The sequence below is a fragment of the Lytechinus pictus genome, chromosome 7 (assembly GCF_037042905.1).
Source record: "Lytechinus pictus isolate F3 Inbred chromosome 7, Lp3.0, whole genome shotgun sequence".
Lineage (NCBI taxonomy): Eukaryota > Metazoa > Echinodermata > Echinoidea > Temnopleuroida > Toxopneustidae > Lytechinus > Lytechinus pictus.
In genome coordinates, this window is record NC_087251.1 from 25,423,044 (window position 1) to 25,554,689 (window position 131,646).

Sequence of the window (131,646 nt, forward strand, 5' to 3'; positions counted from 1 at the left end):
AAAGTGCACATTTAACGTATTTTAGTAACCGATATTTAGCTTAGAATTTTTTTTTTTCAAGAAATATATGTGAATAAACAAAGCATATTTTCACGTAGAAATCACACTTGCGTCACATTAATGTTATAGTCAATATAAAGCATAGACATTCTTCTTTATGACTGAACAAAAATTATGAAATTTCATTAAGTAGCAAAGTCAGGAACCACAAAAAAAAACACGGCAATATCCATCGCGAAATGACTGAAATTGCAGTTGAATTGCCGAAGCATTATTAGGAAACAGCGGCGAGCGGACTTTCTTTCATATATCTTAAAAATGCCTCCTGTTAGGGCGATGATATATGGCCAAATGCGTTGGCCATTGTTTTGTCATGTGCGAGGACCCTGGTTCGAAACTCGGATTTTTTTTTTCTGGGTATTTTTTTTTTATTCCTTCCCCGTCCCTACCCATCTTTTTTTTCTCTTTTTATTTTCTTGTGAAATTCTATTCAGACCTGTATTTATCAAATCTTGCTTCTTAATTGCTGCTTTTGATTTTCAAGTTCTTGATTAGATTATTTCTACTCTTATTTGGGATGGGAGGGGTAGAGTTAAAAGTCAAGTCCACATCAACTAAAAATTATTTGAATAGAGTATATTCCCTTGTTGTTTTTACTCAAAACAGTCATATACACAAAACAATGATATGCAAATTAGAGTTGTCACTCACATCACATTCGTTTCTATTTTTTGTGGCATTTTGTTTTTTATTCTTTGCAGATTTGACGATAGGAAACTCTTCATCTGATCACAATAGGTTATATTTACGGAACTGTTAAAATAGTAAATTTGAATCAAAGTTTTTATGAAATTTCCTGCAATATCTTGTTATTTTTCTTTAAATTCAAATGAATTTTTGATTGCGTGGACTTCTCCTTTACTCTTAATGTAGGGAATGCATAGCAAAATTTATCCAGAAACAAAATTGTCTTAGAATATGCAAATCAGTAATTGGACACATGTTCACTTTTCTTTCATCCAGGCCACTTCCTCACATCCACCAGGCTTTCAGTCTTATAACAAAAATGATGAACCATCACACAACATTCACAGTGCTTCACAATAAATATTTCACTTCTGTTCATACATGCAATAAATATTGTGGAAAACAAATAAAAGGCGTACCCATATTCAAATACCGTTTAAAAGGACAAATATATTATACCTTTCGAGAAAAATCAGCACGTTAAATATCTGATAACAAAACATAATTATGGGGCACTGCAAGAAACTTATGTTCAATTGCAAATCAAGCGTAAGTCTTAAATTCAAATTCAAGCGTAATAAGGTCGAGTTGCATCGCAATTCAACTACATGTTTAATCAAAGGACTTACCCTTGATTTGGGACGTGTGATTGAGTATAACATTTCTCGCAAAATGCCCTAGTAACATTAAAATTGTTCTTTCGTTTAAATTGTGTGTGCAGCTTGGAATTTTTCAATAGTTAGTAGAGCAACACAACGAAGACTGTCGAGTGGACAAAATCGATCTTTCCAGTTCACAATTCAATAAAAAACGGGCAAAATAACACAGTTCTGGTTCCCTTATAGTCTGAAGTTGTCGAAAACAGAATTCGGATGTCACATTACATGAAGAAAACGGTAAATTCGGAAGATATTGAAGAGGTCAGTAAGGTGATTCAGTGTATTATGCACAGAGGGATGATGAGCTCGATGATTGTGTGACGTCATTATTCTCGACTGTTTTCACTGCGTGTTCTGTCGGTCTGGGGACGGCTGGGGGCTTAGAATGGTCTCTAATAATTTCATTTCTTGCATTTCCACGACATCAATAAGACTTTTTAGTGACATATTTGTGTATAAAAAGACAAGACCTTTCCATTCATATATAATTTGTCTATAATCATCACTTTCGTGAATTTTCTTTGGATGTATACTTTAAGGTTCACCATTGTCACTCAATCATCCTCACCCTTATCATCTCCATCTTCATTAATACAATTATGAACAGATATCATCATTCTGCTTTATAAATGTATTAAAATAATATCACGAGGTTTAATCAGGGGTTGCTATTTTTTCAAGCAAGCTGCTTATAATGACAATCCTCTTACAAATGGTAAAAGTTAAAATTATTAGGTAGTAGATCGTAAATGTTTAGAATGATATTTTATTTAGTCCAATTTATTTTCTCTATGATTCATGCCAATATTTTTTATGTAATGAAAAATGCATTATACGAGAAAACAATAAATAAAATCATAAACTTAAAAGTGCAAGCAATGTTTCATTTTTTTTACGTTACACTTGAACGCCTCCCATCAACCACTACGGCTACCACATAAAAAAAATACATCGATTTTTAATTCTGGATGTAAAAGTCAAGTCTTTAGATATTGTACCAGTTTTCCATTATTTTTAGATATGTCCCCACGTACATGCATATACACTGTAAAAAAGAAGTGCTAATTTAGCACTTACAGTGCTTGTATAGTGACTGCACTACGAGTGCTGATTTTCTAGTTTAAATTTGAACTAGAAAATCAGCACTGGTAGTGCAGTCACTATACAAGCACTGGAAGTGCTAAATTAGCACTTCTTTTTTACAGTGTACAACCCTCCCATATAAAGCCCCCCATCCTTTTTTCTGATGAAATTTCTGCTGCATAGGCTAGAGCCCAAAATAACTGTCTAATTATGACAATAAACAAATAATGCTGCAACAGTCCATCCAAACCCTGTACTTCATGCTGATTGCTGTAGACTCCTTTGCATACTAAGGATGGCGCCATTTTCAGGGGCCCCAAACAGGCAAAGGTCAGGGGGAAATGAAATTGCCGATCCGCTGCTTCGCAAAAAACAGGAGGTTGTCGATAAATCGACACATCATCGCAGTTAAAAACTAGATTTATGCTAACAACTATTTTCAAATAACGCATTCCAGCAGGCAGCACTGTAGCAATATGTGTCGGTTGAAATTTCTGTTTTTGTATATATATATTTTTTTTACACCTGATATATATATGCAGCTTTAAGTTGGTACATGGGCCTCTCCATTTTCACAAAATATAAATCTATACTTTTTAGTGTCAAACTTCTTTAGTTAAATATTATGCTATTTAGTTGTTTTAAGTGTAATGATCGGATGATATATATATACTGCATTAACTTAATTATTTTGACCAAACTTTATTTTCCTGATTTGTATTTTGTTAGAAATAAGGAAATGAAATGAAATAACGGTTGTCTGTATATAGGATACCCGTTTCTTTGGCATAGAGGGCGATCTGGGTATACCGTTATTTTTTGTATTAATCAAGCTTTGCACAGCACTATTCAAAGCGGATGTGAAGAAAAGAATAATCCGAATTAACGTTGTTAATCTAATGAGAGTTGGTCTATTAATCATTTTTGCAGAACCCCGATATATGTAAGAATAGCGGCACCGGGCCGGTTCCCCTTCAAAAATCATTCTGACAAACTAATCAACTAACCAACTAGAGTCGGATCACCACCATAGTTCACCGGGCCATTTCAAAATCCAAACATCCCCCCAAAATCTGACCAGCGGAATAAAAGAAAAGGGTCAATGATGAAGTTTTGATTTCCGACGATTGAGGATTTTTTTCAATTCAATTCAAATAAACATTTATTTTCTTCCATTTCAAAACATTTTTCATAAACATTAGTTCATACAAAAATCAAATTGTTATGAGGAATATAAATATGTACATGTTTGGTATAAAGAAGAAGGCGTATACCCTAAAAGCCGAGGCTTGTGACGGGATACGCCTATAGACAGAAATACAATACAAAATACAATACAAAAGAAAGGGCAGAGAAAAGAAGAGAAGGAAAGGGAACGAGAGAGGGAGACGTGAGCGGGAGGCGGGCATGAATTACTGTATAAAATAGAATGCTTAACAAATGTATCAGTGGGGGCAAAATATAAATGCCGCAACAACAATTGTCCATGGTTCATGTTAACTTAAAGTCAAAAGGAAACGTAAGTTGGAAAATATTCATATATAAAATGACAGAAGAAGTTTTTTCATTTTATACTTAAAGCTAGTTGACGATAGAGATTGTTTTATGTAATCCGGTATTTCGTTCCATATTTTGGGGCCAGTATAACGAATGTTGTGTTGAAAGATTATTTTTCTATGTTTGGGAATGAATATTTGATTATTTGAGCGGGTATCAAAATTATGTATGTTGGAAACATGCGTAAACAAATCACGAAATTTGTGTGGAATTTGAGAATTTAAACACCTGTAGAGAAACTGACATTGTTGAAGTTTATTGATGTCGTCTAATTTCAACAATTTTAGGGAATGAAACAAATTTTTAGTATTTGCTAGTGGTATATTGTAATCTGGAGAAATAATACGCACAATTTTATTTTGAAGGGAACATAATTTCTTAAGATGGGTTTGGTATGTGTTCGCCCAGACCAAATTACAGAAATAAAAATATGGCAAGATTAAAGAGCAATATAATGTACGCAATACAGTTTTAGGCAAGTAAAAACTTAGGCGATGTATTATTCCAATATTTTTTTGCAACTTTGTTCTCAATTTCATTTATGTGATGTATCCATGATAAATTACTATCAATAATAACGCCAAGAAATCTTGTATTTTCAACTCTGGGAATAATTTGGTTGTTAAGTTTCACCACCGTTACATTATTAAAATCAATGCGCCTTGTGGAGTTACGGAATATAATGTAATTGCATTTTTTTAAGGCCCAAGGATGAAGTTTTATGAGATGATTGTGGCCTTGTGTCCGAGGGTGTATCTTTAAAAATGATTTTGTTGCTTCTTTATTTCATGTTATTTTTTAATCTTTATCCAGTTAAAGACTAAAAGCAGGAAAATGTATATAATTATTCATCAAGTGATTTACAGGCCTGCCTAAATATAGGCTTTCTATACTCTATTTCACGGTATCAGCTGGAGACGTGTGAAGTTGTCAGTTCATGTATTATAATTTATCATGAATTGTTGCAACATTGATATGGAAGAAACAAATAAACGAAGATATTATAGGTCAATACGGTTTATGATCACAATTACCAGTTACGGTACCCTCCCCCGGGACGCTCGCCCCCGGGACCCTCCCCTCCCCTGCTCAGTTCTGCAGCCGCGGAGCACATCACATATAATATGCACAGGCCATATAGACAAATATCAACAGGCGGTCTTGCCGGTCGGCCGGAGCGCGCGGCCCGCGGCCGCTCGATCATATCATGGACCGATCCCATTCTTGACTACGGCGCAATGGCTGCCGATGCCACCGAAAGCAGCATAAAATGTCAAGATGTTGAGGCTGTTTACAGGTGCATAGCTGATCATGAAGAACGTTACAGGGTTAAATTCATCACTGCACATAAAGATAGAGATTTTGGGAAAATTCACGGTGAGTCCGAACTTATTTTTACCACCATAGTTACTGCGGCAGCCCGAACACGTACAGTCGTGTCGAGGTTCCCGCACGGCTGTTTCACAGTGAAAATAAGCTTAGCGCCCCCTTGCGGCCCAAGTGCGCATATGCATGTAACTTTGTTGTGCCGTAATCTCTGCTGGGGCGATGAAAAAATCTTCGGTGAATGTTGTGGCATTTGGCGCTGACACGACCAACTCTCTCTGTCTATCCCCAACAGTTTATTTATTTCGCAAGAATTCCGTGGAGGAAACATTTTTTTCCATGTTTGAAGTCGTAAGTATGGCAATGTGATAATACGTTTTCTGTTTTTCTCCATTTTGTCATGATGTTTGCGTTTGCATAATCCAATGTAAACTCGCGAATCTGGCCCTAATTATGGAACTTTTTAAAGTCCAAAATTTAAAAAGTCCGGTTTGTCAGCATTTCGTATTTATTGTAGTTTTGTTTTCAAAGTACTTAAGATTCATCTGGCGTAATTTTTCGTTGGACCCATCAGTAGAATTTATTTTAGGTTGATTTTTCGGTACAGCACATTCTGCTTGTGTAGGACGTGCGCGCCACTACCCCGGGTGAAGCCGGGCAGGGCCGGGTCGCGGGCCGCCTGGCTGTGTGGTCAGACACCGCTCATGTACACAGCAGCTCAGCTGCGCTTCGTGAGCTGAGGCTGAGCTAACCCAGGGAACTCCCGCCCGCGCAGCGGCCGGGCCGGAGCTCGCTGGGTTAAGGCTGAGCTAGCTGAGTGAGACCGAGTGCATTCGCTGTCCATCCATGACCATGTAATGATTTTGCTGCATGCTGCTGAGTGCTAACTTTGACTCGTGAAAAAGGGTTTTTCACGGTCTGTAGAGCTAGGTCTAGACTCTAATTTTCACAATCATGACAACACTTGCAATGTTTTTTTTTTTTTTTTGGGGGGGGGGGGGTTTGCATACAAATTTACAATGTTACTTGTATCTGTGATACTGATAGGGCTACATTGACTACACCGCTAGTGACTAGATTCAAGGTCAGCAGTGCTAGTAGTACTAGTACTAGTAGGCCCTATAGATTCTAGATTTTTTAATTAATTTTTTAGGGTGGGGTAGATTCTGCTTGAGGTTTTTTCAGATACATGGGGGGGGGGATTGCATTAAAAATATGCTGTACTGCATAGAGTCTATATGGTGGGGCCAGGGGATCGGGATTGGGTCTGAAATGAAGGATTTTGTACGAGGAAGTTTATTTATTCCTTCTTTGGTTTTCTCAATCTTTTAATAATCAATACCACGCATTGCTACATTTATTCACAACAATTTACTGTATCGTACTATGCACACAGAGGTCAGGTAAATTCTAATTTTCTATTATATCAGACCAAAATATACATTTATTATTATAGTTCATACAAAATTATATGATAGTTATCTCTGCACTCGCTTCTTTGGTGGCATTTCTTGATTACTAAATTTCATCATAAGATGACTTTCATCTTTCAAAGGTCCTTTCGTCTTTAATATAACATGTCTTCTGTGTGCACGTTTTTGTACAGGGAAGATTAGCATAAATTCTATTCGTCTTTTTTATCATCATGATAGTTGTTCTCTGGTGAAACAGGTAGTAAAATAATTGTGACTGGTACTGTAGCTTTTTCTTCTTTTGTTGATTTGAGTGGTGATAAGTCATATTTGACCAATGTCACCAACATAATCTAAAAAATCTCACTTCTCACATAATGACATTATTACCAACTAGTCTCAAAAATTGAAGAAAAAATATGTATGTTACATCAGAGGTTAAATCTAAATCATGCCTATATTACATCAGATAAAAGAAACATCTTAAACAACTGCCAGCTATTTTACTTTTTATATATAAAATTATTAAAAAAAATTATATCACACAATTTTCAGTAATAATCTACACATCTGTGACGTTACAAAATAGAATAATTAGAAATTTATATCTCCAACATCCTGACTTCTACATTTAATCTTCTTCATTTGTCAGTTGCTTGGCGATGGGATGAGTCATTTTCTGAAGCAATGAGATGGAAGGAACCTTCAGAGCATCCAATAAACAAGGATTTCTGTGAGGCATTGTGTTTTCCACATTGCAGACCTCTGTATCACCAACTTAAATGAGCCTCCACCTGTCCACCATGATCTCCCCCAAACTTAATCCACACCTCTTCTTCAGGAATTGCCCCATCGTGAGTTGTGAGAAATCCATTCCTCTGGAAAGATGATGGAACATGAACATACATGTATTGGTAGGTTTTGATGATTTCTGCCAATTAATAGCTTTGGCTATTAAAAAAAAGGCTGGCCTCCCTCAACATTTTTCAAGATATTTCTATTACTCTTTTTCGTTTGAGTCTACTGGTAATGCAAAATTTAAGGCCACATTTGTGACAATTGGCACAGTTTAAAAAAAAATAATACAATTATGCAAGTGCATATCAGATCAAAATTTGTTCAAAAACTTGTTTTAGTACAAATCAAATGCTTTATTCTGTCTCCAGCAAAGATTTATGATTGTATATATTATTCTCACTTTTGCTGAATTGAATCATGAATCTGGTGGCAGATTATAGTATCTATTGTCATTTAAAGGTTTGAATGATCATGAATAATCCTTGGTGGCCATGTCCCTGAGATGAATTTATTGATTTCATGTTCTTTATGATCATTAAAACTATTCAAAATAAAGCAATATTCCGGTGCTAACTTTTCTTTCTATTTCTGTTGTCTAGCCACCTCCAGTCTGTGACTCTGCTATGGACCTAGCGAATCACTGTCGACTGTCCATGGTTCAAGTGAGGATTGGCAAACCTGGTCATTTCTTGATTACCTACAGAATGCAACTGCACCATGCAAAATCTTATGCAGTGATGGAGACACTACCTTTGACTGTGTGAAGATCAGACAATGCAATTCCCATTGGTCAGCCCCCCACCCCAAGGAGCCATTCACTGCCAGAGATCTTGAGCCAGGTCTTCAGTGGTTATCCATGGATAAGAAGAACGGAGACAATAAAGATAGTGAGGTCAGTATGACATTAATTCTCAGTGAAATTTACCTATTCATCTGTCTGTACTGTGACCAATTAAGGTGCCCATCATTCATCATGGCCAACGTCTTTGCTGCATCTCGTTATGTAAATCTCTTTGAATGACTAACAAGAAGAAGCTTTCTTCACATGTATAAGCTGTAAAACATATATACATAACAATTTTAATTTCATATTTTGATGGCCATTCACTAGAAGATTTTTCCCCCCGCAATTCAAATTTGGTGCATTTAAAATTCATCTGCCACTATACAGGTTGAAATAAAATACCCCCACTCACTTGCATGTACACATAGGGGTCATGGCTCGCCAAAATTTTCACCACAAAGAAAAGGGGATAAAAAAGGAAAGGAAAGTAAAAGGGGTGAAACATATTACTTTCTGAATATTGTGTCAATTGCTATCACAGTTACTATTATTTAAAATGTAAAAAATAGTCAATATGGAAGAAAATGTTTGAAGATGAGAAATCAAACTATCAAAGTGATTTGGATATCATAAGGAAGGGGATATATATTTTTCCAACTATAAGTAGATCAACATCTATACTTGTAAACCATTCTTAAAAATAAAATTCATGTTTCATCAATATTTCAAAGAAATAAACGAGTAGTATATTGCATTTGTACAGGCGATGAGCTTTGAATTAAGATAATTCTCTCATTTAATTCGCAGTGCTAAGAATTTGCGTTACTTACTGTTCCAGGTATCTTGTTGATTTCCGCGTGACCATCTTCCTGACGCTTCTTCCAAACAATGAAACTGGAGGCTCTTTCCACGAATCTTGGAATATGTACAATTGAATGTATAGCTGCTTCAAGTGTGATTCCAGCTTTTTCAAGAGCTTCTTGACGTTCTACTTCTACTGGCCTTTATTGTAGTTAACATGTCCTGTTAATATTTTTAGGAGGCCAGTTTTGCCACAAACACAGTAAACCTTAAGTTCACATATAGTTAAAAAACAGGGATTACTTGTAACATCATCTAGGAAAAAGTTCTTGCTACAAATTGGACATGGCGAAACTTTTCATTCATTATGTCTTCAGTATTTACTGAGGTACTCACTACAAAAGGAAGTTGGGGTCAAAAGGTCAAGGTTTTGTTCAACTTGGTCACATTCCTTTATTTCTGCATCAATTATGTTCACACTTACTACATCTGATCCTTGGGTAATACTACATGTACTTTCATTAGGATAATGGGTCAAAGGCCTAATGTTAATAATCAACTGAAAATTACTTAGTCAGGAAAAGTGGCTTATTGGATTCCCTATCTTTTGCTCATAATAATTTTTTTTTTCAAATTTAATATTTCTCCATCAAATCTGACAAATTCATTATTTTTTTTATCAATAATTATTAAACGATGTCAGTAATAAGAGTTTTAATAAACATGTGCAGTATATGTACCAACATCCATGTGCAGAATATTTGCTGGAAGGGTACATGCTACAGAGAAATTTTAAAGTGTGCAACCATAGGATACAGGAAAAAAAGTTATTGCAGTCTTTGATGTACTTTTAAAGATCAAGATAGAATTCACCCAAAACATCTATTAGGCGTTAGTAGCCGAAAATATCCTAGATTAGTTCAGCATTATTCATCTGGAAGAAGAGACGAGTCAAAGCATTTTAAACAATTTTAAAAGTTGCCTGCGCAATAATTGTTTTAATTGTCAATTGATATGCAGTTAGAATTGATCAAATTCTGAATGCAAGCTGACAAATTATTTTAGAAGGAGGGTATTAACATGAATGTATTTCAATACAAGTAAGATGTCTCTGGCCGTCTTGCCTGCATTATTATGCAATCCAATATGATTGCATTTCAGAAGTTCGGTATGGAAATGGGTGGATAATGGAAAAAGTATTTGTAGAGTTAAATGGCACTAATTGAATAATATTAAATTCAATTATTAACCAAAAACAGACTTCTGGAATGTCTCTACAGTTATTATTCATGACATGTCTAATCATACTAGACTAGTAGAAAAATGTCAGCCAATACAATATTCAAATTTTCAATTTTTTTTAGTTCCAATAATTTAGATATATTTCACTTCAAACTTTAATTCAAAGACTACAGGCATCACTTTTTATACGCCCGTCTTGACGGGTGTATTATGGTATCACGCTCGGTGTCCGTCCGTCCGTTAACTTTTCCTTGTAAACGCGATAACTTCAGTTTAACTTAAAGGGGAATCCAGCCTTGCCCATAAAATGTTGTGTTGGGAAGGAGAAAAATAAAAGAAACAGAATGGTTAAAGTTTGAAAGAAATCGGATAAGCAATAAGAAAGTTATAGCTCCTTTAAAATTGAGATTACTAATACTATGTAGATTTCAAATTGGCAACTGAGTAAGTAAATTATGACAAGGGGCAAGGACAACTTTCCCATAGGCCATGTACTTTATTATCAGGGATTAGTGGTTTTTCTCCTAAGTACCCATTCCCCTAGGGCAGTAATCTAAATATAACCCAGGTAGTAGTATATTGTTTTATGTCCTCATGAAAGAAAAATATAATTTGAAATAAAACTGTTTGGAAAAATGAAATTCTAGCCATAATATGTATTGGAGTACATGGAAGAGTAGTCCTTGCCTTACATCACTATGACATCCAATATGCGGCCAATTTGAAGTCTCCATGGGTATCGTGATTACCAATATTTACAACTTTTAAAAATTCATAACTTTCTTGTTGTTTATCCAATATTGTTCAAACTTTCAGCTATCAACTTGTCTGATTTTTCTTTTCCTTATAAAAACAAGTTTTTATCTGGGTTGGATTCCCCTTTAATCTAGGCTCATATAATTTGGTGCCCGATACTAGCATGGATCCCAGGAAGCCTATAGATTTTGAGGTCAGAAGGTCAAAGGTGAAGCCACCATCTTCCACTTCTCTTGCTTGACCAATAACTCCATTTTCCATGTTACAGACGGGCATATTATGTGCCCGCCTTAGCAACACTCTTGTTCAATTTGAAGTGTATTGATTAAGAAGTTATAGCATGTATGTTAAATAGTAGGTTAAAAACAACTAAAATATGTATTATAATGACAATGTATTATATTGTGTCATGATATGAATTATGACTGTAAGGTTTACATTTCTAGTCAGTTAAAATTCAAAGAACAACGAGATGCAGATTATTTTTACAAATTCAACCATTTTGAAAATATAAAGGAATGAGCTACATGTGCATGTCATACCCAATCTTATCAATTACCAGTAGTCACTTATCTGATTTGTAATTTATATTTATAGTATTTTTAAGTCTTGTATCATTGCATGAAAAAATTTTATCCACGGGGTACTGAATTTGCCGGGCATGTGAAGGTGAAAGTCATTTTTCATTTTTTTTTTATAACATTGTTAAAATTAAATGTACACTGTAATTGATATGTATACAACGATAGATAACCAATTTTTGTGACTGTTTGAGTGGTAGATCACATAAAATTTGCAAATATTATATTTTAAAATGACTGATTATTTCATATTTATATTTATTCTTTTTTTGGAGGGGGTATATAATGCAGACCTGACAAGTGACCATGGTTTTCATTTAGGAGTTCAATCCCTTCTCCTTTCATCCATATTTTATAGCTTTTATAAAGTTACGAGGGTTTCATTGACCCTACAGACATGTAGAGTTTGAATTTTACCTCCTGGAATCTAATCCAAACACATAAAATGAGGAGTATCCATATCAGGTAATGGTAAATGATTATGTCTTAAACACATTTTTTTCCAAACACATATAAAGTATTCTAATCTTGGGCTATCATGAATTAAGTTTTAGGCTATTTATCCCATATTTCTCACATTAGTCCATAATTCATTTCCATATCGGTTGTTATACATGCTTATTAAAACATTTTATTGGAAGGTTTCATTCAAGTAAAATTATTGTCTTAATGTTTATTTATATATATATCTTTGTGCATGTAATGTCACTGGAAGGCAAATTTTCAAATGTGGTTCAATAAATAGATGAATGTGAATGAATCTCTATCTTTATCTAAACTTCCTTAAATATGTAGTAATTCACTGCAACTTTATTGTAAATTTTGAATAAAATTCGTTTATACAATCTTACTCTTTTTTATAAGCAAGGGATGACCTGCAATGACTACTCGAGACATCTAACATTCTGTTGTATAATCAAGGATAAAGGCACAAGGGTGAGGCACATGTACTTGTATGCTGCCCTTCCACGCTATATTTTGAGAATGACTCCTTGATTAGGCATCTTTATCCAAATGAAAGACCATTGTCATTAGTACGCCACCCCCTTCCTCAATTTTGCCTTCTCCAGTGCCCCATTGCATAAAAGTTAGTATTATGGTAACCTTGTTATCAAATGGTAACTACCATGTTAACACTAATCAAAGCTAATCAAGATCAAGGACTCCATACAAGTTGTATTTGCATGGTAAATCATAATGGTAACTCTTTATGCAATGGGGCCCAGGTATATTAAATCCTTGATCACTGACAACAAACAATTAATGAAACGGGACAAAGGCAGTATTGATGAAACTGAAAAACCAGAGTCAAAGGCAGGGTTGGAAGGGACACATCCCTCCCCCCCCCTCATTTTGAAAAAAATCTCAATTGAACATGCTACTAATATAACTATAGGCCTGTTTTAAAAATACTGGACCTGCCTCTTTTAGGAAATTGCATAGAAAATTGTCATCTGCACCCACTCAATTTTCAGTTTTGCTCTTTGCACCCTCTTGATTTAAAAAATACTGGACCTGCCTCTGAGATATTGTGGGGTTGGATCGGCTTGGGTATTTATGACGGTGGGGGGGGGGGGGATAATATTTCACCTCCACAATTAGAAAAAACATAGTTTCCATTAAAAAATTTAACAAGTAAAGTTATTTTAAATAATCAGTGACATTAATACTAAAGGGGGGGGGGAGCTGTGGGGCTTTCTAAAACCATGTACAAAAACATAAAAATTACCATGTAAATATGATTATTGCATGGTCAGCCCCTGCTTTCATAACTATTCCGCGGCACCTAACACCACTTTCCAGAAGGGGGGGGGGGGACTCCTCAAAAGTAAGATGGCCCACCCACCCACCCCCCCCCCCACAATAAAAAAAAACACAAATTTTTTTTACATTTAAGTTATTGAAGTAAATCATAACAATCACAATATTTACAAATGATTAGCATGATGGAAAAGCATAAAATCATGAAATATTACAAATAAAAAAGGCAGATATAAGATTATAATCATCTATACGTTTTCAAGAGGGAAGCGCCGAGATAGAAAAAAAAAGACCGCTCTAACTAAATTTTTTTGAAAGACCCTTTTTTTTTTTTTTTTCATTTTTTTTTTTTTTGGGGGGGTTCATCAACATTTCATTCAGCTTGAACCCCCCCCCCTTAAATATTCCTACGTAAGCTTCTGTAACAAGTTGTGTATTTTTTTAATTTTTTAATGAGAAAGAGTTTGCCTATTTTTTTAGAGGACCGCCAACTTAAGCAACTTATGCAAATGAAAAAAATAGGCCAATATACTCTCGCACCTTATATGATATGACAGCTAGCTAGCTAGGGGCAACAATTATTTTCCATGATCGATCATGATCCGTGGTACTTGGTATCGTCGACTCGATCTCCCATTCTAAAATAGGCTCTCCCCATGATCAAGTCTGAAAAGGATCACAAAATGCTGTCTGACGAACGTGAATGTTTTAGTTGCAACATTTCTCTCAAATCTTAATTATGAGAAGAGAAATGGAATAATTCATGTAGAAATTTTCCTCTAAAACAAATACATTTGTCTACGTGGTCTCGCTGTGTTTGGTCCGGTCTTGGACCTAACGCTAGATCTAGACCCATTTCCCCATTCAAAGTGTGATCGATGACGTCCAGATAGTTTTGTTTACAAATAAATCATAAATCGTATTTAGCGGTGAAAGATCGATTGCCAATTTGTATTTATAAATTTCAAGGATTCAAAACTATATAAACTAAATTCAACATATCATAATAATTTTTCCAACAAAACTTAACAAAAAATATCTAAAACTTCTAACAAACTTATTTTTATTTGAATTTGTTACTTTTTTAATGAAATATACACCTTACAAATCTTATAATGAAACAATGATCGTGTTATAAGTTTCCAGAAGAAATTTGGCAACGTCAAAGACCGAATATGGTATTTGACGTGCATTAGAAGTACTGGGTAGCAAAAGTCGAATTAAAAGAAAACTAGTGATGGGTTTGTGATGCCAATTGGATATGTTATTAAACAAGACATTATATCTTTTGAGACGTTGAGAACACCAAAATCGGACGAGTGGTTTTCAAGATATTGAGCCTGAAATGGACGCTCTCTGCAAGTCCCAGGGGCCAGGCTCATTCGAGATTGCACAGAAAATGTCTCTAATAAGAGTGGAACTCTCAGGATTTTTGTAAATATCTTCAAAATGATAAGGATTTTCGAAATTTGGAATGTGATTTCTCGTGATATTTTGGAGATACCATATAACGATGGAAAGGAATAACCTTAAAAGGTAAGGCAAACCTCAAAAAATGTAGCTTTCTAACACATGTCGAATGAAAGTCTTACAGTTGATCGTCGAGTGGTGTAAAAGTTGAAATTGCATATCAGCTGGCTGGGCAGCGCGCGCGGATTTCGTGCGCGCGTACTTGAAAGGGCTTATTTTGTACATAGCCTATGGGAGTGAAACAGCCGTGCCCGGGGCAACCACCATAGATCATTAGATGATTTGGTTAATCGTCATGATCGTAGACGACAATTAATAGTCCCATCTGCTGAAATACAAGTTGTCTCAGTTGTATCATCTCAGTTATTTATAAAGTAATATTGCAGCACACAACATTCCATCCAATAAAGTGATAATGGGGGATTTCAAGTTTGGTGTTGATGTTGGTGTTTAGAGCTTGAAAAGGCTGCTGAACTGATCGTTAGAGTACGGTACATGGCAGTTGTCTGCTGCTTCGAGGACTTTTTAAACATTTAATTTTTTATATATTTTTTTATTTCTCGTACACAGAGTGAGACTGAGAGTGACAGACGGCTCAGCTCACGAACGTGACCCACCATTAGGGAATTTGCAATGCGAAATCCCCCCGATGGGGATCTATCTTTGATTTTTCACTTTGTTCTACATAAATTACGGTACATGAAAATAACTAGATCCTGGTAAAGTTAATTATTCTGTTTTTGCCTCAGAAGCACCAAAACGGGGAAAAATGAACTTATTAAAAGGAAAAAAAATCAGTGACTTTTAGTTCAGCTGTCATACAACTCCCAGTATATCAGAAGGTGTAATATAATAGTTAATACACAAACATATGGGTGTTGGAAAAACTTCCGGGTTGAAACCATTGGCCAATCAGATCATCCTTTCTAAATCGGGTTGGATTGCTTGTCGATCTTACGCAAGCGACAAATGTTCAACTCATAGAAACATCCGGGCACCATAAATAACGTAAGGGTCAAGGGGTGATGTCTGTCGTCACTCTCATGAATATTCAGATCCAAGATTGTAGCTTACAGGTTCCAATAAATTAAGGAACAATTAGAATCTCATGTCATGATAAGAAATTGATGTTAACCATTGTCCAGGTGGGAATATAGGGAAAGAAATTAGTTCAAGGGTATGATATAAATATGGCGGTCATAATAGGGTATGTACATGTACTTTGGTAATGATAATAAGATTAAACTTGTTTGTGGGGGTTCTTAGCTATATCTGCCATTGAGTCCCTGTACAGATCAAGTTAGAACTTCTGTAATTGGAGAGTGGAGCCAATGGAGTTCAGTGGAACAACCATTATAACAGAGACCTAAGCTTTTGGTCTAAACTGATCTGAGCTTTAACACCGAGCTGGGCCGGGTTCAGGAGACAGAAGAACGATGCCATTCGAGTTATCGATCATAAAAACTCTAAGAATATGGCTATGCCATACTTGTTTGCCTCTGCACTGCGCTGCTGATCTAATCATCTCAACTTCATGTTAAAACTTCTCGACGATGAAAGTGGAATCGGGGAGAAATTTACCATAAAAATCTCATAACACTACAGGCTAAAATTACTTCAAGAATCCAAAAGAGTATATATTAATGTCCATTAAAATGTATAGATCTAGGCCTAAATGTACTGTAAGGCTCTAACGTCTAATGATTTGCACTCATCTTCTCTGTAAAAACCTAATTTTTGGGGGGGATTTTTCATCCTGTTCACCTGTTTGTGGGCTTCAAATCACCAACGCCAACACCAACTTGAAATCACAATTTTCCCCATCCCTGGGGGTTGGTGTTGGTCAATAGAGGAAATTACACGTAGATCGTCAACACCAGCACAAAGTTATGATATAACCTTGTTCTCTGTTACTACTCCTTGTGTGGTGAAATAAGGTTGCCAATGTTTGGCTTATTTTCTTTTGTTCTAGGGGACAAGTGCTTGATTTTTTGATACTGTCAGTTTCCATTACAGCTACATATACTTGGCTCTTAAGTATTTTGAATTCTTTAGATTATGTTTTATACGCTCGTCCTAGACGGGACGTATTATGGTATCACGCTTGGAGTCCGTCCGTTAACTTTTCCTTGTAAACGCGATAACTTCAGTTTGAATTAACCTAGGCTCATAATTTGGTGTGTATGATACTAATATGGATCCCAGGAAGCCTACCAAAGTGAGGTCAAAAGGTCAAAGGTCAAGGTCACACTGACATGTTTTCATCTTACCCTTTTGAAGTCCTTGTAAACGCGATAACTTCAGTTTAACTTAACCTAGGCTCATATAATTTGGTGTGTATGATACTAGCATAGATCCTAGCAATTCTATTGATTTTGAGGTCAGAAGGTCAAAGGTGAAGTCACCACCTTCCACTTTTCTTGCTTGAACAATAACTCCATTTTCTGCATTACAGATGTGCTCGCCTTAGCGACACTCTTGTTCTCTGTTAATAAGGTTGGCAATGTTTGGCTTATTTTCTCTTGTTTTGGGGACAAATGCTTGATTTTTTTACGCTGTCAGTTTCCAGTACAATTATTCATTATATAACTTGGCTCTGGAGTAAATTTAATTCTTTTGATTATTCTTTATAAATTAAAAATAGAGATCATTGAATGACAATATCCTTGCAATTTTACTTTCTACCAATAGAGGGCCTACACACAAAAAAATGCTCAAAATTACAGTTTTTGAGCACTCTTTTGATTGAAAAAAATATCCCCAAGTTACTAATGAAAACTAAGTCACAACTATGATATGGAAATAAGTATTTTTGGTTAAGTAACATTTTAAAGAATTTTAAAATGTGTGTTGTGTACTGCATAGATCTACATGTAGATTCCCCATAGACAGGCTGGTTGCAGTGAACAAGTGGACTGTATCTGTGACTGTGAGGACACTGAGTACTCATCCAACATTGTTATGGCAATGAGCCTGAGTTAGGTGCTCTAGATCATCACATAAGTCTGTTTTATTAAAAGATATAATTTTAGGAAATGAATGTAGGCCTATATCTAGTCATGTAAATGCTTGATTTTTCAATAGAGTATCACTACAAGGGATTGCTGAGTCACATATTTGTAGTTAGAGTCTGCATGGAGTGCAATTGTTGCATGGCATATTTGTAATTCATGGAGATAGAAAAGCTACAGCTGGCATACATCATTTGAAGTGATATCACTGTCACGCTGGGCAACCCTATGGCAGCCTTAGGTTTTTGACAAGCACCATGGTTTTTTATAAGCACCATGGTTTGACAAGCACCGTGTAAATACATCATCTATCTCTGTTTTGTTGCAGAAAGTATCCCTGACCCTGGCAAGTCCTTTCTAAGATTTCGACTTGACTATGGTGGTCAGTCTCCAAAGATAGAATGTGATGGGGTTCCATTCTTCTACATGCATCGTCATGTCCTGATATGTCATCAAGGAAGGGACAGGAATGAGAAAACCAAAGCAAGGAGAAAGGTAGAGCAATTCATCTTAAAATAGAAAAGTCATGTACATCTGAGAAGTTACACAGAATTTTGTATAATATTCCAAATTTATGGTGGTTGAATTACACTAGACTTATATTAGAGAACTCTCCATTAGGTATATGCCTGTAGGTACTTTGCATATTTTTTTTTTAAATATCATACCATGAAAAAATATAAATGCATAAAATTTTCTGTGACTTTCAAGAATGACCACAATAACTTGTCATATTAGGCAGAACCACACACTATTAAATTATCCAGTTACTTTGAAAATCTTGGGATCACCTCATATTTGTCTTGTTTTTAGAGAATTCTGCATCATTTAGGTCAGATACATTTTTATTTCACATTTATGATAGTCAGTTGTGGATAATTCAATTTTCCGTTTAAATAAAAAGTTATGTTTTAATGTACCAAAGGTAGATTGTTGCTGAACCAAAATATAATTTGATGTCTGGTCTTTCTTATTTGAGAGTGGCCTGCTATTGATTTAATGTAATTTATAATCTATTTATGATATGTCTGGGTTGCATATTCAGGCTTTGGTACAGTTTAGCAATGCAACGAATCAAGAACACACTCAAAGGAAGAAGAGGAAGCTAGTTCAGGATACTAAAAAAGTTGATTGTCCAGCCAGTGTGTATGTTGTACAGATTCTCAGATTCATAGACTACAAACTACAGGTAATGATACCATCACCATATTGCATATATCTTGCCATTAACCATCTATTGCAAGTACCATAACAACCTTGCTCAATAGCTAGTCCAAATCAAGTTCAATGGAAGTTTATAATCAAAGACCAATCAAAGATAAACATTTTTTCTTGAAAGTGAATTAATTATGTACCTCTTGTAATAACTGCAGCTTTTTAAAAGTGTTTTGAATGATACAATATTACTGTGTACAATTTTTGATAACTTTTTGACATTTTCAAATTCTTTTTGGGGTGTTCTTATTGTTATAATATTCTTTTTGGGGTGGTCTTTTGTTTATCCACTGAACTATATCTAGTTGACAATAAGTTTCATGTGCATTTTCTGTAATTGTTTTCTAATGTATTTTTGTTATTGTATTCCAGGGCCTCTAAGTATATCAGTGTTTGAACCACTGACAGAGTCACCCTGGTTAAAGACGTAATAATAAATAAAATAAATAAATAAGCAACTTTGAATGATTTTAACACAGTACCAAGGATTAGAACCAACTGGTCACTCCAAGGTCCTTGCCAAAAGACAACTGAAAGAACGATACCAGACTGATTCCAGCTCCATCCATACTGAGACCCTGTTCTATGTCAGTCTACCACCACTGTCTTCACATAGAGGCCATCCAGTCAATAACATTGTAAGCAAAACTACTCAGACAGCCTTGATTCTATTCAATTATCTAAAAATCCCCTTCGGGAATTTTCTAGTTCACTAATTCATATTTTGAGCAAATATTTTCCATTGGTGAGAGTAATTGGACAAACTTTAATTTCCAAGGCAAATTTGGATGTAGCAGCGGGGTGCTACATAAGCACTTGCCCGATTGCCCGGGGCAAGTAAAAGTTATAGTCGGGCAAGTGTTTTGAAGTAAAGACCAAAACTACTTGCCCGAATTGGGCAAGCAAAATTCTCACAGTAGAATTACCTAAATTAGGGTCGGTATATCATATCGACCCTAATTTTGGTCATGGCGGGCAAGATAAAATCACTTTGTAGAAAGAAATGCAAGAACAAGGTACATCAGTTCATGTCAAAAAAGAGGAAAAAAAAGGTCAATGGTTTCTAAAACCATAATATTTTCTTTTGAAGAAGTAAAACTTTTTTTCAAGGATTTTTTCGGGCAAGTGAAATAGATTTTCGGGCAAGTATATTCCAACTATTTAAAAATTCACTTGCCCAACAGGGCAAGTGCATCTAAAAAATTATGAAGCACCCTGTAGCAGTCTTTCCAAAGCACTGCTAAGGAAGGATAGGCTCTGCACTGTGCATTCATATTCCTTGGGAAGTCATAGTTTAACTGGAACCAAAAGATGTTTATTTGCAGTTTATCCTACAACAGAGATGATCTAATTATAGAAAAAAAGAGTATCTCTCCAAGAAATAATACCTAAAATAAAATAAATGGCTAAAAGTAACTCTAAAGCAAAGCTAAAAAAAGTAATCTCCTTGTTGCGTGCCTCTGTATGCTTTTAGTGTGCTCATGTGTTTGCTTTAATTGCTAATTACAGGTAATATGTGCTTGTAGTTGTTTAAGTTTAATTAATTGCGATATGGATAAGATAACAGGGTAACAATCTTTTATTAAAGGTGATACACAGCAATACACTTTCATTTTATCCTTACTCTAGAATCCAAATAATGATATCATAGCTATCTAGCTGACAGATCAGTGAAAAGTTCAACACTCGTTTGTGTTTAATGGATAAATGTACAATTAATCACATTTTTCTTATCACCATAGGACATCAACACTCTAGGTGTGTTGGAATATAAGATAAATTATGTAATTTATTTATTGTAGCATAATATACTAGTATACCACTTAAGAGGATTTGTTTATGATCTGTTTGTCTCAGGCTGCAGGGCTACGAGAAGCATTAGATCCCCAGATACTTCACAAAATATCAGAATTGACAGCAAAGGGCATCTACAAAGTTCCAGAAATCAGAAAACATCTTGATGAGTATGTACAGAGCGCCCTCTTCCATTCGTCTGAGCAACCGGAAAGGACAAGAAGACGCTACTACCCAACAGATATTGATATCCGCAATGCCGTACAAAGAGCTAAGAAAGAGGTCCATACCAAGGTTGACCAGAATAATGCTTCGATGTTGATTTCATTGTGGAAACAGGAAAGTCAGGATTTCTTTGAATACAGACCACTGAAGCAAGGTATGTTGAACGGTCTGTGTAGCAAATTTGATTGCGACAAGGAATACAATGCACTAGCTGATTGTGCCATTTTAACTTCATCACCACATTCATTTTCAAGTCAGAAAGTTTGTTGAATAAAGGAGTAAAAAATCAGAAAAAAAGGTAAAATAGTGAATTTACTACATTTCAAAGCTTGGCATGATTTCATAAACAGTATGTACATCTTAGGTGAGTTATGCAATGAAAGAGCAGGTGATATTGTGCACACTCCCTTTGCCCTTTATGTTAATAGATTTGTGAAGCAACCTCCTGGTTGTCCTTTATTGAGCATATAGCATATTTGAAGAAAAAAATAGTAGTCAGTATATTTATTCTCAGAAATAGCTCAGTTGTAAATCCATTACAGAGAACGGAAGTGCTGCTGTCGCAGTTATGTTGTAACTATCTTTCAAGCCACTGCATTTTCCAATGCCATATATGTTAAAAATGTGTGATCATTATTTTGACCATTTACATTCTCTTTTTAAATGCTGATGTTGAAATGCAAAATCAAATACTTATAGAGTGCAGTGTCACACTTCTCAGGTATTCTACATTGTCTGTGAAATATGAGAAATGAAATGAATCTTGAAATATGAATATCAATTTACCCGCAGGATCTGAAGTGGACAAATTCCTCTTCTGTTGCCAAACACGCTGGCAGAGCCGACTCCTCAACAGGTATGGCAACTCCTTCACTGTCTTGGATGCTGTATACAGAAGTGCTGGATACTCCCTTCCACTCTTTCTTCTTTCTGTGAGGACCAACATGGGATATACCCCAGTTGGGATGTTTGTCTCACATAGCGACACAGCGGAGGACATTGCAGAGGCGCTGAGTGTATTTAGAAGATGGAATCCTGATTGGAATCCGGAGGGGTTCATGGTGGATTATTTTGACCCGGAGATTGAAGCTACAGAGGCGATTTTCCCAGGTTTGTTATTACATGCAATGGACATGAAACACCAAGATTATTGATAAATGATGTAATACTATTTGATGTAGTACAACACCTACTCAACTAGTTGAACACAAGCTTGTTGGAGCTGAAATGTAAAATATCGTACCATCCCACACATACCATCCACAATGTACCATTTCACAGCTGTGTGACATCAAACAAAAAGCCTTGCAGTAAGCTCTCAGGATTGAAAGACATTTTTTTTCTTCTAAAGTTGCTTGAGAATCACTGTCTGTAATGGGGAATATCAAGTGTGGCAAGACAGGTGACCTGGGTACCCAAGTGATTGCCTTGGATGCTTACACCAGGGTTGTTGTTGTTGGGGCTGAAATTAAGAAAATAAAATTAATATCTGCTCCTGTAATATATAGTTCTTTTGATTCATCTGTGACATCACTTGTAGTTTGCAGGCATGGATTGCAAGTCACACAGTTATAAGATCAATCAATCACTATTCACCTCGTGCAACCTTTTTACATTCACACTTGTGTCTATTTGTTATTTGTGTAATTATTTTTTTATGTTCCATGTCCATTCTAACCTACACTTCTAAGATGAATTAACTTAGAGCTGACTCACATCTTCAATGTATTGAAGTGTCTGTTGGTCTGAAAAAAAAATTGGATATGTTATTCTGCAGTTTGAGAGCAGCAGTCATGACTAATCTTTTATAAAGTCAGGGAATCAGATTCTTATGATAGCCAAGTTTAGACCAGTATGTAATGATGTAATTCTTAAAGGGAAATATAAAATACTAATAGCGAAGTTTGAACTATCTTTCAATTTGACAGGATGCACTGCATTATTCTGCTACCACCGTTGTGAGACCTTATGGCAGGATTGGCTCAGAGACTCATCTGGGATATCTGATGGGTTAGTGAGAGCTCGTATGATCAAGACACTGAGAAGGATTGCAATGGCAACCACAATGAGAGAACAGGAATGTGGTCTAAAGGGACTGAAGACAATTAATGTATGGAAAGAGAATGAGGCTGTTTCTACCTGGTTCAGCATGTTCTGGTTATCTTGTATGAAGGTAAGTATTCCTAGCTATTTTTTGATGTATTGTATGATATCAAAAGTAACTCTCAATAGATACATATTCAGTTCATATAGCCAACTATCTAAACAATGCAGAAAAGTACTTACCGTACTAAGAATTGAACATGAGTACAAATACATAGGGTGAACAAACAGTTAACAAGAGATGATACTCTCATAATATCATGCCTTAATTGCATTCATTATGTATAAACAAGTAATGTATGGATAGAAAATAAACAAATTGGTGATATTGGATATGCAGTAAGAAGTAGTAGTAGTAGTAGTTGTAGTTGTAGGATATATTAAAACCCAGGTGAGGTAAATGGGTACCGGTAGGAAGTAATTCCTTAAAAAGCTGTGTGCGCTATGAACGCCTAGCTTAGCCGGGTAATATAGGAGCGCCTTGAGCACCTAACAAGGTGGATATGTGCACAATATAAATACCCTATAGTATTATTATTATTAAAAGAAAATCAACAAATTGGTGATATTGGATAAACGGTAGTAGTAATACTAGTAGGATATACACATATTTAGAAAGTATCTTTGAAGATCAATCATGTGTGTGAAATGTATTGTTCTTCTTTACACCCAGAGATGGACAACCTTGTTTCAGAATGAAAGGGTCAGAGTAGCAATGTATGCTGTCAATGGCTGCAAGCAACAGAATGACATGTTCAACCATCCATATGTGAGCGGCAATAAAGACTGCAGCCTTAGTGAAATGATGACTATACTCTACACAAAATGCTTTCCAGGAGAATATCGAAAGTAAGTCTAGAGGTCAGAGATTATTGTTTTGAGGCATATTTCCATGATGATCCATCAAGAGATTTGAACCCACTTTATCTTCTTTTCCACTCCTTTTGTTTTCCATGTTTACATTAAATGTATTGAAATGTGACCTTTGTTGATAAGTGTTGAAAAATGAGTGTATCTTTCTTTATTATGAACAAGAATCTCAGTTTCATGGTGAGAAGTTAAGTTAGACTTCTTTGGAACAGTCAGAGCCCATATTGACCCTGACCTTTGATAGAATACCTCTCAGCATCTTTACACTTCTACTCCTTCCCGTTTTTCATAAAGAAAGCAGCTAGAGATAGGGGAAGGCAATGGGGGGCCTTGGGTGTGGCAAAGCAGGGGAAATAATGATGGACATGAATTTTAATGGTATGCTATTCAATAAAACTTAATTATTTTTAATATCGTTCAATATAAAGTCTTCTTGAATTCTCTTGAGATCAAGTGCTTTATAAACGATAAGAAATAACCCTTATATATTTTTTTCCTTCAAATTCTGGTTGATTGACAGGTATGTGGAGTTCAATGCACGCTATTCAAGCAGTTACCTCAAGTACAGTGCTGATATCCCCGCTTTCTTGCACAGTAAGCCTCGTTTTATTGTAGAGCATGTGGAGAAGTGCATGACTACAACCGTCATTTCAGAGAACATCCAGGCCGGCCAGGATGGCCACTTTGTTGTCAAAGGGGATAGGAATCAGGCTCATCAGGTGTTCTTCGGAAATGAGGAGAGGTATCCCTCATGTACTTGTTCATACTGGACCAAACTATATCTGCCTTGCAAACACTTTTGTGCTATCTTTCGGCATGTGCCTGGTTGGTCTTGGGACCAGCTTGGAGCAGCATATCGTGATAATCCTCTGTTTCTCTTAGATGGGGATGTCCTAATGGTCAGTGATCCTAAAAAGCTTTCTCAAGAAGTCCAAAAGCTTGCCACGGAGGAGAGAAAACCAGCAGAGCCAGGAGGTTCTATAGAGGAATCAACAATAATGGCTTCGGCTGAGGAAGTGTCGAATGCTCAAGCAGAGGAAGCATCAAAGTCAAAGAGGCCACAGCGAGCTGCAGTCACCTGTAAACGTCTTGTAAGAAAGAACATGGACCTTCTTGATAAGTTGGAGTCTCAGGTTCCTCATTTGAAGGACAAGATTGTCCTTGAGGACATGCTTAATACTCTCCAAAAGCTAGTACACAGAGTACAAAGAATCGGGACTCGAGGTAAGAAGAATACTGTAGCAGCTCACAGAATTTCTTTAAAAACTCAGAAGAGGAAACTTCAAAGTGACTTTGACTGGATGACTGAGAAAAATCAGAGCACTGTATCCAGTTCTGAACATGCAAAAGCCCCATCAGCTGTGGAAGATGATGGAAGTAGTATGGCCACACAACTCTGTCCAAATGTCTTTACTTGTGTGAACAGTGATATTCACCAAGCTGCTGCGGGAGGTAGTCAAGAAATTTCTGGAACTAGTCAGCAAAGTGCGAGTAGTGCTGCCTTTTCCCATGATAATGAAAATCGTAATATACAAAATACCACATTGGACAACAGTAATGAAATCAGTAGTGACATGATAGAAGCTATTGTCCTCAACCAGAATCTGTTCACAGGTAACTACCTACCTTTAACCGTGGATGCTCAAGGATCTGAGGGAACAGTAGCTGAACATCACAATCTCCATGGCAACATCACCATTGTAACAGAGGCTCCTGTTGGCCAGGAGGTCATGTCTACTGAGGGTGTTATTATTCAGACAGTTGATCAGATTGACCATGAACATTTCATCATTGATTCCGTACACCAAGGTATAACAGTCACTGTTGCTGATGCTGAACTTGACAGAGTGTCATCTGTTACATAATGAAAATAACCCTCATCAGTGAAATTATTTATTTTTACAAATAAGAGTATTCTTTTTTTTGCTCCTGAATTATATAGTTATTCATAAACTTGCATGAAAATCTTATATTATTTTCTCTTCAATTCACACCCAGTAGATGATGTCAATGTTTAGGCCTGCATGCAGAGTAATCTTTGTCTACATTATGGATGTATCTATTCCAAAGTTAATTGTGTACTATTTTAACATTCTTTAACCGAACAGCACTGCAAACTGCAAAGTACAAACAAAATCTGTCCCAATTTTTTGTGTCATCTTTACCTCCAAAATAGTGTTGCAAAAATTCATTGATGTTGTAAATCCAATGATGTAAGTAGAATAAGTTGTCCTCTTTTACTCCTTGATAAAGAAATAATTTGTTTACATGCTATAAGAATATTTTCCAGTAGAAGTATTTTGTATGCTTATAGTTTGTATATTTTCCATCATTGTTCTTACTTGCTGTATCCGATTCTGGAGCAAGAAATATATTAGTTATAAAGTTCAATACTATTAAATAACAACTGTGCATTGTTAATGCATACATTTCATAACATTTTATTTCAAAGAATATAATTGTAATATCATATGTGATGTATGGAATCATTGTGGTCTTTTCTCATAATGTCACCCATTTTATGCAAAGACTTGATGAGGGTGTTTGAGTCATTCTTTCACGACAAATCTCTATAAATTGTCAAAAAAAACTTTTAAAAATTGCATTGGCATTATTTCCTTCTACAGACAACAGGTGTAATATAAGTTATTTAACTACAGCAAAGTTCAGTATATGTAATTGCTTCTCAAAATCATAGAAATTCACAAATTGAACGAATTGAAATATGTTTAATTGTAAGTGAATTCTTGTTTTAATAGCTCTATGATACCCATCACCTCAATCAGTTTTGTAACTGCAGTTGTCCTCATTCACAGAAGTGTGTTACCTTCAACACTTAGGTTGAATTTCCTAATAGGTTTTAAATTTGCATTTCCCCAAAGTGGGTCAAGTACTTCTATTAAATAAAGCACATTAGATTATATCAAGATGAGGCACTTTAACCCATGCGTGAACTTTAAACCCACTTTTGTTAAACTTCCAAGTGTTGAATACATGTTTTGAACTCATAAATTTGAATGACGTCAGATGAACCGATTTAACCCATGTTAAAGAGGGTGGATAGTTTTGATAAATTCCCCAAAATGTGCCTGTCACCATTCTAATTTATTTGTATATTTTATGAATCTGCATGCCCTAAAACAGTCATGATCTGGATGATGTGAAATAAAAAGGTGTTTTACGTGATAAATTTTGCAATTTTCCATGGAAATTTAATTTAATCGGGAGCCTGATTGAATTAGAGTTGTTGGTGTTTAAAACTTGTAATAAGTTCCCTCAAGGGACAACCCAAGCCTAAACTCAAAGCCTATTAAAGTCACACCCCTTCCTGATCGATTCATCACGTGAAGGAGAGGTAAGGGGAGTAGCAGCCTCTGATTATCAGGGCTTATTTAGTATGTCTTGAATACGCTTCTAGCAAAGGAGGGTTCCCCACAAAAGCAGGGCTCTTGGCAAAAAAGCAGGGAAAACATTGCTTAGTTGTTGCTCTATTGTTCTGTAGTTCCAACTACCTTTGGGAGTTCTGGCTAAAGATAATTATTATGGAGAAGTGAGTGCCTGTGATTGTGTTCCATTGCTTTTACCAGATGTTGCAAGTCGATAAGGCAACACAAAACTTGAAAATTCAGTAAATTTTCTTTACATTCAATGTGGAAAAAATTTGTACGAGTCCTTTTATTGACACTGAATTAAAATCAATTTTATATCAGGATTTACTTGTACATGTATGTCGGAATCAGCGGACAGTGAGGGTTTGAGTTGTAAATGTGTTTGCATCTAGGAGGAAATGAAAACAGATGAGATGGTTATATTGAATGAGGGAAGAGGAAGAGATAGGAAACTGCATAAAGGAGAGATGAAGTGAGAGAAAATAGATGTGAGGATAGGGAGGGAGGTACTGGTAGAGGGAGGAGGGATGAGAGGAGGGGGAGGAAGGGAGATGGTAGGGAGAGACAGGAAGAGGGAAGGGAGAGAGAGAGAGGGAGGAATAAGAGAGAGGGAGGAGAGTAAGAGAGCTAGATAATGAGGAGGGGAGAAAAGAAATGTGTCAGATAGAAGGTTGTATGAGTGAGAGATGAATTAGAATAAAGTAAGAGGAGACAAGAGGGTATAAAAAGGTATTTTTGACCATCAAAATTACTTTACATTTTCTCAGGAATGTTAGTACACAAGATGAAGGCAGTGTTTCATAGAGCTGCTCGTATAATTATGACTGAAACATGGCAAGCCGAGCATGACTCTCGGATCACCTTAGCTCAATTTGAATTACATAATTAACATCAAAACTCTTATTCACCAAAATTTGAATGAGAACAACAGCAATAAACCTAATAAAAAAATTATAAAAAACCAGTAACCTTTGCGGATTATATTCACCTTTACTACACATATATATCCATGAGGCGAATTACAATGAGTTTGTAAAAAGCATTTTTTCATATTCATTATTTAACTATGACTGCATTTAATCTTGGTATAATTAGTGTCCTGGGGGTCTTAAAAAGAGTTGCGATTGATCCGATCAATCGCAAATATGGAAAGCCAGCACAGTCAACATATAAAATGCATGTTTGTTTAAAAAAAAATTATAGATATGATTGTATATCCGTGAATTAATTGATTTCTTGACAATTTGGTGTGTTCTCTTTTGTTTACAAAGGACGTTTTGCAAATTTCCTGAAGAAAAAATAATTGCACTGATGGATTTCCATAGAGTTACGATTGATTGGATCAATCGTAACTTTTTGCAAGACGGGGCCCTGGAGTGAACAGTACAATTATTAATGTTATGGTCACAAATGGCTTTACAAACAACGTACGTACAAACAAGTTTTAGATATAGCAATAAATGGTATATGGTGTTCGTAAAGGTATTTGTGACCATAGCATTCCTCTCTCATTTCTTTCTTTCCCTCCTCTCTTACTTTTTCACTCTCCCCCTCTCTCTAATCATCTCACTTCATTGCTCTCCCTCCCTCTTATTCTGATTCTTCCACCTCCCCCTCTCAACTTAATAAAGAAAACCTTTCACACCACTCCCATAAAAATATCAGATGAGAGGAACACAAAAATAACATTAAAAAATTAATGAATCCTGGCAAGATGTTTTAATATGTAACCATGAAAGTGTTGCAAACAACAAATACCCTGACACGGGGTCAAACAAAATTGCAAAACAGATGCAGATTGGTGAGACAGAATATCACTTTTTTTTTTCTCTTCAAGATTTCTGGTAAAACTGAATGTTAGGTGCTTTCAAGGTAGATCACCAACCCACGCTTTACAGTCTGAAAATTAGGAATTTTTGGAAAATCAAGTTCTTCGAAGTTATTGAATATTTCATAAGGTCTATCATTCAATGATATACAGTAATATTTGTGCAGATTTCATTGATAGTTAATTTCAAGCAAACTTTAAATACATGATGCAAATGTCAACAAAATACAAATTTAATTGTGAATGTAACAATATGAAACAAAATTCCAGAACTACTATATCACCACATACGTAGCACGGTAGTAGTGAACATACATAAGTACATGTTATGCAAACACTTAAATCAATATAACTCAAAATAGCAAATAATACCGGAAAAATAATGAAAACTACACATTGTAAAGAGAAAGATAATTTAGACAAATAACTACAAGGGCATTCAACAAAAATAATGTTAAGTCTGGTTCAAAACAAATAAACCTCTTCCCTAATCTAGAGAAATGCAGTGCCGCAGTTATAACATAAACCAAGTTGGTTTTGATTGCTCGTTGTACCTGTAATTCATACACACCACACTAAAAAAGAAAACAGAGTGAAAATACTCCACCCATTTTGTTCTCAAGTGAGATATCTTGAGTTTTTTTCTTTCTTAAATAAGAATTTTTCTCCAGGATTATTAAAAAAAAATCCTTTCAAACTGTCATACATTTAAGGTTTAATTAAATTAATTTTGTTTCTTTACATTGCCATTTTTCTGTACTACAGGTGCATAGACAGGTAATACCCCTCCAATATCTCGCTGACTGAACAGCTTAATACCATGCAAAACCATATAGCACGCCCCCATAAACCTTTTAAATCACACAAACAAGAATATCTTTATATCATAGAAATGTAAACATATCATTAACCCTACATGGGCACTTCTTGATCTATCATTTATGCTGATGATATACATTTCTACACCTATGAATGTTTTGAACAGAAATATGGCGCAATATCCATGCTGTGGATCATCATCATTATCATCATAATATATACCCTGGAATAATTCAATTATGCTACTTGGAGAACATGTATTTTATCCTATGAATAAGAAAATGATATATCTGCAGTAGTTTCATACATATTCAGTTCTAAAGGGGCTTCATAAAATGTGATTATCATTGGATAACATTCTTTTAGATTTCCAATATATGGGTTTTCGAAACTAATGGGAAAGCTTTCTAATGACGTTAATCAAATGAATTTAATTTAATATGTTAGTGCCAGTTTTGTTCAAAATATGACATATGGACAGCCTTTTGTCTTACATGAAATTACATGTCAATATTCAAACAAACTATTTCAGTGGTATCATAAATAACAATGATGATAGTTTGAAATACATTCTCAATGTTTGCAACTATAATGCAGACTATTTCTACTTCACTAGCTGGCTAGCTAGCTGCAGCTGGGCTATGAAAGTATTCAATGAAATACCTGCCTACTCCTGGGTGGAGTGGGGCAAACACATATAAATGCCTTGGTAACAAGAGGCAATGTACAGGATGCCATGGAAATCTGTGTATGCAACAAGTCTTCTAGTCTTGTCACCTCAATCTTTTTCTAATGTTTATGTGTTGTAAGAATGATAATTCTACACCTATCTAGAAAGCTTCCTGAGAATAATATCATGCATGCAAGATTCAACCATGTGGGGCAAGATAGTTCTACACAATTGTGGTTATACTGATAAAGTACATAATATTCCTCTACAATAATTAAACCTATAAAGCCTTAATGGTGGGAAGGGGGGGGGTCAAATTTACCTGCCTTGGACGAATTTCGTGACTATGCCGCCGTGTGAAATTATTTTATCATGCTGCTTGGAGACTTTTTACTATCACGTTTGCACATTTTTTAAGACCAAATTTGTGACGTCCAGGTACACCGTTATAAAATTATGCAACATTTCAAGGGCATATGTCAGACATCAAATAGCTCATAGCTCAAAAAAGTGATTTCATGTACAAAGTCAACCCAAAATCAGAAATGTATAATTTTTTTACTCTTGCTGGTTTAAGGACGTTCCACAGTTAAAGTGAAATCCATGTCATTTTCACCAAACTTTGCACATAGATACTTTAGAATCTTAATATTCGAAATATGCAAAAATTAATATAGGTCCATGTGCTTGATTTTTTGCTATAGAGCTTCAAAGTTCACCCAAATTGATGTTCTTAAGAATTGCGCATTCAAAAGAATTTGGCATTTTTAGACCGCCCAAGATTACTACAAGGAGTTTAAACCTCTATTACTCAGTCAAAATACATGAAAAAGTCATCAAATTTCGCAAGAGAGTTGATAATTATATCGTTGAAATGGAGAATCTATTTATTGTGCTATTTGTTTGCAATTTTAAGTTTAACAGCACTGTCAGTTCTTAAAAATGGCGTAAAAGATAACAAAATCCCAATCTAAAAAATGTAAAATTTCAGTAACAAACTACAAACGTACAATAAATGCTGCACTTTATTCAAAATCCATGTCATTTTCACCAAAATTTGCAGGATTGTAAAGGAAGGTATACCTAAGACGTACAAACATTAAAAAATAGGGGTTCATGTGCTTGTTTTTAAACTATCAGCATATTTATTAGAGCAAATGTGCTTTTTAAAACACAAAAAATGCGCCAAAAGCTTAGTATCTATGTGAAGAAAAAATCAAAACCACTCTACCATTTATTCAAACTCGGGGTAATATTCGTGATTCTTGGCAGCACTGCAAAGTAAAGTATTTTGACATTGTAGAGAATATTTTTTTTGAATGGTCCATGGAATAATTCAATTTTTTAGCTTCATGAAATAATGCATCGGATCTGCAGTTAAAGTGCAGAAGATGAGAAAAATCATCTCATACCCGCAGCTAATTAATCACCTATTCATCCATTGTGACGTCAGCGCGCAGAGTGTAAACTATGCGCAGATCATAATGCGCACAAACATAACTGTGGAACGTCCTTAAATGGATATATTTCATGATATATACGATCACCGAACAGGTTGAAAAAAAGAAACAGATACATAAGAATTCACAAAACAATAAAATACATAGGAAATTAAAAGGCTTTCTGAAAAATTTGTCAAACGGAATGGAAAAGATACTGATGCAGTTCCTTCTTAAGTAACCTCACAGAATTACCCAATTTGAGGATCTAACAATTATAGCCAGTTCTGGTAACAATCACAAAATTATTTCTAGGAAATTACCAGTAAGTGCAAGATTTAAAATAAATACTATGAGTTTAATGATGGGTACATCTATTTGCAAGCTATCATTTATGACAATGCCCATGACTGTATATCTGTGATTTTCAGTATGCTCTGTTTACAGTTAGTTTACATTATTTAAGTTTGGTTAAATCAGTAATTTTACTAGCTCTTCATCAATGATTATATAGAAATTATTCACCTTAATTCTAAAAATTTTCTCTCCTTATTATTACTCACTGTGGCTTCAAGTAAGATGTTTAAATATTTTCTTTTTAATTTCACCTCCCATCTAAGTCATATTTGTTTGAAGTCAAAGCTTTTTTCTCAAGTCCAAATTCCTTTGACTTGAGGCTAGTTTTGTGGCAGTTCATAATACTTATACTAAGTGTGTATCTGGTATTATGGGTAGGATGCGCTATAAAATACATTAAAGGATGTTAACAGAAAAGATCCACAACAACCAAAACATTAACATTATAGGCACATAGCCGTTTGAATTACATCAATGAAAAATTCAAACATTAATACCTCTCTTTTAATCAAACAATGTTTAGTGAAATCACTATGCAGCACCCAATGTATGTGTACAATATTCAATATATATTGAAATTCTGCAGCTTATAACAGATAAAAAAAAAAAAGAAAAAAAAAAATATATATATATATTTGTGAGATGATTAGCATTCTTCTACTTGGGCAGCGTTCAATACTTTCTTTTTGTGATGTTTGGTCAGACTTTTGGACATCAAATTTCAATTATTATGATTGTGTATTGGTGGTGGTGACTTGCTTGTAGGCAAGCAACCAGAGGACCGACGGCTTAAGGTTCTCTCTCCAAGGGGCCTGGTTATGAGGATAAATGCCTGACCAAAAGGCCATAGCGCACAAAGTTGGAATCGAACCTGGTCACCGGAATCAGACCCCCCCGCCCAAGCTATTGCGCCTTCTTAATTGCTAGGAGCATAAACCTATATCATTATTCTTTCTGCTTTTTAAACTTTTATTCAAGAATATAATGATGTAATTTAATCAATCAAGGAATATGGTAGGCAAGGATTCAGGAAAAGAAAGAATAGGTGTCAGGCGTCTTCCCTGCCCCTTGGGCCAATAGTGGTATGTGAATTGTACCCTGCTTTGATAAGTGCCTCACCCCCCATGTACCCTGCTTTGATAAGTGCCTCACCCCCCATGTATCCTGCCCTTTTTTAAATGAGTAAGACCCTTTTTGTTGTCGGAAATTTTAGGAAGAATTCAAATTAGGCTCTTTTTGGCAGCGTGTGGCCCCCTTTTCTTGTCATAATTTTACCAAACTATGATATATCAACATTCAGTGCCTCCAGACTATAAAATCCTGTATCCGCTTAAATGGTTTTAGTGAATTCTGCTCATGTTAGGAGGCCAAAAATCTCCATATGACATGGGGACATAATTCATGTATGCAAGAAAGGTCAAGGAAATATGATCTTATGCCAAATAGTTTCTTCAAGCAAAGCATTACATTGGGTCAGATGCGTAAAAGTTGCAATTGTTTTTCTAGGCTTTTGCTTAATTCCATATTCTTAAAATTGAGCAAGCAAATGCTTTTGCTAGTTAGTTCAAGCAATCGTTAACTGACTGCTAGCACTTCCTTGACAATTAAGCTATTGCTAAAAAGCGTGTGCATAAAGGGAACAATTTGCTTGTGCGTTTAAGCACTTGCTTGAGTTTTTTTCAAGCTCCATCAGAGCAGCTTGAGCGTTTGCTTGATCAGGGTGTTCACGATTTTTAATTGTGTTTATGCACCTGAGAGAGAACCCAAAAGTGTACAGTAGCCTACATGTACTTGTTTTCTTCCTAGTAAGAGCAAGCTAATTGCCAATTATATATAAATTTATTGAAAAGAAACAAGTTAGTTTGACACCACGTCTAAGGAAAAGATTATGTCAAGAGCATAAGATCAAGCACAGTCACATATATAAACCCTGCGCCCCCCCAAAAAAAAAAAAATTATTAAAAAAAAAACATAGACTTCAATGGCTTTATAACAATCTTTCATCTTCATCCTGGATATGGGCTGGTAATCTCAGAATACTAACCAAAAAGTATAAGGGTATTTGGAACAAAAATAAACTTCATTACGATTCATGCATGCTAAGCACAAGCATCTGACCAAATAAGAAAACCTGGAAATACCTTTACTCAACTTGTTCCACACTTTACTGAAGTGACTATAACAAACTAATTTACTTCATACAAATGATTTACTCCATCATTGGACAGTAAAAAAAATTGTGATGAGTGAGAAGAATTGATAATATGAGCATTAATTAAAGTGATTTTTTTAATGAAGATTGAATAATGAAGATAAAAACATATCTTTCCGTAAAAGCATGGACTGAGACTCTTCTGTGGTCTTACCTCATGAAAGTACCACCAATATCTTTAATAATGATGCCCATGGGTGTCAACCTGTTACTATAGCAAGGCAATTCATCCCACAGTGTGCATATATATATATATATATAACAATTTTCATTATGAAATATAGCATCAATATCATCAATGTAAAAGTTATCCATATTCTTTAAGACAAAGAGTCAGTAACACACAAGAAACAATCGATGTTAAGGTAATCTAAGATTACCCTTACAATTTTACAATATATATTTTTCTTTCATTATATATTTTGATTTTATATATTTCTCTTTTCAATACATTAAATCACTTTGTCATTCCGGTAAGCATGCAACACTCATTCTATAATGTCATTTGTTAGATCAACCAAGGAATGCAACTATGAATATACAACATACCTTGAATATTACAGCTACTTATCTATCCACAGACATCATTGGGTAATAATCAAATACTTAGTTTGGATTAGTTGACATGATGCTGGACAGCTACTTGTATATGTCTTAGGACATGTACACAAACATACCAAGTACTGCAAGCGTTTGCCACAACCTTGCACTGTAACTGTTATAGAATGACTGTCATCAGCCAAGGACTAACAGGTAACTGCTATCTTTTCAAATTTTTTAACAAATCAACAATTTAAAAAGGCAAAAAAAAAAATGAAGCTCACACCATGTCAGCAAACATATAAATAGAACAGCCCATTCCAAAGGCCATTTATCTACACTGAGAATCGGTAAAAACTATCCAGTCAAAGTATAAAGATGTCAAACTAGCAATGCCTTCCTCCTGAATTCACAGCAATAAACAATGGTTAACAGAAAACAAAAAGGCAACACAATTTCTTTTTATTCATGTTTTCCATATTTTCACCCTGTATGGTAAACTGCACACTTTACCCTCTTGTATGTAATCAATCTATCTTTCCTTACTATCTCACCGATTAATATACTCTGTTGAATAGTAAGTAGATTCTAATAATATGCGACAAAGATAATAATATGATCATTCTGTCATTTAGCAATACTTCCGGTATTGAGGGTTATAGATGTATGTATAAAAGTAATTCATAAATCTTGCAAATTTGTCTTCATTTGCTATTCAATAGATAATGTTGGCTACCACCCAAGTCACTGCTGTTGTTTTGATATATTTGATGAAAATGATGTTCTTCCAACAACTTTCAAATAAACAGATTCTTTATATACCCATGTTTAATAAATTCAATAATCACCTTTTAGGTTAAAAGTACAGTCATTTTTATCAAAACACCCATGAAAGTTTAATCATGTTCTGACTGACAAATTTGGTTAAACCTTGTTGGTTATGAATGATACCCACATGTTCACCAGGGGTCGGTCTGCTTCATAGAGAACATTAATACTGGTAACTTATTTCTCTATTCAAAAGCAAAACAAAATCAAGGTTTCCATGTTTTACATGCAGATACCATACAATCAACGTTACCATGATCGTTAGTTCTTCATGAAAGAAGCCCCTGATTTTACATGTAGGCAACCTGCCTGCAAATATTAAAGAGTCTAAGATTATACATGATATTGCAGCCAGACTCAAAGTGAGGCAAAAAGGCAAGAATTCTTTGTATATTTCATTAATATCTGGTAAATATAAAAGATACACAGTTGCTCATGCCCTTCCTTTATAGAGTGCGGTATCCAAAAGCCTGTCAATACAACTATGCCTCTCATAACAGTCCATACTTTGATATTACACAAAAAAGTGACCCACTACAAAATGCCATGGCTTATATGATATACATTGGCTCATCTATATTAAGAGACACTGTATGCTCTATACACAATCAAGTCACTTTCACAAGGTTATAACAAACTGAGCATATTAACCGTAAGAAGAACTAAAGATTGTTTAATTCCTACCTTGCATCGGTAAACCATTTTGTTTCCATAAAAGTATGGATTTTCCTTGTGGTTTGATAGAGCTAAATGTATGACTTTAAATGCAGACGAAGCAACTCAATATGAAACGAATTGCATACACATCACAGTATATAAGCAGCACAAGTGTGGGTGCACATTCAAGCGATTGCTTGGTTCAGCCTTGTTGCGTTGCTTCATATGGCAGTGGAGTTATATCACTGTTTGATGTCATGGCATTGATTTCCCACCTAGTTCAACAAAAAAAGCATATTTTTAAAAAAATAATCAATGATTGTGCATTTCAATAACAAAACTCCAACAAATACACTACCACCTTTTACAGAAATAATGCAGGCATGATATTCCCCTCTGAAAAAAAATCTGAAAAGTAGCCAAGGGTGGCTAAGTCCCCGCCGAAGTCTGAGACGCCCCGGTCGGGGTTCCAAGCTCTCGCATAGTAAAGAAATCAAAAGTGATTTTTCAAGGTGAGTCTGCATGATAGCTTTATCATTAAAAAAAAGCAGTAAAAAACAGCATGAGAATGTTATTGGGCAAAAGATTTCACGTTTAAAAAAATCTGAAAAAAAAATTATAAAAAAAATCAGAATTCTGATTTAAGTCGGGAGAATATCATGCCTGATAATGTCTAGAATTTGAAATAATAGTAATGATATCAATCTGCAGTTAAAATGATATATAACCTTCAGCAACATATTTCCTAATAATCAGTATTCTAGCAATCATTTACAAATAGAGTACTAGTATTCAAGAAGGCATGGCCTTAATATGATTCACCAAGCATGCAATGGACTAAGGGATGAGAAGTATGAAGAAATGACGAACAATGTAAGACTTTGCAAGAAATAAAACTCAGACGTATTAGGTTTATTGATATTTAAACGAAGGGAATTATTGTGAATGAGGTGTTACCTTAGTGTCTTGGGAAGACATGTAGTATCAATTCTCTCATCAATGATGGACATCTGACACATTGTTTTCAATGAAGGATCTATGTGAAATAAAGATAGATATAGAAAAAGAGAGCAGAGAGAGGGAAACAAAATAGATTCGTACAATAACCTAAATTTAACCACATTCTGGATTTTCATATTTAATACATGTCGAGTGACCCTTGAAGCACTTGAATGTAACAAGTGGAGCGCCTCTGGCAGTCTGGCCTGCATTACGCGATTCAATATAGCAGCAGTGCTGACTTTGAAAACTACTATTGAATAATAATTCACAATAGAAAACATTCATATGATAATACTAAACTATGTTCATTGACCCAAAATGACCTTTGATCTGATCATGTGACCTAAGACTTGTGCAAAACAATCAGTGATACTTGATGTTTATGTTTCATGAACTAGATCCATATGATGGCAATTCAACAAATACCCCCAATATGGCCCAATTTGATTGGCCTTAACCCTAAAAGAGCCGGGTTATTTGGACCCCTCTAGCAGCCGGGGTGGGGCAGATCCCCCCCCCCCGAGATCTCGGCCTTCGATCGCGCGAGCGCCTCAAAAATTTGCACAGTGGTAGTCTGCAATCAAATCTACAAGGCTGTATGGTTTATTTTTTTGAAATAATAAGATTTTTTATTTAGTGAATTAATTATGCTAATTTATGCATGAAATAAAACATTTGCTCTAATCAACTATCATACAGCCCCAAAACTGGTAATTTTTCATTCCGTGCCTTTTAGGGTTAAATGACCTTTTATCTTGGTCATGTGACCTGAAACTCGCACAGGATGTTCAAGGATACATGGTTGCTCTTACAGTATATACAGGAATTATTTGTACACTGCACATTAAAAACACGCTGTTGACGATGCCACCGCCGTTGCCGCTGCCGTCGGAAAAGCGGCGCCTATAGTCTCATTCTGCAATGCAGGTGAGACAAAAATCACCTAAAACATTATTGGAATATTCATTTATTGGACAAGTATTAATTCTCTATCGAAACACTAAACAGGCATTTAGCGAAATGCCTATGTGGCACTGCACAAAAGGTTATTGTTTAATCAGAAAATAGCAAGATTTCAATAGCTTAATAAAAATAGTAGCTGATATCTTGATTGATGGACAAGTATTAATTCTCTATCGAAACACTAAACAGGCATTTAGCGAAATGTCTATATGGCACTGCACAGAAGGTTCTTGTTTAATCAGAAAATAGCAAGATTTCAATGGCTCAATAAAAATAGTAGCTGATATCTTGATTGATTATAACTTCATAGAATAAGGGCCATATGGTTAAACCATTTATTACTGAATCCAGTAATTCCCTTATAACAACCATCCAGCTCAAAGATTCAAAATGTAAATTCACCATACCAACCACAAAAAAGTATACAGTATAGAACAATGTAGAAATGCTGGTACTACATCTTGCATCAAGATACAAAGATGACGTCATTCAAATTGAATTAATAGATAGGTACTCACCAAAATCTAAAATATGAAGATCAGCAAGATCAATAAGGTTCTCTCCAATACTACCACCAGGATTTGCTTTCTCTCTTGGACTGTGAAAGCAAACAAATCATATCATATGAACATTGTAATGATTGTTGAAAAAAAAGGCAGGATGACAGGAAATAATAGATTGCATTTACATGACTGAATTTTAACAACAGTAATCTTGTTGAGTGATTTTATGTTAAACCAGAAAATGAACTGTCTCTTTTTTTTTTATTCCTCTTCTTCTTTTTATTTCCTGTTCTTGTGGAATAATGATGTGTTTAAGTTGCACATAGGTAATTAATGGAGAAAATAAAAGCTACTTGAGATGGCTGCCATAAACATGAAATTTGAAACCAGACATATTTTTAAAATCAGAGTTGTTAATTGTTAATTTTCTTTTCTAAGGGAGAAGGGGGGGGGGGTTAGTGGGGACAGCAGAGTTACGTTCATTTTAAATTACTTTCAAACACCTACGCTGTTATAACCTTAGATTGCTTATAAGGCATCGCATTCTGATCATACACAAAGCTGCATTTAAAAATTTTGTCCTAATTGAATGGTGAAAATAGGAAACACATTCACAAGTTATTATATCGAGTGAACATCTCATGTGACTATTTAAAATGGTTCATTAAGACATGCATAGCTTTGTGAAACAACCCCTTGGTATAGCATAAAACAAAGGAGTACCTAGTTCCACCAAACATGATCATTCTATCTCCATGCATAACACAGCACTGACGTCTTCTCTTACAAGGAACCTTTCCTCTACAGTGGACCTTCTTCCATTCAAATGATGACAGGTCTAGCTTGTGAACATCGTTGAAGTGTGTGTCAATGGTGTGGTTGAAGCCAGCAAACACGCATAAATGATTGTCATGTAATACTGTCATATGAGAAAGGAAATAAAGGGCGAGAATATTGATTAGTTTCCCAGTTGGAAGACTACCACACTTTTGTGACATTTTTTAAATGCACATTCACATAGACTTTATTGCAAACAGTTACAAACCGATGCAATTTGAAAAACTGTCAATGCAACAAATATTGATGTTATATATTTCAATTTTTCCCTGAAGTTTGCATCATTCACATAACAATTACATGCTTACATCAACACTGCTGTCTGTTACTTACCGGTTGAATGGCTCCTCCTACCGATGGGCGGTGTACCGGTTGCTTTGGGTGAGGTCCAATCACAGTTCTTGATGTCAAATACTTTGAGCTCATTGCAGTAGAATTCTTGTCCAGTATACCAAGGACCTGATCGATCTGAACGACCTCCAAACACAAAGATCTGATCATTAACTGGGGTGGCAGTGTGAAAGTCCCTCCAGTGTGGTACATATCTCTGTAACAGGGACAGCAATGTATGAAATGATGCTAGTTACGTCTACTATGATGACCCAAAACTTCCTGTGTAATATGCATTATTTTTATCACTTGTCCTTACATTCAACTATTTGAAAATATTTAACAATTTGTAGTGAATATATGGAAAATTGGAAGGAAAATACCAAGTTAACATCTGAACTTTATAGGCTAGTTTTAGCTTCATTCATCTTGGGATCTATATTGTTACAACATGATGCATGCATTTAATAAGATTAAACTGTATGCTACACGTAGGAATCATGAAAGATCTGAACTGGAATAAGATATGATAAACATACTCTTGGTTGTAACAACGTCCATTTCATATCCCTGAAATCCAGAGCATATGTGAGGTTGGAGTAACTCTGAAGCTGTAGAAACAAATATAAAGATAAAATTTAAACATGATATTATGTTACATGACAAGATAGAATCATACTCTATGTATAATGAAACAAGTGGAGCGCCCGCATTTTTTTGAATTCCGCGATTCAATACAGCAGCAGTGCTGACTTTGAAATCTTTTATAAAATAGTTATTCACAAAAAACACCATTCATATATGATATAATTGACTTCATTGATCCTAAATGACATTTGACCTTGATCATGTAACCTGAGACTTGTCAGTGATACTTGATTATCCATAAAGTATCAGTTATGATGACAATTCAACAATAACCCCAAACATGGCCAAAGTTCATTGACCTTAAATGACTTTGACTTTGGTCATGTGACCTGAAAGTTGCAAGGGATGCTTAATGATACTTGATTACACTTATCTCCAAGTTATATTAATTTGATCCGTAAACTTTCAGAGTTATGATGGTGATTCAACAAATACCCCCAACATGGCCAAAGTTCATTGATCTTTAATGACCTTTGACCTTGGTCATGAAATCTGAAACTCACACGGAATGTTCAGTGATACTAGATTATTCTTATCTTAAAGTTTTATGAACTAGACCAATAAACGTTCTAAAGTATAACATTTCAAAAACTTAACCTAAAAGATTTCAATGTTGATTCCCCCAAGTTCTAAATGACCTTTGACCTTGGTCATGTGACCTGAAACTCAGGCAGGATGTTCAGTAATACTTTATTGACCTTATATCCACATTTCATGAACTAGGTCCAAATACCTAGTTATGGTATCATTTCAAAAACTTAACCTTTGGTCAAGATTTCAATATTGACGCTGCCGTCGGAAAAGCAGGGCCTATAGTCTCGCTCTGCTATGCAGGCAAGACAAAAACCGAAAAAGCAAAACTACCAGTACAACCAGTAAATGATACATGACCAGTTAAGGTCATATGTTTAATAATCTTATACAATACAAATATCAGACACAAAGATTATACAGTATTCAGCACTTTAACCATAAAATTACCAGTTTGTCAGTATCATTCTCTCAAATGAATTTCCAAACATGAAATCACTATTTTGGAATTCACTATCTATATCAAAATATAAATGCAAAAATGTCAAAAATTAATACTGGGTGACTATTACATTTAAATTGGTAGTACCATAGAACACAGAGGGCCAGAGAACATGTGGGCGTGTCGTATATCATATAAGATATCAATTTCAAAATCAATATCGAAGTCTACATAAAAAATACCATTTGATACAATTAATCATAAGATCAAATAGATAGTTTTATGTTAAAAAGCACTGAAATACTTTGGTTAGTTATCAAATCTACAATCAATGGCGGAGTGTCACCCCCCTTCCATAGGAAATTTTTTTATAACATTTATAACTACAAAATTAGAAACCTACAGTATATCTGCCTAAGTCAAATCTGTATGGAGCACAGAAATCTGTTCCATATTCAATAATACATGTATGATATTCTTGTCAAAAAAATGTTATGACTTTGGCAATTATTCAACTTAATCAAAGCTAAACTTATGCAGACTCTGCTCTTGATTTTAAAAAATATGAAATAAAAAGAATAAACTAATTATAACCAAAAATAAAAATAAATGCAAAATATGTTGACAGCAGTTCATGTTTACATACCAAGTCTATGAAACCACCAAAGACATACATCCTGTGTCCAATAATACATGCAGAATGGCCGTCAGTAGCATCAGGCAGTTGACCTGTAGGTGTCTCAAGGGTCCATCGACTGGTTTCTGTAAAAAATGATTAAATAAAATGAGTAACTATAGGATTTAATTTGACAATCACCTTCACACAGTAGAAAATTAGAAGTTTTTTTTTTCATGCACATATATGTACAGTAACTCTCACCATGAAATATCAAAGATGGTAGGCTACTGCAGCGTATGTCACCTCACCTGTGTGTAAGCTAATAACCCAGAGGTTCTCAATTAGTTTGTTAAAGGTAAAAGATAGTAGCTGCAGCAAACAATTATTTCATGAGAAAGTCTTTAAAATCAAGGTTAATTGTCACCATATTATCATATATCTAGATATGGTATATTAATGAAAACTTATCTTTGGGAAATCATAAAATCTTAGCTCAAAACCGATAATTCTGATGATCACTAACACAGAAAAGCATATGTGGGACACTGTATTAATATTGCTTGGAAAAATACCCGACATTTAATGGAATTCCGTGTTTATTTTGCTCATTTCTCAACAATTGCACATTTTCTTCCAAAGCTACTTGGCACATATTTTAAATACAAACACTTGGGTGGTAATTTCATTGGATTCTGTTCAAACTCATTTTGAGATCGTTACCACAACAGGCATTTATCGTTAAATGCCACATTTGTTATCTGAAATCTTCACTGTGCAACTGGTGGTGGTGATAATGATGATGGTGATAGTGATGATGATGATGATGGTAATGCTGATGATGAGGATGATGACGATAACGATGCAATGACAACGACAATCTTGAAAAAATTTAGAGTCACATATTAGAATCGCTTCAAACATTCAACTTACTGGTGTCAAAGCTGTAGAGTTTATTATCTGCTCCCGATGTATCATTACGACCACCCCAGAGGTATACCTTATCATTGTAAACCACCACTGAATGCCCATACCTCTGAAACGGGATGTGTCTAGGACATTCATTGGGACCATTGGAGTGTGGTAGTTTGGACCATTTTAATCTTCCTGTGGAAACAAGAAGAAATGAATAGGGGTTGATAGAATATTCATGATTCCAATATTTCTGAAACACACAGATAAAATGTTTCCATGAAAGTAAAGGAATCTAAAACAAATCAAATTGAATCACTTACTAATACCACACTAATACCATAACATGTCAAAGTATCATAGGATATTCAGTTTGCAAAATAAATTTACACCTGAGGCCCGTTTCATAGAGGATTTGCAACTGTTGTAACTTTGCCATAATGGCAACTACCATAGTAACGGGGCTCAGCAGCCAATCAGAATCAAGCTTTCCATGGTAGTTGCCATAATGGCAAAGCTACAACAGTTGCAAGTCCTTTATGAAACGGGCCCCAGGTCTCCTATATTTACATAAAAATCACAGAGAGAATATTGATTCATTTGTCAAAGATACCATGGGCGGATCCAGGATTTTCCAAAAGGGGGGGGGGAGGGGGGGGAAATATTCCCAAGGAAAATTTGGCAAGCAAGAAAAAAAATTAAGGACATTTCATCCACAAAAAATATGACAAACACAACAACAACAAAAAATCCTGGATCTGCCAGTGAAAGATACATTGATAAAATCTTATGCAAATGCACTTTGAAAATGCATGTGTACACAGAGTTTTTATGTTACAACAATATGAAAATAAGTAAGATACTGGTTGTTGACTTACCAATACTGAATACAAATGCATCAATTGGATTCCTGTGCTCATAGTCACCTCCTGTACAATAACCTCCAAAAGAGTAGATGAGATCACCTACACTAACTGCTGCATGGTTAACCCTTCTTGGTCCACCGTCAGTATGCACAATCCAATGTGCCATCACATGAGAAAGGATTACCAGTCTTGCAAGGTTTGTTTCTTGTTATTGGATTCTATGATTAAAAAAACAGAGAAATATTACATTAAATTGCGTTATGAGTGTCAACTTGAAGATTCAAGAAACATTTGCTTGTTGACAGCATGTACATGTAGCAAGAAAACAAAAATTAAACAATCCGCTTGAAAGTACATTGAGCACATGTATGTAGACTACAGCAAAGAGAAGATTTGAAACAAGTGGTTATGAATTCAAATGAATAACCTATTGTTTTATATTGTCTACTTCAGGCTATCCCTGCCAAGGCTAAAACTCTGATGCAAACTGACTCAGACACTGTTGATTTGTCAACACTCACAGTGCAAACATTAATAAGGTCAGGGATTTCAATCATGATAAACATGGTTGATGGATGGTCAATCAAGAAGTCACTTCGTCAAAGGTATACAACAGAAATAATCATAATCTAATTTTTAAGCCCTTAAACTAATTTTTTTCAGTCATTTATAGCATAACTTTTTACATTTCAGACAATGAAATAAAATGTGAATTTTTCTGTTCTAGATACTAGTAACCAATCTATGCTGTTACTATAATTTGTATTATTTCAGACAGACATACGGAAGGATGGATGGATATTGGATAGATTTATAGATAGATAGATGGATAGAATAGATAGATTTATAGATAGACCAGGGAAGTGGGAGCTAGACCCACTTCCCTGGATAGACAGATAGATAGATACTTTTAGACAGACAGAAGGTAGTAAATGGCAAATAGGCACAAGTGCAAATTTAAGAGATTTTGTATGAGGCAAAAGAAAGATGATCTATTCAAGGAGGCATGGTGAAGATGAATTGAGTGTCACCTTAGCTATGCCTCATTGAATAGAGCATCTCTCTTTTACCAAATATGAACATATGAACTGGCACGAAGAGGAATTTTGCCAAAGTTAGCAAAAATACAAATAATCAATTTTTTTCCTAAGTTCATCAATGAAAATGAGGAAAGAAGTACTGAAAGCAAACAAGCTAAATCTCTGAGCAGTATGCCTAGCTTGAATCATATCTGCAGTAATGGTGCCTATTTTAATAGCCAGTAGGCCCTACATGTAATGCCCCTGCATACTTTAATAGTTCAAAGAATATATGTTGGATAACCATGCAATAGTATATTATTACAAATGTTGTACATGTACATTAAGCCTTCAATTTGCTTGCATGCATACAAAAAGCTATGAAGTCAGCGATACTGTATAGTGTATACATGTACATGTGTAAAAGCTGAAACCTTACAAAAATCCTGTCTGGTTCATTAAGGATCTCCATCGCCAATTGGCCATACTGCCCCTTCAACGCCTACATTGTACATGAAACAGTCAAGGACATGATTACATAAACACATGTATGCATTAAAGGGGAAGTTCACCTATAGAACTACATTGTATTGTACTTTCTAAGTGGCATAATTCAAGATTGAAAATTCAAAATCTCTTTGCCATGCATGACATCAGAACTGCAAAATTCAAACCCTAAAAACACAAAAGTTTTAATAGATTTTCTTTCAATGAGAAATTTATCCACATTGTGCTGCACTCACCCAGGTGAGGGAAATTGGAAAGATTAATGCTTGCTGATCAAGCAGCAGCTCGAGCTAAAGCTGGGATAATACAGTCATGCTTTGTAATTTGTAGAAAAACACTACATAGATATAATTCAGATATTATCTTCATTCTATATGTATTCATTGTTACAGTACATGTATGTTTCTCTAATAGTCTCTGTTACATCCTTTATATAAAAAAAACTTGATGACTTCATCTTCAAACATAAAACTAAAAAAATACATATATCAATGATTTTTTATAGAAAATCCATTCAAGAAAAAAAAAGAATATTAATGTTGTGGCATCACATAAAAGCAGCTACCTCATGTCATATCACATTTTCAGCTGCATTTGTTCACCCACAAAAGATGGAAAAAGTTTCCTAAAATACATGAATAGATCTACATGTATATAAAACCCATTAAAGCTACATTTTTCCATGCAAGACCAGAATACTATATTTCTTCTTTAATTCTAACTGCATATCTCATCAAATTTTGTATGACAAACATGTGGGGGAAAAAATGAATAAAAGTTGAAGATGGGTCATAGAAACTTCATGACAAGATAAAATTGAATTGAGTGCAATAAAACTCAAAGGACATGGCACTAGCATTGTAGATTTCATGTTTGTAAATTAATTTGCATTCAATTTCATGAAACAATACATGAACACTTTGATGGAATGACATGTGATAAATCACACAGGTACCAAGAAACTTCCTTGCATGTACTCTACATTTGAATTTTAAATTTAGGGCCCTGTATTGTAAAGATTGCAATCAATGATAACTATCCTTTGTGCCTTCTTGCCGCACACTAATTGTGGGAGTTTGATAAACAAAGCCTTAAATACCACTGACAACCCATGCCTCACAATGCATTTTTTTTTAGTTATAGATTTTGTGCATTTTAATGTATGGGTTTGGATCACTATTCCAATGTACAAGATTATGATAAGTTTGTTCCTAGTAACCCATGTGTGGTTGGCAAAGTTTGGAAAATGTTTTGCTTATTTTCTCTTGATCAAGTGGAAAAATGCTTGATATGTTGGCATAGCATCTACTCAGTTAAAGATGGCTGCCTCCAGTTGTATGTGATTTGGTCAGTATACTGACAAAGACTTGAATGATTTTATTATTTCAGTGGACATACTCAGTGTGCATATCCTCTGATGTGCAAAAAGAACAAGATGGCCACGTAAACATCGCGGCAAGTTTTCCGTCTTTTCTCGTTCTTTTTTAAAGAATTCTTGTTTAAAAATGAAATCAGTATCGTATAAATGTCAGAAATGAAGTTGTATCCTATTTCTGATTTAGGGCTAAATATTTTAGAGGTAGAAATCTCGGGGGCAAATTTTTTTTCACGGTACACTAGTACTGTTGTCGGGAACAAAAATCCATGTCGACATGTCGCTTAAAAATTAATCCCGACATCGACAATGTCGACATGAAAAAGGGACCGTGATTTAGCCTAGGCTCCCTAACATAAAAAAAAAATCATTCGATCCTGGAACATAACACTCTCAATCAAATGTATTCACCTTTACACGAGTGATATCCCCACACTAGATCTATATGATACAGGCTCAGTTCGGGAAAACATATTTTCAATAAGCTAGAGTGAATTCACTTCCAAAATCACTGATTTAATCCACATTTTTTTCTGGAGAATCAAGTTTTTGTACCACGATCCGGTGACCGGTCTCGAAGGCATTGCGCAATAACACTCGGAGCCAATTTGAGAATCATCAATTACAACAGTGATCATTGCGTATTGTACGCTGGTACACATGTGCTGCAAATGCAAACTCCTCAAATTGACAATAAAAAATAATTAAAATCGACTGATAATTTCAGTATCACTTCCGCGGCGATCCGTGCAACGATCTCCAAACGAAGGAAGGGAAGTTTACTGTGACTTCGTGATATGAAGTAAGCGCTCAATTGCGGCGGTCACAACTTTGACAAAAACACGTGTTCGCTGCTGCTCACGTTTATGTGAAAAGTAATGCATTGAGGAGCAACGTATTATCAAGCACGGTGAATAGCGATGGGTACATATTTCCGTGGATGGGTACGGTGAATGCTACTACGCTACGCTCGCTATAGCGCTAGATATAGATCTAGAGCGATCATCGGGATCGACAAGGGCGGCTTGATCGGGCAGGCCGGCCCCGCACGGACGCATTTCTGCAGCCGCGCAGCTCGCAGGTATTCATTTTTCATTTAATGCGCTGCTAAGCTGAATAAACCTTTTAATCGCGCCAATTACTGTGGATAAATGCTTCTAACTTTTCAGCTAAGCTTTACCCTCGTGACTTTAGGCTAGACCCCTTTTTATTTTATGTTTACATGTCGATGTGGGTGCGTGCATGTCGACATGTCGGAAACATTGAAAATCCTTTGTATGTCGACATCAATGTCGATATGAGGCCTATCGACAACAGCACTACGGTACACACACATGAATGGGATGCAATCCTGGCTACGTGGAGAGTAATAAGCACATGTTAGTGAATGATTTTTACTCTCAAGGAGCCTCCTGGCTAGGCGCATGACACCTATTGTTCCCATGGGTGCAATGGATATATTTCCACAATCCTTCATTTGCTGGGCATATGTCCCCAGGGGAAATCAATGTTTTTCACCTTGATTCGATGTGCCTCACGCCCCGACCTTGATATTTTCACCAAATAGGCTAATAAAGTGGGGACATCAAGTGCAAGTATAATAAGAGAGACAAGCTATATAGCTCTCAAGGTTACATTAGCATTCAAGATTACATGTACATTAGCTATCAATGTTAATTTTGGTTACAAGACTAAGGTTAATATTGTTGTAATATATGGGGACATCATTAGAGAGAGATACTCTCTAGCTATCATGAGATTAATTTATCCAACGATGTTAAGTATTACAAGAGAGACAAGCTTTACTTTACTTGCTATCGAGGTTATTTACTTTAAGTATTTTCATATTTTATAGGGACAAATTAAGTGCATGTTTAATTAATAGATAGTTGACTAGTTGAGGATGGATGAAGACGTGGGTGCACGCATAGAGAGAGACAGAGGTGTGTGAAGAGAAGCTTCATCTTTTTTATTTGGCACCTAGCTACATGTATTTCAATTCAAAACAAATCAAGCAATAAGCACACTGACAAATAAAACTAACGTGAATTCATATCAATGACAATGGATTTATTGCAATCCGAACGAGGTGCCATGGAATGTAACGATCAGGAAATATTGGTACATTCAGGTAGTGAAGGATGTTAATTCTTTAAGAAGCAGATGAACTTAATTAATCAGTAAGCAGAACAAAAACTTGGACCAACTTGTAACAATTTTTTATAGATCTATTCTAGGCTACAAAGTCAAACAAAGTCCAAGACCAAGTCCAAGAAAAAAGTGGATCCGATAAAATTTTAACGTTGTCAACCAAGCTGGTAATTTAATTTAGGCAGTTCAGAAAGGTAAACAGGTAAAAAACAATTAGGGTCTAGACCAATGCTTTATCATTATTCCCATGGCATACTAGTAGTTCCAATCTGTTAACGCGAATAAATTCTTCGTGATTTGAACAGGTGACAATTGCAGATCATTCTGCGGTACGCGGTGCAAAATAATCAATACGTGGGACACGTAACAAAGCAGTCAGCATCACTATCGCGGAGCTGAGCCTGGATGGATTTCCATTTGATAGTATTCTTCTTTTTATGAACCAAGAGCCAAAACTTAATTTAATAAACGGCTGGAAATTACTAGTAATATTGAATTACTTAATGTCACAAATAATTATGGAAATACTTACACTGCAGATATCACTTTTAAAGTTTATTCTGCTTTCAGTCGAGGAACTTCGTTATTAGCTTGTTGCTGTCACGCACGGTAAACAAGAGTACCGGCCGTATCGTCCGTGATTTCATCCGTGTGCTATTCGAATACTGCTATCAAGGAAAAGTTATAACCCCCATTTATTTGTGTGTATCAGATCTCGTACACACCAATCATACTAGGAATTACCAGCTAGCCAAGTGTAAGTGTTGATATATCCGCAGCACAAATGACTCACGAATGACGCAACAAATTCAACATGCAGTAATGGCACGCAGGGGCAGAATTCGTCCAATATAAAACCCGGAAAATACAAAATAAAATAAAAACAGAATTAAATTATAAGAAATGATATAAAAAAAAGATAAATAAAACAGAATAAACTGTAATGGATTTGCATTTCAGTTTAAGTCTATGAGAGAAACAATTAAGCAAAAAGAAGTTCCGGATGTTTGGTCACACTTTACTTTAATTTCAGCTTAATTCCAACACGGTTTATTACCAGTTATTGTCTAGACTAAGCACAAACCTGATCGATTAACCCCAAATCACATCGAGACCCGGGTAACAAATGTTTTAAATCCAAGCTGCATGTTCCACAATCGCAACAACGTGTTTTATATTATTATTCTAAAACATTTTCAACAGCCTTCTGTGTAAATCGACGACAACGGCTGATGAATACGGAAGTTGAAGCTTACCAGGAGAAAAAAATTAAGAGAATAGTAAAGGATCGACCCATGACCACTTCTATCACCAGCAAAAAAATACACATATTTGTCTTTTTGTTTTTCTTCAAATGTTTTTTAACCGATATCTCTTCAGACAAATGAATGCAATTAGCTTAGGCCCCCTTAGGCCTAAATAAATTGAATGTAGGCCTAGACAGCAAATTTCAATATAGCATTTCTGTTTCCTAATGGCATATGCCCCTTTTTAATACTGACTAATATGATCAAGAGTTCATTGGCTTTGTTTACTTCACGAAGTTTATTCTTATTCGATGTGACTAATTGGTCTACGAAAACCCACATTAGAAAGTGTCCATCTCCATCTGGACCCTAATAAAGCATGGGGCCGTTTCATAAAGCTGTTAAGAGCCGGGTTAAGAGTGACTTTAAGAACGACTTGGGATCATTTCTTGTGGTAAATGATATAATTGGTGATTATTTAGCGCGCTTAAAGTCGCTCTTAACTTACGAACAGCTTAATGAAACGGCCCCAGCATAGTAGGCGGATTCAGGGGGCCCGAGATGCCTCCCCCTATTAGCGGAGCCAAAAAAAAGAAAAATGGGGGAAATAAAGAAAAAAGAAGGGAAAAGGGAGGAGAAAAAAGAAGGGGAAACATAAGAGGAGGAAGACGAGTGAATAAAATAAGATGAGGGAAAGACTTGGAAAATAATTTTAAAAATCTTTCATGTCAGTATATAAATTTTTTGCTTGCGATTCGCGCTCGCATTGCCTTAGGTGATTCACATTTCTTGCTCAATGTGGAGCTTAAAATATAAAATTTTAAAGTCAATATACAAGACATAGTACATCTCGGAAATCGAACTATTATTATTTCGTTTGATTTACAAATTGATTTTTAAAAAGTGCTCTGTAAAAATTATGTTTTATGGTCTGAATATTAAAATTTTCTGCTCGCGCTGCGCGGTCGCAAACTTTGATTTGCCAGGTATCTATTATTTTCCTGTATTCCATTAAGTTCTCAAAAATATCCCTATTAAGGTCAGACCCCGTATCACAAAGGTTAGCGATAAATCGCTAATTTGAAAGAGCCAGTCTACTGGGCAAAATGCGCATATGCAATTACGATGATCTTGATAGGCCATACGGTGATTAATCGCTAATCTTTGAGTTACGGGGCCCAGATTGTCAAAACGTATCAGCTAGCACTGCACGCTCGCATTTTGATTGGTGTTTTATTTTTATCTCAATATTAATTCTAATACAAACTACTTAAGATATCCATTTCATGACAGCTAGTTTATCAAAAATTTCGTCTTGGGATTTGCGCTCGCATTTATTGTTGAACATATTAACTCATGCATCTTATTCATTACAAAAGTGCTTTAAATGTCCAGTTTTCAAGCCATATAATATTGATAGATTTCGCGCTTATTATATTAATAAATAAGATAAACTGTCCCTTTATTTTCAAAATGGAATATCGACAAGTTCCATCTCGCACTTAGGAAGAGAAATAGGAAGATAGTCATAATTTTCTTCAGCACATAGAGACATATTTGTTATGTGTTATGCGCTATATAAAAACTGTCTATTATTATTACTATTATTATTATTATTATGGCATAGGCGGATCCAGGGGGGCCCGGCCCCCCCCCCCTCCTATTGGTGGAGCAAAAAAAAGAAATAAAAGGAAAGAAAGAAAAAAAGAGGGAAAGGAGGAAAAGAGAGGAGAAAAAAGAAGAGGAGGAAGACGAGTGAATACAATAAGATGAGGGGAAGACTTCACTCTAAAAATGAAGTGCTAATTCAGCTCTTAAAGAGCGTGTATAGTGACTGCACTTCGGAGTGCTGATTTTTTAGTTCAAATTTGAACGAGAAAATCAGCACTCCGAAGTGCAGTCACTATACACGCTCCTTAAAGGAGAATGAAACCCTTGAAAACAGCTGAATCCATATTAAAGAGAAAAATCAAAGAAACATATTGTTGAAAGTTTGAGGAAGATTGAATGAATAATAAGAAAGTTATGAGCATTTGAATATTGAGATCACTAATGCCATGTAGTTCCTCCCATTGGCAATGCGACCAAGATCTGTGATGTCACACACGTACAACTCCCTACTACTTATTTCACTTATATTCTCACTTTTATAGAGTCTATCACAAGATGAGGTGTTCTATTTATGAGAGGACAAGTACAGAGGTTTCACAACATTATATCATTGATGAATCGTTTGTCATATGATTAGAATGAGCAAAAAGAGATGTTTTGGGGTATATTTTCAGTGTCCAAAAGGGGAGAGTTGTTCATCTGTGACATCATAGATCTTGGTCGCGTTGCCAATGGGAGGATCCATAGCATTAGTGATCTCGACATTCAAATGCTCATAACTCTTCTATTGCTAGTCCTATTTTACTCAAACTTTTGTTGATCTTATTCTTTGATTTTTCTGCTTTCACAAAAGCTAACTTGCTCCAAGTGTTTCATTCTCCTTTAAGAGCTAAATTAGCACTCCAGTTTTTAGAGTGTTGGAAAATAAAAAGAATCTTTCATGTCACTGTATAAAATTTTCGCTCGCGCTTCGCGCTCGCATTGCCTGTTAGGTAATTTTCATATCTTGTTCAATATGGAGTTCAAATATCAAGTTTGGAAGTCAATATACAAAACATATTTCACCTCGGAAATCGAACTTTCATTATTTTGTGTGATTTACAATTTTTTTTTAAAAAGTGCTCTGTAAAAATGTCAGTTTTATGGTCTGAATATTAACATTTTTTGCTCGTGCTGCGCGCTCGCAAATGCTCATTTATCAGGTACCTATCATTTGTGTGTATTCCATAAAGTTTTCAAAATATCCCTTTTCAGGTCTGGTTGTCAACACATATCAGCTAGCGCTGCACGCTCGCATTTTGATTGGCAAGTTATGGATGTCTCAATATTGATGATACAACAAACTACTTGAACTCCACTTTTCATGACAGTTTTTTTTCAAAAAATTTGGCTCGCGATTTTCGCTTGCACTAATGGTTAAAATATATTAACTTGATGCATCCTATTTATAATTACAAAAGTGCTTGAAATTTCCAGTTTTCAGGCCATAATATCATCATATTTTGCGCCCTCATTAGGCATTAATGAATAAGATATTAATTTAATAATTAAATTGTCCTTTGTTTCATCGCGCACTTAGCAAGAGGAATAGGAAGATAGTCATCATTTTCATATGCATGTCTTCAGGATGTCCCGGTCCTATGTTAAAACTCAAAGTAACAATAATGATTAAAAATATCAGCTCTCTATTGAGTGCGATCCATATCCACCTCACAATTTTCCTACAAAGTGCTTGAAATATAGAGCTGAAATTGACTCTTTTTCAGATCGGAATATCAAATAGTTTAATCTCACTTCGCGCTCGCTTTGATTTTCATGATAAAAGATGTATTTAGAATGCCTAGATTCTAGGTCTAAATATGAAACACGCGCGCGCATGTTACTTTATTCAGATAGTCAACTTGTTCTCTATTTAAATCATTATCCAGTTTCAGATCACAATATCATAGATTTTCTGCTCGCGCTTTGTGCTCGCATTATTAATGTAGAAAGATCCCCTATTACTCATTCTTTTCATGATTTACAAAACATGAATAGAGTGTCCCGTTCTTAGGTCTAAATCTCGATTTTTGTTTCGCTCACGCTTCGCGCTCGCATCAATTGTTTAGTTATATACCTATTCTGTTCACGATTACAAAAATTGATTAAAATTTTACATTCTTTATGTAGAAATGTCATGTTTTTCAGCTCACGCTTGCATTATTTGATTGTTGAAATATGTAACGTCTTCATGGATAAGTGCAAGCAGTCTTTAACAGGTACATTTTCGATCAGTTCAAAACGTAAATAATTTTTTTTTTCTCGCGCTCTGCGCTCGCATCATTGATGTAAGGAAGATCCCCAATTACTCATCCTTTTTATGATTTACAAAACTTGTATAGAGTGTCTCGTTTAGCAGGTCTAAATCTCGAAATTTCCCGCTCGCATCAATTGTTTAGTTATATACCTATTCTGTTTAACTTTGAAAAAGTGCTTAGAATTTCCATTCTTTAGGTAAAAATGTCGAAAAAATTTCAGCTCGCGCTTCGCGCTCGCATTATTTGATTTTTGAAATATGTAACGTCTTCATGGCTAACTGCAAGCAGTCTTTTACAGTACCTTTTCCATCAGTTCGTTTCTGCTCGCGCTTCACGTTCGTAGTAATTATTTAGTTGCATACACATCTTTTTCAGGATAACAAACATTGCCCAGAATGTTCAAAATTTTAGAAAAAAATACATAAGATTTCCAAAAAAATTTAGCTCGCGCTTCGCGCTCGCATTACGTGTATATATAGGATTATGGTATTATATATTTATGTTTATTCATAAGAATATAAAGCTAAGAAGTGACTTTTAGGACTACCCCTTCAAAGAAACCAAAAATCATCTTCGAGCGGCCGATCGGGGAAAATATGGCTGAAAAAAAATTCCGGACCCCCCTATTGGCGAAGGCTGGATCCGCCCCTGTAATTATTATTTTCATTATTATTATTGTTGTTGTTGTCTTAAAATGTGTGCCATCTTCATTCCGCTTTAATTAAGCTCTCTATATACTCCTCTCACCCTTGCCTTGTTTCCTAGGTACTTAATGGTTACACCAGCTTGGCGTTTACCAGCAAAAAACTGTTCAGTCGAGTTACTACGGGAGTTACCATAAACGGAAACAGAACAGAAATAAAATAATAAAAACATCCTCTCTCACCCCCTCTCTCCCTCTCCCACACACACACACACCCTCGCACACACACATACTCTCTCTCTCCCTCTATCTCCCTTTCTTGCTCTCCACTCAACCCCCCCTCTCTCTCTCTCCATACATGCCATATAGCTCGGGTATTCATGGTATTGAGAAGGTAGGCCTATTAAAGGGGAATCCAGCCTTGGCCATAAAATGTTGTGTTGGGAAGGAGAAAAATAAATTAAACAGAATGGTGAAAGTTTGAAAGAAATCGGACAAGCAATAAGTAAGTTATTGCTGCTTTAAAATTGAGATCACTAGTACTATGTAGATTTCAAATTGGCAACTGGGTAAGTAAATTATGACAAGGGGCAAGGACAACTTTCCCATAGGCCATGTACTTTATTATCAGGGATTTGTGGTTTTCTCTTGAGTACACATTCCCCTGGGGCAGTAATCTAAATATAACCCAGGTAGTATATTGTTTTATGTCCTCATGAAAGAAATATATAATTTGAAATAAAACTTTTGGGGAAAATGACATTTTAGCCATAATATGTATTGGAGTACATGAAAGAGTAGTCCTTGCCTTACATCACTATGACATCCCATATGCGACCAATTTGAATTCTCCATGGGTATAGTGATTACCAATATTTATAACTTTTAAAAATTCATAACTTTCTTGTTTTTTGTCCAATATTGTTCAAACTTTCACCTATCAACTTTTCCTTATAAAAACAGGTTTTTATTTGGGTTGGATTCCCCTTTAAGACGGATATAGTATTTTTGTGCCTATATATCTTAACTTGCAAAACTGGAATCTGCGATTCACACTGACCGCATGTTGTTTTGGAGAAACAATCCATTGCGTAAACATATATTGTAATTTTGGCATAATTACCAGAATGAAATATGAACGATTTTATATAAAACTCAACGTAGCAAAAATCAATCTTGTCGCCAAATCAGTAGTTTAATGAGCCAAACATTTTGATAAATTTTGACATAATACTAAGAAAATAGTATCACAATAATCCACCGTGTTTTCATTCGCTTTTATATTTTTTTCTCATTACTTATGTACAATATCAGTAATACATACAACCTTTTTCAAATATTTCACATTTCAGGCATTTTGATTATTGGAGTAAATTAAGGAGTTGACCCAATACATCACAGTATCGTGTCTAATGCTGTCAATTTGATATCCCCGTGATATCATGGATATGGTGATTTTAACTTTTTACAACTTAAAAAAATCATAGCTTTCTTTTACAACGGGTTCAAGGCCATTATTTTTTCAACTCCTGTAACAATTTTTTTAATGGTGACATATGCTAAAAAGTGATCTCTTCAAATCACACAGACATAAAACAAATTTTGTTAGAATAGGGCAGAAAATGATCATGCAAAAAAAAAAAAATTTTGCTCCTTATTTTTGGCAGATTTAAATGGGGAATCGAGCCTTGGCCATGAAATGTTGTGTTAGAAAGGAGACAAATAAATGAAACAGAATTGCTATGGCTGCTTTGAGATCCCTAATAAGACCAAGTAGATTTCGAATTGGCAACTGGTTAAGTAAATTATGACAAAGGAAGGACAACTTTCCCATATAGGCCATGATCTTATCATTTTCAGGAATTCGTGGTTTTCTCCTAAAAGTACCCATTCCCAAATATAATCCAGGTAGTATATGTCCTCAAGAAAGAAAAATATAAGAAGTTTGAAGTAAAACTTTTGGGGAAAAAATTGTTTTTAGCCGTTTTATGTATTGGAGTAAATGGAAGAGTTGTCCTCGTCTTCCACATAGAGATATACTATTATTATAGTTTACATCCCTGTGGTCTTCCATCACTATGCCGTCATATGCGGCCAATTTGAAGTCTCCATATATTGTGATTACCAAAATTACAACTTTTGAAAATTCATAACTTCCTTATTTTTTGTCCGATATTGTTCAAACTTTCACCTATCAACTTGTTTTCTTTTCCTCTAAACACAAGCTTTTATTTGGGTTGGATTTTGTACTGCTCCACTTCTTCATGTTCGTCCAGTCTAAATGTCAGGTAAACACCATTGATAATCCACAATTATAACTAAAACTTTAATGAAATTGTTTTTTATACATTGTACAAAATCAACACACAACTCAAACGAATCACAGTTATATAATGTAAACATCACTGCATTTGATTGGAAGTACTACCCTCTTTAATTTTAGTGCAAGCCATTTTTTACATCCTGAACTTAAAAAAGGGGGAGGGGTTGGAAAGGGTTGCTGTTCGTTAAATCTGTCCTTTTTGTGTCATCTCATAAAAGAGATATTCAACATATCAATATCAATCTTTAGTTATATTAAGCACTGGCAATGGGGGCTCTAATTGCCTCTCCACAAAAAAATTCTACGACCAAGAAAAAAAAAGAGAAAAGGAAAGAAAAGGGAAGGGATAAGGGTAAAATATGATATTATTTTCTGAATATTATGTAAAAATCTATCACAAACTTGGATTTTTGTAATTAAAATGTCGAAATTTGTGCTCGCTCGCGAATTTTATCAATTTTGCGCGATACGCCATATCGAGCCCCCTCAAATTTTCGGCTCATTGCGCCACATGATCTTTACAGATTTTCAAATAATATATATAACAGAATTGAAACAAAATTATCAACACTTGCTATAGCAATAAATCGGTACATATTCCCTTCCACTCTGAATTAGCATCTAAAGTAGTACAATAATTCACTATTTTCACCCTGTATATGGTTATTTTTCCTCAATATTGAATATTAGGGGTATAATAGACGACCCAAACCTTTCCCTTTTCGGTCCTTTTTTCTTATTTTCTTCTCCCTTTTTCCTTTCCTCCTTTTCACCACTTGCAAAATCATTAGGGTGGTTGCCCCTGCCACTTGTGGCGCCGCCCCTGCCCCTAACCCCCCTCCCGGGAAACCCCCTAAATAGATCTAAAAAGTAAAGACTGAATATCTAAATGACGTGGAACTTAAACTTAATAATATAATCTAATCTCTTGTAGGTTTATTTTACAGTATCAGATGTTTAGACAAGAAGGTGTAAAAAATCAACATTGTTGTTTTCTTATCATTTTTTGGAAGGGTAGTGAAATGATGATTGCTTTATCGAAGGTCAATCTATAGCTGCCAGACGTTACTAAGAAGTCGGATGGCCATGGACAGGTTGGTGCTCAATCCGACCCCGTAACACAGAGCCCTGATAGGCTGGGGAAGGGGTAGAAGGTATGCTATGCAGTGTAAGAACCTGGAACCAACAAAGATGCGGTAATGCCAGATGATGGTGGTAAGAGGGGCGCCCGAGTACACCGCGAAGAGTCCGCCAATGATCACGAAGGGCACGATGTTCTCAAGGTCATTCAAATTGCATCTGTTTAGGAGGTAAGGTGTAGAAAAAGGGTAGACGGAGCAAGGATTTTATAATGAGAGGTACTGAAAACGGATCGAATAGAAATGTTTGCAATTAAGAAATAAAGAGAGAGAGAGAGATAGAGAGAAGGGTTCTCGTTGACATAATTTCCCGCCCCCACTTTAAAAGGGACCTATCACTAGTATATTTCAGTCCTAACTCTGAATCTAGGAGGGGTACTGAGGTGGCAGCAGGGGGTACTACTCATAATTTTTTGGTTTCCAATAATTTCTAGTCTTGTAAAGTATTTTTTACTTCTTATTTTAAACACAAGCGGATAAAATGCGTATATCACTCTCTCTTGATATTTTTTTTAACAAACAATAAATACACAGTTAAAATACAAATCATTCCAACTACGATCGTATCAAAATGTTCTTTAAAAAATGTTGTAGTTTATAATTATGAAAATACTCCTTTAGAAGATTATTTTCTCATCAAAACAAACAATTAAATGGATAAAAACGGCACTAACCTTCTAATTCGTTCAATACGAGGGTGATTGAAAACTGGTCGTCGATCTTTCTTGGTAGACAGAGCGTAATCTTCCTCGTTTGCAAATGTCTGCATGTAAATATACAATGGGAAAATGAAACCGCATAAGGATAAATAAATAATGAATAGTCACTTTGTATATGTGGCTGTTTGGTATGTATACAGGAAAAGCAGCCTCACCCCTCGATCCGGGCAAGTACTAAAATATCAACCGTTTCATGACTGTGATATATCGCTGAAATTATGGGTTTTACGGTGCTTTACCCAGGGCGCCCTGGAAACGATATTTTTTTTTTACTGGGGGTGTTGAAGTAAATTTAAAAAGCATAAAACAAAACAGAAAAGGTTCACTACAAAATGGAAGTCAACTTTGTCCCGAGAAATTTCACAAGCAAAGAAAAAAACTTTTAAATTACAGAATGGAGATCAAATTGGTCCCGAGGAATTTCGAAAGAAAAAAAATGAAGAAAAAAACACTCATTAATGACTTGTTGTTCATAGGTGTGGTTGTGATTATGGAAAAGGCAGCGAAATCATGAATCCATCAGAATATGGGCCTCCGGGATGGGCCTATATATGATCAGAATAAATACTTGTGATACTTGTGACAAAACAAACAAACCAAAAAACTCCAAAACCAAACACAAACGACGCTTCCAATTTTGGGCCTACATACACTTATCTCATGATTTGCCAATAAATGAATTGGTTTTTAGAGTCAGCAATATAATTAAGGTCACGGCTCTCTGGTAGCTGGCATGACCTATAAGTGCTTGTCCACATCCATTTAAAATTGAAAATAAATCTCCCTTACCTCGTCTTTTAATCGATAGAATGCAGTCATTGGTCCAAGTATCACCATCTTAACGGTAGCCAGCCCTGCATAGGTGGCAAAATATCTCAAGGTTTCTTCTGGGTTTGACATGATTACAACCAAAATCAGTCTTCGGAATAACAAACAAATGAGTTGAACTTGGAAGTTATATATCCGGGTTCTTCATACACTACTGGTACAGCGAAACCAACCTGTCTGTGGTATACCTTTCTGCTCATACAGAGTTCTGTTCGACTGTTACTATACAACAAAGGAGAGGCACTCTTTCTGGGGAGAAAAAAAAAACCTGTTAAAAAATTATGAATGACCTTGGATCCGAGCGTTCAAACTCGGATTACAAATAAAGCTGTATTTGAGGTCGTATACGTGTCGGTTTTGTATAACACAAGCTGGAAAATTGAAAATTTTAACATATCATGCAGTATTCTGCCGATATAATTTATGTAGATATTGTTTCAAAAATGTGTTAATCGTCTCTTTAGCTGAATAAGTTGCTCATCATAGTAATTCTTTTTGCAATTTTATTTTTTCTCAGAAATTCACATTAAAAACTCAATAAAAAAATAGATAAACCAAACACATGGAAATTTCATCAAAATTGGACAAGGAATAAGAAAGTTATGACATCATAAGTTTTGCATTATTTCGTTGAAATAATATGCATGTCTTCCTGAATGTACAATGATGATGTCATATCCTCACTTATTGTGTTGTATTTTATTAAATGAAATCATATTTATTCGAATTTTTCTAACAAAGAATTAGAAATATTGGATTGACAACTGATTTAATGCATAAGATAGGCCTTACTAATTGGTGCATGAAACTTGTTCTTAGTGAAAATTCGATTTCTTTTATTTTTTCTTTTTTTAGAAGGCCATATACCTGACGGTTATGTTTTTACATTTTTTGCCCATTTATTGATGAAAAGTGATTTCATACCCGCTGCCTCCTCCTCTTTTTTTCCCCACTATACCAGTACAATGATGACCATTATCATGATTATGCACCGGAATGTCGACAGACACTTAGAGGATATACCGAAACTTAAGAGCGGCTTTAAGACATTTTATTAAGGGTGTAAGGGGTTGGGCTGGGAATCAGGGCAGTTGGCTGTTATGTCACAGTCACATCCCCTCCAAATCAATGGTCATTCGAACGGTGTAATTTGATTGGCCTGAGATCGGTTGAAGTGGCTAAAAACAGAGGGACACCTCGTTCAGCCTGATGTGTTTATGTCTGACCTCGATTTATTATCCAACGAGCCCTGTTACTTGCTGAAGTAAATGTTAGCAATATTTCTGATGCGGAACGTAAAGAGGAGAATAATACACAAAGTGCACTCATCAGAAAGGAGTCAAAGGACTCACAAATTTCAAATTGGTTGCCATGATGACAATCGTGACAACAGGGCGTCGTCAAGATTAGAGAGAACAAAATTGAAGCTAATCGTAAATCATTTACTTTGTGACCATTACATAACTATCATTCCTTCCGTTAAGTCTAATACCATGGATACATTTGTTCTACGGCGGCCGTATGGCGAGTCGAAAACAGCCGTTTTTACATTTTTTTTCCAACTACTTATAGGTGGTTTGAATCAAAATTAATAAAACGGCTGTTTTCGTCTCGCCGTACGGCCGCCGTAGAGCAAATGTGACCAAGGTATTATATTTGCCTATAATGTATTCATTGATGTATTCTCCTTTATTGGTCTGTGTGCGCACTTTTCTTGCCACTTTCACTTATTTATTGTATGGCCCTCAAATATCACTAGTACTATAAATGAAAAAAAAGTAGATAAAGAAAAATGTTTATATTGATCAGATTTTACAGAAATTTAGTTTCGGAATTCATATTATAATGAGGTTCTACGAGTAGACGGGTCAATATATGGTTTGATCCTGAACAAATTGCAACAAAAGGTTTTCCAACTGTTTCTGGTAGTATTTGACCTCAGGAATAACATACCGAAATCCAGGAAAGTGGTTATTTTCAAGATGGCGTACAATATGGCCGCCATATACACTGAAAATGGATATTAATCACTCATTATTCACCCTGATGTCTAAACGTTGGTTTCAAAAGTCAGAAAAATTAGTTACAACAGTGTACAAGGACAGTTAGTGGTACAGTATGTCGAAAAATTCGAGATGGCTTCCAAAAATCGGAGTCTAAAATGACTGCCGTTACTTAAAATGGACATAGTTCATTTAAAATCCACCAAGCAGATATGATTTTAGGTGACCACACACTGGCGTAAATCACGGGGGGGGGGGGGATGGGGGGATATATCCCCCCCACACTTTTCGAGGAGGAGGGGATGGCCTGTACAAACATCCCCCCACTTTTTACGAAAGAAATGAAAAAAAATCACAAGAGATAATTGTTTTATTGGTGAAAATTTTTCCTAAAATACCGCTTAACAAATAAAACAATATTATTAAATCATAAAATGCAAATAAAGAGCCATTTCACCATTCCCAAACGAAATACTTATGTCCTTATTATAACATTGAAGAGAAACCCCTGTTTCTTCCAATTCATCAATGTTGGGGTCTTTGGGAAGGGATTAAGATGGAATGTCAATTTTTTTTAATGTAATCTCTAATAAAACCATTAAACCACCATGAGGTAAAAAAAGATAATAATATTGGAGGGGTATTTGCCATATGGACATACAGTGGCGTAACTACGGGGGGCATGGGGGGCACATCCACCCCCCCCCCCCCCCCATCGGCTGACACAAAAAAAAACGGGGAAAGGGGGAAAGGAGAAAAAAGGGAGAAAGGAAGAGAAACGTAGTGGGAAAGAAGAAAATATTATTCATTATAATGTTATATTATATTATAATTATGTTATGTTACATTACAACTTTATGAAACATAATTTGCCCAGGGCCTACGTCTTTTTTATTGTTCCTGGTGCTCGCATTGTCTGTTTAACGAGATATATAATCCTGTTGTACTAAAACATCCCGTTTTCAAGTCAATATAAACCAAATATATTTCCTAGCACTTGAGTTATCATTGTTTAATGTAGTGACATATGCTTCTTTTTCATGACTCAAAAGTGATTGCCCCATGTTAAGGTCTTCGTATATATGAAACATTTCCTGTCCGTGATTACCTTCGCATTAGTGGATTGGTGAGATATGTCTGCTCTTCATGAATTCCTAAAATCAGTCCTTAAAATGTCCCTTCTTCTGATCTGAATATCAAAAATTTTCAGCTCGCGCTTCGCGCTCGCATCATTTGGTTAATGAAATACGTATGGTCCTAGTTAATTCCTACAAAGAAACCTTAGAACGCCCAACTTCAGGTCTGAATTATCTAAGTTTTCAGCTCGCGCTTCGCGCACGCATTGTTTAGCGAGACAGGTACCTATCATGATTACACAAATTTGATTATATTGTCCCTTTTTAGGTGTGAATATAAAAAAATTTCAGCTCGCGCTTCGCGCTCGCATTATTTGATCAGTGAGATACATATCCGTTTAATGACATTGTCCTTAAAATGTCTCTATTAGGTCAGTATAGCTGGCAACTTAGCGCGATTCGCGCGCTCACTAGCGCACTCACTTACTGATTCAAAAATTTTGCTGGTGCCCCCCCCACCTCCCCAATGCCGTGACCCAATACGCCACTGTGGACATATCAATGACAATTCCTTGCATATCTAAAAACATGATTGCAAAAAAATGCCAAAATATTTCAGTCATCCCCCCCACCCATCAACACGGATTTACGCCAGTGCCACACTATGTTTCATGGTTGAAATAATACACTTGAACTGGTAAGAATGATATGCAGTCGTCCATTTTGCATAAGAATCCAAGAGGGTTTTCAAAATGGCATCTAAAACGACTCATATCACTCAGTAATGGTCAGAGTTCATGCAATATCAATCTTTGAGAAATAATTTTGGTGTCTACACTGTCATGACTGTGGTATGAAGGGTCAAATAAAACATTCGTACAAGTAACAAGGATGGTTAGTTTTCCATTTTGTCCAAAAATCCAAGGTAAATTCTAATCTAAATGGGTGCTGTTACCAACTCATGAAACAATAATAACAAATCCCCATGCATTTAAGTGTAGGCACCAAAGCTATTTCTCACAGGTGGATATTATATGAACTGTCCACTTTTAAGTGGCAGCAGTCATTTTAGAACCCATTTTTTTGGACCAACTTGGATTTTAAGGCAAAATGGATAACTGCATATCATTGTAACCAGTCCAAAAGTCTTTTTGACCCTTGAAACCCAAGTGCAGACACTAAAATAATATCCCCAGGTGTACTTTTAATGTTCTATATATATCCGCTTTTAAGTAACAGCAGTCATGCAGACATTATTTTTAAAAGCCTTTGGATTTTTGGACATACTTGACACCTGACTGTCCTTTCAACTTGACCTAATTAAGTATCATTTGACCCTTTAAACTCTAGTGTAGACACCAAAATCATATTCCCAAGGTGTTTCTCTAATAAACTATATGTCTACTTCTAAGTAACAACAGTCAATTTAGCTCCAATTTCGGGAAGCTATCTTGGATTTTATAACATGCCATACCACTGGCTGTTCTTGTAACTTGCCCTAGTGCATTACTTGACCCTATTTAAACCATAAATGGTTTAGCCCAAACTCATATCCCCCAACAAACATTGAACAAAAACTATGTCCATTTATTATTCCAATTTTGGAAGCCATCTTGGAATTTTGGACATACCAGATCACTGCCTGTCCTTATAACTTGTCCTTATATATTATTTTACCCTTGAAACCAATGGCTTATTTAGACACCAAATTCACATCTCTCGGGCCCACAATGAATGAGCCATGTTCGCTTTAAGTATCAGCAGCCATTTGAAGATCAATTTTTGGAAGCCATCTTGGATTTTTGGTCATACCAGACCGATGCACCGACACTCCTTGTAACTTATCCTAATATATAATTATTTGACCCTTGAAACCAGTGGTTTAGAAATCGAAATCACATTCTTCCAGGCCGATATTAAAATGAGCGATGCCCGCTTTTAGTATTAGCAGCCATTTTAAGATCAACTTTTGGAAGCCATCTTGAATTTTGGACACACCAGACCACTGACTGTAATTGTAACTTATCCTAATATATTTTTTTACCCTTATCGAAATCACATCTCCCAGGCCGATATGAAATGAGCTATGTCCGCTTTAAAGGTCAAGTCCACCTCAGAAAAATGTTGATTTGAATCAATAGAGAAAAATCAGACAAGCACAATGCTGAAAATTTCATCAAAATCGGATGTAAAATAAGAAAGTTATGACATTTCAAAGTTTCGCTTATTTTTAACAAAATAGTTATATGAACGAGCCAGTTACATCCAATTGAGAGAGTCGATGATGTCACTCACTCACTATTTCTTTTGTTTTTTATTGTTTGAATTATACAATATTTCAATTTTTACGAATTTGACGATTAGGACCTCCTTGCCTGAACCACAAAATGTTAAAATAATGGAATTCCACGTGTTCAGGGAGGAATGAAACTTCATTTCACATGACAATGACAAGAAAATCAAAATACAAAAGAAATAGTGAGTGAGTGATGTCATCAGTTCCCTCATTTGCATACTGACCGAGATGTGCATATAACTGTTTTGTGAAATGAAGCGAAACTTAAAAATGTCATAACTTTCTTATTTTACATCCGATTTTGATGAATTTTTCAGTGTTATGCTTGTTGAATTTTTCTCTTTTTATTCAAATCAAGTTTTTGTTGGGGTGGACTTGTCCTTTAAGTATTAGCAGCCATTTCAGAATCAATTTTTGGAAGCCAGTGTGGATTTTATACGAGACCACTGACTTCCTTATAACTTTTCTTACTGTATTATTTGACCCATTTAATCACGGTAATGACACAAAAATCACATTCCTGGATATAAAACGTATGCCAGGTTTTTTTAAAGTAGCAACAACAATTTTAGCCTCCATATTTGGAAGCCATCTTAGATTTTGAACATACCGGACCATGCACTGACTGCCCTTAATTGTAACTTGTCCCAATGTATTATTTGACCATTGAAACCATGGTCTTCACACCAAAATCATATCTCTCAGGTGGATATGAAATGAGCTTGTCCATTTGAAGTATCAACGGCCATTTTAAACTCAATTTTTGGAAGCCATCTTGGATTTTTGGATCCACCAGTCCACTGCATGGCTGCCCTTGAAACCTGTCCCGCGATGTACTACTTGAAGCTTGAAACCATGGAATAGAAACCAAATTAAAGCCGCTGAAGTATGAATTGTGGAGTTTTAGCCTATGGCAGCCATTTTGGGGGCAAGAGCCAAAAAATTCCCGGTCATATCATGGTATGAACAGGCGTAATGGTGTAATGAGGCGACAATTTTGAGAGGGCCAGATATTGCGTATCGGGCAGAATTTATCTTTAAAAAAAAAGTTGCGAGCGAGCGAGCAAAATTTTTGATATTTATAATACAAAAATCTAATTTTGTGATATCCAGAGAATAATATTTCACCCTTCTTTCTTTCCATTCCTTTTTTGTGGTCTGTACGCCACTTTGAACAGGATTCTTTGCGGCAGTAGCGTGAAGAGTAAAAAAAACAACAACGAGGGGCGCAGTATGCGCATGTGCTAAAAAAGCTGAATATAAGTCCCGAGCGAAGCGAAGCAAGCGAGAAAAAAATCACATTTTCCTCGGGGAAAATGTGCCCCCCCCTTTTTTGGGGAAAATCTTGGATCCGCCCCTGGCCCTGTTTCCTTCCTCATCCATGGGGAAATTTCTGGGGAAATTTGATGTCTTTTCATTTTAATTTTCTATTTTCCTGTGTGAGATACCATAATTTAAGTTGAGTACGTGCAATTCGCAAGATCGAGACCAAACAAACTTCTCCTGCGAAAATTGCCGTGAAATCCGGGCGTGAAATATGGGGAAATAAGGTATGTCGACGATATTGTTTTGATTCTAAATAACTTCATATTATCGGTTCATTAGACTGTATAGACAAATACAAAAATTATGATTTTATATTCTTGGAAATTTGGAATGTTGTTGTTAATGCTTGTTGTTGGTATTGTGTGATTGCACTCATTCAATGAACAAGGTTATTATATTTATAATACCTTGTTCTAATCTATGTTTGTAATTGTATCTCCATGTGTGGCAAAATAAGGGTGGCAATGTTTGGCTTATTTTCTCTTTTTCTTTGGGACAAATGCTTGATTTTTTTCACACTGACAGTTTCCATTACACCTATTCATCATACAACTTGGCTCTTAAGTATATTTTATTCTTTAAATTATTTTTTTCTTAATTAAAAATAGAGATTGAAAAATAAAAAATTTCTTGCCATATTACTTTCAACCAATAGAGGGCGTACACAAAAATATGCCCCAAATTCAATTTTTTGAGTGCTCTGGTGAATACAAAAATTATTCCTAAGTTACTAATGAAAAATAAATTGCAACTGTATGGAAATTAGTAATTTTGGTCACAAAAGTGATATTTTAATGATTTTTAAAGTGTGTGCTCTGTACAGCATTGGCATACCATAGTTAGGCACGGCCGTAGTCACTAGATGGCGCTGTCGCGGAAGTGCTCCAGGGGGGTGAAACTCCGCTTCTGCATCCGGTCAGAATTGAAGAAAATTTTGGAGGGTCAAAAGTGCACACTGCTCCCATTTTTCGTATACAAGCCTATGGACACCGCCACTGTTTTGGTACACCAGCGAAATGAAGGCGTGGTCACGGAACGTCCTTCGCGCATAGCGTAAAAATATGTAAATTAGTATTTTGTCACTAATTAGCATAATGCGCGACCTGATTAATAATCGTTTATGGTGTCTGTCAGTGATTACATCATGTCAGATCATTCGTTTTTTTCCTCCTCAGAGTTTTATTATTCATCTATTTTAATGATCTATTTGTTATTGCTTGTTACGATTATTACTGCATCTTTGCTTTGTTTTAGCTGCAAATGGCCAGGATCTTTGCTAAAAAATATTACAGAGGAGGTTCCCAAAGAAAATGTTGCCATATACGATGACATCTCTTTAAGTTTCTGGAGCCCTTTTTTCTTTTTATTGCAGAAAACGAAATGAACCTCTTTTCATAATATAAACAAAGATAATAACAAATCAAATTCTTTTCCATAATTGTAGTCTCCAATATAAGTCCTATTATGAATAGCAGTCCTCGGAGCACTTGATTTTAAATGGCGACTTCTATGTCAAACATCAATAATAATGACCTAGGTATATACCATATTTTAGGGGGGAGGGGGTTCTCAAAATTAAATAGGCAAGAGAGCAAACCGATCGTAGGCTATTTCTTTTTTATTTTCAACTGAAAATGAATCTGGTGTAATTTTCATTTGGAAAGAAAAAATACATTTTATATGCAGGTTTCAAAAATTTGGAGAAATAATTTGCCCCCCCCCCCCGTCATGAACAGTAAGGTCTTATGGTTGCTTCTTTCAAAACAAACTGAACTTTCACCCCCCCCCCCATCTCTCTCTCTTTCTGTCTGTCTCTCTCTCAGAAACTGACATAACTATATGCATACAAGCAAATAATCTCCTGTCATTTTACTTTCTTTCCCACTCTTATCCTTATTTTTCTTGAATAATATTTTAATTGACTGCTGTTTGATCTCATGTAACAGTGGTTCATTTCACATTTCAGTACAGTGCAACATCTTGTGCCATTTGTGCATAACAGCTCAGAAGCAATACATTATCACAATTAATTGATAAATGAAAATTACCAAGATAAAAAAATTCAATTCAAAATTAACATGTTTATTAAGGAATCCATTTTCTAAAACATTGACATTAACATAAAAATAATAATTAGCATCTACCAAGCATTAAATTGTATTTTAAAAAATGAAGGCAATGCATAGCTAAAAAGGGCTGTTACTGGGTAAGGGTAGTATGGGGTGGGTATATAAATGTACAAAAATAGGATTAAGTACATTTTTCTACATTGTACAATGTTTGTTAAAATTTCATTCAAAGGATCTCGATGAGCCTATAGTTAATATTCCATAAAAGAGCATAAAAACCTTTGATATTCGTTTATTTTCTTCCACAAAAGTTTATCACTAAAAAAAAATGGTAAATTCCTTTCAAATTTGCTGACAAGAAATAGTCTTCTGATGTGAGAGCACTCCTCATAAGGGGGGGGGGGGGGTGGGACACAATGCCAGAATCCTAAAGAGTGCCTTCCCCAATCAATACATTAGCGAATCATTAACAAAATTTGATTTGTCTACTGTCACTGTGCTTAGAATTCAATCTATTTTTGAAATATAGTCTATTTATATATTATTGCAGTGGTAGCCCATTTCACATTTTTTTAAAATGAAGATAACAATAAATGCAACTTAATAACCCTACATAATTTATGAAGACTTGCAGTGGCGTACCGTGGGTCACGGCATCGGGGGGGCACCAGCAAAAATTTTGAGACCGTTTCATATCTCTTCTTGGCACTTATGTTGTGATACCAGTACTTAAACAGCTTAGGAAGTGGGAAACCTGCATGGTAAAAAAGAGAAAAGAACATAATAAGCTGTAAATTATTTTTACTCATCTAGTCCAGTTTAGTAAAAAAAAGATGTAAACTCTATTTTATATCTTCAGTGATAAAACAAGTTTAGCACATGCAGTCACTTTCGTCCCACATCCAGATAAATTCATATATCAATATAACTATCTACAGTATGTTTTGAAAATAAAAAGTGAAAATTAATTCAAATATTTATCAGAATTTTGTGATAACTGTTAATATCTTGGGTTTTTTATGCAAATGCATGTATAGACAGGAGATATGGATAATTAGTATGCAGTGTTAGAAATGGAAATACTGGTGAATCTGAATTCAAACAAATATTAACTCACAATGGAACTTTAACATTACATGATATCGCATCATGTTTCAGCACAATTGGCCATAGCCCACCCCCTCCCAAAAAAGGGGAAATATTCATTTTTTTTTTTTTTTGGGGGGGGGGTGATGAGCTTAGATACAGCCTGTATATTATCAAAACAGTAAGCATACCTTGCAATTTTTCCATTCAGATATCCTGTTCCTCATTAGATTGTAACTAACACTTGCTGATCGGCATGGTTCTCAATTTTGTACTTCTGACTAGGTGTGAACTGCTAAGAACTTGGTCCCACTGGATCTGCAATTGACAATTTAAATTTGAGAGTTTTAGAGATAATAAAATTACTCTTCTTAAACAATATTTTTGAAATTTCCAGCTGCCCATATCCCAGGTCTATGAATGAATATTCCAAACTAGAACAAAAAAGTTATCTGGACCCGAAACTTCATTCTCTATCACATAGAGGCATAGGCCTACCTCACTCTGTTTATAAAAGTAAAATGATTCCAACCACATATTTCTACAGCTGTATATAGCTGAATCTGGTCTATGCTGGGCCTGTATAACTTAAGAATCACATCACATTTGAATGAAGTAAACACTAAGAACGTTTTCAAATTACCACCCCAGGCCGGACCCAGGGTATCCTGTTCAAATAGACTTGATTTAGGTCTAGGGTAGGCTACGCCATTTCATTCAAATCTAAGACTAAGACAAGTAACACTTATAACATAACAGACATTAATGCTAAGTCAATCGTATTTCAACACTGATTATTCTGAAGTAAAGCGTTCCTGAATAAAAGAAACTGCTGAGAATTATACTTATTCATATGAAGATGAAATAGAGGGGACGGACTAGGCCTAAACTTCAACTTTCAAGCTTGAAGTTTGGGCCTAGTCCGTCCCCGCTATTTTCATACCCCATGACTACATCGACAATCTCGCTCGGCTAGCACCGGCGATATCAAAGGCCGGATCCCGCTCTGACCATATCCCTACATTGACCTAAATTTGAATAGGCCTAAAATCGACAGTTTGTCGTTACTAAAAAACAGGAGGTCGGAAACAAGTCCACATCTACCCCTGATAATTGTCTAATCACAATAAAACTGAAATAAAGGTTTACTTTGGACCTACATGAAGCATTCCGATGAATGTCTAGATCTACGACAAACTATAGACCCCTAGACCCTAGTCCTAGATATAGTATTTTTGAGAAACTCAATGATCACACTTATTTGGAAGTCAGGCAAAAGAAATATTGAAATTGAGGTTTACATACGGTAGTGCGTAATACAGGATGAGCCCCGAACCCCGGCAAACACATTACAATTTGCAAGTGAGATCAAAACATGAAAATGAGCGTAACTTACTTTTATTCCTATGGAATGTCATTAGAATAGTATTGATGTTCCCTCCAAGATTTTCCGCTCCAATGAAGTTCACTCAGAAACCATGATTTCGAACATCAATTCTATAAACAGATAATTAGTCTAGCTATTTCGTTTCAGAAACTTCAAATTCGCAGAGTCCAAAAGAACGACACTTCGCACAGATATCGTAGGGAATTGTGGGACGGAAAAAAATGTTTAATGCATGAGTACATGAATAAAACATTAGCGTTTAATCCAATCATACAAGTGCATTATGCGTATTTTGACGTCATTCTCATGAATAAAACATTGACCCTCCAAAATCATCCTTCAAATTGTCCGCCGGCAGCCATGTTGGCTATGTACAAAACCTATGGGAAATAAAAACGCGCGGAAAGAGTTCCCTCTCTAGCTCCCTTCGGGAGCTTATACGTAAGATCGTATCTCTGTGAAGTGCTCAAAATTTGTACGCAAGCTTCGTTCGCATGTCAATCATTGCAATCGCATAGCGATGCGATATCGTCAAAATTAAGCCCCTGTTAGCGCGGATGTGTATGATATTTTCTCTTTGTGATTGTCCTCCCGTGCGATGAAAAATATGTCATCGTATTGCACAGGACTTTCGCGAGCTACCGATACCATTTTCGTGCCCCAAATTCCATGAAATCTTCCGAAAATAAACATGAAAGTGTCGGTAAGTCGAAAATGTCTTGAGTTGCTTTCAATTCTTACCTTATTTAGTTGTATTTCTTGTAAAATGGGTCTCGAAGGGTTCCGGATTTTCCGTTGATTGTGAAACTTGAGTTGATTTCCTTTCTGTGTATTGCAGTGAAATTGCAGCGCGGGGAATCGCAAGGGCTGGGGAAGCCCTTCTCAGTGAGGTTTGCAAGCTGAGCTGTCCTTGAATTTGGTCGAATTTCGAGCCATTTTAATCGCGCGCGGGATGATTAATTTACATCATAATAGAGATTAAGATTACGTCACGTACGTGCGTACCTGTGATAGACACAGAAATGAAATTGAACTTGAATCACACGGAATCACAGTCAAGAAATGCTTTGTTTTCTTCGTTTGCTGAATGATTTCCTGAATTTAAAATCATGAATAAACACCAGAGTAATGACATGAATAAGATAATCATGGTCATATTTGAGAAATAACTAAATATTTTCTGAAAACGAGTGAAGACGATGGGGTATTGATGTGCATGCACTGGAAAATGAACATTCACTGTCAGTGTCAGTGCCGTGGTGTCAGTGTTTTACTGCCAATACTGGCTTTACTTTTGCACTGGTTTTTCTTTTGCCAACTACCGGTACTAGATTAAAAACTCATTTATTGATATGTTTATTGCAATTTTTGAATAAATGGTAATACAAAGTGGGAAAAAAAAGATAAATGAAGATAAAAATAATTTTGACTAAAAACTTGTCATGCCATCACCCCCCCCCCTAAAAAAAATACCCACTATCTTGAATGACTCAGGTAATTTAATTTGTATTGAAAAAAATAAACAATTGTATTTATGCATTTTATATTTCTGATTCTTTCTGCCAGAATACCAGATGCCATCATGAATAACCTCACCACCAGGTTGAACTCCTAAACATCTTGATGATGACTATCTCCCGAGATATATCTTGCCTTCTTGAGATTGGAAGTTTTAAGTTCAAGTCAGAGCGACCTAAGGCCCTACTACCAAGAAGAATCCAGATTTACATTTAAAAAAATCCCACGAAAGATACAAACTGATTTTACTATTAATGTGTAGTGTGTGTGTGAGACACTGTTTGTGTTTATTTTGATGAGGATCTCCTGTCTCTTTTTATTATTTCATTGACTGAATGAATGATCAATACCTAAAAGTGAGAACTGATTTTTGAGGAGAGTAGATAAGTGTATGGTTTTGAGTGAATTTGAGTAACTTTTGTTTTTACCGGTACCGGTATTTTTTTCATCATTATTATTATTTTGCCTTTTATTACATATTTTCAGTTTATTTAACATTAAGTTTAAGTAACCAAACTTGATCAAAGTGTTCAATTTTTGGGATAGAATTTTGTAATTTCATTTATCAGGTAATAAAACTGAGTTTGGTAAATCTAAAAAAGGACACTAAAAATATGAACACTTGGAGATGCTCACTAAGATGAGGAAAAAACATGAAAGGAACTGGAACTTAAGTGGATGTTATAGCATGCCTTTTGAAGATCTCCAAGCACCTGGAATCATAGGCGGTGGAAGTGGGGGGGGGGGGACGTATCCCACTAAATTTTAGGTGGGGAGGGGACGACCCCCCCCCTCAATTTTTTGTTGATAACCTTTTTTTTTTTTTTTTTTTTTTTGGCTTGTCAATTTTCACTTGTTTCCTGTGTCCCCCCCCCCTAAGATTTTTGGTCACTATTTTTTTTTTTTTTTGTCAAAAAGTTTTGGCGGTTCCCCCCTAAAATTTTTGGCTTCCGCCGCCAATGCCAGGAATGATGATGTTCAACTGAGAGTCGCTGAAGTGGAACTTGTTGCAGAGAATGATTATTCCAGGACAAGTTAGATGATATTACCCAGCCCATACATCACAACAATGGAAGGGAGACAATATACCCCTGTACTACGTGAAGTATCATATTATCTTCAGGTTGGTTTGGAAAGTAATAATAGTCCTCTAGTCAATATTAACGTCTGTCCAACATAATGGTACTATCGAGCAATTTGGGGGTTCAATCACAAACAGCAAAAGTTTAGTAAATTGACACTAGTAAGATAATTAAACAAATATAATACAGCCAAACTGTCTGACCCCTTACTTGACTACTGACTTAACTACTTATTAAAAAATGACAAGTGATGCTCAGGCCCTTTGTAACCATTGTATTGGGCAGACTTTGAAGCAGATGACTAGAATTCATACTTTCATGAAGATGAAGGAAGATCAAAAGAATTATTACAATTTAGCAAATATGAAATTAGAACACTGTCATGGTTATAAAAAATAATGAATTTCTATCCAGTAAAATGACAATACAATGTAAGAAATAAGTGCAATCAAGTAATTTCATTTGCAAAAGATATTTTCCATAATTTAATAACCAAATTTCTCAAGATAATATTCTTCTGCACAGAAGTGTATGACACGCTCAGTGTAAATCATGCTGTTTATAAATCTCTAGGAAACCTTTTTTTTCAAAATGAAAATACATGTAAACTTAATAAAAACCAGGGGTGGATCCAGGATTTATCCTGGGGGGGGGGGCCACATTTTCATGATGAAAATTTGTCAAGCAAAAAAAGGGCCTTGCTTTCCGGGGGGGGGGGGGGGGGGCATACTTTGGTGAAAATGGCATATTTTCATTACAAATCTCGACTGAGGCTCTCTAAGGGGGGGGGGGGGTGAGCCAGATGTGCCCTCCCCCAGATCCACCAGTGATAAAAATCAACATTTGTGAAAGATGGCATACGTACCTTATACTGAATTGGTAAATTCAATGCATATGTCTACAAAATGAAACTGACATGTTTGAATAAATTGCTTATTTTTGTTTCTAGAAAGAATTCATTAACAGCTTAGAGTTATTGAGAAAACATCAGGCAAACATAACATTCTGATATGCAATAACTAAATCTGTTTTAAATATGCTTTGTTTATGTCAAAGGCTTTATCGAAATAAGATTATGCTATAATTTATAAATTACTGCATTTTGGAGCCCATTAAAATTCAAAATGAATCATATAGGGCAGTGCCACACCTTATTCACTAAAATAAAGGAGGGGTGCAGCTGAAAAATCTCATCAGCAGGGGCAATAATTTTCACCGCCATTTCAATAGTACTATTAGATATCCTGAAAACACATAATTAAAATAAAATTAACTTTCTCTCAGGAAGTGCCCCTGTATACTATTACAGCCCTTAACCAGTATATTCTCTCAAGAGGTTCAATAATTCCTTCTCTTCCCTTAATTGTAGAGTCGGTTCGGGTGCGAATGTGTCTGAAAAAAATGATAAGCCAAAAAAAAAAGATCATTAGTAAAAATTGTAGAGTGAACAGAACATATCATTAAAACAAAATGACAAGCAAAAACAAAGATTGATCTGGCATTGGAAAATAAAAGGAAATTAATGAACACCACTTCAACAATTTTTGTTGTTTGCTTCTCCTGCTTACAACTTTATAACTTTACCTGATACACCATATATGGACCTTTCAAAACTTTTGGCTCCATTATCATGACTTTGCCACTGTTCAAGTATTATTTATTTGAAACCAATGCTAAGACTATAAGGTGAAATGAAATTATATAAAGAAAAAAAAAAATTCACAAAGTATAAAATCATAATGATGTAGGTCATGTTGAAATTAGACCCTGGACTGGACTCAAAATTAGATCAAGTGTAGTGTAGACCAAATGTAAATTACACAAAGTGTAGACCAAATGGCAATTAAAAAAAATTAGACCAACTGGACATTTCGCAAAATGAGGATTAGACCAAGTGTAGACCAAATGGGTTTAGCCCATTTGGCATTAGACTAAATGAGAAGTGGGCAAACTGCATGTAGACCAAACGAATATATACATATTTCACACTGTGGAACTGCATGATATAAAGCCAATTTTATGTACCGGTATTTGACAAAGTAAAAAAATTGTAATTATGTAGGTTATGCTGAAATTAGACCAACTGGACATTTCGCTAAATGAGAATTAGACCAAGTGTAGTGTAGACCAAATGGCAATTCAGTAGACCAAATGGGTTTAGCCCATTTGGCATTAGACTAAATGACAAGTGGGCAAACTGCATGTAGACCAAATGAACATACACCATGTACACATATTTCACACTTGGGACTGATAAAGAGAGCCGTAGCAGACGACGGAGATGCGTACATGATCTGCGTCCGCAAATAACGTGCACGCATGTATGTACTAACATGAAAAACAGCATATGGGACGATCTTACAAAAAATTGCACATGCGGGAGAGTCATTGGAGAGTCACAGCAGATGACGGCTAGCAGACGCCGATGGGCGCGCGCATTTAGCGAGCACATCGTGATCGTTTTAACTATCGATAGTACGTACAGTGTATTAAAAAGGTACCGCGATGTCTATGGCTTTTTCGGACCATGTTGGTGCTATGAATTTCCTTTTTTTTACAGTTTAAATGAATTTTACGTAAGTTTTAAGTGGTTTCACATGATAAATTAGATATTAAGGAATATTTTGATATCATTCTCTCGACAACAAACACATTTTGAAATTCTTGTTGTCCTGCCTACCATAGTCCTAGTACCTGTAGATTCCCCACAGGCAGGATGGTTGCAGTGAGCCAGTGTGTGATTGTGAAGTGCAGTGACTGACGCGAGTGGCATGCATGCAACCTGGCGGTGGCATTATAGTAGTACCGTAATTGTTCTCTGTTACAAAATAAGGTTGGCAATGTAATGCTAATTTTTAAAGTAATTTTTTTTACACTGTCAGTTTCCATCTCAGCTATTTATCATATTACTTGGCTCTTATTAGTCTTGAGTAATTTTGATTCTTTTAATGATTTTTTTTCTGAATAAAAAAACTTAAAGGGATGGTCCGGGCTGAAAATATTTATATCTTAATACATAGAGGAGAATTCACTGAGCAAAATGCCGAAAATTTCATCAAAATCGGATAACAAATAATAAAGTTATTGAAGTTTAAAGTTTAGCAATACTTTGTGAAAACGGTCGTCATGAATATTCATTAGGTGGGCTGATGATGTCACATCTCCACTTTCCGTTTTCTTATGTTATTACCCGGGGTTATTACATAAAATTATATTTTTTTCATTATTTCATACTTGTGTGAATAATATGTCTCCCTTATAATAAAATAAGTTGCAGCAATAAATATCTAATGCACTAAATCTGTTGTCAATCCAATTTTTCTAGTTCTTGGAGGAAAATTTTTGAATAAACCTAATTTCATATAATAAAATACAAAAGAACAAGTGGGGATGTGACATCATCAGCCCACCTAATGAATATTTATGACGACTGTTATCACAAAATATTGATAAAATTTAAAATTCAATAACTTTGTTATTTGTTATCCGATTTTGATGAAATTTTCGGCATTTTACTCAGTGAATTCTACTCTATTTATATATAAATACTTTCAGCCCGGACCATCCCTTTAAACAGAGATTGAAAAATGACAATTTTCTTGCCACATTACTTTCCACCAATAGAGGGAGTATGGTCGGAGTATACTACTAACCTCGCAATAAGTGTGAGTGGGTCGGAACTACCCCTTATCGACCAACTTATTTTCTAAGCATCGTATCTGCAAAAATATTTATCAGTTTTATCTAGATTTCGTGTAATTTGTGCAGAAAATTGAGTAGATAAGATTCCCATGTTTTGATTGACGATTCCGATTCTATTCGCGTATATATTGGTGAACAACGAATGCGATGATTTTTGCATTTGCTCATTTGCACCCTTTTGAAACTGAATACCCGTGATACACTAAGTTTACGGCCGATTCTAGTCACGGTGGCGAAATATTTTTACTCTTCCAAATAAATCTTTGTCTCACTACTTCCACTGCACTGCGAGCTCCTGCACATGATTTGATGACGGATATTTGTTCTAAAGCTGTTTCCTATTGTATTTCTTGGTATAAACATCTTTTTTTCGGCGGGATTCGGGGTCTGGTCAATACAATTTTGATGAATTCTACTAAATTTTTACATTTTTTCCTTCTTTTGTTCTCGTAAAATCGATTCTTACTGTTCCTGCACTGCGCCCAGTCTCCCGTGCGTATCGTTTGTAATACGTGATAATTTTAATGCACGCAAGGTGGTTGGTTTCAAAAGACGTGGTCGATATGTGGTGGTCTCACTATACACAAAAATATGCCCAAAATTCAAGTTTTTGAGCGCTCTGGTCAATACAAAAATTATTCCCAAAATACTGTACTACCAGGAGTACCAGTAATGAAAAACAAATTGCCACTGTATGGAAATTAGTATTTTTTGGTCACAAAAGTGCATATATATTGATATATGATCTCACAAATGAATTTTAAGTTATTAAGTGTGTTGCAAATCTTATGAATGATAGGTATTTATATGTAGCATCTGACCTCCTAAAACCAAAACTTGATGGGTAAATTTGCCTGCATTATAATGCATGCTTGCCATCACCTTCTGATTGTCTAATAGTACAACCAGTCAGTGCATGTTTACAATGAGCTGCACAAATTAAATTTGCTGAAATTTCCAGTGATCTACCTGTCAGAATTATTTGTGAATTTTCTTACATGATGTACAGTTTCCCATTATGTCATATCATAGATACTGCCTTTAAACAAAGTATCTTCCCACAGATATGGAAACTTGCAGAAATCTTACTAAAAATTCAAATCTTTTCCTGCTGTGGTGTCCAAAGGAGAGACCTGCGGGTCATAGTGATTCAGTTCGCTTTCCACCTCCCGGGCACAGGCGACGCCAAACAAATAATAATAATAATAATAAATTTCTGACCGGCAGATTTCATGAATGGCGCTAGGCATGATGCAATGTTTAACAGATTTGGCTGTAAGGTTCATTTGTTTTTCACCAACAAAGAAAAAACTTTGTTTTGACACTTGTAGAAAATGAGCAACTTGACTTTAATTGGGGTAGATATTGATTGATTACTCTACCCCAAACATGTACAAGGTGCTGATTTTCCACATTAAAAAAATCACAAATTTAATCTGTTAGATGTTGAGCTGCATGTCAAAATATACAAAATAAGATACTGACAATTGGCCTTGCTCTTCTTTTCCATAACAGTCTTGGCATTTTATGTTACTGTTTATTACATTATGTTTAATATGCCCTGTCTATGTCAGTTTTATGACCGTGTACTTGGCTAGACTCTTTTCTTATGTCTAATTCAATGTATAAAATATATCTGTATTGTTATTTTTATGTACTGTTCATTTATTTCTTTTTGTTCAATAGAGTGAGGCAAAACAACCCATTTAATTATTGATGCACTAATGCACTTGACTTCCCACATGATACGTTTGTATCTATAGATTATTCTTTGTGCAGTCCTGAGGTTCTTCTGGATGGATAATATTTCTTGTGAACTGCAAATATTATTTCCAAGTGGCTTTTATTTTTGTACTATCCAAGCCAAGTCTAATACTAATCATTATTATTGACATCATGATATAGATGTAGACCTCTGTTTGAAAAAGAAGTGGATGTTTGATGCCATGTTCAAAGCTCCACACTAACTTTTTTCTTGGTGGCCCGATCGGTACACCAAAATCATTAATTTCATATTTTTGGTGGCCCGCAAAGCAAATTTAGTGGCACTAAAACAATAGAAAACATTACAATTCATCAAAATTCTGGTAGCCAAACCGGGCCACCAAGTGTTGGCTATTACAGAATTTTGGTGGCCCGACTGTCATTTTTGGTTGCCCTTGTCCTCCGGGCCACTGCTAATGTCGAGCCCTGCCATGTTGATAATTTAAGTGACATAGTACATTGCATGACTCTTCAATTACAATTATATTTAGGTATCAATTTGCTGTCAAGAATTTGACATTTTCAACTACAATGATGATAATTCAGTGGATTTCACCTTAGTACCTTATATGTAATTCTTTTTCTATTTCAGATACTATGCATTCCAGAATGAAGTAAAGCATTGATCAAGACAGCAAGATAGGTTTCTGCAGTACCTAAATCAACACAAACAGATTTGTGAAATGAATTAATTATACAGCTACTTTTGCAGTTCAAGCAATACTTTGACAGTAAAATGTAACTTCAGGAATCTTAAGAATGGCTGCGAAGGAGGGGACAGTTGATCTGTGGAGTGGTCAGTCAGAAACTACTTGTAATTCCTGCGTAACATGTGGGTCAACCGAAAACATCAAGCAGTGTGCCAAGTGCTTGTCAGTTGCATACTGTTCCAAAGAACATCAGGTACAGGACTGGAAGAAACATAGAAAGAACTGCAAGAAACAACTTCAGAACGGGAAGCAGAATGACAATCGCAGCCCCATCACCCATTCCACCTCTTCTAAAGAGACAAACCAAGATAGCAAACTTGACCAAAGTGCCAGTATTAACCTTTCATTTGAATTCGACAAGCGTCCGTACAAACCTAGGAATTACCCCCAACCGACCGGCAAGGACTTGGTTTCTCTCGCTGAGCACGTGACCAGCCAGTTGAAAAGCAACAATTTCTGTGTTGTGGACAGTATCTTCAACCCAACCCTTGCCAATGAGGTGTTAAAGGAAGTCATTGAAGTGCATTCTTCAGGCATTTTCATTGACGGCCAGCTGAGTGGTGGGAGGCGAAACAGCAGCGACACAATTGTCACAAAGAAGACTATTCGGGGAGATGAGATTACGTGGTTGGAAGGAAACGAAAAACAGTTTCCATACATCTGCGTGTTAGTGAAGACCTTGGATAGGTTGCTCTCCAAAATGAACATTTATTTGAAAGGAGAATGTGATGTTGGAGGAAGAACAAAGGTACAGTTGAAAATTACTTTGTAGAAATTTGATTAAGTTAAGTTTTTTTTATTGTAGTTTGTAGACCATGTCTTTTATTTTCAACATTCTCATCTCATATCAACATCAGCCCCTGTAGAAGTCAGATAGAGTTTTGATACTTACATGTATTTTGAAACTTTACAAGAATTAATTGATATTTTAAAGAAGGATCATATTCATAAAAATATCACAACGCTATCATAAAAATATCATAACGCTTACAACAATTTTGTAGTATTAGAATCAGATGAATAGTAGTCTACAATAATTCACACATCCAAAGCTTTACATAAACTTTAATCAGGGAGATGCCGGGCTTTATGCCAGTCAGAGAAGAGTTCATAATTGTACAAAATACAATCCCAGTAACTGCATGATGTCAGAGTGCCCAAATTATTGACTTTTCCATTATAATCATAGTTTACTTTTTAATTGAGATGATAAAATCTAAAGCTGCTTTGTGCTTTTAATTGCTTTAAGATAATATCCATGATCTTTAAATATTCAACAAGATGAGCTTAAACAGTGTCACTCTTTATGAAATCAACAATCCATTTGGACACTTTCATACTTCTAATACAATAATTGTTTCTGGACCATCGTATCAGAACAATCTCTCTTCACACCTGGTATAATACTGCCTCTGTGTGTACTTTCAAATATAAAAGCTAAAATATCTCTTTTCAAACACATATATTAGCAACATGTTCCCAAATGTTTCAATTGAAACCAGTTAATCCTGTGTCTGAGCCTCTCCACATTATAATGATTTTCTGTTCTTGAAGTAATATGAATTCCTGAGTATACTTTTGTTATTGATCTGTAGTTTAAGAAATCGAGATATATTTCATAACAAACTCAGCTTTTAAACATATGTGGTGATTCTTATGTATCAATGATCTTTTATTCTCATCATTATTTCCTTGTGATAATTTGTTAATTTTCCTGTGTGTTCCTCTCTCTGTACAATTATTTTCTTTATATTTACCAATGTGAATAATAAGGTACTGTAATATAATGGATGTCATATAAAAGTAAACCAAACAGAAAATAAAACAATCAAGTTCATTCACACAATGTTGTATCATTCCTTTGTATCCTAGGCCATGGTTGCGTGTTATCCAGGCACTGGGACAGGATATGCCTGCCATGTCGACAACCCTAACAGAGATGGTCGCTGTATTACTTGTCTGTTCTATCTCAATGAGGGCTGGGATGTGAGAGTAAGTACTTGTAGGGTAAAGCAGTCACAGATTGACAAGGGGCTAAATGTGTTATTCCAGTACTTCCGAGTTCTCCTTATGGCTGGCTGGTATTGGTAACAGTTCAGTTCAATCAAGGGCATTTCTCTTTAACTTGGTTGAAGAATCGTTGTAGCAAAAAAAATTAACACCTTTTGGTATTTGATTATAGATATGTTAGCCAGAAATAAGTCTTTAAAGTACATGTATAAAGTACCTTAGCAAAGGCCATGACCATTGCTTCCCCGCATGTGACATTTCAAGAAGGCTTCCTACATGTAGATTCCATATGACGATGTAAAAATGGAAGGGTCTAGAAGGGAGCAGAAGTTGAGTGGGTTTCCAGACTAAAAGATGTGAATGAAGATAGCTCAGGCTTTGTAAAGGCAGGTTCTGAAAGGTTTATTAGATGATTCTAAATTGTTGTTGGTGTTTGAAGCCCAGTACAGACTGCCTTCCATAACTTCAATGGGCAATTGAAAGCTCATCAGCAAGAGAGATTTGTCCCAGAAAAAGCTTCATTCTGAATTTGGCATTGTGCTGATGTAAACAAAAAGATGCTTGACACCAACACTAAAAAAAATCAACACCAAACTTCAAATCACCCATAGTCTTAATGTTTATATCATTAGAAGCACCTTAGTTTCCATACTTTCACTGTTTTATTTGCAGAAAACCGGTGGATTGCTTCGACTTTTCCAAGGTTCTGATGACTATATTGATGTTGAACCGATCTTAAACCGAGCCATATTCTTCTGGTCTGATCGAAGGAATCCACACGAGGTCCAGCCTGCATTCAAGACACGGTCTGGGGCTTTTATAGTATAAAGCCTTTATACTATTTTATTTCTTAGTATTCACAAATGCATCTAAAGCCATATCATCAGCATTCATCGGGGTCTTGATGTGTAATACCATACAAAAACAGGTGTTCACTCACGATAGAAAGAGTGTATTGACAAGCATTATATATATACATTCCACATATAGTTAAGTCACTAGTTTACCCTCTTGACCTAGCCCCCCCCCAAAAAAAAAAATGAGGTCAAAGGAAGCCTAGCGATGGCACAGTGACTGCATTGCTCAATTGATTTATTACAATTATTTCCAACAATTTCCACAATATAATAAACACAGCATTTTTTATGCGCCATCTATCTAGTGAACTATTCTGAGGCGCAGAAGGAAGGGAGCTATTAGGAATTAGATAAAACAATGTTTGCTTATGAATGTGCAGGTGTACAAACAGACCTAATTAGCTTGTAATATATTTTTTTTAAATCAGAAAACAGATACGATTTTAGATACTTTTTAAATGCTTCAAGCGATTCTATGTATCGGATCCTCAGTGGAAGAGCATTCCAGAGAGATGAAGCCAAAGTCACCACTAAAAAAATTGATCTGTATTTTCTTACCAAGTTACTCACCGAAAGGAATGTGTCCAAAACTCCGGAAATAAAGCAAGCAGGGACCAGTACTAGCAGTGCTTGGATTGGATCAGTCCGCGGAACAATACATGGCGATAAACTATTGCTAGAGTTCGATAAATTTAATGTAGAAAGGATGAAAATAAAAATAGATAAAATGATTAATGAATTTGATAACAATCTATTTGTATCGTGTAGAAATCATGGAGTCGATTTCCCTTTTTGAATATCATATTATTAGGTACGCAATCACAGTCTGGTATCTGGATAAGCATGAACGTCTGGAGGCTCGAAAGGCTGCCAACACAGAAGGTAATGAAAATCACCAATACGTAGTAATAAGTGGCTTAGACATTCACTCTACAAGCTACTCCAGATTTAAAGCCTAACTCGAGTGGTCCCAGTGAGCACAAAATTTTGGGAAGTGTTTGAAATCAAGAGCAATTGGCTATCACACCACCAGAGGATACTGTGACATAGTTTAAAGATAAATGAAAGTACATATAGTTGCGGTAAACACTGATATTATTTAAAACCAAGGTGAATTGTCACCCTATCATCCTAGATCTAGATCTGGGGCCCGTTTCATAAAGGACTTACAACTGTTGTAACTTTGCCATTATGGCAACTACCATGGTAACAGGGCTCAGCAGCCAATCACAATCAAGGTTTCCATGGTAGTTGCCATATAGCAAGTTACCATAGTTGTAACTCTTTGTGAAATTGGCCCCTGGTACAGTTACATAAACTAAGTTGTATCTTTGTGTCTATTGTGACAGATGTAAGTAGACTACAGCAACAGTATTCCATGATGAATCTGAGTAGTAAATCCTGTGAAAAGGATGAAAATGATGGAGAGAAGAGAGAAGTTCCTTCATGAGGTATGTCTGACATAGTGATAAGCCACTTCGTCTTATCCCACTCTGTAGAAATTTGGGGAAAGTTTTTTGTTGTTGATGATTCATGTGACTCAAGTTATGAAAAGTCTACTTGAAACAACTTAGAAATGATTTTAAGTTTCATAGGCCTAGATTCTAAAGTTTGGTTTGAATGGAACTGTGGTCTAATTGTTTGGTTCAACTATAAGAATTCAAATATTATACAAATCTTGAGTAGAAGATGCTTTTATCTAGCACATTTGGCATCCAATCTATCTATTTGATATCTATTAAATTCTTGTATTATTAATTGCAATTACTTATTTCATGAGAAAAAAAACCCAGTAAACATGAAATAATGAGAAACTACAGTGAAATCAGAGTTTAGAAATTTTGATTCTAATTTTAGCACAGACTTCCCTGTTTTCAGAATATGGGCCAAGCATCTTGAACAAGAATTTGAATACCCCCCCCCCCCACCCCTACCCCTGTCACTACATTTATTTTGTTATGTATACCAGTGTATTCATTAACACTTTGACTTTTGACATGTCCTTTTTTCATCAGAGGACAAGATTTTTGCTTGAGGATGTTACAGAATGTATACCACTTTATTCATTTACATTTTGACCTTACTATTAACATCAGTCTTTTGTTTATATGCAATGTATTCATTAACATTGTTGACCTGTTGCCTTTCGTCTTTTTATCATCAGAGGACAAGATTCTTTTGGGAGGATGTTACAGAATTGACGATGAAGCCACACCCACCCTTGTAGCCTCCCAATGGCCAATGGCCCATCTAATTAATTCTCAGCTGCAAGTTCTATATTCCTGAGGTCAGACCAATATTATGCCTTTCTTTTTGCCCGATTCAAGCTAATGATCCAATTTTATTGTTTTTGATATTTTGTAGAATTATGATGTACATGCTGCAAATTTTTTTTGAATAGAACTGTTTATTCCACAGGAGTTTGAGGGTATGTTATGAAGTAATTATATTTTGCATTGGTCCGGAATGCCTTTTTGAAAATTAAAAATCAAACCTTGTATAAGATGAATGCTATGCCATCAAGAATGAAAGAATATCGAGAGCATGGTATTCTAAATTTCCTTTTTTAAAGATCTTGTAAATAATTAATTTGTATTTTTTTCAACAACTCCTGAATGATAATTAACAACTCTACATTCCCCTGTTGCGATGAACTAAAACATTTACCATTGAAACTTAGCCAAAAGCTGAAATGTATTTCCTAATCATTCATTAATAATATGTGAAGGTGAATAAACATGCACAGTGCTTGCTCTCTCTCTCTCTCTTTCTCCCTCTCTTTCTCCTCCCTTTTCTTTTTTCACTCTTTGAATTATGTAAATCTATAAAGCACAATATTTTAGTTTTAGCTGTATCATTGATGGACAAAAGCAAACTGATTTTGATGGAATCTCGTATCAACACATACAATTTGGTGTGCTTAAGGACAATGCCTTAGTTGATCAGTTTTAATATAATCAAATTGGCAACATCATTTCTTCTTTCATAGCTGCAAAGAAATGTCTTGAAATTTGCAAATTCGTGGGAAACTGTTTTGGCATTCCTATAATGTTGCCAAGCAATTGATTTTAGTGATTTCACCCCCTTTAAGTCGATTTGTTAACCCTAAACAAAAGGTGTGATAAAAAGGACACAGTATGTGCCAAATCTTTAACTCTTTCTGGTCATGTACTTTGATTTGTAAGCCTATTATTACTACAGGAGTTGCATAATGATTGCAAAAATGCGGTTCTGAACATGTTTGAAATCAAAATTTGGTGGTAATTTTCATGTTTTTGAAGAACATTAGTTGGGGAAAAATGAATTATTCTGACTAAATCTGCCTTGAAAGTGCAGTCACGAGTTTGTGATTTGCCTCATCAACGTGCTTGATATTATACTGAGAAATCTTGTCTCTATGAAGCTTGAGTATTAGTAAGTAAGTTTAACATGTTACAACTCAGATATTTTCTTGCTCTTCATTCTTCAAGCTTATTAGATTCATTTAAAGGTCAAGTCCACCCCAGAAAAATGTTGATTTGAATCAATAAAGAAAAAAATCAAACAAGCATAACTCTGAAGATTTCATCAAAATTAGATGTAAAATAATAAAATTATGACATTTTAAAGTTTGGCTTATTTTTCACCAAACAGTTATATGCACAACTCAGTGATATGCAAATAACAGAGCCGATGATGTCCCTCTTTTTTTTTTATTGTTTGAATTATACATTATTTCAATTTTTACAGATTTGACAATTTGGACAAACTTGACTGAACCAAAAATATTAAAACAATGGTAATTCCTCATGTAGGGAGAATAAAAAATAAGAGAAAATTAGAATATTTCATATTTCATATAATGAAATACAAAAGAAATAGTGAGTGGGTGACGCCATCAGTCCCCTAGTTTGCATATCGACCAGGGGACTGTTTCATCAACATTTTTGTCTGACAACTTGACAGATCTGACATCTTTCCTTGATTTTGATTGGCAGAGCCGCACTGTTACTATAGTAACTGTCGGATAAAATGGGACTTGTCGGATAAAACGTCCGACAAGTCCTTTCATGAAACGCTCCCCTGGATGTACACTGTTTTGATAAATTAAGCAAAACTTAAAATGTCATAACTTTCTTATTTTACATCCGATTTTGATGAAATTGTTAGTGTTATGGTAATGCTGTTTTCAATTTTTCGCTTTTATTCAAATCAACTTTTTGTTGAGGTGGACTTGTTTAAATCAAATTATGCATTGCTTCCATTGTTATGAAATATGAATTAACTTCATTTTTATTTTGTATTTTAGTAACAGTAACATAACATAACATTGATGTTTATTCCTGTGTGTTATATTTCATCGTGTGTTGTTTTCTTATTAGAGTGCTAATAGTATCATTTCATTGTGCTGCATTTAATCATGTCTAATTGTGAATATTTACATAGTATTTATATTTTTGCCAATTGCTGAAAAAATATTGAAAGTTTATGCATTAAAATACATTATATTTTTCATGTGTACACTAATATTGCAGTACGATAGCAACTTAACTTGCAAACTGCTATAATATTTTAAATGTATGTTGAATAACATCAGGGTTCCCACAGTCATGGAAAATCCTGGAAAAATTTGTGGTCATGGAAAGTCAGGGAATTTGGAAAATTTGTGAAAAGTCATGGAATTGCATTTACCTCTTGGCTATGGCAGCTTTCCAGTTTGTCGTGTCTTGCAACTCTCATACTCTGATCATAGTCCGCTATTATAATTGGTGTTCATGATTTCCATTTTCCCAGTTTTGTGACATCCCAAATTCTACATAACTCCTAGGACATCAAGGGAAGTCATGGAAAGCAGCAATTTAGTCATGGAAAAGACATGGAATTCTGTTTTCAAATTTCTGTGGGAACCCTGATTATCAAGTTTTTGTCAGGCATCTTTTATATATATGTATAAGTGAAATATGTATACTCCAATTCGTATATTCAAACAAAGTAAGCCCGGGACCGAAAACCACATTTGCATTTAAATCTTTTGAAAAAGGCAATTGAATAATTTCAGTATCACCAACAAGCCTATTCACATTTCGTTTTATTTTTTTGGTTCAATGATATTACAGTTGTCAATGCAGTGGACAGAGTAGATATGCCCCAGGGATTATATCAAAGAGCCTTAGGTTGATTGAGTCGTGTGACTCCTCGTGTCGGAATCTTTTCTTTCCTGATTCCAACGGTGTCTTACCGGTTAGAATCCTGTCATCCACTAGATGGATGTCAGGAACTTGAACAAAAGAAGAAAAACAGCAGTTAAATTTAATGGATTTCATCAATCCAAGGTTTTGAATCAGTTTTGTCCTTGTGAATGGGGTAGCTGGATTCACCTCACACTTGCAGCCAAGTGCCTTTTACCCCTCCTTCCACTTTGCCTGATTCAGTGCATCCTCAACCCAACACTCTCTCCACTTGCCTCTACCATGTCTTCTTTGACCACACACTCCTCCACGGACCACCCATCTCAAACTCACAACTCCTTCTTTATACCTAGTTCGTACTTTCGCGATTCGCACCATAATTAAAACCGTCCTCTTAATCGTGGCGTAAAGTAGTGATTGTGTCAGGTCATATCAGATCGTATAAGTTCAGATCAGTTGCGATAATCATATTTATCGTAGAAAATTTGTGAACGGTCCAAAAAAATTTGCGATCAGTTACGAAAGGCCATTCGCAACAGATCGCACGACAGTGGGAATGAGGTATTAAAAAAAACATACCCTCAGCACGTGCCTATGCCAATGTACCCCATTCACCATTGTTCCAAACAAACAAGATCACTTCTATATAATATCTGTATTGAACCAAACTGTTTCCCAAACACGATAGTTTTCAATCAGAAGTATGATTTGCGTACCCTCTTTTCTTCATTTTCTTTTCCAAAGCCATCAATTTGTACAATGTCTCTAGTAAATATCACTGTCTTCGATGAATTTCGTGTTTGAGAAATATTGCATGCAAATGCTAATCCTCCAATAGTATTCAAAACTGTGAATTGGAATATAATTGACAGCAAGCTGCCATAAAGAGAATGCTGAATGTTTTACTTGCAGAAAAAAAGTTTATACAAATTGAGCTGCTGATTTTTTTGGACAGCAGAGATGTTACCGTAGTAAGATTGCATCAGATAGATTCTGTTCAATATGACAGGCTCCAGCCTGTATGGCTCTTCTGTCTGATATATTGTTTGTGAAAATGTTTGGTGTTTTGAATATTATTTTTGCTATGACTGTTGGCATATTTGAATATCAATGCCGCTTCATACACATATTTGGGGTGAATTATGCTTCCAATCGATGGTGCGCTATCTTGATATTTAAAATATTCAAAGTGGTCCCAGGCCTGCTTGTGATATTACGTTGTTATTTTGAAAAAAAAGTATAAAAAAGATCATAGGCAACTACAAGTCTCTTCTTACACAATTACTGTATCTTTGTATGATTTCGTATGATTTAATTTTATTTCAATCACATTCCTCGTCCTTTAGTTTTTCTTACATTGTATTTTTTTCATTTGTAAACCTAATGAAATATATTTTTTTATTCATGTCATTTTTTATATTAATTTTTCTTTTCTCCAAATCTCTTCAGTTTACAAATTATCCATTCCTGATATATGTTTTAATGGTATGATTAATTGAATAAGATAAGAAAAGTGAAAATTATTATTCATGTAATGCAAACATTCATTTTTGATGTCAAATAAATTCAGTGTAGATAATTAATATTCAAGCAAGCCTGAACAAACTGAACATAACAAATAATAAATATTCACCCAGACATATTTTGGACTGGCTGTATTGTCACCACAGCTCAGCTCATGAACACTTTTTATTTAACAATTTTAATTCAGAAAAGCCAGAAAAAAATATTTATTACATCAATTTACCCATTGACAAGAAAAAAATAAGGGTCATCAATCCGTAATGATGGACAATTCGTCACCAAAAATTTCACCAGCCAAGGGGGGTCATTGCTCATTTTATGGAGTGCGCATCAATGCATTTTCACATTTTAAGAGTGCCTTCATGAGAAAGCGTTTAAGTGAATGAGTCTGATTATTCTGGATATAAGTTGGCAATCAAATAATTATTTTTAATGAAGATGAACAAGAATAATTGATCTGGAGTGGCATACAAGTCATGAGTGTTACTTTCTGTTTCAACCAGAGGTGTTTTTATTGTTAAAAACGCCCTCTTTTGTTCAGACTTATATAGCTTGCTGAACATCTTTATATCAATTAAAGGAGAATGAAAACTTTGGAACAAGATAGCTTGTGTGAAAACAGAAAAATCAAAGAAACAGATTAACGAAAGTTTGAGAAAAATCAGACAAATAATGAGAAAGTTATGAGCATTTGAATATTGTGATCACTAATGCTATGGAGATCCTCAAATTAGCAATGCGACAAAGATGTGTGATGTCACTTGTGAACAACTCTTCCCATTTCTTAAGTATATATTTCACTTAAATTGCCGCTTTTATCACATCTATCAGTAGATCATGTGTTCTTTCTATAGGAGGGCATGTAATACAAATTTTTAAAGAATACATCATGGTTAAAAGTTTGTATCACCACAAGAAAAAGCAGAAAGAGACATTTTGAGGGTATTTTATAGTCCATCAAAGGGAAAGTTGTTCACTTGTGACATCACACATCCTTGTCGCATTGCCAATGGGAGGGTCTCCATAGCACTAGTGATTGCAATATTCAAATGCTCATAACTTTCTTATTATTTATCCGATTTTTCTCAAACTTTCTTTGTTCTTATTCTTTGATTTTTCCGTTTCGACACAAGCCTACATAATCCAAAGGTTTCATTCCCCTTTAAGTATTTCCTCCCTCATCCATATAAGACCTATAGAGTTGATCTTGTGTGCATGTACAGAAACTGCTGCATTATTGTTATATTTCTTTTCAGAATGGATGCTGCTTTTATAAAAAAAACAAGCATTGTGAAGATTAAATATGTATAAATGTTCGTATATTTTGTGCTGGAAAATCTGAAGTAATTTATCAAGTTGTATGCTCTAGTTAATATTAAGAATGAATGTTCCACTACTGGGATTTGTGTATTATAAAGCACATCACACACAGACGAACATTTGTTTTTGTAAAATAAAAAATCATATTTTTTATATATTGAAATGCTGAGAAGCATTAAAATCTATCCCTTATCATTTTGAATTTGTATTTTTTTGGTCATCTGATACTTATCTTAAACATATACTACTTTTGTTTCTGCATTTGTTTTAATACTGATATTTGATTTATGTTTATCAGTGTAAAGACCCTCTTACAGTATAAGAGTGGTATATCTTCTTCATAGGAAGTTTAATGTTATTTTTAATTTCAAATGTTATATTTTCTTCCAGGAGTTCACCCAACTTAAAAGAGCTTTAATGTTTGGTGGTATCAGCTTTGTGTTTTTTTTTATATGTGAATGATTAATTGTTGTCTTTCTGAACATATAGAGTCTTATTGTATTCACTAGAAAAAGGCAACAAATATTACACTGTAATAAACATGATATTACAGGGAAAATACATGATCAAATTGGTGTACATTATTGCAAGTTAACAGAACATATTCCTTAAAAAAAAAAGTGTGAGAAATATTGTTTATTAATAATAAACAAGAAATGTGTATGTATTCAGATCCCTTATACTGATTTTCTCTACTTTCACAGAGTGCTCCGCGAATTCTTAATGATATATATTTTGTTTTCAAGTTTGTGAATCCTACAGTCGCAGAGTAGTGTATAGAACTTCCTAAATGAAACGAATTATCAGGTTTTCAACATAGCTTTTCCATTTATTTATATTTGAAATGCCGTATTTTTTTAAAAATATTTGATAGAGAACTGTTACATGTACTTCTTTCTTTATTTCTAAGAATAAATTCATCACTTGCTGAGATAGTCTGTTATAGAATAGATGAAATTTGAATTATATTAAGAGGTTGGCAGTAGTATTATTAGCAGTTCTTGAGACTCTGCTGCAGTCACTTCTGGATTTTTTTAAAGCACACGAGATTATAATTTTTTTTCTTTAAAGGAAAATTTTTCTTGTAGGGGTTTACACAAAGTAATTAGAGAGAAACTTTACTCTTCTGAGGTATCAGTTTATTTCTATAGATAGTAAAAATATTTTGACCTGTACTTTAGATTTCAATCTAAGATTTTATTGTAAGGAATCATTTAAAACAAAAATCTCTCACAGTGGATATTTTATTGATCAATTTTCTTGGATCTCTATTCATATTATTACAAACTGTTTAGGAATTGTTAAAGGTATGGACTATTTGTGTTTTTAGACCAGAAACTCAGAAAACAAAAGGAACATTACAGTTTTCACCTTTTGACACTCGATAATAATAAAATAATTGGTAAATAGATGTATCATTAAACCTCTTTTCATACCACTTATATTTTGTCTGAATTTCTCTCCGTTTCTATTTGGTGTAGCCAAGCCGTTACCACTGTCAATTTTGGACCAATTTTATTTCTAAAAATTAGTTTTCGTCGTGAATCATTGAAGTCATATTTTGTTTTGTTTAGAGGGGAGGCAGAGACCATTTGACCAGCAAATGTGTGGTGTGCTGGGCATGTTACCCTCTCAGAGCCAAAAGTGCCCGATACCGCATTTGAGAGGGGCTTTGATTTTGACTGATGTATGATCAACTAATATGATTATGTATATGTGGTAAAACCAAAGATTTGTTGTTTATTCTTTTCGTGTAAAAAGTATAGATTTATCATACCTTTGTCGAAATGGTGATCGGAGCACTTCCATGTTACTGACCATACTCACATTATGCTGTGTTTAAATGCATGAATGAATAAAACAATATTTTATGAATGCTATGAGAAACGGTTTTCTATTCCTTTGTCCTCTGTTTTCTCTTAATTGAATCTCGTCCTTTTCATTATGCACTGCAAATGCAAGTGACCAAGTTCCAGTTTCATGAAACCTGTAACCAATTACAAATACACTGTACTAACATTTGTCACTATGTTGGTGAAATTCTAGGTGATTGAATATTGTAGGTTACTATGGTAACTAACTTAACAGTGCTAACCATATACATGTTTTGATGTCATGATTGGTGTTTCGTAAAGCAGCGTGACTTGATGAACGACTGACGATCCTCTCTCTTGGTAAATGAGAGACCCTTGTCCTGCTTTAACACAGTGGGAGTGAATTTCCTTGAACTGCGATTGTCGCATTGGTGATGGTGATGTGGTGGTAGTTGTGGTGGTGTTGATAATGAATATGATGGTGATGATGATGATGATAATGATGATGTTGACGATGGTGCTGGTGATGGCGACGATGATGATGGTGGTGGTGTTTGTGGTGGTGATGAGGATAAAGACGATGATGACGTTGGTTGTAGTAGTGGTGAGCAAAATTACACGAAAGCATGATTATCAAACTACAATCCAAGACATTTTCGTCATCGCAATTGTCATCATCAAAATTCCCTCCATTAACTATCATTAAGTCACTATCATATAGCATCTGTCCGACTTGCCAATCACGTGATACTTGCCGAACCATCTTTTCTTTTTGTCAATACATGTTGACATGGGCCGTCTCGCCCATGGACACAAAAAACTGCTTGTTAACACGATTGTCTGCATACGTACAATGCCAACATTAAAATTCAACCTTCATTTACTCCAATAAACAAACTTAAAACAAAAGAATATATTGATTATTTTTTTTCAGCGCAATGACCCTATCGATCGTTACATCACAGAAAATGTTAAGGTTGTACAAGAAACCTGTTCTAGAGAATTATTAAATGTTGGACGATAATTCCTTACATTAGAATTCCTTGCCCCATCTCTAAACACCAAAATATAAGGCTTACTCTTTCTTGAAATTTTGACGAAGTTGATTTTTCTGCGATTCTACGCGAGGAAATTGTCTTCATTTGAAAAGGGGGGGGGGGGTGTATTTCTGCCCAAACCTTAGCCTAACCATGAACTCATATACAATCGATACTAAGTTGTCGATCGTGCGATTGTGGTCACGTCTGCTCTCATTAGTAAGTGTGCATGTGATAATTGAAATTGATTGGTAATACTCCTGTAAGATAGTGAACATGAGACCAACCTTGACTCATCTGCAAAATAATAAAATGATGACGGGTGATTTGGTTGACAAATTTCCAAGGCCCTAACATGCCTAATGTGCGGAAACTTGGGATGGTATGGGAGGCGTAATGGAGGGAAATGAAAGAAAGCAAAAATTTCCCCAAAAAATTTAATGTCAAAATCATTTTGTAGGTTTGTCAAAATCTTAGGTGTTCGATACTTGGTGTACTTGCGACCTGTGAATGACACCCTATATCTCGGTTTGTGGTTGGATTTGTTGAATAGAGACTGGTCGATACTTTGGATAGGAAACCCCATTCTTACGTCAAGATTTTGTGTTTTAAAGGCAAAAAATGAAAATGAGAAAAAAAAACATATTGAAGGTGCGTCAAATTCCATCACAGATCAATAGAATTACTTTTGAAAGTTCAAATTTTGTGACGTTACTTTATAGCCATCCTCCCATTATTATTAAATCAATGAATTTCTATATGAATTGATATTTGATCGAATAAATTTTCCATAAAAGTTTGTACTGTCGAACTGTTGAAAGGATGGGATAGCATGCCCTCCTAATTTAGGGTCAAATAATCGTATTGTATGCTTAAAGAAAATTACCATTGATTTTTTAATATCTGGCCGATCTGATGTTTAATACACGTCACAGTTGTTACAATATTTAATCGTTCACTTTTTAGAACAACATATTTTAAGCTGGCTCGCTTTTCTCACTCGCAAGTTTTTTTAAAAATGATGCACTGGAAATGCAACGAAAAGAAAGTTTCTGCTTGCCGGTTGTGAAGCGCTATAATACCCATGATATTAAAATGAGGGGAAAAAGGACCCTATGATTTGAATCGTCTTTTTCCTTATCACTTTCACGCCGCCCTTGCATCACAAAATTATTTTTTTATGTTTTTATCAAACCTTCATTGATAAGTTTCATTTTTTAGATTGTATTAAAGCCAACTTTGAACAACAAGCAGTTAAGCATTCCTAAAGTGAAGTATTCCTACATCACCCATAGCATGGAGCTATCCATGCCCATAGCATTCCTCTTGCATGCAAACGTAAAGCGAACGTGCATCCCATCAAATCCCTCAGAGATTGCGAATTTATGATGCAGTGTGTTGTACTTGTATTATATTAAAAAGTGCAATCTTAATAAAAAAATGAATATAAATCTAAAGAAACGAAAGGTTAAATGCATGGATCTGAAGAAGCAAAATCAAAGATAGTCAGAACATGAAGCAGTTACCCCTCCCTGAAAAGCATGATGAGGACTACAGAAGGATTATATATATATATACATATTTAATAACGACCCTCCCTCCTCCCCCTGTTTGTCTATATATCTATATACGTTTCTCTCCCCCTCCCTCTTAGTTAGTCTGTTTCTCTCTCTTTATCTCTCCACCCCCTCTCTTCTTTCTAAAAGAGGAATAGGATGTACTTTGTGTACCAACTTACCCCCAAAGAAATATACATATATATATAATAAATTAATAAATAATTTATTTATTCGTGCATACATGAATGAATTCAATGATGGTTTTGAGTTGCTTCGCAAAAAAACAAACATTATCCCTACAAAAACGAGAGAAAAAACCCTGCAATTTGTACTTGCTAGGAACAATGATCGAGTGACTATATTATTAATAGGAACGAAATATAATTGATTGCCGAAAAAGTGCACGGTATGTAGGCTTTAATTTGACCCCCATCATGTGCACAGAATAGCTTAGAGAGGCGAAGCGCCCATCGATTTTCTTTTATATCTTAACCGGTCCAGTTCTCTTCTAAAGATGCTCTCCAATTATCAGGATCACTCTAAAGATATCTTTTAACAATGACAAATTCCTTTTTAGCACGACCATTCAATTTATCTGATTCCGATTATCATTTATTTCTTTAAAAAATGCAGTACAATTATATTGAAGAAGACAAAGTCTGCAAGCATCATGATATTGCGTACAAAGAGGACAATAAGCATATCAAATGCGTTTATTTTAATTGATTCGAAAACTAGTAAGGAAATTATCACTATATGGCTCAATGCTCACCCAACCCCCCCCCCCCCCCCAAGAAAAATAAATAAATGCAGAAAGAAAGAAAGAAGAAAGAAAATGTTTGTGTTACATACATATTTCATAATTTTTCTTGAAGTTCTGTGGATATCTGGCCGATATGCAAACACGCAATAAAAATCTTTGATGTCAGAATCGATTACTTGACGAAAAATATCAATTTTTAATCTAGTCCCTCAAATTCTTATCTCACAAATGACTCTCCATAGCAATATTATCGGCAATTTTGTGCTATATTTATGACCGATAAACGTCAACGTCATCCCCTGCAATCGCGAACTTGATTTATTATTAAATTTGCTGACTTTTTTTTATTTCACAAGAAAAGAAAATTAAGGTAATATGGCATGCCTCCGCCCATTCATAGGTACGATCAACAAATTTTCTTGCAATAACAAGAACATGGTTATAACAATTAGTGATAATAATGAGAAACTCAGGAACAATGGGACATATTATCCGATATAAATGATAGTCATAAGTCTGAAACCAAGCTGATCATGATTTAAAATTCTACTCTGAAATTATCGTAATTCCAAGCCACCATGCTTCAGCCATAATATTTCTATATGAAATCAAGATTATGTATCTTTATTCTCCTCTTAAAAAAATGTTGTTATTATAATATTTTCCGTTCATTTTGCATGGCTCTTTTGAGAAAAAAAGAGGCTTTATTATGCAGGAAACCATGAATGTGTAAAGAAAAAAAAATGTAAAAGAAATTAATTTTTGAATGAATAACAATATGTTGATAAAATGAATGCATACATAAATGGGGGAGTCGTGGTCTAGAAGTAACGTCTCTCGTCTTTCAATCAGAGGGAAGTGGGTTCGAATCTAAACCATGACGTGTTTTCCTTCAGCAAGAAATTTACCTACGTTGTGGTGCACTCAACCCAGGTGAGGTGAATGGGTACCCGGCAGGATTAATATTACTTGAATGCTTTAGCGCCTATTCGATGGCTCAGCTACAGCCATGCAGGTTAATTATAATAGTGCGCCATTGTATAGGCAATTAGATAATCGGCGCCTTATAAATGCTATCTATTATCATTATTATTATAACAAATTAATGAAATTAATGAGAGAATGAAAATTAATATTATGTTTAAACCGCTTATATCTGCCAGATATACTAATCCTGGTGCTCCACATTTATCATGTATATATATATGCTGATAACTAACGAACTAAAAACAATATTTATATAATTGAGTTAACAAATAAAAAAGAGTAATAACAATATTTTCTTCGTTTGCTTCGTTTTACTCGCTTTGGTTTCAGTTAGAGATAACGTATTATAAACCGTATTTAGGAGATAATTTGGAGCATATACCTATCCATTCTTTTCCTGAATTCTCGGCCTATATCACCCAATTTTCTCACCAAGTAATGTTTATTGCCAGGACTCCATCGCTCTTTCTTTTTCTTTTTCTTCCCTTTGTGTCTGCCTACTCTTTTTCTTTCATCCCCTTCACTAACCTGATTGGTCTTCTCCACTCACTAATGCCCCTTTTGTCTCCTTGTTTCTAGTGTTGCTGTAGCTTGTTTGTGGTCTATATTATGGTTGTTCCATTTTATATGTTTGTCATTTTGCCTCCGACGAAGATTCTGCTAGGATCGAAAGCTTAGGCCCCTTTTTTACTTTCTTTTTTTCTAAAATTGTCACAATCCCAATAGCAATTAAGCCATCAATGCTGTTTTCATTTCAATACACTCATATTAGTTGTGAGAAACACCGCTCAATCAATTATCATGCTTATCACGCTGTGAAGATCTAAGATTAATCGCATTATATCAAAGCAATCAAAACTTATAAAATAATTAAAAGATATTTAAATAACTTAACATCTACGAGTGATAGGAGAAAATGGTTCAAAGAATGAACCACGTTTGATTTACTCTCATCAATCGCCTGATTTAGTGGAAAATGTTCTCATTTTTTGTAGCTGGTGCTTCATGATGAGTTTTTTTTTTAATTTGTAGTTTGTGTCTTTCTAATATTCTTTCTAAGATGCAACGTCTGAAATATTTGTTTTGGCAACAAATGAGTACAGGCATTTATTGGTTCATAATAAAAAAAATCGACTACTTCCCAATCTTTTTATTTTCTTCTCATCAACAATTCTTTCTAGTTAACCTGCTTTTTGTGAGTGTGTTCGTCGATCTGCATGTCTACATATGCAGATAGAGATGATATACCATTCTGACGTAAATTTTCAGAATTACTTGCTCATGAACCTACAAACGACTGATACCCTTATTCAACACATCTTATGCTAGCATTTATTATACTATTAAATTAAAAATAAAATGTCTTTTGCACATCTAAAACCGATCAATGAAGACCAAGAATTCAACGTGTTATAAACCAACTTTTGGGGCAAAATATGAACTTGCCGGGATTCCTTAAAGGGGTACTCCTGGCAGTAAATAATTTGATTTGAACACATACAAAAAAATCAGACAAACAAAATACTGAAAATTTGATCAAAATCAGACAAGGAATAACGAAGTTATGGCATTTTAAAGATTTGCATTACCTCGGTGAAACAGTTCCAGGCATTTCTTCATGAATATTCAATGAGCAAACAGATTATGTCATATCCCCACTTGTTTTTTTTGTATTTTATTATGTGAATTTATGCTTATTCAATTTTTCCTCCAAGAATTAAAAAGAATTGGAATAACAACAAATTTAATGCATTAGATATTCATTGCTGCAACTTATTTCGTTGTAAGGGAGACATTAATATTCACACATGACATGAAAAAATGAAGCAATATTATGATTTCATGTAATAACATAAGAAAAGGGAAAGTGGGGATGTGACATCATCAGCCTACCTAATGAATTTCATGACGACGTGTAAATAACTGTTTTAAAAGAATATTGCTTAACTTTAAACTTATAAATAACTTCAGTATTTTTTTAAATCAGATTTTGATGAAGTTTTAAGCATTTTGCTCTGTGAATTTTACTCTATTTATTCAGATATAAATAATTTCAGCACGGAGTACCACTTTAAGTGGAACATGGTGTACAGATAAGATCTTGGGCCGTTGCCCCTCGAAAAAATCCACGATCGAGGAAAAAGAATTTAAAAGAAGAAAGGGAAAGGTCTAAATCATGAAATGATTTTTTAGCTAGTATAATAATCTGTAACAAACTTAGATTATTATGTTTGTATAATGGTAAATTTGCGCGCTCGCTTCGATCTCTCATGACTATTAAGAATTTTATCTTTACGCCAAGTTTCGCCCTTCATTTTTACTTTTACTTCATGGGATACTTCTATCGTCATGATTATAGACAATACACTTCCCAGTAAACAGTATATGACTCGGAATGGAACAACTGATGACGTATGTATTAAAGATTTGTTTAATGATGTAGATCCGGCTGAATTAGCCCATGCAACTTGACCCTTGTGTCTATCCAGTTCATCTTTTAAAAAGACAATATTTTGCCACCCCTAATCGTCCAACCTAGAAAAAAAAACCATGAGCATTGTGCATGCTGCTGATCCGCCTAAGCAACCACGGACAAAGGTTTTAGCATCTATTCATCCATAGTCCTCTATCGATCAAGACAGCTTTGAATATTAATGAGCCAGGGCGCTACAATAGAAGGACCCCCATCTTCACGTCCAATCATCCCCCATGCGTCTCCACTTGTGTAACGCCGCGAGTCACATCAATACATAGTTAAGAGCCCATTGGCGTAATGAGGCAAAACAAATTGAGGAAACTGGTACAGTGTACAATTATGGAAAATTGTGAGCGAGCGAGGCGAGTGAGTCCCATTATGATGTTTCTAAATAGACCTTTAATTATATGGGCCGAATAACAAATACAGGTAAATTATTCAAGTCGGCAAGATAGTAAAGGAAATTTAGCGATATCTATGATGTTGAAAAATAATGATGATTGAACCCCACACAATTTTGCGAAAGTTTTGCACTGCTAAAAAACCGGTGTTAATTTAACACTAGCCCGGGATCTATATCGGAAAACACCAGGGGAGTGTTGAAACAACACCAGTTAACATGGTTAAGAATCAAACCGATGATTTGTGTTGTTTGAATGCATCTGGTGTTAGCCTAAAACTGAAGTGGTGCTGTTCCAACTGATGTTTTCCTATAGAGATACCGAGCTGGTGTTAAATTAACACTGGTATTTTTGCAGTGTGTGATGGTGCAGTCTACCCTCACCACCACCTGTATGCCACATTAAGGAAGATTTCACCATATGACGCAAAATTTGTTGTAAATTGGTGCAGGATTAAGGAAAATTAAGGAAAGACCAAGGAAGTTATTAGAATTCTAAGTTATTTGATCTGTGACGTCATATACAAGCAGCTGCCCCATATGTTATGTTTATATAATATAAGGTGCATATATTTCGATTCTAATGGTTCATAATGAGTAAATATTTTCTTCTTTCAGGGGCGGGTGTGCAATAATTTATCTGTTGAAAACATTTTTTTTGTTTTGTTTTTGAAAATGACATTTCGTTGATTTATTTAATTCATGATACATGGGAAGCCGCTCACATATGACGTCACAAATAAAAAAAAAATTATAGTAGCTTTTAAATCTTTGATGGATTTCCATCAAACCTTCAACAATATTTTGTATGTTTTTTCATGCTACATTTACAATAACCAGTTTGTCAGGGTGAACGTCCCCTTTAACAAGATGTAACTTGTGTGGTTTGGTACGTATCATCATGATTATGTTTTAGGTTACCATAATACCATTATAAACTGTGTGTAAGAGGCCGACGAATATTGGTCCAATATGTATTGATATTTCTCCCCCTCAATTTTGATAAGCCAAGTCAGTATTGTGGAAAAAATGTTTACTATAAAAATAGAAGGAAAAATAATAAAAAGAATGCTGAAGGTTTTAGGAAATCCATCAAAGATTTGGAATGTTATTAGAATTTTAGCATGCGAGCAGCTTCCCCATATTATATCGTGTTGTAAATATAAAAAAAAAAAACGATGATAAAATTTTAATTAACAGAACACCAATCATTGAAAATATTTATGTAGCTTCAGTATATCAACAGACAAAATATTTCTCTCCCGTTCCTAAAACAAACCAATTTTTAGTCATCAAGAACAATTAAAAACTTGAAATTTATAATGTTCGTATTACATAACAAAATGGGGCAGCTGCTCGTTCAAAAATATAAAATTTTGATAACTTTCTTAGTCTTTGATGGATATTCCTCAAATCCTCACCATTTTTTTTTAATTGGTAATTTTACAACAACATTTTCTTCAGGGCGCATGAGCTTCCCTTTTAGTGAAGTAAAGAATCTGTAGATACATCGCTTCCTCCAAAATTATCGAAGGTGGGGGTAAAATACTATGTCCCTCTATGGTGAGTCCTTTTCTAATTTAATATTATCTGCGAGTAAATCTTGTTTGAGCATGTTACAAAAACTTCAAAACCGTGCAGGTAGGATCATTTTAAAATCAAAACTGTCTGAGCACCGACCAGTACGTGAAATTCATTATACTCTGTGCTGGGAAACTCTACAGCAACGACAATTCTTTCATACTTATTGTCTTTTATATAAAATATTCCATGATATGTCGCCTGCTTATTTAAAACAAACATTTATTTTTAAGACATCGAGATACCATACTCGAAATGGTAATGAGGTTGTCTTGCCCAAACCTGCATGATAATAAAAAAATGCAAACGTTCATTTCAGTTTCGTTGTGGAAAATTATATAACAATTTACCTCTATACATTAAAAAACTTGATAAATTTTTCTACTTATAAAAAAGAAGTTTTGAAATTAACCGGTGAAATGTAATGATGGTTTCATGTTAGGACTGTCGGGGGGGGGGGGGATTGTGAACTTGCACCACAAGTTCACTCATCCATTCTTCTACAATTTTTTATATATATTGATTTGTTATACATGTATTAATTAGTAATTTTTCATATTGTAATATTGATTTAATTAACTTATTTTTAGGGACCCTGGGGAAGAACAGGTTGGCTATTAATAGCCAATCTGAAACGGGTCTATCCCTACGATTCTGTATTACATACATTGTTTAGTTTGATTACTGTTATATTGTTAATTTGCTATATTGTTTTTAATTATTTGATCATGTAATGATTATTTTGTTTATATTTATGCATTTTTAATCGTGAATAAAAACCAACCAACCAACCCATGATATTTAAAAATACATTCTTACATGCAGAATAGACAGATCGTCAATCATCTCCCATAAAGAAGATAATTGTTTTCAAGTTTCTTGTACGATGTCTGAAAATGTTTGATGAGATCATTCAGTCAGCAGCATCTCTGGAATAAATTATTATCAAATCAATTAATAATAATAATTTTAATATTCTAAGTTATACCGGCATAAATCAAATTACTTGTATTTAAAGTGCATAGAGATTATTATGTAATAAATATTCATAAGCATAATGATATTAGTAGTATTATCTTAAGTCCGGGCTTTCACTCCGTCTATACACCAACAACCACACCCAAGATCCTGCGTTACGTCTTTGGCATACAATCATGACCTCAAGTCAACCATTCCATTGTTTCTTGCGACAATGCAAGCCGGGATGCAAGCTTGCTAACATTGATCGGGTGTTTATGAAGTTTAGAAACAAAACACCACATCCTTCGTTTAAGACAATGGAAATATCGTTTTGCTGTCATAGACTACATCAACTTTCACCTTGGCTGGCGTGGTGTCATGTTTTGTTTTCATGAATCAAGTCAACGTCAATGAAAGCCGATACAAACGTCACGTAATCACAAAGACGATTGATCTCAAATATGAGTAATCATGTCATTATACGTAATTGTCATGAAAATATTATCAATGTGAAGTATCCATGTGTTTTATCCACTGTATTTTGCAAATACCTATATGTACATCTTTGTTTTCAGGGCAATTAAGGTTTCATCACCGTTGTGATGAATTCATTACCATTTACTCTGCTATTTCACTTTTTTTTTTTAAATAAAAGACGCAAGATTGGTTTGTTCGTGAACCTATAGGTCCATGGTTTGTTCAAATTAACTAACACAATTTTTTTTCAGGTCATTATATTAATATAAAAATTTGGCTCGCGCTTCGCTCTCGCAAAGACTGTTGATATAGATAAATCTATTTAATAGGATAACATATAGGCTTAAAAATCCAGTGTTCAAGTCAATATGCACAAATTACTTTTCTCTTGATTCGAGTTTTCATTATTTGATTTAGCAAGATACGCATACTGCTTGTTAAAAGTGCTGAATACCGAAAAAATTCAGCTCGCGCTACGCGCTAGCATAAATTGTTTCATTAAATACCTATCCTGTTCATGGATACAAAAATGCTTAGAACGTCCAGTTATCATCGCAGGATTTTAAACAAAATTTCACCTCGTTCTTCGCGCTCGCAATATTGATATATTTGAGGTCAATTTTCAATCTAATATCCCTTTGGGGCACCCGAAATATCATCTTCACGAGTCACAGCAAACAGTCCTTAACAGCTCCGTATTCATTCAAGTCAGTAGTGCCCACTAGTATGTTAAACATTTTAACTCACACTCGCGCTCGATTTTGTGAAACGGGCGAATAAAAAAAGTGCCCCTCAAATATTTTTGCCCCGCCCCCGCTTGCCCTCCTAGTTTAAAAATCCTGATGCCGCCACTACAACCACTCAAAACAAAGCATTCCAATTAAACTGTCAGGGCTGATTTTGTAAATGATGACAACTTTCATGAACCCCCCCCCCCCTCCCCCGTTCTCTCCCCGATCTCAGCAATTTGGAGTACAACAAAACACCCAACTAAAAAATTCATTGGGAACAAAAATAAAACAAAAACATTGAGCATCCCAACACTAAAGATTTTAACAAAGAGTGGACAGAAGGCCCCCCCCCCCCTAAAAAAAAAAAAAAGAGCTGAAAATCGACCTAAAACGGGCGTTTAGATAATATTTTGAGAATCATGATAAAAAAAATCACACTTGGCAAAGGGTGCCGGAAGCGGGGGGGGGGGGGGGGCAGGGGGGCACTTGCCCCCCCCCCAATAAAAACGAGATTTTGCCCCCCCCCCCCCCAATGTGCCCTCCTAAAAGTAGAAAAATGATAAATTATTTAAGGACAAAAGTAAACGACGAAGGCACTTTTCTGCCTAAAAATTGTCATTTCCATTGTCAAAAATGAAAAAAATTCGCAATTACATATCATAGTAAGCCTCTTTTGACGAACATGTCCCTCTGTGAAACATACCTTTGATAAGCCCCTTTTCCATCTTATTATAGTGTGATAACGTTTAACCTTTTAATGAATACATTTAAGACTAAAACCGAATGGCAAATTGAAAGCGGTTCACCAATGCATGCTGGTTGTGTCAGCTAACAAACGCGCGGTCGCCCAGAAACGCTCAGACCGGACCCGATATCACTAACGCGCGTGAACGCTAGTTACTCGAGCAACATATGGAATCTATGTCATAGCTGTCAAGCCCAGAAACCATAACATCTCGAGGCGAGAAATTGGAAGATTGAGAGTAGGTCCTAGAGTAATATTTCTTGAAAATGTGTGTAGTTCTGAAATTGACTGTAAAACAGAAAAGGTTGAAGAGTTAAAGAGGCTTGAGTAGTTGGATTATTGGATAAATGAGAAGATGCTAGCTTGAGTCGGCGAATGGAGTGCATAGCAGGAGTTCTCATCTATCAACTACTCAAGCTTCTTCAACTCTTCAACCTTTTATGGTTTACTGTCTTTTTCAGGACTACGCTCATTTAAACAAAAAATTACTCGACTATCAACTGTCCACTTCCTCCCCTATCAATTTCACTTCTTCCTCTATCCACTTTTTCGAAAACTCCACATGGTGTACCGTCAACCACATCCGCTATTGGAATGTAATTGTTTTCTTCTAAATAATGTTACATAATGTACATTATGAACTGCGGTAGTTTGTTAATCAGTTCATGATTATTTACAAGTGAATATTTTCTTGAATTTGATATTCATCATTTCCTAGTTATGGTCACATTTCCCCCAGAAAATATGTAAAGAAAAAAGAAGATTTTGAAGGAGTCATCCAAAAGTGCTTCCCAGCCATACAAAACATGCAAAAGGAAACACATAAATCGAGTAATGTTTTAAACTTTAATGATTTTCAGAAAAGTTTTAAGTTGTTAGACAATTAAGCTTGTCATATTTCTTTTTCCTCCAGTTACAAAATATGAAACGTATTGCCCATGCATAATCAGGGACTATCTCTAATGCTAATGTCAGAAATGATTTGCATGGAATGGGGATTTAAGTGCTTATCGACGTCTGCCACGTCAGAACAGTATGACATTTTGAATTTGAAAAGACATTCATTAGAATTTCTTTTGTTTCTGTTGTTATGCTTCTTCTGCTTAATACACTCCTTGTTCTGACAGAAATTACTTGAAACTTATGATTGTGCTCTCTCGCGTCGTCCGTGTATGTAAATGTACATAAATAAATTTTTCTGAAAGGATATTGCATGAAAAATGTAATTTCTGGTATTTTTAGTCAATATAAGCGTAATACGTAATTTAATTGATCAGACATGAAAACGACATTCCGAAGCGATCGTTTTGCGCGTAGATTTCATATAAAGATGGGTTCTCATAAATTATGAGTATAGTGTTTCGTAGTGAAATCTATGTTTAATTCTCAAGAAATTTATTTTTGGATGCTCTTAGAAACGCAACTTTTATACTCCATTTTTACACAAAGTCCTTACCGTGGGGGGTCCCCACACCCTCTCCCGCTCGATCGCTTCGGTATCTCACGCTGTCAAAAATATTGTGCCCCCTTCGGGATTTTCCCCCCTAAAACTAAAAGTGTTCCGGCGCGCCTGCACTTGGCTAAGATGGAACGAAGGTGAAACAAAAATGACACTCAATTACGTTAGTTTGATATTTCGTTCTTTATTCAACATACATTCATATAGTCGTGATAATAAATTCTCTCTCTAGTTTACATTGCTACATCAACAACACTTTAATATAATAAATAACGATGACAAGTTCACTCCAATTGCGACACAATAGAATTATAGTTTTGAATGAATAATTGATACATTATAAAATGATAAAAATGCAAATCATCTCACTGTATATAAGGTGGAGCGCATCTACCAATTATTTATTGACATTTTGTATGACAATACAGAGAAAATTTTGAAAGTGAATCTATGTAATTTCAATGGGACAGATGTACATTAATAACAACGCCTTACATTGTTTTGTATTATTTTGACAATGAGTTATCAGGCATTTAGTATACGGTGACATTTGAATTGACATTCGGACAAAATGAATCTCGTCGATTATCGACTGACATTGTAGCGGTGGGGGTGATAATAATAATACAAACAGAGTGTGAGAATTGATGGGCTTTTATCGGGAGAACATGAATAAAAATTTCCAAAGACTGCCCAGCAAATTAACCGTGGGTAAACAATGATTATTTTACATGCAGATAATATGGTAGAGGGGGTATCTTTGGAGGGGCGGAGGAAAATGAGAGAGAAGTCCATGATCAAGATGTCGGTGATGGTGATGACGACGATGATGATGATGATGATGTTGGTGATGATAATGATGCTGATGATAGTGGTGGTGATGAGGGTGATGGTGAGGGAGATAAGGAGGAGGAAGTTTTAGGGAAGTGATGCACGATCGACTTCATCTTGTAAGAAAGGGGGGATTTCAATGGACCAAGATTCATAGTATACAATAATGACAAGGGAATTATCAAACTCAATTAAAGTTGAATTAAGAAGACGATTCCAAATATTGAGATATTTACATTAATAGCAACCTTACAACCCCCCAAACACTAAGAGGTGATTCGAACCCCCATTTTCTTTTTTCAAAATAGTGAATTTGAACGATTTATCCCTACCCATTTTCCCCGAGTTCGCTCCTGCAATGCCTACCGAGACGGGTGTTCTTTGAGTGTGACGTCACCGGGGGGTATTCGGTCCCGGTGTAGTAAACCAGGCAGTGCCGCTTTGTGTACTATGCACGTACGCCTATATGGAATATCTGCAGTTGAAGTTGTATCTGCGAGCCATAGAACTTGCAAAGAGGAAATGATTAAAATATTTGTGGCCGTACTATTATTCCAAATATGTAAATTCCCTCAGAATGATACCATAGACCCTAAAGGAATAATTTCAAGGTGAATAATATGAAATTTGATCGAGATCTTCTCACCAGTCGATAACGTAGCAGACGTGTTATTATGACATATTTATCCGCGTGTGACGCGGCTCTTGCAAAAAAACACAGTTGGTTGCGGAATTGCTTTGTGCCGACCGGCCGCCCGCTCCGGCGCAGCTAGCTGTCGAGCTACCGTACCGCATACCTTCCTTGTTGTCTTCATGCAACCATAGAGATGTATACTAATTACTATATATCTCTCTGTCTTCAACTCACTTGCGAATTGCGTTTGTATGTGTGACGGTGACCCCTAGCGTAATTAAATATAGGAAACAACTCAGAAGGCCGAGAAAGAATAATACGTTTGGTTCAAGATTGTTCTGTGGAATGAGCTATGCTATGAGTGGAAATGATCCAGAGGATAGAAAAGTGGAGTCAAAGCCACCAGACCATTTAACAGTACATAGCTCAATGCCTGGGTGTTGTGTGTACTAGTATTATGCGTTCAGCGCGCGCTGAGCGAGAGCTGAGCTATCCGCCGGAATTACTTTCCAGCTACTCACTTGATTGAACATCGTGATAAAATAAATGAGAAATAGTGAAAATATCATTCAATAACTCACTGTTTGCTATCTTACATCATGATTGAAGAGTTCATGATGGTTATTCATACTGTTTTTTATACAGGGAAAGTAAAGATTTGTACATATCAGTCCTATTTGTTTGATTCGAGTTGCTTTGAAAAAAAATTGTAAAATATCTTTCTCTCTCTGCATAGCATTTCTGTATGACATTCAGGCACCTCTTATACTAAATTCCCCCCGGTGACGTCACACTCCGAGTGACTTTTCTGTACACTCGTCTCTCGGGCTCTGACAGGTGGCTAATTTCATAGACTTTCAAAGCAAAATATCGAGAAGGCAGAGGATTTTTGTGACATGCTATCTGTTTGAACAACTTATATATACTATATATTGTGTGTAGAACCTATATTTATGGAAACTCACCCCCTTCTTAATTCAACTTTAACGACTTTCAAAGAGACACCAAGAATGACATAGCATTTTTACTACTCGGCTTAGAAAGTTATTTCAGGCCATCTCATCGCAACGGTTAATAGGCAAAACAACAAGGATCTAAATTGGTAGTCAATAAAGTAGTAATTAGCCAGTCATATCAATTAGCAAACGTCAGCCTTCATCTTCGTTAGAATTACCAAACAGCTATAACGACCTATTGTCAATTGCCGCTCATAACACCTTTTTCACAATCAAGCTTTTTGTGCCGACTCCATTGCCTTAGCTGTATCGGTAATGACTATTAATTGCGTTAACGAAATATAGGGGCAATAAACAATCTTTCTACCCGGTCTTTCTACCAGACATGTTTTAACAGAACTGTACCTAATGCTAATGCAGTTGACCAAAATAGTACACACGTCCCCAATACCTCTATTGCACATAGCTATTTAACATGTTTTACTGATAAAACATTGAATGTACCATGGTCATGATGGTCCATGTAATGTACGATCATTGTAACAGCGTGCAGAGGGTCGTTTACACTGGTCAAAACATCTCGATTGTTATTATCAGACAATTACGTATTTTTATATACCTCTCTTTTTAAGAGATTACGAAACGGAAAAAAATCATTATATAATTGCCGTGATTTTTTTTACCATGGCTCGTTAGTAGGTCAATGGTTTTACGATATGGTATTTAACGGTTACAGTAAACTTACAAATGAAAACGGGTATATGGCAGTCCAGCAATATACCTAATTGCCATTTAGACGCCGACGTTCAGGACCGCACTTAATGATATATTGTAATAGACCCTTTGGAATGCGGATGGTACGCTGTTATCTAAAGAAGACAAGCTTTTTATATTCATCTTTTAGTGATTACATAATAAAATGTCCAGTGACGTATGTGGTATACAAAGTTACAAAAAAAAATGCACTACTGACTGCGAACACGATTATCACACGCAACAATGGCGTCGAAAATAAAATAACCTCTTAGATAATTTGAATTTGACTTTTTGTTTATAGAATATAAACAAAAAGTAGTCGTAACGTTGTAACTCCAAATATTCATCATTAATGGCGAGCCAAATGGTCTCGGTTATTTTGGTAACTAGGGAATAATACAAACATGGTAGTATTTATCAATGTAGAATATATTCATTTCTACCTATATCAGAGCGGGTCAATTTATATCATTAAAATATCACTAGTTTCTTGTCAAAACGACAGAAATAGGCCTATTTGTTTTGAAACTAAAACTCCAGGCCTAACCATTAAAAGAAAATGAATAAAGAAATCCTCAAGGATTTTGTACTCAAATTCGAGTAGATTCAATTCCATATCTACATGATTCTAAATGTCTATTTTCCCATAACGTAAATGATATTATTGGAAACATTTCAAAACTGTAACGAAAACAGACAAAAGTGGATGGCCCTCCGGGATGGCCCTTTGTAGTCAATTCGTATGTAACATAACAGTTACAACTCAAACAGTTAGACGAGTCAGTTGGTATTATCAGACGAGAATCCTGGAACCGAGTATGTCACGGGGCATTGACAGAACTTGATGATCTTTGCACACATCATATTATATAAAAGTAAGATGGATTATCGTTCAACCAGGGACTGGTTTAACCAACCTGCACACTCTAAAAATACTGGGTAAAAATGCTCCATGAGGGTTATTATGTGTGCAACCAACATTGGGCTTTTCTCTAGGGAATTTTCATATATCCAATGTGAAGAAAATTTTGCCCATTCTAAAGTAATTGCTGCTTATTTTTTAAACTTATATACTGGACAATATGCTTCACGCATTGGGTAAAATACTGCCCAAAATTGACACATAATCACCCTTGTGCTAGTTAAAATTTTATCCAATATTTTGTAAAGTGCACATTAAAAAAATGTATATAGTACTCAATATTGTAATACTTAGCTCACATTAAGGTTTATATTTCTTCTACAAGATTGAATGGTTAAAGTTTGTTACCCGTTAACTCTTTATTAAAATGAAATTACCCATTATAGTAAAGACAAAGAGCTTAAGGATAACGTACATTGTCTAATTTGCTCCAGGATCTTGGGCTGGAATGAAGGTTCTTGAAAATTCAATATCGATCATTGATGGCCATTTATAAAAATAAATGTTATTCTTAGAGAGAGTTTGAGTATTACCCGGTAAACTTTTTTTGGGTTCTTTGGTCAAATTTTAGTTTTCCGCGCCCGAGGTACCATGACTACGATGAAAGCGTTTACTTTGTGGCGTACAATAAATCTAGTTACACATTATATAAAAACGCTTAAATTTGTTTAACCATGGACCTATTTCATTTCGTCTTACGTGTAATTATTTAAACAAACAGTTAAACAGACATGGTTGTTAGGTCCATGAAACTATAAGATTTTCTGATTGATAACTCATAGAAACATCTATTTGGAAAAATAAGGATAAACCACAATCAAATTTTACCTATTCCGAAAAAAAAAACATCCTGCATTGCTTTAAGCTTAAATGACGCCATTCCAATTAATGTGAATACTGCAATTGGAAAATTAGAAGTGATTATGCTTTGTCTGAATTTGTAATAGGAAATGATACATTTTCATATAAGTTTCAACTTAAGTTTAAATTGAACGTATATTAGGCATGTTATCATGGAAATATCATACCGAAAGACTTCTTTTAAAACGTACTACCTTTGCGATATCACTTGGGGCTTCTCTTCCTCAATAGTCATAAATACATATTTTTCCAATATCATCTCTAATTGCGACCTTTCAGCGAGAGTAAAAAGGATATAAGGTTTGCACATATAAAGACAGTGTCTATATGGTCGGGTATTGCCTCGCAGTGTGGAAATTGAAAATTAGCTTTGTTTTACCCCCCCCCCAAGAAATAAGTGAGAGAAGAGAGACGGGAAGACAAATGAGTATCATTTTAAGGCAATAGATCAAGAGAACCCTCCCAAAAAGAGGTCGTTACTCGCTCAGTAGAGCAGTTTTACGAAATTGATATTCAATATTTTGCTGTAATCTGACCATATGCTTACAAAACATGATCCTACTCAACATACCGTTTTCAAGAAACGTAATGTAACATAGTCGGCACATGATTGTATGCATGTACGATCAGCAACCTTTAAGTTTGCTTTTATACTGTATTGGGTAGAAGTGTGTTTATTTTACTCTCCCCAACGACATAATAAAAGGCATTATCTAGGATTATCCATACCCACTGCTATAGAGCTTTTAAGCACAACTTCGCAAAGTAAAGATCGGATCACATGGATGACAAAGCTGCAAAGGGGGAGGGGTTGAATGCGATACGCTTGCGTGGCGCCGCGCTCAACTCTGAGAATGTTTTCGTAATAGGTCCATGATACAACATACTGTACTAGGGCAGATTCTGAACCACAACGAACATAAAGATACCTCGATGCATCATACATGTATTTCGTTCTTGGATATGAGGGATCTGAAAATACATATAAAAATTTGCCGTTTCGCGAAGTACGTCCCTCTTTACGTTCTTATCGTATTCAGAAGAATGAAGGAGAAGAAAAAAAAACAGTAGTCTATGATATACCAGGGTTACCATGTGTAAATACATATAGCCTATTGAACAGTTTTCCATCCAGTCAGAAAAAAGATGCATATTGAATTTATAAGCTTAACAATCTCTATAGATAATAATATTTAAAAAATTATCTTATATACAACTTGATTGCCAGCAAACAAGGATAAAAACTTGCAAATCTCAAACAAGGCAAATTTGTTCAATAATGATGCAAAACGTGAGATAAATGTATTTAGTTTATATTGTAATCTGTTTGATATGATTGCATAAAAAACAATGATCAGTTATTTGGACGGGAGACTTTCATCAATGTCAATTCTATCATTTATGAAAATGTAAAATATACGACGATTGTTCAACATTGTTCAGCACTGCTGAAGCTGCTGAATAAATATGATTTCAATACAAAAAATAACGTCTTACTGATCACCATTTATTCAGGACGGATATTGAAACATATTTCTTCTAAATATTAATGATATAAATATTGGTAAAAATCAGAAAAGGTTCCAAACCCATTTGCAAGTCTAAGGCAGTAAAGGCACACAATGATAAAACATGACCGTGTATCATCATGTCCGAATTTCATGAGTTTCTAAATTATCATTGTTGACCAACCCTCAGTGATGCGATTCTTGAAGCCATTCAATGCATTTACTATCAGGGTTCTTTGCCTTGATTGGCAGTTTTTGATTACCGGCTTTCCTCTTCGCCTTGGGTTTACTCGTTTCATTGCTAACCACGTCCTCGCCGTCGACGACCATCGCGTCGTCCTTTTCGTTTCTATTCACTTGTTTGGTATCTCCTCTCCAAGGCGACACGTCCAATTCATATTCCATCTTCTGTCCCGATTTGACGACGACGTCGGCCTTGGTCCGCCGTTCCAAGTTTTCTTTGCGAGCCCGTCGTCGTTCCGCGGTACTGCCGTTGTTGTTATCATCCTTCAGACCACGGGCAGAACGATCATGCTGGTGAGAAAATATATCCGGTAATTTGGTTTCCGTGAGCGATGACGAGTTGGTGTTCGTTTTGGAAGAATCCTTAGGAGCTTTGGAGTTCATCTCAATTTTAGCAAGCCTGTTTTTATCGATGTCTGTGTGATTGAAGCCATCGCGTTCTGATTGCATCATTACGTTGTAAGACATGGAAAGAAAGTCCCTCTCGAAGTCCTCATCATCGTTATCTTCCTCCGAACTGTCTTTCCCCCACTGGTAGCCGTTTCGGTTTTTCAAAATTGGGCAGCTCTTAGACATGGGCATGCTTTCACGAGTTCTTGAGTCACCATGACTCCAGTTCGACCCAGCCGTCCTCGACTTCCTGAATTCACTGGACGGCGACATATTTGAGATGTTCGGCAACACAAAACTGTCCGACATCGAAGATTTGTTGACCAACAGCCGACCGGACTTCGACATTTTCTTTTCACACAATCTTCGGGACTGGACCGTCGTAGCACCTTGGTTACCGCCCTCGGTGCTCTCGGCATAACCGAGATCATCGTGGTCGTCGCTCGTCGCGCTCCATCTTGAGTCTATGGGTGGGAGAAAGCTCTCATCGTTCTCGGCCGCGGTGGCCGCACATTTCGGCATCGCTACATCCTCAGAATCGCCTCGCATCTTTCTTTGGTTACCCATGGGATGCACTCCTGGAAACATACTGTCAAAATGACGCGTATTAATGTGCCATCACGGTGCGTTCACTGCACACTTTATATTTCAATCCATGATCGATGAATCCCTACAAGCTACAGAATATCAGGGCGCCTGCGAATTTTATTCTGAAGGAGAAAGAAGTCTTATACAGTAACTTATTTGCACACTCCGACTGCTCGATGATTACGGTGTCAAAGTAGATCAAAGAACGGCCTCATGACATACACATCAATATGAATGTTTTCAATATTGAGGTGTATATTGAACCTGGTTAGTTGTTGACGGTTTTATAATGTTTTCCAAATAAGATCCTCAATAAGTAGATTTTCGCTCGATCAGAACAAATGCGTAGTCCATGACTCGTTCCCGATGAGTATAGTTCCACAGTCGACGAGTGTTGTAATCAAAGCAAAAGTTCTAAAATAATTAATTTCAAGTGTGATGAACCGATGTCAAAGTCGACCGCAAGATCATTTTACCCTTGCTCCATATAACGGCGGATAAGATGGTAGAAACAGTAGAGAAGAAACACTGCAAATATAATCATTAATGGTCGAGGTAGAGATAAGAAAAGTAGCGTGCCTGACAACCGTGCGAGCCACAAGTCCGTGTGTGTGTGTGCACTCCGTAGACGTCTCGGCCCAACAACCCCGCATCGAAGATGATAAAACACGCACCCCTCTCTACGTCCGTCCGTTCATGTAACAGTCACAGGTTGAATGAGTGTGGTGATGAGGGGGGGGGGGGGGGGGTAACGAGGGGCGCTACGGATGTTTGAACACAAGCATGGGCACCTGGCAAATTCGGATCAATAAAACGGAAAACACAAAACCGGTGTCTTGTTAGAGATGGTTTCTACTTGTATCGATTACATGCCCAGTCCCAACAGACCAGTTCACCCGTAAAAGGGGCGACCCCAGGGTTTTCTGAAGTATAGGGGCGGGTGCCAATGATAATTCAATATCTCGCGATGTGGGTCTATGGGGGTCTATGCAGGTCTTATGATTATACTCCACAGTGTATAATATTTATTACCCCGGCTATATAATTTAAACCGAATATCTAAAGGCTCGTTATTAAAAGTGTGGCTTAAAGGGGGGGGGGGGTAATGATTTTCCCTAAAATAAATCTCATGTTATGTAAATCATGGATGCTGTTAAATGCAAGAACTTGGGCATCAGCACATTGTTGACCATGTCATGGTAATATTATTGTCAGCGTCAACATTATGTTTTATATATGTTTTGTAGACCCCCCTGGTTGTCTCATAATTATCATTCATGTAACTTTCTTTAAGAGAGTGGGGTTTTATTTGGGGGGGGGGGGTGTTTGATATTTTGAGAAAAATACATAACCAAAAAACTTTGAGTAGCGCTATTATATCTGCAATTATTATTATTATTTTTTTTAATATTTTATATGAGGGGTGTAGATGTAGCGACTGTGGGAGGTTGTACCTGCCCCCCTCTCCCCTTCCTTCCAGTGTTGTGTAATACTGTATAGAGACTCCTTGTCTGAAGTTGGCATTAAAAATGCATAGGGTACGTAAGTAAGAATGCTTCAGTATTGTATATACAAGAAGGCAAGAGTTCATATCGATCGCCGGAGTGTAGAGAGAGGGAACGAGAATAATGCTCAAAGGGGGGTCCATAACTATACCCTATTCGGGACTCTATTGTCACTACTCTACAGAAAATCATCCCGTCACAAGCCACGTTTTATAGAAAAGAGGCGGTGCTCGTACAATGCATTTAAAAAGAGCTTTCAAATTGTTTATCTAATTTTCTGGCAGGAGAATGAGGAATAAAGAAATACACATGACCCTTAAATCGAGTTCATCCGGGGCTCTTTTAAGGAACATCTCAACTATGTGAATGTAGGCCCCATCCTTAACTATCATTCCCCATATTCCCACTTTCTTTAATTTCGTTTTCATAGAGCCTCGTGACTCGGGTCTTGAAGGGGAAATGCACCCTGACGAAAAGTTTATTGTGAAAATAGCAGAAAAGTAATTTTAAAAATGCTGATGGAGGTCGATGAAAAACCAGAATAAAAAAGTTATTAGAATGTTACTTATTTGATTTGCGATGTCATAATTAGGCGAGCAGCTTTCCCACATATCGTAACACAACACAACACAACAATGAAGTGTCTCTTACTCAGAAAATTCAATATGGCTTTAACTGTACCTTCAGTATATAAATAGAAAAATTATTCAACATCCACTCCTGAAAGAAAAATATAAAGGAGTCACCACGAACCATTAAAAATTGAAATTTATGCATTATATTTACATAACATATGGGACAGCTGCTCGTATGTGACGTCAAAAAATAAAAATTCTTGACATTTTAATAACTTTAATAATCTTTGATGGATTTTCCTCAAACCTTCATCAATATTTCAATTATTTTCTGCTATATTTGCAACAAACTTTTCGTCAGGGTGAACTTCCAATAAGTTTTGTTTATACTCATTTTACGTTGATTTGAGACATCCTACTATAGGACTTATGGAAATAACATACTTGCGCATTTGCACATCTTTACCCTTCTTTTAATTTTTTTTATGGAGACATTTATAAAAGTATAATTTATTCATTACATGCCCTTTGATTTAATTCTTGCGCGCTGTCACCGGCATTAACAAACATTTCCATCCGACCCGAGCTGCTAATTTTGTCTGAAGGAGAGCAGCAATAGACATTTTACTTTGATCGATGAACAGGCTTAGTCCTACAACATCGTTGGAGTATCAGTCATTCAGTCAGTATTTTTGTTTACTTAATGCAATCATATATTTTGTAATCATTTTTTTTTAGAAATACAAATTAAACAAATTACAAGTCATTCTTTGATTTCGATTATCATATTTCCGCCTGTATTCTTTTCCTCTTTCAAGATCGAATTCAAGGCAAGGTTTTTGTTTAAAAATAACTTGAGACTTTACTTTTTAAATAAAAATACCATAAATTTGTAAATCATACTTCTCTTTCCTTATCATCGAAAAAAACTAGATGTCTGCTTAACAGGGCAAAAATAAGCCAGATTTAAGAAAGCAAAAGTTGTTAATGTCAAAGCAAAAAAAATCAAAAACAAAAAACATTATTATTATTATCGTCATTATTATTATTATTATTATCATTTTTACTATTATTATTATCATTATTATTAGTAGTAGTAGTAGTAGTAGTGGTAGTGGTAGTAGTAATAGTAGTAGTAGAAGTAGTGGTAGTGGTAGTAGTAATAGTAGTAGTAGTAGTGGTAGTAGTAGTGGTAGTAGTAGTAGTAGTAGTAGTAGTAATAGTAGTAGTAGTAGTAGTAGTGGTAGTAGTAATAGTAGTAGTAGTGGTAGTGGTAGTAGTAGTAGTAGTAGTAGTAGTAGTAGTAGTAGTAGTAGTAGTAGTAGTAGCAGTAGTAGTAGTAGTAGCAGTAGTAGTAGTAGTATTAGTAGTAGTAGTAGTAGTAGTAGTAGTAGTAGTAGTAGTAGTAGTAGTAGTAGCAGCAGCAGTAGTAGTAGTAGTAGTAGTAGTAGTAGTAGTAGTAGTAGTAGCAGTAGTAGTAGTAGTAGTAGTAGTAGTGGTAGTGGTAGTAGTAGTGGTAGTGGTAATAGTAGTAGTAGTAGTAGTAGTAGTAGTAGTAGTAGTAGTAGTAGTAGTAGTAGTAGTAGTAGTAGTAGTAGTGGTGGTAGTAGTAGTAGTAGTAGTAGTAGTAGTAGTAGTAGTAGTAGTAGTAGTAGTAGTAGTAGTAGTAGTAGTAGTAGTAGTAGTGGTAGTGGTAGTAGTAGTGGTAGTGGTAGTAGTAATAGTAGTCGTATTTATTTTTTGTATGTATTTGGGGTGGATGTCCCCCTTTCTCAACACCGTAGCTTTTAGATTTTCAATCTGATCCAGTTTTATTTTTAACCACCCCCTTTTCACCCAAAATACAAAGACTGGTGAAGTGTTCATGTGTAGTTCTCTACAAACTATAAATTTCGGTTGATTCTTAGACATATTGGAGCGTTTGTTTGCAACTTTTTGAATAACAATACAAAATGAATACCGAATATATATAAACATAATGATTTGGAAAAAAAGCATTCGTTTTCCGAAAAGATTGCCCTATTCCATGAAGAAAGTCGATTCGTGTATTTTATTCACTATAATAGCGAGTTTTCACAAATACTATACGCAGGCGCTTTCTGGAACGTTGGGAATATATTGAAAATGCCCTTCAAATCACAACGAAAAATTTGAGATCTTTGTCGAAAATTAGTGAACCGGACCTGACAGCAGATCGTATTAGAGATTCGGACCGGATGAAAATTGCAAATAGGTAATTTGTCAAGAGTCAAGGACAACACTGCTGTTTTGATTCACCGATTTTTGACACAGGCTGCTTTGTCATGAAGGGTTTTTGACAATAGATTTTCAACGTTCCATGAAGCGTCTGCGTAGTAGTTGCGAAATTTCCCATTGACAACTGCGTCCCGCATTTGTATTTTCACTCGGATAGTAATCATGGTAATATAGGAAGTTGCATATGGATTCGATGAAAGTTGTCACATTGCATGGAAACAGTTAATGGACTAAACATGAAATATTATTTAGCTCTGCTCATGTTTATATCTTCTCCCTCTGGATTGCGATCATCATCCACAGTCTCCATAACCCCCCCCCCCCCATCTTTCTCTTTTCATTTAACATTATTGTCTGACATTGACCCGAAACTGCCGTTGCCATGAGCACGGCGTCATCAACCTCCCGCGGGTCGCGATGGCAGGTGAAATAGATCGGAGAGCTCCCCGACAGGAAATTTCTTAACTAAACATTTGTACTATTTTTATCACAATCTCTCTCATTTTTCAGTCTGTGTATGAGCCGGCATTCCGCTGTACTATTTGAAGATTGTGTGGATTTAAAATGACAAATCATTACCTGTAAGAGTGTCATATACAAATTAACCTTTAGACTTCATTATTCTGATGCAATTAAATATGGGTCTCTGTGACGGTTTTGGAATTCTACAATTTTGTTTGACAGTGCGTGGATCGTGTCCACCAATAATACAAACCGGAAATTCTTTGTTATTTTTACCAACTGAGATTTTTTACGAGTATGAAGATAACCCATTCATAAATATCTAAATAATAATTCCACACAGGGGGGGGGGGGGGGCGGTGGGTCTGATTGACTCTGTTCGGTCAGTCCTACAGAACCTACAGACTTTCTGGTAAGCAACCCTCCTTGAAATGGTCATTATATACAGCATTAGGGGTAAAAATCACTTTGCGAGTTATATCCTACACGTCGTAGGGTGATCGGAATTCTACAAAATAGAATCTGGAGAACCGACCAACATCCCGGGTTTTTTTATTTCTTCTAAATTTTCAACCTAAAAAAATGAAAATCTAATTTTGTGACAGATTGTTACATAACTTTTAAATATCATATTTTCGCAAGGCTTTATTTAATTTCCTTTTCTCCTCTTTCTTAGTTATCTTGGTCGTGATATCTGTTGAAGTCCATGTGCTCCCAGACCCCTCCCATCTAATTGACAGTGATTAAGAGAATTGGGAATATATATATATATATATATATATATATATATATATATATATATATATATATATATATATATATATATATATATATATATATATAGGCTTATAAAAACTTAAATGAATAGGCCCTTCACTTCAAAGATATAATGGGCATCCCAAATCCATCAATTATTTATTATGTTCCGTTGCCCATTTTCATGTAGGCGTATGCATCATGGATTTTGTGTCATGGCTTGCCTGTGTAGTCTTATCATTTTCTTTGCGAGTCAATACTGATTCTGTATAGGATAGTCAATAAAGCGTGTATATACAATCTTATTTAGTTCATCTGATTAAAGGAATATCGATTAGTCTATAATGACAGATCGAAATCTATATGGAGTTAATTGTAGTGCAGCCCCAACTAAAAATGCATCCATGCATGCGAAAGGTTTTCTTTGTTTATTCATTTTATGCCTAGTCCCGATCAAATCGAAAAGAAACCAACTTATTTTGCAATTTTTCCAAATTGTAATATGGAAAAGAAACTGATTTCACGTTATCCTTTATTTGTGTCAGTCATGTCAGGAATTTTAGGATATAGACATGTCGCCTTACATAATGTACATTTTGGAAGATTTTGAGAATAATGATAACGGATAAATTAAAAGTTTATTCGTCATATTGACATACTTCAAATACAACTTTATCGAGAAATTTATTAGACAGATCTTTTGGTTTAGTCACCGATATAATGAATGGTTATCGAACGAAATGACGCCGACAGAGGTGATAAATTTAATTCCTCGAATAATAGACAATAATCATTTACATAATTTGTCTCATGTGCACACTTTTCGGATTTGTAATGACTGTCTATCGGTAAAACAATTTTCTCGTGTAGAACAGATCTGGCATAATGAACATGATAAAGGGGAGGATAAAACAAAATGATAAGGTAAAGAGGATGAGCAAGGTGACGACATAGTCCAGGATAGAAGGGGTCGAACCTTGTTTTTTTTATATATACAATGTTTTTTTATGGTTTCTTGTCAATTCGAGGGTGCTGATTCCGAATCTGAATGATGCCACTCGTGTAACCTTGAGCATTTTCAGCAAATTGGCAAAATCCAATATGGCCGCCAAAATATTCAAATTACCCATGAAAATCATAAAATTGTCCACACATTGGCTTTAAAGTACATGCAATTGTGCTGCCGGAGTGAAATAATATCTGAAAAAATGATTTTTGTCAAAATATTTATTTTCTTGATATCAAAATGGCCGCCATCATAGACCCCTGTACAATATGAATGGGGAAAATTAATTTTTTACAAAATTGAGCACTGAAATGCAAGTAATTATGATTTATGCGTGAAGCAATGTATGTAAACATGATTGCTAACGATATATATCATTTGTTATGTCAGTTATGTGATAAATCCTGTATTTCGATATTCAAAATGGCCTTCAAAAGCCCTAACACTATTATATACAATGTGAATGGTGACACAAAAAAATCACAAGAGTGAGCACTAAAATGCATTTTGTTGAGATAAACGAGTGGAATACTGACTAAAAACATTATTGTTAACGAAATTTATTATTTAACATGCCATGTATGTGATAAACCCTGTATTTTGATATTTAATATGACCGCCAAAGGCCCTAAAATTATGATCTACGATGTGAGAGAGGACAAAAACAATCACAAGGTGAGCACTAAAACGTATTTTTTTGTGGTAAATTAGTGGAATACTGTCTTCAAATATAATTTGCAACGAAATATATTATTCGGGTTTCATATTTGTGTTAAATATTGTATTTTGACTTTCAAAATGGCCGCCAAAAGACATTGACTGTATTATGTACAATCGATCTGGGAAACCAATTTTCACATGAGTCAGCACCATAACATGCATATAATTGTGATTTAAGAGTAAAATATTGTCTGAAAACATAATTCCTAACAAGATATATCATTCATTCTGCCAGGTAGGTGATAAATAATGTATTTTGAAAGTCAAAATGGCCGCTACAGGCCCTAACGGTAGGCCTATTATGTACTTTGTGAATGGGAACATATAATTTTAACAGAATTTGGCTTTGCTTGACTAAATGGTGTTGCATGTATGAGTGAAATATCGTCTGAAAATGTGATTTTGTAACCAAATAGATCATTTCTTATGTTAATTAGGTGATAAATGCTATATTTAAATTTCAAAATGGCTGCAATATGTCTCTTTGTGGAAATTATTTTTCCACATTCAAATTTTACATATTAAGATAAGGGACTATGGCGGCCATTTTTCATTTTTAAAAGGTTGCATTCATCACCTTTATGACACAAGCTATGATATATTTCGTTAGAGATCATTGGGCTTAGACAATACTTAAAACTTACATCAAAATTAAGCCATTTTCATAGTAACAATTTTGTCAAAATTATCTGTCCCCAGTTACAATGTACATACTACTTTGGGCTATGGCAGCAATTTTGAATTTCAAAGTAAGGCTTTTATTACCTTCTCAACCATTATGTGATGTATTTAGTCAGAAATCATGTTCAAGACCAAATTTTACCTATACATCACATAGTTACGTGCGTTTTTGGTTCTCATTCTGGTGATGATTAGTTTCCCTATACGCATGTTACAGAATTTGTAGGGGCTTGTGCGGCCGTTTTGAAAGTCAAAATACAGTATTTACCACCTATGGGAGAGGAAATGTTATATTTCATTAAAAATCACGTTTTCAAACAATATTTTCCTTATACAACAGAATTATATGGATTTCATAGTCAGGCAAATCCTAATTCTTTCAAAAGTTTTTGTCCCCATTTACATTGTAGATAATACTGTAAGGGCCCATAGGGGCCATTTTGAATTTTACAATACAGCATTTATCTCATGCATGAAAAATGAAATGATATGTTTCGCCAGAAATCATGTGTTTAGACAATATTTCACTCGTATAGATTACAATTACATTCATTTTATTGTTTTTACTCTTGTGAAAATTAGTTTCTTCATTCGCTTTGTTCATAATACAGATAGGGCCTATGGCAGCCATTTTGAATGTCAACATGCAGCATAATTACCAAAATTGCAAGGGAAATGATATGTTTCGTTAGAAATCCTTGTTGTCAGACAGTGTTACACCAATATTTCGCAGTTATTGGCATTTTAAAGTCGAAAAAATTCAAAGGTTGTGAAAATTATGTGTCCCCTTTTTATATATTGTACACAGTATAAGGGGTCTATGACAGCAATTTTGAATATCCTAATACAGCATTTATCACATTAGATATTATACAAATGATATAGTTTTGTTAATAGTCATATTTTCAGACAGTAGTCCACTCGCAGGTCACAATCACATGCAATAATAGTGCTCTTGTTTGAAAAAATATTTTCCCCATTCATATTCTACATAATAAAGTATACAGGGGTTATGGCGGCCATTTTGAATATCAATAAAATAAATATTTTGTCAAATATCGCTTTTCCAATTGGTATTTCACTTCTGCACAACAACTACATGCATTTTATAGCTAATGTGTTGGCAATTTTATGATTTTCATGGGTAATTTGCATATTTTGGCGGCCATATTGGATTTTGCCAATTTGCGGAAAATGCTCAAGGTTACAAGAGTGGCATCATTCAGATTCGGAATCAGCACCCTCGAATTGACAAGAAACCATCAAAAAACATTGTATATCTAAAAAAACAAGGTTCGACCCCTTGTCTATGGGGCCTATCCTGGACTAACAGAGGGCATCCGAGAAAGTGGTTAGAGGAGAGAGTGGAATAAAATTGAGGGGTAGAAATATTGCTGGTAAGATAAAAGAGAAGAAAAGTAAAGAGGGAACAAACATGGTCATGGCGTCACACTCGGGCGGACAGGGGGACACCTCCAAAAAATAATAAAGGGTGGGGGACCCAATAGGAGGTGTCCCCAATTAGTTTGAAGTCTTGTATTTCGGTTGATTTATTTACTGACCAACGTATCCGCATAATATATACTAATTTACATAATTTCAAACAATGGTTAAAATATTCCTTTTCAGGTCAGTGTGAGAATTATCAGCTCGCACTTTGCGCTCGCATCTGTTGAGATAAATAACTTGTTTATGATTACATACATTGGTTAACATATTATAATAAAGAATATGAATGTTAATAAAAGTTTATCGTGCTTCGCGCTCACATTTTTTTTTAATTTGTGAGATACGTATCCTCTTGATGAATTTATAGAAATGTTACTTTTACATGACAGTATATAAAAAATTACAGTTCTTATTCGTCTTATATAGTTATAGGTATAAGCCTTCTGTGCATGAAATGTTTAGTTCTTATGTCTTTAACTCCTATAATATTCAAACTCGAGCATTTTGCTCGCATAATTTATTTACTGACATACGGATCCGACCTTCATAATTTCTTTACATGTCAAATATTCCTTTTCTGGTCGGTTAGGCCTGTATCAAAGTTAAACTTTCGCTTCGCGCTTGTATTATCTATTTAGTGAGATATGGAAATCGTTTGTGATTTAAAATGTGCTTATAAACTTCATTTTCAGGTCTGAGCATCAACAACTTTCAGGCCGCGTTTCGCGCTTGTATTATTTGATAAGTGACACATAAATATTACTTAACAAAGACCGCTTTTCGCGTCAATATGTAAATAATTTTTATCAAGGCCTTTTTTTACGCTTCCTGGAATTTTTCAATTTTAGGGGTCTAGTTCTCCAAAATGATCAGCTCACATCTTTGCATTCGTATTATTTATTTAGTGAGATTAGTAACATCTTCATAATTCCTATATGTCAAATATTGTTTAAAAAGTTAATTTTTCGGATCAGTATCATCAGTTCGCTCTTTGCGTTCGCATTTATTTTGTTTAGTGAGATAAGCACCCTTTATGATTACGGAAGGTGTTTCAAATGTCCCGTTTTTAGGTCTGAATATCAACTATTTTCAAAATGTGTGTGCTACCCCATCCTCAAAAATATTCAAATAAAACCCCCCAAAATAAAATTTTAAAAAGAATGAAAAGGTATTTTCAATGTTATTCGATTTTTCATTTCACATCTTTTATTAAAAAAAACCCAAACAAACACAATCTGATAAGTGAATATACATGGAATAATGTTACCACATATAGGTTAACAGGGATGCAATCAGGCAGAGGATGTAATATGGGTGTGCCATGACCGAGATGTCTAAGGCGGTCGACACTCGATAATGTTTAGGATTTATGATTTTTTAATACAAAGATTGACTATAAATATTGTTGACTTCTATAAGGCCTGCAGATAGTTTCTGAATTTATTTTCACTTCCATTAATGGGGGACCATGCACGTATTTTATTTCGTTCTTTGATTTTAGTTGTTTTCTTTGAACTGATAAAAATAACGAAAATAATAATGCTGTATATCAAGTTGATTGAAGCACAGGACATTTATGACTAAGAAGCCGTGTGATGAGTCTGAATAGTCTACACATGGTGTATATACATGGAAGAATCATGAGACAGCTCGTAAAATCGAACGAAAACATCGTAAAAGTAAAGGGTTCCTCACTGCTCTTTAAACACGTTCCGGTCAGACCGTTTATGAACCGAACCTTATCAGCCAGCCCTCCCCCCCCCCCCCATAGCGTGTGTTGCCAAGCAACGGCATCCCATCATCACGTTCATGTTAATCGACATGCATTGGGGAGGAGGAGGTCATGTTATGAAAATCAGCGTGCCCTACTTATTATATAGATATGTTCATCCGAACACTTTCTAAGGCAGTAAATTCGATCGCATTGACCGCAACTCCAATGTCTTGAATAAAACATATCAGGGACATGTTAACCATGTCTTAATTCATTACCATTCTCTCATTCTATCGTTATTACTTTATACTTGTAACAACAATATAGCTGAGTCTGAGTGACCGCCATCACTGGTGTAGCCTATAGATTGGGGGGGGGGGGGCTTGAGGGCCATATCCCCAAATCGTTCCACCTCACACAAAAAATACAGAAGGAAAGGAAAAGCAATGAAATATGATATTATTTTCTGTATAAATATATTGTCAAAGTCTATCACAAAATATAAAGTTTTTTTTATAACGAGTGTTATTTGCCCGCTCGCTTGCGACACCTAGCTTCACCCTCAGAAAACAAAATGTTGATTAAACAAAATGCATTCAAAGTAAATGAAAGTAGGTTCATCTTAATAATAACAGGTCCAGGACGAGAGTGTTCTGATATGTCTGAGTCAAATCAGATCGATAATATGAATGTTTTAAAAGAAGAATCATCTAACTCTCTACAAATATTATTCAATTGAGGATAATAATTACTACTTTTAGGCTGTCTTTCCCCACCCCAACCCCATATCGATATATCCCGATGCCCCCCAATCCTATCACTAATACTTCATAATTCGAAACAAACTTTTAATTGTATGGTCAGTCTTTGCCCAGCAAATTGAGAAATTAATACAAAATAAAAATAACCAAACAAAAAAGTGAAAATTAAATCTAAATTTGTTGAAGTTAACATAGTATTGTGTTTCGAGCATCAGTAAGCGATGGTGAAAGTTTTTTTTTTCATTTTAGTAGAAGAGGAGAAGAGTTATGCTCAAACTCTCTGTACCGGAGGTAACGATCCCGATCCGCCACTGGGTGTATCTATTTTCAGTGTTTAGAATCTACGCTTTCTATTTTGGGACTTGATTTCAAACCTGATTGCACAGTAAATTAATGAACGCATTCTAAGAATAGTTTGCGGAGAACAATGCATCTATATTCAACCTGTTGCTTTCAAACTAATCCACGAATAGTCTGGACCTATTTTGGGCGATTCAAGTTTTATTTGTATTTTAGCTTACGTCACACCCTTTCAAAAGATCTGTCTATTGAGTTGGTTGGTAATTGACCCTTAGTCCGTGAAAAGAAGGTAGGCGCTTACGTTTGAACTTTGAGGTTGGTCGAGCCATTTCTTTTCAAAATTCGATAGTTTTCGGAGACGTAATCTATCTTTTCTTTACCCGATCGCGTTTGAGAAAAGAATTAATCTTTGAATGGTTTACCTCTACGTTCGTTCTATTCCTGGATCTATATAATGTAACTTAAATCACGCGTCACGTTAAGCACCAAAAACAAAAAGCCTATTTTTTTTTTTGTCTATTTTTGTAGACGAAAGGTCAAGAGCCAATGAATAAGGCCATTGTGTTCACAATTGCATGGTGACATAGTGGACTTATTACACAAGTCATATCTGACCATACATCATGCATGTCATGAGAAATGAGAAAATCATGAGAAATCATCCCGTCATTCCAGGGGCGGCGGAGCAAAGTTGAAAGTGGGGGGGGGGCACAGGAAAAAGGGCACCTTTTCGTTTAAAAAGGGCACTATCTTAAAACAAAGGGGAAAAATTACTTATCTACAGTGGCGTAATGAGTCAGAAAAAATTGAGGGTGCTAGTTATGTCGTATCTCGTAGATTTATAAGTTGCAAGTGAGCGAAGCGAGCGAGCAAAAATTTGACATATTTATGACGAAAATCCAATTTTGTGATAGATTTTGACAACTTATATTAAGATGATTATACATTTCACTCTTCTCTCTTTCCTATTCTTTTCTTTTCCCTTTTTTTTCTTGGTCGTGAAAAGTTTGGGGAGGGGGCAAGAGCCTCCAAAGCTCACCCCCTTTATGTACGCCACTGCTTATCTACCCCACTCACATGACCCATGAAACTTAAGGCACTTAGGATTATCCTTACAAGTTTTCCTTCATAAGTAGTAACATTATGATGAGAATATTAATTGTTTTCTTGTTTCAAAGGGGCACTCGTTAACACATCAAATGGGTCCTTCTCAGGTGAAAATACGAGAAAGGGCACTTAAAGAAGGCAAAGTGGCACTTGCTAACGGCATAAGACGGGTCCTTCTCAGGTGAAAGGGGCACAGAGCACGTTCGTGAGGGGGCATCTTTCTTGCGTAAAAATTGCACTTTTTCAGTGTTTCAAACAGTGGGGGGCACTGTGCCCCCGCCCCCACAGGATCGCTGCCCCTGCGTCATTCCTGAGAAATTGAGCATCGAAAAGGGGGCCTTGAAGTCAAACCCATCAAAATCCATGTTAGAGTGGGTTCTGTGGCACTCTTACCAATTAACACTTATACCCCTTCTTTTCCGGAGAAACACTTTAAAAAGGAAAACACGGGTCGGAACAAGAAACCCCAAGATTGTTTTTGCTATGACATTTCCAGAGTTATTAATGGGATGTGTTCTATGCAAATTAAGTGTTTACTTCCCGATTGAGTGATTGAGCGAAAACTAACATGTTTTGTCTCGTGAGAAAACATTGGTTCAGCCGTTTGGTTATTCACATTTAATTGTAATTTCTCATCTAATTAATAACGCCTTGGCATCTTTGCATTTCTTCCCGCTGTCACGACTAGATTGTGCAACGTGCGTCATGATCCGTGTGCTTCAACGGCAATGCTGAAGAGGGTTCGAATCCCAACATGGGCGAAAAGTCAATTTGCAAAATGTCTTTATTTTTTTATTAAATTGAGGCGAGACTTTGACACATTAATGTTCCAATATGTAGTCTGATACAAAGAATTAAAAGCGGATTGTCTGTGATAAAAAGAAGTCATAGGGAAAACAAGTTCACAGCAATTCTCTATCTCACCATGCCCATCTATTCTCATCTACATGTATTTGTGCGTTTTTTTTTCATGAAACAACCTAGACATTGACTTTTATCAAATAATCATTTCTTATGAGACAAGCAATAAAAACAGAAGGCAAATTACATGTTGGCATCACCAAAGAGATTGCCATGCCTAAAGGATTTCTTATTTCAGTGACGCCATCTTGAAAAAAAAATGTAGCACACACGACAATTACCCGATGTCATTAAAACAGATTAAATGACGTCATCCTTTTAATTATTTTGATAATGACATAAACATCGAACTAAAGAATGACTAAAATGAACGAAAATTGATAATACTAACAAGGATCAAGCATCGCCTGTTATGTCCTTGATTCCATCTACGTTAGAATAGAGACGAGAACATAAATGGGCGAGAAGGGAGACATACAGAGAAAGAGAGTGGGGGTAATAAAGGGAGGGGGTTAAAGAGAGAGAGAGACAGGGGGAGGGTAGAAATAATTATATTTATAGAAATTGATGATGGAGTTGTGAATTTTAGAAAACAAAAATAATTATCATTATTAAATACCAATTAAACGCTCACCGAAAAGGTTACAAATCATAATCATAATTTTGACACTGTATTTATATTCTTATGATTTGTACTATATTGTTGAATTGCATAAAAATGTTTACTTGAATGGGAATTCAATCGACGCGACTTTGATTATACTGATTCTAATGGTCTTAACTTTTTTTAATCCATCATGTTGATAGTGAGAATTAAAATGACATTTGCGTAGACTACTATCTGATAAATTATCTTGATCCCTGTCACTGGCGTAAAGATGGGGGCGTTGGGGCCATGGGCCACCTTAAAGTATCATGACCAAGAATAAAAAAGAGAAAGGGGAAAATGTGGTCAGAGATAATAGTGTTATGTCAAACTCTATCACGAAATTAGATTTTTGTAATAAAAATATAAATAAAGAACTCTTGCTATCTCACTCCGCTCTCTCGCAGATTTGTAGCAATTTTGCCCCATACGCCATGTCTGCCTCCTCAAAATGTTTGACTGAATTTTTTTTTGGAAAGAACACTTGGTACATGTATGACCAATGCCGATCAGTTGTTTATTAATACACAGGCTTACTACGTGGATTCAATTATTTCCTTCTTTGATCGAACTGGATCCTACTAATGATTATGTGCATCTTTAGATGGGTACTACCTGCTGAAAATATCTATATTTTAATCAGTAGAGTATAGAGTTCACATAGCAAAATGCTGAAAATTCCATCTAAATTTGATAACAAATAACAAAGTTGTTGAATTTTATAGATTTCACAGTCTGTAGTGAAAAGTTATATGCACACAGTCATGAATATTCATTAGGTGGGCTGATGATGTCACATCCACACTTTCCTTTTTTGTAATGTTATTACATGAAATCATTATTACTTTATTTTGTTATTCATCTGTGAATGATACTTCCCATAATGAAATAAGGTGCAGCAATGAATATCTAATGCACTAAATCAGTTGTCAGTCCATTTATTTAATGCTTGGATTAAGCCTAATTTCATACAACGAAATACAAAAGAACAATTGATGATATGACATCATCAGTTTGCTCATTGAATATTCATGAAGACATGCCAAGAACATTTCACCGGAAAAATGCAAATATTTAAAAGGCCATAGCTTTGTTATTCCTTATCCGATTTTAATCAAATTTTCAGTGTTTTGTTGGTCTGATTTTTCTTTATCTGTTAAAATTATATTACAGACTGGACTACCCTTTCGTTGAGAACATGTTGATATTTTGAAAATAGATACTACTAAGGCGTATCTGATCATTTACAAATGAACATTTTTCCTGGTCTTTGTGTTTTGTTGGCTGGATGCTGTATATCAGAATATGCTTTTAACAAACATGCTTCAGATTTGCAGCAGCAACAACATTGAGAAGCAGACATTTTTCTGATATAAAATGTGTCATAATTAGATCCGAAAACTTAACATTATAAGAACATAACAGGTTTTGTGCCATGTATCTCTGGTATACTAGTATCATGGGTAAACGTAAAAAATGGAGTTTAAACGATTGCCTTCCTCTTAAAATATGCATACATTTTCCCCAAATAAAATACACGGGAGTAAGATAATTTATGTCAAAGGTCCATTAACTTTTTTTTCTAAATTGGACAGAGATGGCGCTGTTAAACATGTAAAATAAATAGCTATTGATTGCTCTGCTCCAAGAGGAACGAGTGATTTACCATAAACAAATCTATTGATTCGTGATCCCAATATTTCGAATTCGATGCTTGACTCACCCGACGCGTCAGCGGTGAATCCAGGGGGAGTAGCACATCCGATCCGTGCCCCCCCCCCCCCCTTGAGAACCATTAAAAATCTTTTCAGTGGAAAATGTCGTGTAGGCCTTTTTCAAAACCTTGATAACCATCAATCGAAAGTGAATTCTTTTGTTTTTTTACATGTTGAATTTTCTGGACAATATGTCCACTTTTTGAAAATCCAGGATCTGTCCCTGTCAACCATGCACATACACAAAAGCACACGCATACACCTTTTTTCGTAACATTTCATTCTGAACTGATCACAAAGAATTACACTTCAGTTAAAACAAACCAACATTCACTTCAATCTTCACATTTCTTCATAATATTCCAGTTGCTTGATAAGCTGTGTACAAATCATTTATAAATTGAGGGAAGGAAGTAACATTTTATTCTGAACTGATCACAAAGAATTACACTTCAGTTGAAACAAACCAACATTCACTTCAATTTTCACATTTCTTCATAATATTCCAGTTTGCTTGATAAGCTGTGTACAAATCATTTATAAATTGAGGGAAGGAAGTGATGAAAACCATTATTATCAATCTAAAAAACAGTCCCTAAGCTTGTAAGTTGAATATATGCATATATTCAACTTACAAGCTTGTAGTTTTGTAGAAGATGAAACATCAATGCTTGGAGGATATACCCCCCCCCCCCTCCTAGCCGCAGCAACAACAAAGTAAACCCAATTCAAAAGTATACAGAATAATATATGAATAGGAATAACATGAAATACCAAGCAGTAATTCATCACTAACATTCCCCCCCCCCCCCTCCTAGCCGCAGCAACAACAAAGTAAACCCAATTCAAAAGTATACAGAATAATATATGAATAGGAATAACATGAAATACCAAGCAGTAATTCATCACTAACATTTCTTTTTAAGAAGTGAATCATTTTGCCTTGCCCTTCCATGTCCCATGCGCTTATATACACTCTAGACCCCTTACAAAATATCAACAAATCCTAGCTACGCCACTAATTGCAGTCAATCCCAAAATGATTTTATAGATATATAAATAGGCCGAATAATTTCCTCTCGAATATCCTATCATGTATACATATTTTCATGT

General features: G+C 35.3%; 6 protein-coding genes and 2 long non-coding RNA genes across 15 annotated transcripts; 4 read left to right on the forward strand and 4 right to left on the reverse strand.

Moving 5' to 3' along the window:
• Positions 1 to 5,552: 5,552 nt before the first annotated feature.
• On the forward strand, positions 5,553 to 12,506 carry LOC129273660 (uncharacterized). 2 transcript variants are annotated; one of them, XR_010294140.1, is made up of 4 exons: positions 5,553 to 5,723; positions 7,437 to 7,698; positions 8,182 to 8,474; positions 9,205 to 12,506. It is a non-coding gene; the product is annotated as an uncharacterized LOC129273660 (long non-coding RNA). The 2 variants fall into 2 exon arrangements; XR_010294139.1 differs by having other exon boundaries at positions 5,578 to 5,723; positions 8,192 to 8,474.
• Positions 12,507 to 14,651: 2,145 nt separating this feature from the next.
• Positions 14,652 to 27,858, forward strand: LOC129264676 (uncharacterized). 4 transcript variants are annotated; one of them, XM_064102328.1, is made up of 9 exons: positions 14,652 to 15,043; positions 18,317 to 18,483; positions 19,034 to 19,177; positions 19,683 to 19,841; positions 21,061 to 21,376; positions 22,015 to 22,332; positions 23,151 to 23,395; positions 23,999 to 24,174; positions 24,716 to 27,858. In XM_064102328.1, exons 2-9 carry the CDS (start codon positions 18,415 to 18,417, stop codon positions 26,058 to 26,060), a joined length of 2,772 nt encoding a protein of 923 aa, XP_063958398.1. In that variant the 5' UTR covers positions 14,652 to 15,043; positions 18,317 to 18,414; the 3' UTR covers positions 26,061 to 27,858. The 4 variants fall into 4 exon arrangements, with proteins under 4 accessions (XP_063958398.1, XP_063958399.1, XP_063958401.1 ...); XM_064102329.1 differs by lacking the exon at positions 14,652 to 15,043 and adding an exon at positions 15,161 to 15,351; XM_064102331.1 differs by lacking the exon at positions 14,652 to 15,043 and adding an exon at positions 15,315 to 15,468.
• A 5,575-nt stretch (positions 27,859 to 33,433) lies between these two features.
• On the reverse strand, positions 33,434 to 50,457 carry LOC129264675 (kelch domain-containing protein 3-like). Of its 2 annotated transcripts, none has more exons than XM_064102333.1 (10): positions 50,169 to 50,436; positions 44,597 to 44,802; positions 43,740 to 43,913; positions 42,837 to 42,952; positions 41,109 to 41,180; positions 40,573 to 40,786; positions 40,126 to 40,321; positions 39,418 to 39,497; positions 37,892 to 37,970; positions 33,434 to 37,209 (listed from the first exon to the last, which is right to left on the reverse strand). In XM_064102333.1, exons 2-10 carry the CDS (start codon positions 44,748 to 44,750, stop codon positions 37,137 to 37,139), a joined length of 1,158 nt encoding a protein of 385 aa, XP_063958403.1. In that variant the 5' UTR covers positions 44,751 to 44,802; positions 50,169 to 50,436; the 3' UTR covers positions 33,434 to 37,136. The 2 variants fall into 2 exon arrangements, with proteins under 2 accessions (XP_063958403.1, XP_063958404.1); XM_064102334.1 differs by having other exon boundaries at positions 34,847 to 37,209; positions 50,174 to 50,457.
• Positions 50,458 to 56,608: 6,151 nt separating this feature from the next.
• Positions 56,609 to 60,897, reverse strand: LOC129265888 (microsomal glutathione S-transferase 1-like). The gene is made up of 3 exons (XM_054903803.2): positions 60,405 to 60,897; positions 59,571 to 59,659; positions 56,609 to 59,056 (listed from the first exon to the last, which is right to left on the reverse strand). Exons 1-3 carry the CDS (start codon positions 60,513 to 60,515, stop codon positions 58,807 to 58,809), a joined length of 450 nt encoding a protein of 149 aa, XP_054759778.2. The 5' UTR covers positions 60,516 to 60,897; the 3' UTR covers positions 56,609 to 58,806.
• Positions 60,898 to 69,205: 8,308 nt separating this feature from the next.
• LOC135154743 (uncharacterized) lies at positions 69,206 to 72,132 on the reverse strand. Its single transcript, XR_010294141.1, has 3 exons — positions 71,696 to 72,132; positions 70,491 to 70,617; positions 69,206 to 69,967 (listed from the first exon to the last, which is right to left on the reverse strand). It is a non-coding gene; the product is annotated as an uncharacterized LOC135154743 (long non-coding RNA).
• A 32-nt stretch (positions 72,133 to 72,164) lies between these two features.
• LOC129264674 (prolyl hydroxylase EGLN3-like) lies at positions 72,165 to 93,235 on the forward strand. 3 transcript variants are annotated; one of them, XM_064102335.1, is made up of 9 exons: positions 72,165 to 72,389; positions 73,253 to 73,560; positions 74,123 to 76,862; positions 80,345 to 81,210; positions 82,335 to 82,454; positions 83,145 to 83,278; positions 84,141 to 84,211; positions 84,679 to 84,780; positions 85,494 to 93,235. In XM_064102335.1, exons 4-8 carry the CDS (start codon positions 80,512 to 80,514, stop codon positions 84,777 to 84,779), a joined length of 1,125 nt encoding a protein of 374 aa, XP_063958405.1. In that variant the 5' UTR covers positions 72,165 to 72,389; positions 73,253 to 73,560; positions 74,123 to 76,862; positions 80,345 to 80,511; the 3' UTR covers position 84,780; positions 85,494 to 93,235. The 3 variants fall into 3 exon arrangements, with proteins under 3 accessions (XP_063958405.1, XP_063958407.1, XP_063958406.1); XM_064102337.1 differs by having other exon boundaries at positions 73,253 to 73,288; XM_064102336.1 differs by lacking the exon at positions 72,165 to 72,389 and having other exon boundaries at positions 72,904 to 73,560.
• A 13,259-nt stretch (positions 93,236 to 106,494) lies between these two features.
• On the reverse strand, positions 106,495 to 114,738 carry LOC129264673 (uncharacterized). The gene has a single exon (XM_054902587.2). The coding sequence runs from the start codon at positions 114,017 to 114,019 to the stop codon at positions 112,985 to 112,987; it is 1,035 nt and encodes a 344-aa protein (XP_054758562.2). The 5' UTR covers positions 114,020 to 114,738; the 3' UTR covers positions 106,495 to 112,984.
• A 2,459-nt stretch (positions 114,739 to 117,197) lies between these two features.
• Positions 117,198 to 118,876, forward strand: LOC135154616 (uncharacterized protein DDB_G0271670-like; the record flags this gene model as incomplete). The annotated part of the gene is made up of 2 exons (XM_064101404.1): positions 117,198 to 117,792; positions 118,866 to 118,876. Coding segments are annotated over 2 exons (606 nt in total), but the record flags the coding sequence as incomplete, so codon positions are not given.
• Between the last annotated feature and the right edge of the window lie 12,770 nt (positions 118,877 to 131,646).

Coding starts and splice junctions, on each gene's coding strand:
- LOC129264676 (XM_064102328.1), top strand. CDS start 18,415: ATGCATCGTCATGTCCTGATATGTCATCAAGGAAGGGACAGGAATGAG. Junction 19,842..21,060: donor GCCATCCAGTCAATAACATT/GTAAGCAAAACT, acceptor TGTTTGTCTCAG/GCTGCAGGGCTACGAGAAGC. Junction 22,333..23,150: donor TACAGAGGCGATTTTCCCAG/GTTTGTTATTAC, acceptor TCAATTTGACAG/GATGCACTGCATTATTCTGC.
- LOC129264675 (XM_064102333.1), bottom strand. CDS start 44,750: ATGGCACATTGGATTGTGCATACTGACGGTGGACCAAGAAGGGTTAAC. Junction 42,953..43,739: donor ACTCTACAGCTTTGACACCA/GTAAGTTGAATG, acceptor CATTTTTTACAG/AAACCAGTCGATGGACCCTT. Junction 37,210..37,891: donor TGTCTTCCCAAGACACTAAG/GTAACACCTCAT, acceptor TTGTTGAACTAG/GTGGGAAATCAATGCCATGA.
- LOC129265888 (XM_054903803.2), bottom strand. CDS start 60,515: ATGTCAAACCCAGAAGAAACCTTGAGATATTTTGCCACCTATGCAGGG. Junction 59,660..60,404: donor TCTATCGATTAAAAGACGAG/GTAAGGGAGATT, acceptor ATTTACATGCAG/ACATTTGCAAACGAGGAAGA. Junction 59,057..59,570: donor CGTATTGAACGAATTAGAAG/GTTAGTGCCGTT, acceptor CCTCCTAAACAG/ATGCAATTTGAATGACCTTG.
- LOC129264674 (XM_064102335.1), top strand. CDS start 80,512: ATGGCTGCGAAGGAGGGGACAGTTGATCTGTGGAGTGGTCAGTCAGAA. Junction 81,211..82,334: donor ATGTTGGAGGAAGAACAAAG/GTACAGTTGAAA, acceptor TTTGTATCCTAG/GCCATGGTTGCGTGTTATCC. Junction 84,212..84,678: donor AAAGGCTGCCAACACAGAAG/GTAATGAAAATC, acceptor CTATTGTGACAG/ATGTAAGTAGACTACAGCAA.
- LOC129264673 (XM_054902587.2), bottom strand. CDS start 114,019: ATGTTTCCAGGAGTGCATCCCATGGGTAACCAAAGAAAGATGCGAGGC.